General features: G+C 39.3%; 12 protein-coding genes, 1 long non-coding RNA gene and 1 pseudogene across 28 annotated transcripts; 6 read left to right on the forward strand and 8 right to left on the reverse strand.

Annotated features, from left to right (window-relative positions):
• Positions 1–8,404: 8,404 nt before the first annotated feature.
• Positions 8,405–9,787, reverse strand: LOC139191991 (uncharacterized). Its single transcript, XM_070813033.1, has 2 exons — positions 9,267–9,787; positions 8,405–8,906 (listed from the first exon to the last, which is right to left on the reverse strand). Exons 1-2 carry the CDS (start codon positions 9,785–9,787, stop codon positions 8,405–8,407), a joined length of 1,023 nt encoding a protein of 340 aa, XP_070669134.1.
• Positions 9,788–12,266: 2,479 nt separating this feature from the next.
• LOC103426971 (probable inorganic phosphate transporter 1-5) lies at positions 12,267–13,828 on the forward strand (annotated as a pseudogene).
• Positions 13,829–18,436: 4,608 nt separating this feature from the next.
• LOC103411014 (histone-lysine N-methyltransferase ATXR7) lies at positions 18,437–27,031 on the forward strand. Of its 11 annotated transcripts, none has more exons than XM_070817861.1 (18): positions 18,469–19,104; positions 19,214–19,330; positions 20,092–20,394; positions 20,698–21,039; positions 21,118–21,417; positions 21,552–22,046; positions 22,147–22,759; positions 22,934–23,062; positions 23,177–23,598; positions 23,686–23,808; positions 23,959–24,039; positions 24,590–24,649; positions 24,750–24,901; positions 25,081–25,122; positions 25,240–25,296; positions 25,656–25,783; positions 26,004–26,116; positions 26,804–27,031. In XM_070817861.1, exons 1-14 carry the CDS (start codon positions 18,694–18,696, stop codon positions 25,100–25,102), a joined length of 3,570 nt encoding a protein of 1,189 aa, XP_070673962.1. In that variant the 5' UTR covers positions 18,469–18,693; the 3' UTR covers positions 25,103–25,122; positions 25,240–25,296; positions 25,656–25,783; positions 26,004–26,116; positions 26,804–27,031. The 11 variants fall into 11 exon arrangements, with proteins under 11 accessions (XP_008347898.2, XP_070673962.1, XP_070673964.1 ...); XM_070817863.1 differs by having other exon boundaries at positions 24,590–24,643; XM_008349676.4 differs by lacking the exon at positions 26,804–27,031 and having other exon boundaries at positions 18,437–19,104; positions 24,590–24,643; positions 26,004–26,267.
• Positions 27,032–30,302: 3,271 nt separating this feature from the next.
• LOC103411044 (protein unc-13 homolog) lies at positions 30,303–44,981 on the forward strand. 2 transcript variants are annotated; one of them, XM_008349703.4, is made up of 27 exons: positions 30,303–30,514; positions 30,727–30,759; positions 30,863–31,038; positions 31,131–31,195; positions 31,546–31,891; positions 32,423–32,489; positions 32,588–32,741; positions 33,682–33,849; positions 33,980–34,090; positions 34,791–35,000; positions 36,522–36,623; positions 37,592–37,822; positions 38,135–38,209; positions 38,562–38,645; positions 39,335–39,517; positions 39,631–39,786; positions 40,025–40,117; positions 40,246–40,317; positions 40,640–40,757; positions 41,472–41,650; positions 42,238–42,319; positions 42,466–42,570; positions 42,650–42,756; positions 43,338–43,415; positions 43,527–43,622; positions 44,012–44,107; positions 44,631–44,981. In XM_008349703.4, exons 2-27 carry the CDS (start codon positions 30,752–30,754, stop codon positions 44,802–44,804), a joined length of 3,336 nt encoding a protein of 1,111 aa, XP_008347925.2. In that variant the 5' UTR covers positions 30,303–30,514; positions 30,727–30,751; the 3' UTR covers positions 44,805–44,981. The 2 variants fall into 2 exon arrangements, with proteins under 2 accessions (XP_008347925.2, XP_070673968.1); XM_070817867.1 differs by lacking the exon at positions 30,303–30,514 and adding an exon at positions 30,647–30,686.
• A 1,066-nt stretch (positions 44,982–46,047) lies between these two features.
• On the forward strand, positions 46,048–49,076 carry LOC103411062 (peptidyl-prolyl cis-trans isomerase CYP22). The gene is made up of 7 exons (XM_008349713.4): positions 46,048–46,424; positions 46,544–46,567; positions 46,689–46,776; positions 47,160–47,252; positions 48,241–48,273; positions 48,358–48,414; positions 48,803–49,076. The coding sequence occupies exons 1-7, from the start codon at positions 46,255–46,257 to the stop codon at positions 48,911–48,913; spliced, it is 576 nt and encodes a 191-aa protein (XP_008347935.2). The 5' UTR covers positions 46,048–46,254; the 3' UTR covers positions 48,914–49,076.
• Positions 49,077–67,262: 18,186 nt separating this feature from the next.
• On the reverse strand, positions 67,263–68,734 carry LOC139191992 (uncharacterized). Its single transcript, XM_070813035.1, has 2 exons — positions 68,707–68,734; positions 67,263–67,810 (listed from the first exon to the last, which is right to left on the reverse strand). Exons 1-2 carry the CDS (start codon positions 68,732–68,734, stop codon positions 67,263–67,265), a joined length of 576 nt encoding a protein of 191 aa, XP_070669136.1.
• A 1,160-nt stretch (positions 68,735–69,894) lies between these two features.
• LOC103426871 (uncharacterized) lies at positions 69,895–70,590 on the reverse strand. The gene has a single exon (XM_008364949.2). It carries the CDS (start codon positions 70,588–70,590, stop codon positions 69,895–69,897), a length of 696 nt encoding a protein of 231 aa, XP_008363171.2.
• A 1,820-nt stretch (positions 70,591–72,410) lies between these two features.
• On the forward strand, positions 72,411–73,861 carry LOC114823723 (uncharacterized). The gene is made up of 4 exons (XR_011578534.1): positions 72,411–72,457; positions 72,817–72,869; positions 73,324–73,362; positions 73,499–73,861. It is a non-coding gene; the product is annotated as an uncharacterized lncRNA (long non-coding RNA).
• Positions 73,862–74,107: 246 nt separating this feature from the next.
• On the reverse strand, positions 74,108–74,641 carry LOC139191999 (uncharacterized). The gene has a single exon (XM_070813045.1). The coding sequence runs from the start codon at positions 74,639–74,641 to the stop codon at positions 74,108–74,110; it is 534 nt and encodes a 177-aa protein (XP_070669146.1).
• Positions 74,642–81,265: 6,624 nt separating this feature from the next.
• LOC108174933 (secreted RxLR effector protein 161-like) lies at positions 81,266–81,890 on the reverse strand. Its single transcript, XM_017336576.1, has 2 exons — positions 81,517–81,890; positions 81,266–81,326 (listed from the first exon to the last, which is right to left on the reverse strand). Exons 1-2 carry the CDS (start codon positions 81,888–81,890, stop codon positions 81,266–81,268), a joined length of 435 nt encoding a protein of 144 aa, XP_017192065.1.
• A 3,961-nt stretch (positions 81,891–85,851) lies between these two features.
• LOC139192008 (uncharacterized) lies at positions 85,852–86,157 on the reverse strand. The gene has a single exon (XM_070813056.1). The coding sequence runs from the start codon at positions 86,155–86,157 to the stop codon at positions 85,852–85,854; it is 306 nt and encodes a 101-aa protein (XP_070669157.1).
• Positions 86,158–90,844: 4,687 nt separating this feature from the next.
• LOC103411075 (disease resistance protein RUN1-like) lies at positions 90,845–96,891 on the reverse strand. Of its 2 annotated transcripts, none has more exons than XM_029095719.2 (5): positions 96,600–96,891; positions 95,433–96,054; positions 94,208–95,306; positions 93,573–93,860; positions 90,845–93,251 (listed from the first exon to the last, which is right to left on the reverse strand). In XM_029095719.2, the coding sequence occupies exons 2-5, from the start codon at positions 96,014–96,016 to the stop codon at positions 91,788–91,790; spliced, it is 3,435 nt and encodes a 1,144-aa protein (XP_028951552.1). In that variant the 5' UTR covers positions 96,017–96,054; positions 96,600–96,891; the 3' UTR covers positions 90,845–91,787. The 2 variants fall into 2 exon arrangements, with proteins under 2 accessions (XP_028951552.1, XP_070673972.1); XM_070817871.1 differs by having other exon boundaries at positions 93,573–93,856; positions 94,204–95,306; positions 96,600–96,792.
• Positions 96,892–97,559: 668 nt separating this feature from the next.
• LOC114821985 (exonuclease V, chloroplastic-like) lies at positions 97,560–100,015 on the reverse strand. Of its 4 annotated transcripts, XM_070817869.1 has the most exons (6): positions 99,817–100,015; positions 99,610–99,664; positions 98,749–98,893; positions 98,495–98,647; positions 98,120–98,196; positions 97,560–98,029 (listed from the first exon to the last, which is right to left on the reverse strand). In XM_070817869.1, the coding sequence occupies exons 4-6, from the start codon at positions 98,522–98,524 to the stop codon at positions 97,804–97,806; spliced, it is 333 nt and encodes a 110-aa protein (XP_070673970.1). In that variant the 5' UTR covers positions 98,525–98,647; positions 98,749–98,893; positions 99,610–99,664; positions 99,817–100,015; the 3' UTR covers positions 97,560–97,803. The 4 variants fall into 4 exon arrangements, with proteins under 4 accessions (XP_070673970.1, XP_028951561.1, XP_070673969.1 ...); XM_029095728.2 differs by lacking the exon at positions 99,610–99,664; XM_070817868.1 differs by having other exon boundaries at positions 99,035–100,015.
• A 10,816-nt stretch (positions 100,016–110,831) lies between these two features.
• Positions 110,832–112,334, forward strand: LOC114821989 (long chain acyl-CoA synthetase 5-like). The gene has a single exon (XM_070817870.1). The coding sequence runs from the start codon at positions 110,960–110,962 to the stop codon at positions 112,283–112,285; it is 1,326 nt and encodes a 441-aa protein (XP_070673971.1). The 5' UTR covers positions 110,832–110,959; the 3' UTR covers positions 112,286–112,334.
• Positions 112,335–142,986: the final 30,652 nt, after the last annotated feature.

Genomic DNA, 142,986 nt, shown 5'->3' on the forward strand with positions numbered 1-142,986 from the left:
CTTTTCTTTAAGACCCAGTCTCCTATTTTGAAAGAACGAGGCTTGACCCTAGAGTCATAATAGTTGGAGATGCGCTGCTTGTAGGCGACATTCCTCAAGTGAGCTTGGTTTCTGTGTTCCTCGACTAAATCCAAGTTGAGGGTGAGTTGTTTGTCATTTTCACTTTGAATGTAGTTCTGGACTCGGAATGTTGCTTGCTCGAGCTCAACAGGGACAACCGCCTCTGTGCCAAAGGCAAGTGAGAATGGAGTTTCTCCTGTTGAAGTCCGATATGAAGTGCGATATGACCAAAGAACTTGGGGTACAAATTCTGGCCAACAGCCTTTAGCTTTGTCCAAGCTGGTTTTCAAAATGCGCTTGATTATTTTGTTGATGGCCTCAACTTGTCCATTAGACTGGGGATGAGCTGGAGAGGCAAAGCATAAGTTGATGTTGAACTTAGAGCAGAACAACCTGAACTTCTTGTTGTCAAACTGTCGCCCATTGTCAGTGACTATCGCATTGGGAATGCCGAATCTACAAAGGATGTTCTTCCACACGAAGTCTTCTATCTTTGCCTCAGTAATGGTTGCCAAGGGTTCTACTTCGGCCCACTTTGTGAAGTAGTCCACTGCAACGACTGCGTAACAGACTTTGCCCTTCCCTGCCGGCATTGGGCCGATCAAATCAAGTCCCCACTGGGCGAAGGGCCAAGGGCTGATCATAGAAGTAAGAGGCTCTGGAGGGGAATGAGGAATAGTTGCATATCGTTGACATTTGTCACATGAGCGGGATACTTTGATGGCATCCTGGTGGAGTGTTGGCCAGTAATATCCTTGGCGAAAAGTCTTGTGTGCTAGGGACCGAGATCCAGCATGATCTCCACAGACTCCCTCATGTATTTCCCGAAGGACGATTTCCGCCTCGGCAGGCGTAAGACACCTTAAGTATGGCAGGCTAAAACCTCGCTTATAGAGTTGATCATTGATGATCAGGTAGCGGGTAGACTTGTATCGAATTTGCTTAGCCTGGACTTTATCATTTGGGAGGGTGCCATGAGCAAGGAAATTATAGATCGGGGTGATCCAACTATCCCCCTGTTGTAAGTTGCATACTTCTGCGGCCATGGTGCTTGGTGTTGCCAACAGTTCGACATGAATTTTTCTTCCAATCTTGTCTTCCACAGCTGAGGCGAGGCGAGCCAGGGCGTCTGCATGACTGTTTGCCGCTCGAGGAACTTGGGTGATCTGGTAGTGGAAGTGCTTGAGCAAAAGTTGTGTTTGCGCAAGATATGCTGCCATGGAGCTGTCCTTAGCATCAAAGTTGTTGGTAACCTGGTTGACCACTAATTGGGAGTCACTGAAAATATCAATTTGTTTAACCCCGAGGTGTTTGGCCAAACGTAATCCTGCTAGAAGGGCTTCATACTCGGCCTCATTGTTTGATGCCTTGAATTTGAAACGAAGAGCATACTCCATTGCTACTTTGTCGGGCGTAGTCAAGACTAGTCCCGCTCCACAGCCCTGTTGGTTGGATGAGCCATCAACATACAGACTCCATGCTGAGGTCGTTGATTCTACTTTCTGAGATTCCGATGGTAATGAAGCTACTGCTTCAGGTGTAGAAGCAATGTCAACAGGATATGTGAAGTCGGCTATGAAATCTGCTACTGCTTGACCTTTTTCGGCTGGTTTTGGTTGGTAGGAGATGTCAAACTCACCCAATGCTATCGCCCATTTGATCATTCGTCCAGACGTGTCAGGACTCTGGAGTATCTGTCGAAGAGGGTGATTGGTAAGCACGATGATGGCGTGTGCTTGGAAATAAGGGCGAAGTTTCCGAGCAGACATGACCAATGCTAGAGCTAATTTCTCAATGTTGGAGTATCGTGTCTCCGCATCTTGTAGGGCCTTGCTAGCGTAGTAGACGGGCCGTTCGACACCACTGTCCATTCGAATAAGAACAGAACTGACTGCTGAAGCCGAAACCGATAGATAGATGATGAGAGTGTCACCAACTTCTGGTTTGGAGAGCAGAGGGGCTTTACTCATGTACTCTTTGAGATTCCTGAATGCCTTGGCACATTCCTCCGTCCATGTAATGTACTTCTTATTTCCCTTGAGTGCTTTGAAGAAAGGAGCACATCTGTCTGTGGCCTTAGAGATGAATCTGGTTAAGGCTGCCACCTTGCCAGTAAGGCTTTGGATGTCTTTTGAAGTTATTGGCTCTTTCATGTCGAGGATTGCTTTGATCTTTTCAGGGTTAGCTTCAATGCCTCGTTGGCTAATCATGAAGCCTAAGAATTTGCCAGAGCCCACGCCGAAGGCACATTTGTTGGGGTTCAACCTCATTCGATACCTCTTTAGAATGGTGAAAGTTTCAGATAGGTTGGTGATGTGTTGGTCAGCATGTTTGCTCTTGACTAGCATATCATCAACGTAAACTTCCATGCTCTTCCCAATCTGTTCGGCGAACATTGAATTGACCAGTCTCTGATAAGTTGCTCCTGCATTCTTTAGGCCGAAAGGCATGACCTTATAGCAATACAGTCCCCTGTCAGTAGTGAAAGCCGTATGTTCTTGGTCTGAGGGGTTCATGAGGATTTGGTTGTATCCTGAATAAGCGTCCATGAAGCTCAAGAGCTCACACCCTGCCGTAGAGTCTATAAGTCTATCAATGAGACCTTTTGAAGCTCAAGACCTTTTGAAGCTCAAGAGCTCACACCCTGCCGTAGAGTCCATGAAGCTCAAGAGCTCACACCCTTCGGGCATCCTTTGTTTAGGTCGGTGTAGTCGACACACATTCTCCACAAGACCTTTTGAAGCAGGAGACTTTCCTTGGTCGGATTTTTCTTAACAAGGACAACATTTGCTACCCATGTTGGGTAATTGACTTCACGGACGAAGCCTATGTCCTTGAGTTTTTCAACTTCTGCTTTCATCGCCTCGTATCGCTCAACATCATAAGATCTTCGCCTCTGTTTTACTGGTTTGGTCTTGGGATCAATACTCAAGTGGTGACAGATGATATCGGGAGAGATGCCCGGCATATCTTTATATGACCAAGCGAAGACCTCGGCGTTCTCTTGCAAAAAGGAGATCAGCGACAACCGAAGGGGTGGTGACAAAGTAGTGCCAATCTTCACCATGCGGTCTGGATGGTCTTTGGAGATAGAGACATTCTCTAACTCTTCAGCGGGTTGTGCTTGCTGGGTGAAGGAGTCATCTCGAGGGTCGTCGGGTTGACTGTTGCTATCAGGAAGATCCAAGTTCGCTTCATCTAGGCTGGTCTTTACGACTTGGTTATGTATAGAGAGAGTCTCCTTGGGGACAGACAGGTGTTGTTGTTTGACTGAAGTGTTGTAACATGATCGTGCACTAAGCTGATCTCCTCTGATGTAGCCGTTGCCATGGGGGTTGGAAATTTCATCAACAGCATATGCGTGGATACCATAGCCTTGAGATCATTGATGCCTGTGCGCCCAAAGATGACATTGTATGCCGTCGGGCAATTGACCACTAAGAAGTTAGTGGTAATAGTAGCTGTGTAGGGGCCTGTACCAATGGTGAAGGGTAAGTGTATACTCCCTAAAGGTTGCACGATATCGCCAGAGAAGCTTATCAGAGGAGAAATCGAGCGATCTAGCAAGTGTTCAGCTACATTAAGTGCCTTGAAAGCTTCAGCAAACATGATATTGACTGAAGCACCTGTGTCTATCAGGATTCGTTTCACATCAAAATTTGCTATGTGAGCTTCCACGATCAGCGGGTCATTGTGAGGGTAGATTATACCTCTTTCTTCCTCAGGGTAGAAACATATTGGATCCCAGTTAGGCTTTTGATACTTGCCTCCTCTGATGTCTTCCACGTGAAACACTTGATGGCCAGGTCTCAAAGTTCGTTCACTGCTTTTCATGGCCCTATTGGAAGATTCAGATATGGGTGTGCCGCCGCTTATGGAATATATGACATTCACCTGGCGTTGGTTACGGTTATCCCTTTGAGGGTGAAGAAGGAATTGATCAATTTTTCCTTCTCGTGCCAAAGCTTCAATACGATCACGGAGGATGATACATTTTTCGCTATCATGGCCGTTATGCTCATGGTAGCAACAAAACATGCTCGCGTTATTCGGGGGCGTGTAATCTGGGTGCCTCGGCTTTGGCTTTGGTATCAGGTGAGCTATGCTGGGGTAAATGGCCGCGCATGTGGCATTCAAGGGCGTGTATGTCTCATACCTTGGGGTAGGGGGTATCTTGACGCGGGTTTGACCCACTGCATTGACTGCCTGGGGGCGAGCGTTATTGTGGTGATACCCTTGGTTATCGGGATAGTGTCCCTTACTCTTTTTACTGAAAGGAGAGTGGTGAGGATGGAAATCCTTCCTCTTGCCTTGAAATTGATATGTCTGTTGATTCGGTGAAGCATTATGCAAGGCATGGGGAGGTGCCACTGCTGTTTGGGAAGTCGAGGTCTTCTCATTTAGGTGAGTCTGGCTTCCACCTCCCACTTGTTGATAAAGGATGGTTGTAGGGGGTTTCTCCTGATATGTCTTTGCCTCGGCGGAGGCATGGTTATAAGCCTGCGCCATTACCTCAGAGTAAGTCTTCCAAGTATTGGCATTGATCATGTATTTAAAGAAACAATCACGTAGGCCTGCCGTGAAGGCTTTGAGGGCAGTCTTGTCGTCTGCCTCGGCACACCGGGAGTATTCATGGCTGAAGCGGCCAGCATACATACGTAATGACTCGTCTGGCTTCTGGCGGATAGTGTACAAGTCATCTGCAGAGTGCAAGCGATCGGTTTGGAAAATGTGTTGGGAAACAAATAGTTTCCTCAATTCCTCAAATGAGTCTACCGTCTCAGGTGTAAGACGACAATACCAATTTAGAGCTCCACCAGAGAGGGTGGAGGGGAAGAGAAGACATCGCTCGTCGTCGGTGTGCATCCGGTATGCCATGGTGGACTCAAAGAGGTTAAGGTGCTCAATCGGGTCCTCTTTTCCAGTATAAAGTTGCAAGCCAAGCTTTTGCTTTGTCTTTGCTTGAAGGGGGGTGTTGAGGATCCTCCTTGTAAGAGGGCCAGGCCTGGGTTGGTTCCAGTCAGGTATTTCAGCCTGACGTTCAGCCTTCAACTTGTTTACTTCCTCAAGAAGTTGTAGGACAAGGGGGTCCTGAGCAGAGTTATGTGTCACTGGAGCTTTCTTTCGTAAATCTCCATCTCCTATTGGAATTAGGAAGGTTTGATCAAGGGCATGTGATTTTTCCCTGGACTCGCTGTACTGGCTTCCAGGGTATGTCTGTCGGAACACCTCTGAGTCCCCTGTACCCTCATGTCTCTCTAGGACTTGTTGCCCCTTCCCCAAATTGGTGGCCGGCTTGGGCCGTGGCAGGGGACCGAGTCTCTCAGAAATCCTTGGGTCATTAATCTTTGAGCTTATATGGATGGAATTCTCTCGACGTTGCTTCAGGAAATCCCGACAATCGCGAAAGACGGCTTTCGATCCTTCTGCCCCTTCAGCAAAGAGGTGTCTCCCTCCACTTCTCATGGTTCGGGTCGAAGCAACTGGGTTAAGAGAAGCCTCATGTTGATTATCAAGTCGAGGGGTAATCTGTTCCCTATCAGGGATATCTATGTCGAATGCATGTGACCCTCCATGTTGGAGGGCACCCAGTTGATGGTTGACTTCCACGGGGGCAACAAGCTCGCGTGTCTGAGCTTGCCTAGCTTCGTGGAGTGTCTCGAAGAGCTTCTCATATTGCTCCTGGAGGACCTCATTCCTCATTGCTATCTTGTTGTTCTGAGCTTCCAACTCATCGACTTTAGCTTGAAGAAGAACTCGTTTTCCTTCCTTCTTTCGTTGTTTCGCACTATGTGCAAGGGGGGTGTCATTCTGTGTGCTGTGGCTTCCTTCGCTTCCCATGTTGGAGAGGGATGCCTGATCAAAGGAAAGTGTACGAATGATAGAAACCAGCTTGACACAGCTGAAGAGAGTAGGAATAAGTGTCGTTTCCCACAGACGGCGCCAAATGTTGATGCACAAAATCAGCGAAGACTTTGGTACAACAGAAAGTGTCAGGTTTTATGACCTTCGCTTGGTTGCTTCGGTCACTAGTGAGGATAAGTACGTAAATGAATAGAGACAGAGAAGCAAACACAGGATGTACGTGGTTCACCCAGATTGGCTACGTCCACGGAGTAGAGGAGTTCTTATTAGTAGTGAAGGGCTTACACAAGTACAAAGGATCAAGCTCTCAATTTAATGAGTTCTTGTGAATGATTTAACACAAATGGCATTAGGCAATATTGTGGGGGAATGACCCCTATTTATAGAAAAACTTGTAGCTTTGTCACATTGACATGTGTCATGTTATGATTGGTTCTTGATGTCGACACGTGTTGCGCTCTGATTGGCTTCTAATCTTGACACGTGTCGAGTAGTGATTGGCCTCCTGGTCGGAGGGGAACTCTTCTGGGTCCTTGACAGTATAGCGTTGGCCGGTGCTCGGTAGTTTCGGGATTGGTCAAGTATGGTACAAACAAATAATAATAATAATAATAAGTCAAAGTTTTATTGGTCAATTGCTTGAACTATTAGTCTTTTGATGCGGTAGTACCAAATGCTTTTTGATAAGTCATTAGTTGATAAGACAAATGGCAATGAAAGATCAATTGGCAGAAAGCAATTAAACAAACGCAGATTCAATCCCATCAAAACTTTGTCACATCATTAAAAGAGGGTTGTGCGTTTTTAGTTTTTACGCTTGGCATTTTGCTAGTGGTACAATGAATGATATAATGTAGATTTTTTCAGTCGGGAATAAAGTCACTTATGTAAAATGTCGTAATACAAATAGTTGGATATTTAAAAAAAAATATAATCAATTATATTATAACATTTAGTATACTAAACTTTATTTTCAGCATATTTGAATAAATTATGTTAATTTGGTACATTAGTCAAAATAATCTTTTTTTTTTCTTGGGTAAAGTACAAAAAACTACCTCAATTATTGGCGTCAAGACACTTTCATACCTCATCTTTTAAAATTGATAATGTCATACCTTATCTTTAGAATTTGGTCCAATGTTATACCTCTGTTAGCTTGTCCGTGAATTAATCAGTTAAATGCTGACGTGACTTGATCCGGGGCACAAATCCTCGCCTAGATGGATTCCACGTGGCACCACACCTAATGTTTTCCCGCCAAATAGCATCCACGTCAGAAAATATATTTGGTTTTTTTTTTTTTGGTAATTTGAATTTTCCCGCTAAAAAAAAGAAAAAAACATGTGATATACCATTTTAAGCACAAATTAGATCATCCTTGACCTCAAATTTGAAAAATCTCACCCAAAAATAATGATATAACCACAACAACAACAAAACAAGTGTATTCAAGCACAAACTACTCATCATTTGCAAGAAAAATATGAAATAGACCAAATTAAGCATAAAACCTACTTAATTATCCAAAAATTGTTAAACATGTTAAAAAAAAACTAACAGAATTCATCTAGCATCTCCAACTAACATTACAAACCTACTGAATTCATAAAAACCTGCTACATCATCCATTCAATTCACAAAAGACCTCTTGGATGCATAAAACATGTTCTAACTTTACAATTCCTTTACAAAAAACAACCATCTGTGCAAAAAACGTGGTTGTGGCTGGGTTGGTTGGTATTTCTGTGCTTGGTGCATTTGGATGATTCAGTTAGTGGATTGCTTGGTCTTTCTCTGCTTGATGCTTCTAGGTGATTCAGTTACTGATTGTGATGCCTAAATCCAAAGTTCATTTAGAGACCAAGCAAGCTTTTTAACTAAATCCAAATGTTTTACAGCTAAGGAAATGGTTAAGTTTTTACCTTTGTTTTCCTTGTCCTCTTTTTAGGTGCAGTTTGTCCTTGAGCATATGTGGATGCCTACAAAGTAGAAAATGATGTTAAAGGGTTAAGAGTGTAATATGATGTTAAAGGATTTAAAAAACCATATAAAGTAGAAAATGTTACATGTTTGTCCCTTGGAGGAAGATTTCTATGATGGGTTCTTGCATTATGACCTTCCTTTTTGCAGATGGTACATTTCAAAATGCCTTGCCCTTTCCTTCCTAGCTTAAGTGGCTGAGGAGGACCTTGAGGATTATTGGTTGGGTTTGTGGGAGTTTGTTCACTCTCATTCTCCATCTCAGCAGCTTCCTTGTTTCTCTTCTTCCTCGGCCTTCCAGGTTGCCTTATATATGTAGGAGGCAATATTGGTGGTTTATCAGTTTCCTCCCACAAAGACATCCCATTCATCGGCATTACTAAATGAGAATACACCTCCAAGTATCGCGCCTTTGAATAATAAGCATCGACATAGTCATCCGGTTTTTCTCTCTTGAAATTTATGGCCGATATTGCATGGTTGCATATGATTCCTATCAAGGTATACTTTCTGCACGAACAGGTATTCTCAACCAAGTCAACCACATATTGCTCCCCCCTCCATCATCAACTTGAAATTTAGAGCCCTCTAACCATTGTGCAATGCATCTGCCACTTTGAATTTTGGCTTCCTCCAACTTTTTCTTGATTTTAAGACAGAGATCTCCAACTTTGTTCACCATTATATCCTTTCTCATCTGAATTCTCTTTATCAATAATGTGTGAATAAGGAGCAGCATGGTGACAATAGGTTTTTGTCTGGGTATAAGTATGACAACATTGAAACTTTCACAGAGATTGTTCAACAGCATGTCACACTTGGGATGTGTTTCAAAATCGGACATGCTCCAATGATATGCAGGCAACTTCACCAACCAATCGTAGGCCTTTTCATCGAGCTTCTTCATATCCTCCATTGCTTTTTTGAAGTAAGGAACTGTTGCTGTTCTGGCTACTGACCATAAAGCATCCTTCAATGTTTTCCTTTTGAACAGATTTCTGAAGTAGGCATACAAATGTCTCATACAAAATCTGTGGTGGAAATTAGGGAAGACTTTTTTAAAGGCCAGAATTAACCCATTTTGCTGATCATTGATAAATGTTCATCCCCCTTAATTGACAATCCCAACATCAACGACTAATAACTCTAAGAACCAAATCCAACTGGACTTATTCTTCATTTCTACAACTGCATACGCTATAACCCATGTTTCATCATTTGGGTTAATGCCAACAACACAAAGTAGCTGACCTCCATATACACTATTTAAATGACACCCATCTAATCCTATCAATGGCCTGCACCCTGACTTAAACCCCTCTTTACAAGCCGCCAAACACACATATATCCTTTAGAACCTCCCCCTATCCAACTTCACATTCACTGTGCTTCCAGGGTTAGTCTTCTTCACTTCCTCAGCAAAGTTCCACAACTTTGTGTATTGCTCTGCATGTTTTCCCTCAATGATCTTTAAAGCCTTATCTAAAGCCTTGTAAGCTTTCCTTTTTGTACAACCGTGATTCCACTCTGATTCGACAGTTGCCAAAAAGGAATCCACAGGCCATATGGGATTCAATTTTATCCTGTCCATGTACAAATCAGTCAGCAAAGAGGACTTCATGTTCTTGTTTGCCCAAGTTCTCCCACATGTGTGTTCATCAAGTATAGTCTTGATCAGTATGTTGTTCGAACCATACATTTTTCCAGCACAACACTTCCAAGGGCACCATTTTGCACACTTTCCTATGACTTTCAATTTCTCATTCTTAGGAAAATGGATTTCTCCATATCCATTCACTAGGGAGTACATGATGACAGCTTGCTTGAATTGGACATGATCCCTGAAAACAAACCCGAGTGTAAGAGTGGGATTCTTCATGTCTGTTTTCTCAATGAACTCTGGAAATCGCTCATGTTTTTTGCCCCCTTCATCATCCGAAGAGTGTACACTCTCAAGAGCATCAGAGTTATAGTTTGGATCATCAACCACATTTTGTTCCACATTTGCAGTATCAAATTCTTCTTCCCTTTACTCTTTTTCTCTTTCCCAACTTTGCTCAGATTGCCTTGCACTTGCACTTCTTTGCTCAGGTTGCCTTGCACTTCTTTGCTCAGAATCCCTTTCATCAAACTTGGAAAACACTGGGTTATCGGCATCACTCATATATTCACTTTCTTCAAAGTCACTATCATCTTCTTCAGTAGTTTATTCATTCTCTTCTTCAACATTCCCCTCCAAACTAATAGGTACATCAAAGAATACTTCAGTATCCCCCTCGCCTACATCCCCCTCTCCTACATCCCCCTCTTCTACATCCCTCTCACCTACATCCCTCTCAGTATCCTTTTCTCCTACCTCAGCCACAGATTTCCCCTTACTCTTATATAGCCCTTCACAATTTTTCTCTTTCTGACCATTCCCTTCTTCAGCATTTATCTTTCCTACCTCAGTCACACATGTTTGCACTACTTGAAATGTGCAACAATCATCTACTTCTGGCCATTCAATAGCTAGCAAGCTTTTATATCTTATTGGTTTAAGTGTTGTTGGCCCAACATCCTCCTCTGAACTACTTATCTCATCAATAACCACTGTACTATGACCTGTGACTTCCATAGACTCCAGAAACTGTTGCTCTTAGGTTACGGCTTCTTCTGTTGTCAATTCTTCGATGTACATCTCAATCACTTTATCTTTTGGAACAAAATTACATATGGACATAACATCGAAATCACTTTGAATCTGCTTCAAACTATTGGAAAGGTCCATGTTGGGAATCTTGAAATAATAGTTCATGAACCGCTCAATATATCCAACTGCCTCCACCATATCATCTATCACCGGCAGTGACATGAGGTCTTTATCACAGTTATCTATATATGTCACTTTTCCCCCAACGTACATGTCATAACTTATCTCCCCACCATGATGCAATTCAATAGAAAATAGTTATGGAACAACTAAAATTCACATAAACAAACCCTAATTAAAAGCCAACAACAAACATAAGCAATTGCATTTTAACCTAACAAACCATTCTATATGCAACTAATGCACAACCTTCTATATGCAACTATATGCAATTGCAACAAACCACAACTATATGCAAATAGCCAAAGCACGTTAACCATTTCTCAACAACAACAAACCAAGCAACAAACCACCTTATCTTCATAAGAATAAACAAAGCAACAAAGCAACAAACCCACTATCCAACCACCTTATCTTCACAATAATAAACAAAGCAACAAAGCAACCAACCGATTATCCAACAACTCAGTAACCATTTCAAATTAAGAAAGCATAAACCACCTTTTCAAACAAGAATAACCAATGCTAGAAGAATAAAAAAAAAACCCACATTCAACCCATTCCAACACCGTAAGAACCGTTTCGAATTAACAAAGCATAAATCTACCTTTTCAAACAAGAATAAACAAAAAATAAGCACACTACACATTTGGAATCATCAAAAGCATAAAAAAAACTTACAATAGGTAGGCATCGTTTCGTCGGGATCATCGCGCACGTACCACCCCATGGCGAATCCTTCGATTTTCCGTCGAAGCCAATGGAACCCAGATGAAAGCCCCTTCCAACACCACGAAGTCGGGGAAGCAAGTCGACAAGATGATTTGGGGTTTTCGCTAAATTTATGATCTGATTAATAGAGATTTGGAGCCGCGAGAACTAGGGTTAGGGTTCTTGATTTTCTGGATTTGGGAATGGGGAATTAGATTGACAAGATTTGGGTATTGGGGGGAGGGAAACCAAATCGATAGGCACACTTTACAACGTTCCCTTACATTTTTTAAAATTTTAAAATTTTAATTTTAATTTTAATGGAATATCCACGTGTCGTTCTGTGAGAAAGCCACATGTATTAGGAATCTAGCTGGATGCCATTTGGTGGGAAAACATTGGTGTGGTGCCATGTGGAATCCATCCAGGTGAGAATCTGGGCCCCGGATCAAGCCGTGTCAGCATTTAACTGACCAATTCACGGACAAGCTAACGAAGGTATAACATTGGACCAAATTCTAAAAATGAGGTATGACATTGTGAATTTTAAAAGATGAGGTATGAAGGTGTCTTGACACCAATAGTTGAGGTAGTTTTTTGTACTTTACCTTTTTTTCTTTTATATAAATGGGCTTTTCAGTATCCATGGTCATGAATCATCTCAACTGCAAATAAAAAATAGCTTCAAATCTCTTTCTCTCTATCTCTCCAAGAAGGAAACACAGTTGCAAGTTGCAACTAACAATCGTCTTTTGTTTTGTAGCACACACTTTGTGTAATAGCCAAGATTACAACTAATTAATTAGCATTAGTTATAAGATTTAGCAGTTATGTTATGGCCAGAGATAAGCAAGCGGCAGTGCTTAATGCATTTGATGTTGCCAAGACCCAATGGTACCATTTCACAGCAATCATCATAGCCAGAATGGGATTTTTCACAGACTCCTACGATCTTTTCTCCATCTCCTTCATTACCAAGCTCATCAGTCGTATATACTACACGAATCAAGACGCAACGAAGCCCAGCACGTTGCCTCCCAAAGTCTCAGCCGCTGTAAACAGCTTTACCCTCTATGGCACTTTGGCCGGAAAACTCTGCTTTGGATGGATGGCTTGGTGACAAGTTAGGCCAGAATAAAGTTTACGGTATAACTCTCATGCTGATGGTGTTCAGCTCTATTGCATCGGGGCTCTCTTTTGGATCTTCGCTGGAAGGTGTCATGGCAACGCTTTGTTTCTTTCACTTCTGGCTTGGTTTCGGGATTGGTGGTGACTATCCTCTTTCAGCTACGATCATGTCCGAGTACGCTAACAAAAAGACTCGCGGCACCTTCATCGATGTTGTGTTTGCCATGCAAGAGTTTGGAATTTTGGCTACTGGGATTGTTTCCATAATTGTTTCAAGCGCGTTTAATTGCGCATACAAGGCACCCCCTTACTCAGTTGATCCGAATGATTCTTTTGTTCCACAAGCGGATTACGTTTGTCGTATTATTTTGATGTTTGGAGCCATCCCTGCTGCTCTTACTTATTTCTGGCGATTGAAAATGCCCGAGACAGCTCGGTACACCGCCCTTATTGCCCGTAATACAAAACAAGCTGCATCAGACATGTCCAAGGTGTTACAAGTGAGTCTTGAAGTCGAAAAGGTTAATGTCAAAGAAGATTCAAGACAACATATTTGGCTTGTTCATCAAGGAATTTGCTCGCTGACACGAGCTTCACCTCCTTGGTACCACCACTACGTGGTTCTTATTTAACATAGCGTACTACAACCAGAATCTTTTCCAAAATGACATATTCAACGCAATTGGGTAGATTCCGGCCGTAGAAACCATGAACGGCATTGAAGAGCTCTATACAATTGCAAGGGCACAAACATTTATAGCATTGTGCAGTCTTGTTCCAGGGTATTGGTTCACTGTGGCATTCATCGATCAGATTGGAAGGTTTGCGATCTAATTAATGGGTTTCTTTTTCATGACAGTATTCATGTTTGCCCTTGCAATTCCTTACCATCATTGGACTTTGAAACCGAACAAAATAGGGTTTGTGGTGTTGTACTCCCTTACGTTTTTCTTCTCTAATTTTGGACCCAATGCCACTACCTTTGTTGTGCCAGCAGAAATCTTCTCGGCGAGGTTGAGGTATACTTGTCATGGAATATCAGCTGCAGCAGGAAATGTTGGAGCTATAGTAGGTGGCTTTGGGTTCTTAAACGCTGCACAAAGCACGAACCCAGCGAAGACAGACGCAGGGTACCCACCTGGTATTGGTATGAAGAATTCTCTTATTATGCTTACCACCATCAACTTCTTTGGCATGCTATTTACACTGTTGGTGCCTGAACCAAAGGGAAAATCACTCGAGGAGTTGAGTGGCGAGACTGAAGAGTAAGAATGGTACGAGATCTTGGTTTCACCACGTAACTTGGTCTAAACTCCATGGATGGGGTGGCCATTTCTATATATAAAAGCTTTACATGACAAGTGTAGTGTTGGTTATGTAGGTTTACAATATGCAGTGCAAAAATAAGACACTAGTTTCCTTAGAAATCTTAGAATACTTAGAGCCCAACCTTGACCCGCCTAAGTCCGATGTAGAGTGCAACCTTTGAAGTTGTGTAGTATCACTTGTACGCACAACATTAACTTACTAAGTTGGAATTATTTGTACCGTGTTTATTGAATACATCTCTTATGAAGTGTCACTCAGGTGGAAGACGACGCCCCCGTCAAGCTATGCTGGCCGTGGTTCCTCTAAATACGAGGGAGGATTTGTGGTTGGGCATGAAAGGATAGCGACCATGGTTGCTACCACCCTAGCATATTTCTTTTGAAAATACAAAACATGAATTAAAGCACAAGAAAATTTTGAAGATCATTTCGAATTCCTGAGAAATAATGCAGAAGTTTCATCAAATCAAAGAAATTTGAGCAAGTTTTAACCAAGAACAATACAAACAGGTCGTTTGCATTTGGTTCTAAAACAGGTGGAGGAATTTGAATAAGGTGAGCTATATAAAGTTTCATATGGCTATAAATGTTGGGAATGGCTAAAACACTTGCATGAATTTAATATAATTATCATCTGACAGTAAATTCATAAATGTTAGTACAAAACAAAAGTGCCCATAAAAACGAAAACAAGAGGGGTAAGGGAAATTGGTGTAACCTCATTTTTTTTTTTGGAAACTGGAATTGGTAAACCTCTTTTGATAAAGATAGATTCAAAGTCCAATTCCTTGTAAAATGAATACATCAATACAAAATCAATTTGTTTAGTCATAAATAAAAATAAGGCCTGTTATGGGATCAATCTATTTTTGTTTACGAAAGTTGTGCGACACCGGCTCACCAACTTAGGATAGTTTCCTAGGGCTCGGGATGTCCACGTCCTGCTACACCCAAGAGCTCATACTCGATCCTCCTTAAAGTGCGTCTACCAAGTGGACAACTAGACCCCAAGATCTCTCACCTCCTTAAATGATGCATCAACAGACAAGCTAATGTTATCACAATAATCGTGTGATGCGCTGTAAATCTCAGCATAAGGGCACCAACAACAAACTGCAGTTATTATTAGCGTCAAATGACTGATCTACCTCTACTTCCACTTAGTGATATGATCGAGGTTGCTCAATTTTTTTTTTTGGTCAATGTTCCCTTCCACTACAAGGGAAATATATTACCCACAAAGAAACAAAACACAAGAAGGGCCCAAATACACACTAAAAAACAAAAGAAAAAATGGACCCTTAAAACACACGATACAAAACCCAAAGAAAGTCTTGGGACCCAATACAAACACAACACACAACAAATGAAACCCTAAAACATAACTACTGTAGATGTTCCTCCTGCCACTGACATTTCCTAACAATTCGAAGCCATCTCCGCCACAAGGACCTGCCATCACACCATCTAGAGTCCCAAAGTTGAAGAAAAAAACCGCTTCATCCTCCACGAACTAGGGCTTGCTTCGGTTCGAAACGGTTCGGTTCAATTTTTTTATTCGGTTTTTATTCAGTTCGGTTTCGGCCCGGTTCGGTTTTTTTTTTTTTTTTTGAAAATGAATAAAAATTGATATCTTAAAATTCTAACATCTCCAACACAATCATAACATAAGCATTCCTACACGATGAAAATAAATATTTAAAGTTCAACTAGAATCATCAATCAAATCTTCCAAAATCTAAACTTAAAAAAAAACATCAAAGTTTAAATCTTCAAAAAGTCCAGATTTAAAATAAACATTACATTACTTCAAGTCTTCCACACCTAAAATAAAACATAACAAAGTCCAAATTTTACAGAAATATTCCACTTTAACTAAAATAATAAACTCAAATAAACCTTCAAGATTTCATGTCTTCCACGCACTTCTTCTCTTCAACTCTTCAAGCTCAACGCTTAGGCGGCATAGGACGCAACATAGCAGATTAACAATGCAACCGTTATCTCACTACGTGGTTAATCAGCATATATATATATATATATATATATATATATATATAAGAGGGAGGTTAACAATGCAACCGTTGCTAAGAAATAGAGCTCTACTTTCACATGGATTATTGTAGTTACAACATTGTCTTGCTTGTCCTGTTCTCTCCCATCAAAATATTCTGGTACTCGGTACATTGTTCATCTTTGGTGGACCTGCATTCCATGTGATGCATTTTTCATAGCCTGTTAGGTTGTTATAGTAAAATTTGACTAATTGGAATTCTAATGGATCCCACAGAACTTAGAATTTCTTGCCTAATAGAAGCCACTTCACTTCTCAGCTCATTAACTTCCAAGCGCAACCTCTCATTTTGATTTCGCAAATGTTGTATATACTCCTCTGCAACTGCAATATAGTAAATAAACAACAAAGTTTGAGCCGTAGTCACAGTTATGGAAAATAATCACGTTTTTAAAAGACGTGAGAAAGGAGATCAAGCATGATAATTCTAACAAATCCTAAGACGGAAAAAGAAATACTAGGTACACAAAGCTTGAACTTTCCATCTTGTTCTCTACCAATTTCATCCAACTCCGACCATTTCTTCATCTGCCATGGCATAACAACCATCGCAGATTAGGAAAAAAGGGCGACAGAACATATTAGATTAAATAGAAATATCCAAATCAAAGTATAGGCAGCATGTAGGTCCTTACAAATACGTTTACAATATACCCAAAATTCAGAAGTACAAAAAGACAATTACTTTCTATTTCCCTAACCTCAAATTTCTCCTGAGCAAATTTAACATACAATTAACTGATTAAGCAAAAAAATAAATGAGCAAAAAAAATTGTAAAGAAGTGGGAAAGAACACAAAACACCTTGATTTTTGTGAACTTTTCGTAGAGTTTGGAGTAGAGAGCTTCCGTCTGCGAATGAACAAAATTCCAGAAAAAATCAAAATATAGAAAAATAGTAAGAAGTAATTTAGAAATGTAAAAATGGAGGGGAATCTTACAGTGGACTGGTAGTACACTCAAACATGACAAACAGAAAATTAAATACAGAGAAATGAGAGTATGAGACTAACCTTTTGCAGTCGAGACTCGAAACGGCAAGAAGAAAATCACGACGAGATGAAGGATTGACGGCGAGGGCGAGGTGTGAGAGATTGAGAGTGAGAAGGGTCGCGCCGTCACGGGTTGCCTGGGATTCAAGACCAAGAGAAACAGAGAGTGATTGAAGTTGAAGATCGAGAAAGAGAGAGAGAAGGCTAACCTTTTGTTGTCGAGACTCGAAACGGCGAGATGAGAGATTGACAGCGAGGGCGAGGTGTGAAAGATTAAGAGTGAGAAAGGTCGTGCCGTCGTGGGTTGCTTGAGAGATTGAGAAAGACAAAGCGATTGAAGTTGAAGACCGAGCAAGAGAGAGATGAGGCTCAGGCGACGCTAAAGGGTTACTGGGTTAGGGTTCATGGAGGGAGTTTGGAGGCAGGGAACGAGAAAGAGAAGTGGGGAATGAAAAATAGAAAAGTGTGGCTGCTACTACTAGTGGCTAGGGTTAAAGGATTTTGTTGATTTCTCAACAAAATAAAAAAAAATTCTCATAAATTCTGAAGGCATGAGGGTTCGAACCCATGGGCTCCAGCGTGAAAAGTTTCACTGAAACCAACTTGGCAACAGGTTATGTTTTGTTATGATTGTATAACCAGATTCGGTTCGGTTTAGTTTGACAGTTTCGGTTCGGTTTTTTTTTACCTCGGTTTGGTTTAGTTGTCGGTTTTTTTTGGGCTTTCGATTTTTTGAACCCACCCCTACCACGAACCACCAAAACGATCACCGCCATAGACCAAAGGAAGCCTGCGGGAAAAGAGATCCCACGAACGACAGCGCCAACAAGGGTGAACAAAGGGAAGAACCAACAAGGGTCAACAAAGATGGTGTAGCGAACACTTGAGCCAAAGCTCTACACACTTTCCCATGGAACAACGATAAATCGCAGTGAAAATTTGCGGAATCAAAATTAGGATTAGTGGAAAGAAAATGGAGTCAAGTGATGATGATGGTATAGGGGAAATGACCGAATGAGATGGATGAAACGGGTGAACCAGATTTGAGGCTTGGGATGATGAAAACAAAGGCAAACAAAGTACTAGGGAAGATGAGATTGTGGGAAAATTAGGGAGGAAACGGGGCTGGGGTTATTACAAAAAACCGTCGGAGAAAGAAAAAGAACAAGACAAAGGGAAATCAAGGGACTGCCATGACAAGAGTCGGCGGCAACGCAAAAAATCGAACACGGAGTCACTCTCAGACTCTCACTCGAGGAGAGAAAAATTTGTTGGGAAAAGGTTGCTCCTTCTTAGTTACCTATAAATAGGACCAAAGACCTTCAAGTTAAGGACATTCGTAAAAAATTCAATCTCTATGATCATACAATCTCGTTTACTGGGTGTAACTAATCTCGTTCTTCAATTTTATGTTAAAGTATATTTCGGCCCGACCCGCAAGGCCCAAACGAATTTAAAGGGCAAATACTACCGTAGACCAGTTCGTCAAATACAATTTTTTATGTTATTCGCCAGCTTTTTCCCTTATTTTTCCTCTTTGGTACCGTAAAATCCAATTCCCTTCAGAAAGTCTCGATCCCTAATTTCCTCTCCATCAAGCCGTGCCGCCTGTGTCCCCCTCTCTCCCTCTCCCCCTATCCCCCTCTCCCCCTCTCCCCCTCTCCCTCCTCATCTGTTCAGATCGCAGTCGTTCTTCTGATTTTATGTGTTTGCTGCTGGGGGACTTTGATGTGTGGTATATATGCCTCAACCTTTCGTTGCGAGCGGATGGACGTACGTCAATGAAGTCGGACAAATGTGCGGTCCGTACATTCAAGAGCAACTGTATGAGGGTTTATCCTCTGGGTTCCTCCCCGATGAGCTTCCTGTGTACCCTCTGGTCAATGGCACCTTGATCGCCCCAGTTCCATTGAAGTACTTCAAGCAGTTTCCTGATCATGTCGCCACCGGGTTCGCGTATCTCTCTATTGGCATCTCAACCGCCGCATCCACACCCACATCCACCGATTCTTTTCCATCTTCTCACGGCGGCGATTTGCCTATCCGCGACACACCTGCTCCTGGACCGACACCTTCACCTGCTCCTGTTGTTTATCCTGGTTCCCAGTTCAATTCTGCTTTCCATGCCAATTCCAATCAGCCCATGTCACTGGTACTTATAGTTGGTTCTTTTGTTCGGGTCGAAAAGTTGAGCATATGTGTTCTTTTGATTAATGTCTTATTAGTTTCCTTTTTCCCTTTGTTGCTCTGTATGTATGCAGCCAAATGAAGAGTCTTGTTGGTTGTATGTGGATGGTGAAGGGCACAAACGCGGGCCGCATACTCTTTATGAATTATACTCGTGGTATCGATATGGATATCTTCAGGATTCGGTCATGGTAAGATTTGAGTCCCTAATGTGATGATTGTGTGATGTGTATGTTCGTATCAAAAATCGAATTGGCATTTTTGTTGTATAATATCACATTTTTTCCAAGAATTGAACTTGGTGAATTTTGGTGAGGTCGGGTTTAGAACAAATGCTACTGTTTCGACATCATGACTGGATGGTTTTCCATTATTATGGCGGTTTATTTAGAACTTAGAACATGATCACTCAATTCAGGAACCTACGAAGCCTTATCGAATAAGAAAAACTGAAAAGAACAGACATTTCAGAAAGTTAATAGCTGCTTATGATGTTGATTCGAGCTTCTATTCTATAAGTAAGAAAGAAGCATTGATGGTGAAAAGTGAACGGATGTCTCTGGTGCATACTTGATTTCTTATGTTCAGTGTTAATTACCCCACTTAGTGGGAAAAGGCTTTGTTGTTGTTGTTGTACTGTTAATTACCTTTATATTGTGAGAGGTGGATGCCCTCGAACTGTTTCATCGTCTGTAAAACCCACTTTTAACAAAAGGGCTTAACGTGTGTAGTGTTTCTCTCTCTTGCTACTTCTTGGACAGATTTGGGCCCGCTGCAGTGCAAATTGTTTGCCAATTACTTTATGAAGTGATGGAAGTTTATGTGTCTAGAATCATGGAGTATATAGAATTTGCCAGGTCTTCTATATTTAGTATAGCATGGATTTGCTATGAGCCTGCTGTTGAAAATTTTTATGATGCTTCTGACTCTGGTGTCAACTTGTTTTTCGCAGATTTATCATGTTGAGAATAAGTGTGCGCCCTTCACCCTATTATCTGTTGCAAATGCTTGGAAACCTGGAACTGAAACTGTCGCCAACTCTGATGCCAAAAGCAATGGCACTGGGTCTTCTGTAAGCTTTATATCTGAAATTTCTGAGGGAGTTTCTAGCCAACTGCACCATGGAATTTTGAAGGCAGCTCGCAGGGTTGTCTTAGATGAGATTATCAGCAATGTCATTAATGAGTTTTTTACCACAAAAAAAAATCAAAGGGTTAATCAGGCCGTGAAGGCTTGTTCCTCGTATAGCAAAATGGTAGTGCATACAAATCCAAAAGCAGACTACTAATTCTCTTACTTTAAAGCCTGTTACATGTTGTCTGAGTGGATTTCATCTGTTTGGTAGCTCTTAAGTGGCTCATAAAATATTTCATTAAAAGTCAAAGTGGAAAGGAACTAAAACTGCTTCTTTGATCCTAGTATCACCTTTTGTTTATTTCAACCAAACACTACAAAAAACAGTTTTGGTTCTCTAAAAGTGCTTTTGACATGCCAAAAGTACTCCCAAACACTTTTTCTTTGCTTTATGAGATAATATTTTTTTTTTCGTGTCAAACAGTCTGAGATTGCTGGAGATATGAAGAACTGTACTGCTGTTTTGTGTGAGGCTGCAGCTTCCGACTCTGTTGCTGATGAGACATGTATCAATCAAGATTACAGCGAACCTCCACCAAGCACGAAATCTGTTGGAAGCATTGAAAACTTTTGGGAGTCGTATGCAGTTGTTTGTAGAATGCTTTTTGATTATTGTATGCAAGTCATGTGGAATGCTGTTTTCTATGATTCAGTGGCAGAGTACTCCTCTTCTTGGAGGAGGAGGAAACTTTGGTCTGGTTCTCCAGTGTGGAGGATACCTTCTAGTGAAGATGCTGAGAAGATTGATAAGTTACCTCATGAAGCTGTAGGTCTTTTGCATGCTTTAGTTTTTTTCATTTAATAAGTTATTTAATGTTTCTTAATGTCCTATTTGGTCATGCAGTTACTACCCGGGCAAGATTCTGATGCTTATGATGGTGATTACCCGCCTGGTTTTGAAGTCATGGCAAAGGAATTAGTTGATCATGCACATCCATCAATTATCTCTTCATTGGATCTTAATGGAGGAAATTCATCTAAACAGAAAAGTCCCTCATATGAAGACATGAACTGCATTGTAGAATATGTAGAAAACGAGCTCCAGTTGTCTGCAAAGAATGCTTTGACTGAGTTTGTTGGATCTTTTGTTGATGAGGAGGTCGGGAAATTAGTTACTTCGTCTAAACAAGAAAATTTAATGAAGGTGATCTGGAGATTCAATCAATTTTCCCTCCCCCTTCTGTTTTACTGTAACATTTTAGTGATATCTGTACTAGCTCATAGATGTTCAATTTATGATCATTTCAGTATGTTAGAGTAACATAGTTGTTGCTGCAGGAGAATGTCGGCTCTTCTCAGTGTCCCAGCAATAGCATTGGTGGATCTTCAGACTCATGTGATGAATTGAGGATTTCAAGTACAAAATCTACAGAGATGAATCCATCTGATGTATCCCCCCAATCTCCATCGCAAGTAGCACAGCCTGTTGATCATTCTGTACCTGAAATTCAGATGTCCAATTTGTTGGAAAATGCTTTTAAGGAATTATGTTCTCATGTAGATGATATGTCTGTTGACCAAGACATAAATGAGCCATTGCCCCCTGGACTTGTAGACAAAGCTAAAGCTGTTGTGCCATCACACACTTGCAAATTCCGACCTTCAAAGTCAGATGAATGTATTCCTAAGATTGGAGAATATACTGCCACAGCAATGTGCCGGAAAAAACTACATGATTATGTCATTAGAGATTGGAAATCATTGTTTATTGACTGTTCTCTTCAACAGTTTCTTGCATCATGGCACACTTCAAAGAAGACCCATGCTTATAAGGTATGCTGCTTGTGCCTTTGGTACTCGTCTCTTTCTATGAATTATTATAACTAGAATTCCCTATCATTTTAGTTAATATTTACTATTTCTTTTGGTGCAGGAAAAAGCATTTACTAGGAATAAAGACCATCTCGAAAAACATGAGAAAGAATCAAAGCATTGTGACAATTCTGGCACCGCAGGACTTCCTCCAATGATTGGTAAATATACGTATCACCGCAAGAAGTTGTTGCGGAAAAAGTCAGGGTCTTCACCGTCTGTAACGTTAGGTGATACTGGGTTACAGAATGAAATAGTGGAAAAGTCAAAGAAATTACATGTTACTGGAGATGTGCCTGAGAAATCAGAGCTAAAAATTGCTACTGTGATTCCTAAGAAGAGAAGACAATGCAAATCCCAAACTGAATCGCATGTTGGATCCCCATATTTGCAAGCTGGAGATGTGCCTGAGAAAACAGAACTAAAATTTTCTACTGTGATTCCTAAGAAGCAAAGACAAAGTAAATCCCAAACTGAATTGTATGGTGGCACCATGTCTTTGCAAGCTGGAGGTATGCCTGAGAAAGCAGAACTAAAAATTGCTTCCGTGATTCCTAAGAAGAGAAGCCAAAGCAAACCCCAAACTGAATCGTCTGTTGGCGCCACATCATTGCAAGCCATTGCTAAGAATTCTAGTAGTAGCAAACTATTGAAGGTTTCCCATGCAGTGAAAAGTAAGCTGTTTCCCTCGCATGTATATTTGTGTTGCGAGTTCTTTGGCGTTTCTGGTCTGTTGAACAGGATATAGTTTCCTTTTCTATTTCTTTTTTGTTTCAATATTGTATGCTTCCTGTCGGTTTATCGCTCAGAATGGAATTTCTCTGATAAGTAGGGACTGTTTTATCCAGGTAGCAAGCCCATGGAAGGCACTCCTAAACCTAGTAAAAAGATGGTTTCAGCTCACGAAGGGGACCACAATAATGTTGAGAAAGTTGTGAATAGCAATGGTCATGATGTTAGGCTTATAGGAGAGCCTTGTAAGTGTCCTTTCACTCATTCGCACGTGCAATTTTTATTTATTTATATATAATATTATTTATTTAACTCTTTGCTATGTTATTCTTTCTCTGTATTTATGGTTTTGCATACAGTAACTAAGCCATCAAAGCTGAAAAGGTATCGCGCAATGGATGATTTGAAATTGTCATGTCCCGAAAAGATCTTGAAAGTAGCCAATGGTGCTCCCAAGAAAGCAGCATGTAAGCCAGTTGCAGCTAGAAATATACAGTCCGGTAAATCCAAGAAACTAAATCCTTGCCCTAAATCTTCTGGATGCGCCCGGGCGTCCATTAATGGCTGGGAATGGCATAGATGGTCACAAAACGCAAGTCCTGCTGAAAGAGCCCGTGTTAGGGGAATTAAATATGTTAATGCTGAGTATCAACGTTCTGATATTAATACATCACAGTGGTCAAATGGCAAGGGTCTTTCTGCAAGAACAAATAGGGTGAAGATGCGCAATCTTGCTGCTGCTGCTGATGGGGCTGACCTTCTGAAAGCTACTCAATTAAAGGTCATTTCTGAATGAAATCATTTCTTGGATAACATATATATGTCTTTCTGAACATAATTCTGATAAACTATTACGTGGTACTGTTAGGCGAGGAAAAAGCTTCTACAATTCCAGAGAAGCAAGATACATGATTGGGGTCTTGTTGCATTGGAGCCAATTGAGGCAGAAGACTTTGTTATTGAATATGTTGGAGAACTGATTCGTCCCAGGGTATATTTACTGGACTATAATTGTTTCATCAATAGAATGTTTGGTTAGTTGTGTGTATGTGTGTGTTTTCCTTCTTTTTTACCTTTTCCAGTTGAGGATGGGGTTTCCCTTTTATTTGTGCATTAATTACTTTAGTTTGTGACTTTGCAGATATCTGATATCCGTGAGCGTCATTACGAGAAGATAGGAATTGGCAGCAGTTATCTTTTTAGGCTTGATGATGGTTATGTGGTTAGTGAATCAACACTATGAATTTGGTTTTAATGATTTTCTTTTCTTGTTTTCTTTTAATTCAGGTCCATAATTGAGCTACTTGTAGCATATAGCATGGAACATTATTTTTCTATGAATATATTGAATTTGATGACCACATAATCTGTGACCTAATGAGAATAACACATCTTTTGGGAGTGGGTAATATTTGCATAGAAGCAATTTCCCTGAAGCATTTCTTTTATTTAATACTTTGTAGGCTGGGACCTGGTCATGGAACTTTTGGCTTCGTCGATTTCATTTCCTATAGCATGGAACTTGGCATTTTTTTACGGCTTTATAGCTCATAAGAATAAGATCAATTATTATAGATGAATTGGCTTCAAGAAATGGGGCATTCTGCTAGCTTCTTCATTTGCTGCTTACATTTGTTGCATGTTGTTGTCCAGTGCATGGATTAATCTTCTACTCTAGTTTCTCCTGTTCCATTCATAAAGTTAGCTGTGCACCACTGGAGCAAAGTAGCTATCATCAATTGGCTAATATTTTCTTTCTGAAATATGTGTAGGTTGATGCTACAAAACGTGGAGGAGTTGCTAGATTTATAAACCATTCTTGTGAGGTAGAGGTAGCTTCTTTAGATTGTAATGCAAATATGCGGTATCAGAGTTATTTTGATTTTGGGTCTCGTGATATGAAGTCATTGTTCCTCAAAAATTGTTTTGCAGCCTAACTGCTACACCAAAGTTATCAGTGTTGATGGTCACAAACGAATCTTCATTTACGCAAAACGGCATATAGCTGTTGGTGAAGAAATTACTTACAATTATAAGTTTCCTTTGGAGGAGAAGAAGATTCCTTGCAACTGTGGTTCGAAAAAGTAAGATTTGTTCTTACAAGAATACATGTTCTTTGATTTTGTGGTCTTTTTCATCTTCTTTGTGTTTCTACCAAGAAAAATATTATTGCTTCATTATATGTTCATAAAGTTTGTATCTAAACGGTTTGGAGAATAACCTATGGTTATGTATACTGCTAAGAATCATATCTTTTATTCAGGTGTCGTGGATCTTTGAATTAGGAAGTGATTTGAGGTCTCTGGTAAGTAATTTACACAATTCTTCCTTCAATGGAGTTTTGTAATTGGAGTCTTCTCAAAAATGGAGTTTTGTAATTGGATTCTGTTCATACTAAATTGTCACTCAATGTTTTTTGCAGGCTACGCATTTAGTTATGCCATGCATGTTGTTGGCGTTGCAGTATACTTTCTCAGAGGTATGTTTTGTTCTTAATCGTCAATTTCTTGTACTTCATATCAGCTCTTGTCCTGCACAAATTGCTGTTGCACTAAATTTCAGTTTCTTGCTCTCATGTTTTTCGTGAATGCATCTTCCAAGGCCTGATGATTGCAATTGATTCCTTTTACTTTGCCCCCTTGTTTGGATTGTATTATACATTTGGGGCATTATTACTTGAGGATTATTCAATAACTACATATGGTCCTTAAAAAGGATCAGGATGCTTGAGAGATTGTTTTTTAAAATGTCATATTTGTTGGCAGCCTGCATACGGCATGTAATTATATTGGTTTAATGTTTGAATGTGGTTTTTAAAAATCATGCAATCTTGTGAAGGAGCTGGGATGGTTCTTTCACGATACAAAACATTCCCCTTGGCATGCTGGATGAGCATACGTGGGATGCTGTAGATAAGAAGACAGATGATTCACAGCAGAGCCCTTTGGCTGGGTTTAGCATCAATTGTATGTTTATGAATCACAAACTTATTCAAGTAAAGATGAACAGTGCCACTAGCATTATAAGTTTTCAATGGACGGTTTCCATTGATTTAAATATTTTGACAATCATTTTCGTGCCAAAAGAAAAACAAGAAATTGGGTTTTGCAGTGTGACTTGTACAAGCTTATTTTAACTGATGAAGCATGCGTAACGGGAATTGATGCAAGTTTGATACTCTTTCAGGTTATGAACCGTGGTTGACATCAAAGATTGGGTGATGTGACCATCGTGAACATCACACACAAATGAGAATTTCGGCTGCTTGTCAAAGATATACCTGAACCATGTGCATTCTTGTAGGTTTCACTGTGTTGCAGATGAGTTTCTCCCCTTTAGAAACTGTAAATCGGTTAAATGTTTTACTGCTTACATAACAAATTTTGGAACATAAAATCTTGTGTAAACATGCATTATTGAAGTTTATTTAATGATAAGAAATTTAATCTATATATTGGCTTGAATGCGCATGTTGATTGTTTATAGTTAATGGTAAAATTCAACTACCCTTTGCATTGAAGAAATTTGTGTGTCGCTTAGATCTATGATGTGCGTGTGAGTACCCCGTCAATTTGTTTCTGGGTAACAAAACTAGGAAGAAATGTTTGCATGATGTGTGACTTCTAGGATCCTGCATTATTTTGCGGACTGGAGTGGAGAAGTTGTTCTATGAGCGTGGGAATGTTGCCGATAACGTTACCATAAGAACGGTGACGGTTGCTTGGTAATTTTTAGATGCAAAGTGTGGGAGAGTAAGAACTCAAACTTACTACCATTTAACGGGAATCCTTAAATAATATTTAGCAAAAGCCTGAACAATACGTGATACTCTGGCTAATTGGTTTGCAATTTTTGGTTTTTTTTTTTACCAATAGTTTCATTGGCAAACGTATAAATTGTGTGTGAGTTGTCCTTCCCTTCTATTTTATTTACTTTAAATTTTATTTTTTTGCTTTCATTTGTTGTTATTTTTTCTATGGTTGCAGGAATATTAGGATAATCAAACTTTCGCAGCTGGGCGGAGGTCTTTTGTTTTGTGCCCTCTTGTATGGTATGTCTCTCTTTAATGTGTTGTACGTTTGTTTCAACACCAGTTCAATTCTCTTTGGCTTAAAATTTGAGCTAGCCTATAAAAAAAAATAAAAGGCCAAGTACAGTTTACACCATCGAGGTTTGGGGTCAGTTTTAAATCGGAATGAGTTTCAAATTTTTCACATTGCGCGCGGACTTTTGACATGTGTACATTTTATACTTTTTGTTAACTTGATTGTGTGGTAAACTATTAACTACTCGTGTCAGAGCTGGACTAGCCCTCCAACTCACCAACCATGCTACAAAAAAATACCGAGAGGACATTTTGGGGGTGGGTCTCGCATTTCACGTCATTAGTTAATAGCGGTCAACCTAACGAAAGGTATAAATTGGTTGGATGTCAAAACGTCAGGCTGCAATACAAAAAAAATTGAAATCTTGTGGCCTATTTTGAAACCGACTCCAAACCTTGATGATGTAAAATGTACTTTACCAACGACAACAATAACGTAGCCTTATCCCATTAAGAGGTTGGCTGTATGAATTATAGAATGCCACTGAACTCGGTTTTGCTCCAATTCTTGCGTTAGCCTCAAGTACTTTATATCTTTTTTTAAAGTTTCTCAGTCTTCCTAGGTATTCTTCTACCGCTTTCGCCTTGAGCCTCTATCCCATAATCGCATTTATAACCAGAGCATCTGTGAGTTTTCGTTTCACATGTCCAAACCTATCGTCAATTGCGACCACTCCTTCACCTCGGTTATCCTTGTTCTTAATCATGTCCTTTCTCGCGTGCCCACATATCCAATGAAGCAGTTTTATCTCCGCTACACTTAGTTTTTGCAGGTGTTGATGCTTGACTGCCCATGAACATTGTTGGCCTTATTGTCATTCTATAAAATTTTACCTAGAGCTCTAGTGGCATACGACAGTCGCACAACACACTAGATGCACTCTTCCACTTCATCTATCTAGCTTGTGTTTTATGGTTGAGATTTTTATCTAATTCTCCATTCTTTTGCTAGATAAATCCAAGATAACCAAAAGTGTTTACTCTTCGGTACTTCTTGATCTTCAATCCTCATCCCTATCTCATTTGGACTGATTTCCACTGAACTCATTCCATATACTCTTTTTGGCCTACATAGACATTTTAGATTCCAACACTTCTCGTCAAAGGTTAAGTTTCGCATTTACTCTCCCCCTTGCATTTATTTATCAATACTATATCATCAGCAAAAAACATACACCAAGGAATATCTTGAATATGTCTCATTAGCTCATCCATTACCGATGCAAAAAAGTAAAGACTTGATGAACTAAGTAGTTATGGAGAAACTTTCAAGTTTGTCCTTGATGAGTACTGTACCCTACAACTAAAATTAAGCAAGCCAAACCAGTGTACAACCGTATACTTTAAATGAATGGTTATATAGGCTTTTGGTCCGTGCATTTTGATTAGGTTTCATTTTGGTCCATGTGTTTTAATCCGTTATCAATCTTGGGTTTTTGTTTTTTTTTCTCCTGTGAAACAAGCTTTTAAGTTTTTAAGGGTTATTTACACAATTGTTCCTTACGTATATTTTTGCATTCACTTTCAAATATTGGTCCATGTATTTTCAATTAAAAGGAGTAGTTACAGTTTTGAGTTGTTGCATGATTGTATCGAAACACCAGTTTGACGGAAAGGACCAAGATCGTTAACGGATTAAAATGTTTGCAAAACATGAACCGAAGTTGATATCTCCATATAACACAGGACCAAAAAATGTCTTTAATCACCAAATCAATATGTGTGGCATACAAGAACAATTAGAAATATGAGTTTTGCTTAAAACTCCGTCTTTCCTTCAAATAAAAAAATGCCGGCAGCAGTTGTGATTTGCACTTTGAGCTTCTAAGTTGTTCAATGAAGGTTGTGTTGCACAAATTATCCTTGTGGTATCGGTCATATGTTAATGCAGTCGCTATTGTTTCAAATGACTATTTTACCCTTGCAATTCCGAGTTTGAGTAACCTTGACATATGACCACGTACCACAAGGATAAACCGTGCAATTTAGCATTTGATTGAGTAAACGTAAATTTTATAGTGCTATGAAGTACTAAGATATTCTCGGTATTGGTCGAAAAGGTAAATGAGTTCAAAAAAACAGACTGGGGAAAGGACAAGGCCGTGGTCGTTCACGTTGCTTTCATGTGTGCTTAATATATATATAGTACGAGTTGAATAACTCCGCCTGTGTTTTGATTCCTATTTGGACACAGCCGGTCCCAAGCCCGGATAAAGGAGGAGGGCTGTCAATATCTGTACTATGTATGATGCAAATGATCCTGACCCTTAATCTCTTGTGAGTTCCAGATGCATCATTTATCTGTATTTTTGTATGGGCCACCAATCTTATGCCTGCTGCCATGTTGGGTGTCCAGAATCGGATTTGATTACTCACTAGATTCAAATAATATTTAAAGAAGGAAGGGAGGCTGACTTCCAAATTTTGTCCAAATTAAGGTAGATTGTGATTTAGTCTTGATGGATACTTATCACTTCGTGGTTGATGCATCTAGGTTTCATCTCGTGAAAACTTACCAGTTTCAATCTCTCGTAAGAATTTTTTTTGGAGGATTAAATGGGATAAGTTTTCTTCATGTAGAATGTCAAGTTGGTGTTTCCTCTATTTTTCAAGAACAATTTTCTAAATAGAAAGTAAAATGGACATTATATAACAAAGTTAAGAGTATAATAAGAAACAAAATTATGTATGCCCGATTATCATCACCACCACCATTACAAGATTCTCCACCGTCTCACTATCATCACCACAATTGCGATCATCTTTGACAACACCACCTCCCACTACCAAGTACCATCGCCGTCGCCACCATATCCTACCTCCATCTGCATTTTAAACGCCATTATTGCCACCTGCAAATACCATCACCATCATCACATTCTCCACTCCCATTATCCTCACTATGCCAACCGTTACTGCTACCAACACTCCAACCGCCATTGCTACCAACACCACTCTATGATCAGCCACCATCTTTACCACCACCGCCGCCATTACTACTAAACACAAATTTATAGTTTTGTACAAGATTTTAGATATTGGTACCATACAAGTTTTTAATGTTTCATTCTCAAAAATCATTCTCGGATTAAACTACCAGTTGTATTCTCGAGTCATAAAAATACGAAATTTATATCGTTTTCATATTACAAAAGGGCTCTTTAAAAACATCCATGATTTTCAAACACCCGTCGCGCATTAAATTTCCAACAGTAGTATATTAGTCAGTGAGATGGTGATGGTTTACTTAACTAGAGATAATTAGTAAAATGCAGATAATTAATTGTATTGTTTAACCACAGAGACAGAGACCGTTAATTTAATATTCCATCTAATTATTTTGAGTGAGCAGATGGTTAAACAAAAAAAAATTAATTAATTGATTAAAAAAAGGCTTTTGAGATCCAAATCTCATCCAACTGGGATTTTTGTTTTTCCTCTCTTTCAAGCTTCACCATCCCAACTCAACCGCAGTCAAACTACGCCGTTTCACTTCCTTTCCTCTCAGCTCCGCCTTTGACTCTCTCACTCTTTCTCACTCAAACAACAAACTCAATGCTCTAATTCATGTTTGGTTGCCGAGAAAATTGAGGTAAAAAAAAAAAGAGTTTCGTCTTTGTGTTCGATCAAATTTTCTCTCATTTTCTTGCTTGCCAAACAGAGCAAACTACGCAACTCTGTGTAAAGCTTCAGTTTTATTGTTTTTTGTGTTTTTTTTTTCTCGGGTAGCATAATTGCAATCGTTTCGAGATTTTTTTTCTCTGGTAGCATAATTGCAATCTTTTCGAGATTTTTTTTTCTCAGGTAGCATAATTGCAATCGTTTCGAGATGGAAGAGTAAGTGTTGTTTGACTAATTAATTTTTTGGAAAATTTTAATTGTATTTTTTGTTTGAGCTGAAATCAATAGAAATGAACTTCGATTTGATGATGGAATGCAGGGAAAATGCGGTGGAGCTTTTACAGCGGTTTCGCCGCGACAGGCGAATACTTCTTGATTTTATACTTGCCGGTAGCTTGATAAAGAAGGTTATAATGCCTCCCGGTGCGGTTACGCTCGATGATGTGGATCTAGACCAAGTTAGTGTTGATTATGTGATCAATTGTGCTAAGAAAGGTGGTGTCTTGCGTTTATTTATTGTCGATTTTGAGTTGTATTTTTCGTTGGAGTTTCTTTGTTTGCACACGCTGACGATTTTGACAATGCAGGTGGAATGCTTGAGCTTTCGGAAGCTATTAGGGACTACCATGACCATACTGGTTTACCACAAATGGTATGTGCAATTTATGACATGATTTAGTGAGTTATTCTCGTTCAAATTAGTGGATATTTTTTCTTTTTAGGTTCAGGATTTGAATCTGGTCGCAAATTAAGACCCGTCATGCATGTATAATTCCCATTTAAATGGTCATCTGTAGCTCCTCTGCTTTTACTTATCTTTTTTGGGTTGTGGTTAAATATGTAACTCAGATATTAGTTTATTTTCTTTTGTAATTTGGATTGGGATATTCATAAAAATTCCTAATCAGTAATCTTCTGCCTATTGTCATGTTCATTTCCTTGTGTTTCTGTTAATTTGTTTGCTTATTTTATGTTTTCTGTTGATTATTTCCACTTTACCAGAACAATACAGGTTCTGCTGGCGAGTTCTTTTTGGTTACGAATCCTGACTTTTCTGGTTCTCCTCCAAAAAGGGCACCGCCACCTGTTCCTGAATTTGTGCCGCCTCCTATTATCGTGCCGCCTCCAAGTGTCATATCATCTGTTCCTGATCTTGACTCATCTCCGGTTGCATTAAGTGTGTCAAAATCAGAATCTTTTAACTCTACACAAGTTCAAGAACTTACGGTAGATGATATTGAGGATTTTGAGGATGATGATATCGATGAGGCTGATAGTGTCCTCATTTCACGAAGGACACGAAATGATGCTGCTGATCTTGCTCTTGGATTGCCTCCTTTTAAGACAGGTACTAGATTTTTAAGCCAAGGTGGATATGATGCTTTTAGTGTTGTGTGGAGCCAAGGTGCAAAATAGCCGGAACACTAAATGCACGTGCATGTATACCCATAATTCAATATTTGACATTTTTGCCAAATTTCTGTTAGATTGTTATACTTATATGGTGTAATAATCAATCATACAGGCATTCTTAATTCACATATTTCTCAAGAGTGAAAACATGTGTTACGGCCTTGGCTATATTTCAATCTATAACTACTACCAATCTGTACACCACTATTTGTTTATAACTTTCATTGAAATTTGGATACATTTGTTAGAAATTAGAAAAATTGGGAAGTACTAAAGATGTATAGTCTATAGACTATAGAGTAACCGACAGGTGTACTGTTCAGACAGATCTGTCTGCTTTTTCTAGATAGCCCATGAATCATGTGGCAACAGCAAAGATTGCATTCCCAGCTCCTATGTTGACTGATGAAAATTGAAACATGACATGGTTGTCTTAATATTTTTTCTTCTTTTCCTTCTTTTTCAGCTATCACAGAAGATGGTCTCCGTGAAACTGCATATGAAGTCCTTTTGGCATGTGCTGGTGCTTCAGGGTATACTTTCAGTTTCTTATTTGGTCTGCAAATACTTTGTAATGCCTTGAATGTTCTGTTATGACACCATCCATGCTTGCCCTCTCTTGTCTGAACAGGGGTCTCATTGTGCCTTCAAAAGAGAAAAAGAAAGACAAAAGGTCCAAGCTGATGAGGAAACTTGGACGAAGTAGAAATGAAAATGCTTTGAGTCAGTCTCAACGAGCCCCTGGATTGGTTGGGTTATTGGAGACTATGCGTGTTCAAATGGAGGTATTTACTAGTCGTTTACTTTTCAAAAGGATGCATTACCAGTCTGTTTCCTTTTTTATTTCCTCTCCATTTAAAGTTGAGATAGCTAAGATGGAACTCTTCCATCATCCCAATCAGATAGGCAATTGGCGTATGGATTTTGAGAAGTTCTTTATGAGGCTATCACATAGACGGTGTTAGATAAGAATTAGAAATGAATGATGTTTATTAATGGTAGCTACAAATATGTTTGCGGGCATATTTGTTTTCTAATTATAAAATATTTTTATAAACATATTTTATGTTAGTCCTGTTTGTACTCTAATATGGTACAATACGTAACACAGTACAGCTTATTTGGCCACTTAGTTCTGTACAGTACCACCAGATAGTAGTAAGGTTAAGACAATGCAAAATAGTACAATAGCATCGGACTGAAATTGTACACTTCAGTCCTGTGCACTAAACAAGCCCGGTAGAGTAGTTAAGAACTATGTAAGCACGAAGGACTTTATGGAATGTTTTTCTTTAAGCTGGAGGGTTAATACTGCTAGTATCATATACAAGCTTCTCAGTTCTATGGAGTGTGGACCATATTATCATCTGGTTCTGCTAGTTCCTAGCACTTGTGATGTATAATTATATTTTGAGTGGGCCAGTAATTAGATAAGGTACGTGCATAAGTTAATCTTGTATACATTGGTGGCCATCACTTTGAGCTGCTATGTACTGTAAAAGTTGTTAAGAGGATCGGTTTTTTCTTTCCATACTTGGGTACGTAGCGTACTGAATGTATTCCTCTTTAAGTGACCCTATCTGTAGCTCATTAATTTGGATTGTAGTTTATATGGCATCAGCCTGAGGGATTTTTGAAATCCTGCTGGTTGCTGATATGGTTCTTTATGCTGTCCTGCTGAACTGTATTTCTTTTTGTTCTCATTGGCCATACTTACGGATGCAGATATCTGAGGCAATGGACATCAGGACTAGACAAGGGCTGCTTAATGCCCTAGCAGGAAAAGTGGGAAAAAGAATGGATACCTTACTAGTTCCTCTGGAACTTTTATGCTGTATTTCACGAACAGAATTCTCTGACAAGAAGGCGTATATACGGTGGCAGAATAGGCAGGTAAGTTCTATTCCTTACAATCTCTTTCATTTTCTGTTGATACGTTTTATTGGTCCTATTTGGTGAAATTGGACGGGGGTGACCATATCTGACTTCCAAATTAAGAAATTCTCTCTTTTTTTTGTCACAGTTGAATATATTGGAGGAGGGGCTTCTTAACTTCCCTGCTGTTGGATTTGGGGAGTCTGGACGCAAAGCGAGTGAGTTTAGGATTCTGTTAGCAAAGATTGAAGAATCAGAGGTGCGTCTTATGTCTTTCTGAATGGTTGCAATGCCCTCTATCACGAAATTAGAAATTAAAATTTAAGTTTTCTATTTGAAGTTTGAACCCATAGTTCACCCCGCATTCTAAGTACACTACATTTTTTAATTAAAACTCTCATCTTTTTCTTAGAAAACCCAACATGTGTTCCAAAATTGCTCCCATACCCACAGTAGCAAGCCCAACACACAACTCACTTCCTTCAGTAACCCTAAATTCTAAACCGAAACATGCCTAAGCCATCATTTTAAGGTATTATTTTGGTATCACTGGTTTGAAAGGTTGAGTTGATAAAATGGAGTTTTAACGATTTTCTTCCATAAAAAGGAGTTCTCTTGCCTTAAATCAGCCAGTTGTTAGATTAGAAGCCTTTCTGGTTGGCCACATTCATAAACTATCAATTGGTCAATTGAATTTATACATTCTGCTGAAGGCTCTGACTTGTTCCTAGAGAGGTAAAGAAGATGTAGAGATTTGGCTGAGTTCCTTAAAAATCTTTTACTTTTTAGTTTTTATAATATGTAAAGTAAAATTGAAAGATACATTATTCTTTTGCCTTGTTTGTATACTCCCTTATACCTTTTTGGAGTATTCATGATATAATTTATTGCTTTCTGCTAGTGTTTAATGAATCTGTTTTGTTTTTCATTTTCCTGTTTTCCTTCTCTTTTGATTGCAGTCACTTCCACCATCCACGGGTGAACTCCAACGAATGGAATGCTTGAGATCTCTTCGAGAGATTGCCACTCCACTTGCTGAGAGGCCTGCTCGTGGTGACTTAACTGGTGAAGTATGCCACTGGGCAGATGGTTATCACTTGAATGTTAGACTATATGAGAAACTGCTTCTCAGTGTCTTTGATATGTTGGACGAGGGAAAGCTGACTGAGGTTAGTACTTTTTGTTCTTGGCTATGGCAACATGACTCCGTAAAAGGAGGATTTAATTCTACAAAAGAAGTGCTTTCATCTATGTTGCCAAGTCACTTTCTGCTTGATTGGTTGGGTTTTAGAAGCTTTCTGGAGTTGGGTTAAGATCTCCATTCTGTTTGAAATTCTGAATTTAACTGATACCTGCGCTCATTTGGTAACACTCCTGCATTTGGTCTTGGTTCTTTTTCAGTTAAATATAAAGAGGAAATGAATGTTAGAAAGGAGGGAGGGAGGAAGAAGGAAGAAGGGATAAATGCAGGAGAATGTGTGAAATAACAACTATTTTGAATTGCTTTAAGTTTTTTGTTTTCATTTCAAATATGATTTCACCAACATTTTGTCTTCATCCCTCCCTCCCATGCATTTATACTCTTATCTTTTGAGAAAAAAAAAAAAAAAAAAACCAAAGAGTTAACCTATGACATTTAGCTTATTCTTGGAAAATTGGATTTTTTGCATGCTTTCAGTGTCAACTTGGTATCCCAATCAGATTTCAGAAGTTGTACAGCAAAATAGTTGTAATTTGCTTTCCTGGATAGTGATGTAGGGTAATCTAGGAAATGTAACCTTCCAGTTATGTGGTGGGTGCTACCGTGTTAGGGTCAAAACAATTATAACAATTATAGATTCAAGGCTTGGAACTGTAGAAAGAAAGGTTCAAAGGTTTTATTAATGAAAAGGTCGAATCTTGATGGTTGAAACTGATGGACACCATAGAAGGATGCTTTCAGAGTTCTAGCACCCATTCATAGTAATATTGTGGAATGTTGCTATAAAGGGTTTTACTTGGTAATAAAGGAAAAAGAGTTACAATCTTGAAGGGATGATAAAAGAGAAAAATCAGGTTTGTTCTAGCAAGATGAACAGCATACAGAGAAAGAGATAGAATACACGTAAAGTTCAAATAGTGTCAAGGCATTCTTATTGGCACTCCAAATCAGTCATACTGCATTCCTCTTAAGTGGAATTTATCTCATATGTTCTTGTCAGGGAGGAGTGCGGGATGACTATTTTAGAGTGCCTATCACCTCTCCTAAGTACACAGTTGACTAAATTATAGATTCTTAGACCAAGGTAGATGTAATAAAATTATTATCTAGTTAAAGTAACTACTTCTTAAACACAGTTAAACACAGGGAGCTATTTAATTCCCAGCACTCCTGCATCTGAGGAATTTCTGGACTCAAAAGAATTGATAAATACTAATTATAAAGTTCTCCCTGATTTATGAAATTCTGGTACCGCCAATGTGAGGAAAAAAAAGTCAAAACTCAGCTCATAACTGAAGACTCAATATGAAAATTGTTTTAACCTTAGACTCTTTATTACTCGAACATCAAAATCAATAATAGCCGTTTGTCCATTGTATGCTGTCTCCAGTTGTAAATACTCAAGTCACCAGATATGAAATTTACGATGAACACAGAAGCTAGGCTTTTTCTCTGTCTCTCATAGTCTCTAGCCCATCTTTATTTTCAGGAAGTAGAAGAAATACTCGAGCTTGTGAAGTCGACGTGGCGTGTTTTAGGAATCACGGAGACCATTCATTGCACCTGCTATGCATGGGTCTTGTTCCGTCAGGTATAAAGGCCACAAGATTTATTTTCTATTTGCATGGACCTATAGTCCCTAAAATGATTTTTTTTCTTATATAATGTATTTGTTTATAACTTCATTTGTGATGGAGATTGGAGGGTACGATTGACATGTCTCATACTGTTACAGTTATTATCTATATTCTAAAAAAATGTTGTCTTTCATACATTCACTAGAGGATATGGACTTTACAAACAAAGGACTCTCTCTCCCTCTCTCTCTCTCTCTCTCTCTCTCTCTCTCTCATATACAAACACACACAGAGATACGTATGTGCGGTATGCAGATACCATATACAGTTATATATCATGTTGATGATAATTTTCCTTTAGTTCGAGGCCCTTCGGACCAATAGGCCTATGAGTTACACAAAGGAAGGCACTCTTTCCCCATCCCATGAACCTCAAATCCATGCTGCAGACAATCCATATCTTGGGAAACTTCAATGTATTTCTTACATTTTAAAATTGTATACCTAGAGCATCTTGAAGAGTTGAACTTGCATTGAATGGCACTGGTAATAGATATCAGCTTTGTTTTTTAACAAATTGACATTTCTTCTTGTACTTTTGAGCTGGTAACTCTTATCTTGGGGAACAGAAGTGTACTACATATATGTCATATAGTGACATAAATTCATGCATGTTTTTAGATGGTTTCAATTATAAAGATGCTCATAGTGGAGTCACTGGAATGTCTTTCATCAGCGGCTTCTTGTGTCAGCATGCTATTATGTCAAATATCTAACCACTAATCTTCTTTTAGTCGCTCCGTTCTACAAAAATTGTGTATTAATTTCAATTCTGGGTTTCTTTTCAGCCAGTTTTGTTCTTTCTATTTCTTCTGTTTCCTTTTTGTTTGTTCTCATCAATATTTTGTGGAAGTTCAATTAGAAAATTCTTGTTAGTTAATATCATCACCGTTCACAGTTTATATTGGTTCTGTGATCACAGCATGTTATTACTAGCGATCAAGGAATTTTACAACATGCCATTGAACAGTTAAAGAAAATACCATTGAAGGAACAACGGGGACCACAGGAGAGGTCACACTTGAAGAGTTTGCATTGTAGAGTTGAAGGGGATCAGGGGCATCAAGATTTATCTTTCTTACAGTCATTCTTATTGCCAATTCAGAAGTGGGCTGATAAGCAATTAGGAGATTACCATCTGCACTTTGCTGAGGTAGGCTAAAATCCTAGAACTGTTATACTTGGGTGTGGTCCTTGTGCTTAATTTGATTTTTTGTTGTGCCGATGCTAGCTTTTGTTGAATAGTTATTTTTAATCTGTGTATGCTACTATGCTTGCTCTTTTACTATTGTGGAAATAACTATCATATGCGTTGTGCCCATTCACTGCTTGCATGATGTATTATGTATGCTCAATTGCTCATGCATATACTTTATGCAGCTTTTTTCTACTTTTAGTCACTTTTACCAAGGAATTCTCCTAGTTTTGCAACTCAATTCTCTTAAGCTTCTCATGTACATTATAGGTGCCAGGTTTGATGGAGAATATAGTAGCAGTTGCGATGATTGCTCGGAGGCTGCTGTTGGAGGAACCCGAAGCAGTATGTGTAGACTCAAAAGAAACTATGTGCTTGACTTATATTAGAGAATAATTCTTGGCTTCTCATCAGTGGGGAGAAACTTCGTTGTCACCGCCAAGGTGTTAGTTGAAGTGGTGGGACCCACCACTTTCACCAATTGGTGACATGACGAGAAGCCAACCATGGTTTTTATAGAATAAAACTATTTTGACTTTCCAACTTTTTGAAGTTATTTTTCTTGAGTGATGAAATTTATTTTTCCCCAATTGCAATATCTGGTTTTTTTTCCCTCTTATTTTAATAAAAATGACACAAAAATTCAAATGTAATGTCAACTTGTAAACTTTTTAACGCTGAATTTCTTTTTTGACAGGCAATTCTTCAATCCACGTCCAACACAGATGAAGATCAGATAGAATTATATGTATCATCTTCTATTAAGAATGCATTTACAAGGGTAAGTGTTAAAGTTGATTTAATAGGATTGTTGGCTGACAAAGTATATTAGAAAAGCTTAATATTTCAAACAAACTAAATTTAATAAGGGGAAGCTAGGCAATGGACTTCTTGTTTGGTAAGAGGTGCTAGAAGATAAAAATGAAAATTACTTGGGATCATATTCTAAAGACATAAGCTTTTGGAACTTTCGTAGACCAACAATTATCATGGTATTAGAACAGGAAAGCAAAGTCCTTTTATTTGCATCTCTCCTCATTGGTGCATTTTATGTCAATCTGAAGAGAGTGTGAATCATCTTTTTCCCCCATTGCTCTTATTTTGTACATTGGGGATCGGGCTTGATGTTTGTTCTTATTATGAAGCAGTAAGAGAGTCTGCAGTTGCTATGTTTCATTGGTTGTTAATCTGGTGAACTAAGTTTCCCCTGAAAGCATTTAAGTTGTGGATATAACAGACTGTCGTGTTTTGTTGTGGTTAAGTCTGTTTAGCGCACAGTACACAATTTATCTGATGGTCACACTCTTCATTGAACTCATATGCATATATAATATAACGATGAGCACACTGCACACTATACCCGTTGATAACCCTTGAAGTTCAATGATGATATAGACAACTTTTCATTAAAGACTTTGTGCTGAAACATCGCTTTAAGTTTTCCTTTTCGAAATTTTTCTCGTCGTGCAGATCTTACATTCTGTTGATAAATCAGAATTAAAGCATGAACATCCTTTGGCATTGCTTGCTGAAGAGACGAAGAAACTTTTGAAAAAAGATGCAACCATGTTCATGCCAATTTTATCCCAGAGGCATCCACAAGCAACTGCTGTCTCAGCCTCACTCCTTCATAGGATTTATGGCAACAAGTTGGTAAAGCTTATATGCTGTTTCTTAATGTGAATTACATTTTACATATATTTTGTCCATAATACAGTATTCTTTTAGGTGGATGAGGGGAACTTAGTACTGATGTCTTATTTCAGAAACCTTTTCTTCGGGCTGCTGAACATCTGACAGAAGATGTAGTATCTGTATTTCCAGCAGCTGACAGCCTTGAGCAATACATTATGGAACTTATTACGTCTGCTTGTGGAGAGGAAACTGCTGATGTATTCTGTAGGAAACTAGCTCCATACGAGGTGAGTGACTCAATTTTCTTACATTACTTATTTTCCTTATTTCTTTTTAGTTTCAAAATTTAATGTGAGCTTATTCTGATAGTGTATAGTCATGGATGTGCACAATTGGAATATAGACTTGATTCCACGAAGTTAAAGCTGAATAATTACAAAGATGCAAACAAATTCAGGTTTACCATGCAGCATTAGTTGCATTGCTTCTTACCATCTTCTTATTAAGCTTCTTATATCTTTCTAGATTGAATCTATATCTGGAACATTGGTGATGCGTTGGGTCAATTCGCAACTTGGAAGGATCTTAGGTTGGGTTGAACGGGCTATTCAGCAGGAGGTGAAAGTTACAGTTTTATCCTTATTTATTTATTTAGCGTATCTTTTGTTCTTATCTGGAAAACCTGCATTCCTTACTTAGTTGTTTCTCTGTTGAGTTTCTAAATATTCATTTGCATCATTTTACAGAGGTGGGACCCAATTTCACCTCAACAGCGGCATGGGAGTTCAATTGTTGAAGTATTTAGGATTGTGGAGGAGGTATGACGTTGTTCTTTTGGGTATAAGAAAAAAAAAGTCATTTTAGGGATAGATCAGTTATAATATTGTTGGTAGTTGACAATATTGTCAGTTATTCCTATTGGACGCCATCTAATTTAACTTAGTACATATGTGACATGTATACATATAACAAACATATCATACACTTAGTGAATAGTGATAAATCAGTTTCTTTATTGTTTGGATGTACTCGTTGGATTGGCATTCAAATGTATTATTTGTTTCTAGCACTCGTCAGTTACCTCTAACAATAACCTCTAACAATACTGATGTGTTTCCTTGTAAACATCTCTTTGTGCAGACTGTTGACCAATTTTTTGATCTCAAGGTTCCAATGAGGCCTACAGAATTGAGTGGTTTGTTTCGTGGAGTTGACAATGCGTTTCAAGTGTTTGCTAATCTCGTCATTGACAAGTTGGGTAGGTGCTATTTGTGAGAACTAAATATACAAAAAAGGAAAAAGAAAACAGAATTTGTCTTCAGAATTTGCAAGAGTTAAGAAAATTTCATAGAGATCCTAGCTCTTGGTTTGCCCTCGACCCTTTTCTCTTTTTTCTTTTTTCCCACATCACAAAGGTTGTAGGTTAAGTCCTGTGCTCCCTTGTGATTATATCATCCAGTAGGGGTCAGTAGTACGGTTCTAAATTGGTCATGGTGTGTTGTCACAGTTCTGAAAACTTCCATATTTCCCTTACTCTATGTCGTTTGTATTCCCTTGGCAAAAATTGTTTATCTGGCCGTATTGAGAATTGATCTCTAATTGATTTTCTTGGTGGATATTATTGACACATTTATTTGTTACCACTGGACCCCAAAAACTTAAGCTGTTAAGGAATGAGTTAACACTAAATATGAAGCTAAACCCTTCTTCGCATGCAACCCATCATGCACGTGAAGCTAAACCCTTCTTCACGTGGACCTTGCAAGTGAACAAAGAAGTGGGTCATGTGGTTTCAAACCCGGGACTCCAACTACCAAAGTCTGATTACCAGTAATGGTCAACTGTGTATATTAAGCTAACAAGAATTTTCATTCTTCTCTACATGCTACAAATGGTTTTTGTCCTTTTTATTTCTTGTTGTCTACCCATATTCTACCCACATAGACCTTAATTTTTGATTTTGGTCATGCAGCTACTAAGGAGGATTTAATTCCACCAGTGCCCATTCTTACAAGATACAGGAAGGAAGCTGGAATAAAGGCTTTTGTAAAGAAGGAACTATTTGATCCTAGGCTGCCTGATGAGAGAAGGTCTACTGAAATTAGTTTTAGAACGACTCCAACCCTTTGTGTGCAGTTAAATACACTTTATGTAAGTTCAGGTTTAGCTTTTTTCGTTAAGAACCTGCTCTCTCTCTCTCTCTCTCTCATGGAATTTCTTGATGATATATTAGTATGAAATGCAACCAAGCATATCTCTTCTAGGTGTCCTGTGAACTTATAATGTTTATGTTCTTATATTGTACGCCGCCTAAGTTAGAAGATGATTAGTTATATATATGTGATTCTTTAAATGCTGATAATGCGTGCCATTCTTTGATATTTTCTGTACTAGTGCACAGATCAAAATTGAATTGAAGTGATCTCTCTCTAGTAACTTACTGAAGCACTGGCCAGTCTACATTCATATCAGAGCTGGCTTTAGAAATAGTTGTATTCTTTTCCAGTAAAAACATGGATGCTTATGAGACCTAAGTTTCATATGGATGTGATGGCACTCTGTTATAATAATATGCTAAAGACCTTTAGTTGCATCCATATTTGATGGTCATCTCGTTTTCTCACACCACGTCTATTTTGTTTAAATTTGTTTGTTTACCATATTCTTTATTCTGCATAGGCATTTGATTGCCAATATGATTATCTAAAACAATCTGGTTTTATTTGTGCTTTTCACAGTATGCAATCAGTCAGTTGAATAAGTTGGAAGATAGCATTTGGGAGCGCTGGACGAAGAAGAAGCCCCGCCAAAAACTTATCAGTATGTGTAAAAAAGTGGTTTATAACTTTATACCTGTTTGAAATCTTTCCAATTACAAGAGTTTAGGTTGAGGAATGCATATGCTATTATTTACTCGCAATCTCTCTGAGGGCTGATATATTGACTGTATTTTTTTAACTTTGTAGAGAAATCCATAGATGAGAAGTCAAAAAGTTTCACCCAAAAGGACACGTTTGATGGCAGTAGAAAAGATATAAATGCTGCTATAGATCGAATTTGCGAGTTCACTGGTACAAGAATTTCGTTATTTAATGTCCTATTCCTGGGAAAACTAGAGAACACTTATTAATGTACCAACTTTTGTTGCAGGAACTAAAATTATCTTCTGGGATTTGAGGGAACCGTTTATTGACAATTTATATAAACCAAGTGTTTCTCTTTCGAGGTTCGAAGCAGTGTATGAACCACTTGATACGGTCAGATTTATCCCTTTTGGAAACTATATTCTATTTTTATGAGGTATCCGTCACGTTGCATATCATTTATGTGCCACCCATTATGAATTTTACCTCCTCTCAATCCCTATCACCTAAATTGTTTGTAAGTCCACTTACTAATTTTGTCATGTGCATAATGGTAGCACAGTCTAACCATTAAATCGAGGGTGCCCTGGGTGGTTTGAGCTAAATCTCATGTGAAAGATCCATCAACTTGAATAATAGGTTCAAGTAATAGTTGTAGTTGGGATGTGGCACAGTCAACATGACATAGCTTTTGTGTTGGAGGTTAGTGATGATATGAATCATGCTCGCACCACATCAAAATTGGATATTCACCATGGTCAATTTTGACTACCCTCCTTTAACCTACCTTGGTAGAGTTGAATAATTTTAGCGGTTGTTTAAACATATTGCTAACGTTTCAGAAGAACGAAAAAAAAGAGTGATCTGTGTATTTTTCTCGATTCGCCTTTTAAGTGTTATTCTTCAGTTATTAGTTTCCTTTCAATTCTGTATCCATGTAATTTTTTAATTGATGTCTAAGACAACTATTGCAGGAACTTAGTCAACTATGTGCTATAATTGTGGAACCACTCAGGGATCGCATTGTGACAAGTCTCCTTCAGGCAACACTGGTATCCTCCACACCCTGGCTTCTTTGAACAAATCTGTCAAAAATCCTGTAAGATATTTATATTTCACTGGAATGTTTATTTATTTATTTATTTTTGTGGATGTTTTACCAGGATGGTTTACTCCGCGTTCTATTAGATGGTGGCCCATCACGAATTTTCTCAGTGGGAGATGCAAAGCTATTAGAAGAAGACTTGGAGGTCCTCAAGGTACCTGCTTTTTGCCTCTTTGAATATCGGAAGTGGTGAATGTTTATTGGTTGACCCTTATTCTCAAAAGTTTAAGCTGTTAGATTGTGGGCAAACAGTTATTAACACTCCTCACATGGGGACAACCCCTCACCATTAGAGGGCCTGGCCCAACTGAATCAACCTGTATTTTGAGGTTGTCATTGTAGGGATTAGTTCTCAGATTTGCTTCTTAATACCATTAAACTTTTTTATTTTGGTTTATCACCATACTTAAAAAGCATTGACTGTTAGAATATAGGCCAACTATTTAATACCCATCAAGAATGAAATCTTTTTTTAATCCAGATAGATAGACTTTCAAATTTGTATACAGGCTCTTAATTTGCGTCATTGTGGATGTAAAACAGGAGTTTTTCATCTCGGGAGGAGATGGCCTTCCGCGAGGAGTTGTTGAGAATCAGGTATCACGTGTTCGGGATGTAGTAAAGTTGCACAGCTACGAGGTTAGTTCATCGTTTTCTCTGGTTGAAAATTCACAAGTGAATCAGATTATTTCAGGCATTATACTATTCTATTGCCAATAGGAATAAGGGTTAAAATGCAAAATTTACATCTAGACAGTTGTCGTTTTTAATTTCAATTTTTGATATTCCTCTTGCTTTGATTTGAACAAGTTGGTTTGTTACGAACTAAAGAGAAAAGTGGTGAAAGAGAGAAATAACCAGTGTTTATGAACCATAGAACGAACCACACATTATTCGCATTACTGGAAATAAAAGCTTATGCAAGGCATGAATACTCCCAAGGTAACGGAGTAGAGGAACCAACAACGATCTCTTTGTCGAGCATAAACTGTAGCTCGAACACACGCATACACAAGCACACAATACTCGCAGAACTGATTTTGGTCGTGATAATGTCCGACTGTCTTGGTTGCTTTGGTGGATAACATTGAACTAATTATAAGAGGTCTGATGTCCATTTTGTTTTATGGGTTCTTTTTCTTTCTACTCGTTCTGTTTACAGACTCGAGAACTGATCGACGACTTGAGGTCTTCCAGTGGCCCGGAAGCTCGGGGTGGTAGAAGCAAACTAGGGGCTGATTCTAAGACCCTATTGAGAATATTATGTCATAGAGGTGATTCGGAGGCCTCTCAATTCCTCAAGAAACAGTACAAGATACCCAAGTCCGCGGCGTAGGGATTATCTTTGCTCTTCAGAAAAGTCCTCTTTGGAATGTAAAGCGGTAAAATTTGTATTGTTTTAGAAATTTGTTTGTGTAATTAGTTCATTGTTTCTATCTTTGTTTATGTAACTTATGAACATGTAATAAGAGCTATTTTACATATTAAATCTGTATTTTTTGGGATTCCTAAATCTTTCCCTTTTAAGATATGAAAAGAAAACGTGTATTTGAAGCAAATAGAACGCAATGCACTTGTTGTCTACATTACAATCATTCCCGGTGGAAGGAGTAACTTTGCAGGAATGTACGCCTCGGGTTTCAAATACTAGTTTCTCTGAACATATCACGGAGTTGGAGCTAAAGAAAGACTTGGTGCAAAACTAGGTGCAATTGCGTTCTAGAATTCATACATCTGATCTTATTTAGCGGGATAAGATTTGGTTGTTTTATAATTCTATCTCTGAGCCTTAATAGCCATTTGTAGACAATTAAAAATGCTCACAAGTCACTCATAAATATATCAGAAAATTTTATTCGAACACATGTTTTATATCTCTATGCTAATTAAAAACGCTTTTTATCATTCCCTCTATACATTTCAACATCAATTCCCAAACTAAGCTCACTTTTACAACAAACCAACCTAATTGTGTAACATTTCTAAATCCCTACATTAATTAATCCTGACGTGCAACAATTCATTGGCAATTACAGGTTAAGACGGCACAACTCACTTATAACACACTTACACCAAGACTCGAGTTGAATTTGAGACGGTGTACATGTAATTGGTTACATTTTTGCTCAAAGCTCTTACGTGCTAGTAACGGTCACTATCTTATTTATCATCATTGAATAAGTTTAGATTTTAAAAGTTATATCTATCCACTACACAAATCTCACAATTTAGGGGGTGTATTCAATTGGGATTTTGAAGGATTTTAATTCTTTTAATGAATCTAGGGGTATTCAATCATTATTTTAAGTGATTCTTTAAAATTCAAGGTGTATTCAATTAGAATTTTAAGATAGTTTATTAAAATCTTTAGAAATCCGGGTGTATTCAATTAGGATTTTAAAGAAGTTTATAACATTACATGTGCATTTAATTAGAAATTGATTTTTAAGAATTTAAAAAAGTTGAGAAATTAGGGAGAATTGAAGAGATTTTGTAGTGTATTTTAATTATATACAAATCTCGCCTCTTTAAAATCATCTAAAGTTTATTGATAAGGTTTGATAAAAAAAATAAAAAATAAAAAAGATTATAGATAAGGTGATCAGCTTCAGCTTCAGGTGGTGAGCAAAAATATTTTCATGCAATTAGCCTTTTTGTAAAAAAAAAAAAGAAGTGTAAATAACAATGGCGCTATCGGATTTTGAATCATCCCTCCCTAAAACCCTTGATTAAACCCTAGAAAGCACTGAGATTCCTTTCTCTCAGCTTTTTTTGGATCAATTTCAATGGCATCAGGTGGAGGGAACGCAGGCGGAGGAGTGGAGTGGCATCTACGGCCTCCAAACCCTAAAAACCCAGTCGTCTTCTTCGACATCACCATCGGTACCATCCCCGCCGGTCGCATCAAGATGGAGCTCTTCGCCGATATCGCCCCCAAAACCGCCGAGAATTTCAGGCATTTTCCCCTCGTTTTCCCTTTCTGTTACTATTCCTCTTTTGTCATCCCCTTCATCGTTTAAGACGCCGTCGTTCCTTCCTGATTCAGCTTGCTTGTCTTCTCTTTTCTTGTTCCAGGCAATTCTGCACCGGCGAGTACAGGTAGCCAGCCCCAAAGGCCAAACCCATTATTTCATTCTCTTCAAGTTTGGGGATTTTGATTTTTACTAATTTTTTGGATTTTGTAAATAAATTATTTGAATTGGATATTGTAAATTGGCAGAAAAGCTGGATTGCCAGTTGGGTACAAGGGGTGCCAGTTCCACAGGGTGATTAAGGATTTCATGATTCAAGCTGGTGATTTTCTCAAGGTTTTTACTTTTTTCTTCAACAAGTATCTACTTTTGTTACGGATGCCGTTTCGGATTCTTTAGGAGGGAAAGCTGATGGAATTTTGGGTTTGTTACCATTTTCTGAATATGAATGATCATACTTATATATCGGCTAGGTAGTCGTTTTCAATGGAGATTGTTTTTAACTGTGTTCTTCGTGTAATATATTCAGTGTGCAACTTCTGCCCCAATCATATCTATTCAATGCATAACACTGCTTACAATAATCTTCTTCGTTCTTATGAAAAACATTATTGTGAGGAATCTGCGGATAAAGAAGGAAACTGCTCTATTTTCATAATGCTCAAACTTTCTTCCTCTTGTTGTTGCAATATTCTTATATTGAAGATCTTTCTTTGCAGGGTGATGGTAGTGGATGTGTTTCCATCTATGGACTTAAGTTTGATGATGAGACTTTTGATGCCAAACACACTGGTCCCGGCCTATTGTCAATGGTATGCATTTTCATGTTTGCTTTTAGTATTCAATAATTTTCTGTGAACATTTGTTTGCTTTACCTTACCTTCATGTACACTTGAATCTCTTTTATGTGGAGAATTGAAAATGGGTAAAGCTTTTTATTTAGTCCTTCAGTGCAACAAATTTGTTCATGGAGATACAAAAGATTAGTTTCTAGTTAAATTTATGTGTGGTTTAAGATGTGAAATTGATTGCTTCTAAATGTGCATAGGTCACTGAAGAATTCTATACAATGATGAGCTTTTATACTTTTCATCTTTTCTTAGGCAGTATAGTTCATAGTGCTAGTGATTGGTCCTTTTATGTCAAGGTCTCATCGGCATTGGTTTACTGATGTGAGTGAGTTTGGAGTTTAAAGTCTCACCAGCCTTTGATTTTGGGCGAGTCTGTCAAAACTGAAGATCCAATTTTTGAAGAGCAATATTAGCATATCACATCAGCATTCCTTGTTTTCTGGTATGAGTTTCGATTGTTTCTGTAGTGTAACTAACATGTTGAGAGTCCTTCATATCCTTCTTCATGGATATGTATCCATTACTAATTAACTAGTTGCTTGCTTCTGAACACATTGTAAGATGTGTAAGAGGTAAAGAGATAATGTGTTGATACGTGCACAGGAGTATTTCTCAGTCCTTTTTTTTTTGTTGTAAACCTCAACCTTTCTATAGGTTGCTGCAATGTTCATTTAGAACAGGGAAAGAAGAAGGGGAATTGATGGGATTTCCAATGCCCATTAACCTATAGGTCTACGCGCAAAATTAATAAGCTGTATTAGCACTGTATTATTTGTTACTTCTTGTAAGATTTTATGCTTTGATTGGCCGCACAAATGGCCGAGGATCCTGTCCGAAACAGGAACTTTTACACATGCACATACAAATAGAGACACAGATCTATTTTTCAGTTCCAACATAAGATTGTACTCTTGATACTGAATTGATATAATCTTTTGCTCCTTTTCAGGCAAATAGTGGACCAAATACAAATGGGAGCCAGGTTAAAACAAAACTGTCTCTCTTTTGTTCTCTCTTATTACACACACAGAGATGTGACTAATGTTTGTTTGCTTTTGCACTTCAGTTCTTTATCACGTGCGCGAAATGTGACTGGCTTGACAATAAACATGTTGTGTTCGGGGTACGCTATGATCCTTCTCTCTACTGTCAATAATGCATTATATTTCTCAAACATACGAGTCACCTGATTTTTATCAAAGAGATTCGTTATTTAGTTGCCAAAAACATAATAAGTATTACCATGCATCCATCCAGAATGAAAATTTGATAATACTTATCCTGAGCAGATACAAGTCATTTTGTGCTACGAAATTTTTTTCGTAAAATGATTCTAGGAACCAAAATTCCACACACCTGTGAGCATGCAAACAAACATAAGTTGTCCTAGGAATTTCCACTGATCTTCTATCCTTTTATTACTTAGCTCTAAATCACCTGTTTTAGGTTTAACCTTCCAATTTTTTGGTTGTACTGACAAACTGTTTTATATTTTTTTTAATTTTATGTAGAGAGTGCTTGGAGATGGTCTCTTGGTTGTTAGGAAGATTGAGAATGTGGCTACGGGACCCAACAATCGCCCTAAACTAGCCTGTGTTATTGCTGAATGCGGAGAGATGTAAAACCCGAGTTTGTAAGCAGCCTTATTGATGGTTAACTATAAAAACTCTTGTAACCAATAGAATCTTAATTTTCCCATAAAAGCATTCTATGGGTGTAATTCTAATACAGTATATTGTTCCGACTTCTGACTTAAGATGAAGGATCCTTTTGTTCATATCTTAACTTAGGGTTGCACCGTATTTTGTTTTTGGAAAGCAGAAACTTCATCAAAGCATAGCTCATCTAATGTATCTGCCTGTTGACTTGGAGGAGCCATCATGGTCCCTTTTCTCCGTTCAATTACTCGAGTTGTTTTAAGTTGCATTGCATATAATTATGTGTTGTTATCCCCATTCCTAAATTTTCCCGTACAACTTGTGTTTGCTACCCTCTCTACATTATTGAACGTAACGGTCATGTCGTTCAACCTTGGTGTTTCGGTATAGCCACTTTTCGAGTAAACACTCCTCACTTCCCAGGATTACCATCACACTCTCCTCTCTGTGTTTTCCTTCCACCCACTATGCATTCTTTTACTTACCCCATGTTTGATAATTTGATCCAACATCTTCTTAAATAGGCAATTACTTGTTAATTTTATGTTGTTTGCATTTTCTATTGTTCACTAAGGTGGCTTTTGGTAGACAGGATTGGCTTGGATAGGATAACTCTTTATATTGAAGACGTTTTGACGGAAGAAATGGATGACAAGTTCTGTATTTTGTCCAAGTTGAAGGACTAGTGAAGAAAAGTTATCCTTACAAATTCCCACAAAATGGGATTGAAAGGAGTAACCTTTAACTTGGGAATTGCCAAGGATAACTTTTCTTCTCAAGTAACTTTCAACTAGAACGAACTGTGGAAGTTATCATCTATGTCTTCCTTCGAAATGCCTTCAATACAGTGAGTTATCCTATCCAAACCGCTATCCAACAAACGCTGCCGTATTCTTTTAAAGATCCGCGTTCCAGTTGTTCCAATATGAAATATAAAAAGAAATGAATGTTTTGTTTTCTATATTGTTAGGCTGTTCTTTCTCTATATATTTTGAATTGCTTGGATGGGACAATCGGCTGGTATCTTTGTGGCCTCTAGATATAGGCCTCTCTGGTTTCTCTGTGCTGTTTCTTTCTGCCTTTCGGATTCCGGCCAAACAAAAATTGTGACATATTCATTCCAAACGAGACGTTCGCTTTCTAACAAGAGAATCAGGTCTAATAAAAATTAAAAATTTGGCTAATTAATGTTTTGATAGTGAGATTCATTATATATATAAAAAAAAGTCAGAACATTGATAGTGAGATTCATTCTAAAACTAAAAATTAAATGGTTATAGACAATTGCTTCCCCGCTTAGTGGGAAAAGATTTTGTTGTTGTTGTTGTTGTATAGACAATTGCTTTTTTTGCTTATGAACATCCTAAGAACGACAGACATAAGCAACAATTGTATTTCTTCGGTATATATGTAAAAACTAAGGTTGTCTCTAAGACTTTGAGGGCTTAGGGCGAAATTCATAAGGGGGCATCTTTTTATGATAGTTTTTTAAAAGAAAGTAATACAATGTATTGATGCTAGAAAACAATAACTTCAAAAAAAAAAACCTTAGAACTTGATTGTAAGTTTACAAATGTCGTCAAATAATCAATAAAAAAAAGCTATAAACATATATAACCTTCACTAAATAATAAAAACAGTTCAATCTTGACAACCAAACAAGAAAAAAAAAAACTTCAAAAACTCTAATTTAAGATTCACTTGAATATATAGCATTATTATATAATAAATTGAAAAAAATTGATTTTAGGGTTGTTGTTATTGGCACTCTAAATATCTCATTGTGCACTCCAAATTTTTATATTTAGAAAGAATAATGTACACTTATAAGAAGTGGGCAATGAGAATTTTAAAGTGCTAATAAAAACAAATTTTGTAATATATAGCATTACTACATATAGTTATTAGATGACAAATTTTTTTGGTGTCCGTCAAAATTTAGGATCCTGTGAGATTGCACCTTTCGGTCTCCTAAAGCGGCTTCTGTATAAAACAAGATGAATAAAAGTGGACAACCAGTGCATGTAGAAATCCGACTCTATTGATGAAATCGAAACCGTCAACCTAAACGAGTTGTCGTAAGCATTTTCCAGGGTTTAGAGACAACGTCCAGGCTGTGTTCACCAAAACTTGAAAGCACCTTTCGGCAGCGATGGAGCCGTTCTTTGTACTGAAGCAACCGTGGGAGGCAAGAAAGATGCTATGACTAGTTCCTTAGTTAATAAACAAATATAGATGAAATTCTTGTAACCTTCAAAACTCTGGTTTTGTCATTAGTTTCGGCTGCCGGCCGGCTGAATCTGAACTTCAGTAGACTTATAAAACCACAGCCTTACTTCTTCATATCTTCATTCAATCCCAAAATCTAAGAAGGATGGCTCAAGTACTTCAACTCTCTCTCCTTTATGTGGCATCAGTTGCCCTCATGTTTCAGCAATTTTGTGGTATATATACTATTTTCACAATTTTTATCACATAAAACGTTTATTGTTCCTTTTATTTGAGCGATACTCTAAACCAATATAAATTACGGGGAGGGAGAATCAAACTTTAGGGGAAGCTCACTCATTAGTGTTTCTGATATGGGACAATTGTATTATATGCTAACGATATTAGTATCATCAATCCGTGTCAAAATTATTTGCTTTCACTGTTTATAAGTAGATGCTAATTAACATATGTCCAATCTTTTGTTTTCTGAGCTAACCATTAATTAGTTATCTATGCATGATTCAGACGGGAAGTTGATGATGGAGTACATTGGAGCCACCGGAGTTCCCGTAACATTTGACTCTGTACCGATTGACAATGAGATCGACTTCCATTTCATACTCGGGTTTGCGATTGATGCAGACTCATCAGGCAAACAACAAAATGGGATATTCTCACCATATTGGCAATCTACATTAACCCCACAATCTGTTGCAGCCATCAAGGAAAAAAACCCTAATGTGAAAGTCATGGCAAGCCTCTCAGGTTGGAGCTTAGGTGATAAAGTCCTTCACTGGTACAATCCGACAAACCCCAAAAAATGGGTATCTAACGCTGTCTCGTCGCTCGGTTCCATAATTACCACTTACCATCTTGATGGCATTGACATAGACTACGAAAACTTCCCAAAGCGCGGTAATTCAAGTTCTTTTGCTTTTTGCATCGGCGAGCTCATCACCGGCTTGAAAAAGAAAGGGCTCATTTCCGTTGCTAGTATTGCACCGTTTTATAGTACAGCTGCGCCGTATGTTCAGCTCTTTGATGACTATGCAGATGTTATAGACTATGTCAACCACCAGTTCTACACCGACAAAGTTACTACCCCGAAGGGATATCTGCAAGCCTTTAAGATTCGAGCCGCGCAATTTGGCAAGGAAAAGTTGTTGCCTGCCTATGAAGTAGATGGAAGAGGAATTCAAGGGGATGCCTTTTTTGATGCTTTGACACTGTTGCAGACAAATGGATTTGAAATTAATGGGGTCATGATCTTCTCAGCTGATGCTTCTTTGAAAAACAACTTTCACTATGAGAGAAAATCACAAGCTTTCTTGCTCAACTCTACCAGTAGTACTAACTAGTCTAAGTGCGTTACAATATACTTAGCCTTCTCACATGCGCTCTCACGTGTGCAAGAGCCATATATAGTATAGATTATTTGTTCATCGTGACTTGTTTTGCGAGTTATGTATGTTAGTTGGTTTTTTTTTTTTGCATTAATTTTGTATGTATTTTGCTAATAAAAGAAAGGTTATCATTCTTAATATATTAACCCTATTTGATCTCTTTCCTTCCTATGTGTTGCCCCGTACATTAAGAAGATTATCCAACATCGGCAGTCACAGATTGCTGCAGAAACTACTTTCAGAATCAGAAAATATAAAAGTGGGATAAGGGAACAATGTAAGAGATCCAAAATGATTAATTCAACAAAATTGTATTGAATAAAAAGTAAGCACTCCAAAATTTCAAGGAGGTAAAGTAATTACAAGGCGAGGAACACATTAAGCCACTTGGCATACGAATACCATCATCACAGTTGCCTTTTGGCCTGGATTTGATTTTCTAATAATCTTAATGGTTTTCTTGTAGCAGCTCCCATCACCGCTAGGGCTAGACCTTTTGCGAGGGAAGGTATTAGACCTCTCAGAGTGCAGTGGTTTGCACTCACTAGCTCTACGCTTATTGGAAACATGAGCCGCTTGAAGCTGTCGCTTCAAAGACTTGTCGTAAGCCTCTCTTTTAGCAGGGTTAGAGAGAACGTCCAACGCTGCCTTAACATGCTTGAAAGCACCCTCGGCTGCTATTAATACATTCTGATGTAGGACAGAAATCCGATTATTTCACGTGCAACAAAACTAAAAGAAGGAAGCGGCGAGCAATAAAGAAAAGTGATTGGAGAATTGGTAATTCACGTGTTAATAGATTATTTGCTACGGTCATATCTCAAAAGTTGATGTTTTGAACCTTTCTTGTTGAATGAACGCTACTTTCATTTCTGGTGCGGTCGTAGAAGAGGTGTTTAATTCTCCCACAAAGGTGGCTTGAGCCATCTTTTGCAGAAAGTCATCAAGACAGCAGCCTACTAATAAATGGAGTCTTTTGGGGTTTCAAGGGCTTTATTATATGTCAATTATTTTCATTTTAATTTCCTAAGTCTTTTGAGTTTTCCAAGAGGTTGTAAAAGGCTTATTTAAGCCATGGCTTTGTAATCATTTAGACATCTTTCAATCAATTAATCAAATTATCCTTTGGATTTCTATCAACTGGTGGACTCCAGTAACTTTGTTCTACAAGGGATTACGCTGGTAACCCTTTCATTGCTTCGTGCTGCGTCAATTGGTACCAGAGCGGGTTTCTCCCATCTTGGCATTGTTGATTATCCTATTTGCTATGTTCTAATGGCAATCGATCATGGGAAAAGATATACCTTAAGTGACGTTGATCGCGAGGTTGTTACAATAGATGTGGTGTGCACAAAGGGAATTGCCTCGAGCCAATCTCATATAGTTGATGTTGAAGATATTCCTATTTTCTTCGGAAGTGATTGCATTGAAGGTTTTCTCTTGTGGGTTGATGATGTAGAAAAACTTTTCAAGACACAACCAATTCCGGAAAGAGAGATGGTGAAGATGGTTGCTTCTTGTTTAGATGGTGATGTGGGTTTATGGTGTGATCATATGCAAGAATCTAGGCGACAACAAGGTAAGTGTCCTATCCAAACTTGGCGTTGGTTGAAGCAACTCATTGTTAAGCAATTCTTTTCCGATTTATACGAATTGTATTTGGAAAAGACTGGTCAACCAATCATCAGAAAAGAAGCTAAAGTGATGGAGAATGATATATCATTATGCCAAGAAACGGTGGAGGCCAAGGTGGAAGCAAAAGAACAAGTAATTTTCCTTGATGAAAATCTTGTTGATGAAGATCTCCGAAAACATGACAACTCAGAAGTGGAGGCTCAAGAAATTCAAGGTATGAGTGAATCAAAATCTGTCATGACTTTGGAGAATCATGAGTCTAGTAAATTGGATCTAAATTCTATTGTTGACCAAACAAGAGAATTGGGTAAGGAAGAATATTTTGATTCCCAATTGCCATATTTCGATCTTATTTATGGAATTAATTTCATGATTATTCCACCCAAGTATACGGAAAGTTGGGCTTCTCAAGTTGAAGAACTTATTTTCTTAACAAGGGAGTTATCTACTAGCTATCAAGACCGTTTCAAGACGAACTCGAGGTCGAGTTCCCTTCAAGTGGATGAGTCTGATGTAGGACAGAAATCCGATTATTTCACGTGCAACAAAACTAAAAGAAGGAAGCGGCGAGCAATAAAGAAAAGTGATTGGAGAATTGGTAATTCACGTGTTAATAGATTATTTGCTACGGTCATATCTCAAAAGTTGATGTTTTGAACCTTTCTTGTTGAATGAACGCTACTTTCATTTCTGGTGCGGTCATAGAAGAGGTGTTTAATTCTCCCACAAAAGTGGCTTGAGCCATCTTTTGCAGAAAGTCATCAAGACAGCAGCCTACTAATAAATGGAGTCTTTTGGGGTTTCAAGGGCTTTATTATATGTCAGTTATTTTCATTTTAATTTCCTAAGTCTTTTGAGTTTTCCAAGAGGTTGTAAAAGGCTTATTTAAGCCATGGATTTGTAATCATTTAGACATATTTCAATCAATTAATCAAATTATCCTTTGGATTTCTATCAACTGGTGGACTCCAGTAACTTTGTTCTACAAGGGATTACGCTGGTAACCCTTTCATTGCTTCGTGCTGCGTCACATTCTTGTCGGGGTGCAAGGCAAGTGCCAATCTCTTGTATTGTTTCTTGATGGTTTCGGAGTCGGCAACTATAGGGTTTTCGATGCCACGAACAATGTACCAGTTTTACTTGTGTGACACGGCGGAATGCATTTGGTATGCAGTCATGTAGTTGTCCATACCAGACAAATCTGGATCGAACTCTTTTGCTGCCTTGGCTGGCATGATTGCATGTTCGAAGTTACCGAGCATGAAATATGCTTCTGCAGCCTGTCGGGCCTTTGCTGCAGCCATATGCACGAGGTTGATGATGTGATCAGGACACAAGGCTCGAGGGATGGAGTTGCTGGGGATTCTGCTACAGCCGATGGCCGTCTTACTGCTCTTCAACTTTGAGATAGAAGCCATGGTGTAGATATATCGAGAGAGAGAGAGTGAGAGTAGTGACGGAAGTAGAAACAAAGATAGAATTCTTGCAGGTTGGATATATATGATGCAAACGTTGCTTGCAACTTAAGAAACGCGTTAAAACCCTAGAAAAAAGGGTACTTGGGCAAAAAGTTCAATTCCTATTTGTAATTAAAATTAGTAACCGACTCAACTGACCAAATTCATATCTCTACTAATTAATAAAACACTCATTGTTAACCAAAATTCTATGAAATTACAAGTTTAACTCTCTAATTAAAACATAATATGAATAAGAAATATGGGGTAGAAATGTAATTTCACACTGTTGATGCACAAAACCGGAGGTCTTGGAACAACGTAAATCCGACCGTGAATATGCAAGAAAGTAAATAACACAAGATGTATCGTGGTTCACCCCAAGGTTTGGGCTACGTCCACACTGATTATGTATTTCTCTGTTTATGAGGGAGAGAGATTCAGAGCCTTTGAGGGAGAGAGTGAGGTCTCTGATGGCCTAGGAATTGGCCTCTTCTAATTGTGAGGGTGAGGAGTCCTTTTATAGAATAAGGGCTCCTCACTTATTACATATTTGCCCCTTCCTTTATTACATAATTACATTTGAGTCATTCGAGTATTTATACGAGATCTAAATACGGAGGCCCTTAAGTATGGTATAAACAGTAGTCCCCCAAGTCTTCAGTCAAGAGAGTCTTTTGGCTGGAGACTTGAAATTCAGTCTATGTGTGGGCCGAAGTAACTAGATGCTGTCTTGAACTGATGCTCAATATGAGGCGGTGCTCAATCTGAAATGATGCTCAAACAGAAGTAGCACATGCTGCGAGGCTGCTCGGTTCGTGGCTTATGTTGCCTTGGTTGGCTCAGCTTGTGGCGTTGAAGGTGAGGGAGTCCATTTTATAGAATAAGGGCTCGCTCCTCAATACATGAATGATGGGCTAGAGTTGATGCTCGCAGCGAGACGGTTGCTTAGTAGGCGGCGATGCTCTCTAATGGTGGTGAGGGAGTCCCTTTTATAAAATAAGGGCTCACTGCTCAGTACATGAATAATGGGTGCTCTCTAATGAAAGTGAGGGAGTCCCTTTTATAGAATAAGGGCTTGCTCCTCAATACATAAATAATGGGCTAAGTCCTCTAAGTATTTTTCATGAGGCCCAATTGATGCCCAATATATGGTACATAATGTAGTCCTCTAAGTCTTCGGTCAATAAAGTCTGTTTGCCAGAGACTTCAAATTGAATCCATGTATGGGCCGAAATAGCGGTTGTTCGGAGGCGGTATTTGTATACCCTGCACTGAAGCTTTGTAGGTGAAGCTTTGCAAGTGAAGTTTTGAAGCTAGAGCTCTGTAATTGAAACTTTTTGAAGCTAGAGCTCTGTAAATGAAGCTTTTGAAGCTAGAGCTCTGTAATTGAAGCTTTTTGAAGCTAGAGCTCTGTAGATGAAGCTTTTGAAGTTAGAGCTTTGTAAATGAAGCTTTTGAAGCTGATTGATATGAGTGATGCTCATGGATGTTGTCATGAGTGATGCTCATGAATGTTGACATGAGTGATGCTCATGAATGTTTATGTATGACTGATATGAGTGATGCTCATGAATGTTTATGTATGATTGACACGAGTAGTGCTTATGAATAATTTTGAAGTACTGGGCGTACTTTTGATCACCTGGTTGGTGGTAATAGCATCAGACTGTTGAATAAATTTGGAGTACTGGGCGTACTTTTGATCCCCTGGTTGGTGGTAATGGCGGCGGGCTGCTGAATAAATTTGGAGTACTGGGTGTACTTTTGATCACGTGGTTGGTGGTAATGGCGGCGGGCTGCTGAATAAATTTGGAGTACTGGGTGTACTTTTGATCACGTGGTTAGTGGTAATGGCGGCGGGGTGCGGAATAATTTTTTGTAGTACTGGGTGTACTTTTGGTCACCTGGTTGATGCTATTTTGGGCTTATGGGCCTTCGCTCTCCACACAACATTCCAGCCCATTTATTTTGGGCTTTGGCGTTTTTTTTTAATTTTTTAATTTACCCTCTGATGGGGTTTATACAGATGTCTCTGAAAGATAAGAAAAATAAATTACATCATTTTGCCTGATAGAATTCTTTATCTTCTTCCAGTGGTCGACACCTTTTTTTGTTTTTCTCCCCATACATCTTTTTCCTTTTTATATTCCTTTTCTTCCCTTAGCAGATTTACATCATGGGGTTTGGTCAGCAAGTATGATCTGCTCCCTTTGCTTTTGCAGATTTACGTGCCTGCTATCTGTAGCTTTTCTGTGGGTGGTCGACAAAATAAAGAAAGCACCAACCACTATTATCGAATTGCTTCAGCTTTCAACTAAAGAAAGCATAATTCTTTCTTTTCTTTTTCCACTGCGTCTCTCTTTCTGTCTTTCCACCTCTACCCTTTCTGGCAGACTTGTTTTTGCTTATGCCGACTTGCTTTACAGCAAACATATCCATAGCTTTTCTGTGGGTGGTCAAAAGTCATCCATGTGGGTAGTTTGATCAGTGCTGCCAGTGATGAGCAAGCAGGATAGCAGTAACCTAACTGGAGGTGGCTTGAAAAACGAACTGCCATCCGTGTAGGAGTCGCCGAAGACGACGAGATCCAGCACCTAGACGTCGTAGTGAGGGGTGACATGGCGGAGGAGATCAACGAACTGCCATGTTGCGTCGACGTTGAAGCTGGGGATGAAGATGAGGTTGGGCTTGGAAGGGTTCGGCGATTGCGGAACCTAGCAGTGCAAGGATGTTGCATTTGCTGGATCATCGAGGGGCCGAGATGTCTAATAGAGACTTTCATTTCAGAACCTTGGCAACCAGGACATTTCATTGAAGCACCTGACTTCGACCTTTTACCCTTGCACTTGGAGCAGATTTTGTTGCGCGCGAGAGAAAACTTTTTGGATGCTCCATTGTAGAGATCTTGCAAAGAAAACTTTAAGGGGATGGATCACAGAATATAGGTGATCAAGAAGCGGCTTCGGTATATTCAGTGACAATGGCTGGAATTTAGTTCCTTTAGTGGGCCCACCCACCATGATCATAGCAACCACCTTCTCGTCCGACCTCTCCGTGTCTTATGCAGAAAACCCAGATCCCAAATGTCGATGGAGGCAGCAGTGGTTCCGCTAGAAAGTCAGAAAGAAGGAACAAGGAAGCTACAACAACGGACAATGTAGAACGTGTATTATTCTGATTTTTTGGTGGGGATGGAGCTCCGACCCATGCCCCGGTTATCGAAGGCGTACACCTCGAAGATACCGCTGCCAAAACCAGCTTCATTGTCAGAGCAATTGGCGGTTGCCACTCTCTGGTCATCATTGAGGATAACGATCCCCGTTAGGCCATGTATTTGTGGACCCCACGAGTCGTGCGTCCCTGCCAATCTTATGATGAGGAAAACCTTGGTCGGTCTGCTGCCGTACGTTCTGTAGAAGATTCCGGCGTTGAGCTTGGCGTTCGCGGTAGCGTTCTGCGGCGACTTGACCTTGCAAAATGGCATCTTGGTGGGCATCGTCGATCTGGTTGAGAGAGAAAGACTGGAATTATCCTGGGTTTTCTCTAGCTCCAGAGTCCTGGCATGGATATGGGCCATATCTTGGTGGGTGTCGTCGATCTGGTTGGGCAACCGCTTCTCCTCGGCTTGCCAAGCGTTGCGGTGGCTAGCAAAGATCTCGACGACCCTGGCATCGACTTTGGAGTCCTCTTTTCACCTGGAAGTCAGGAATTTCACTTGCTCTTCTGCCTTCCATAGCCGCACAGAGAGCTTGCTCCTCTTGGCTTTGGAGCTCCTGGAAGTTGTCACCTAAGGCCAGGAAGACACCCAGGCTCAGGCCAAGGTAGGAGCAGAGTAGCTTCTTCATAGCATCATCATCTTCTTCTTTACAGGGTCTTCCCTCTCTCTTCCAAGTCTAAAGGTTGAAGATGATGTTTGTTTAGGTTTTTAGAGAGATAAAGTTTTAGAGAGAGGGAGAGGGTGAGATCTGGTTTTGTGTTCTTTGATCCCCAAATATGGATTCAAATTGGAAAATGTGCTAGTTACTGACTACGACTGAAGGGGGAGAGAGAGAGTAAGGTTACTGGGTTTCTAAGTTTTTTTTTGTGATTTTGCAGATCCACGGCGGAGGTAAAAAAAATGAAAGAGAACTGACACAACTTTGTGTATCGCTTCCCACAGACGGCGCCAAATGTTGATGCACAAAACCGGAGGTCTTGGAACAACATAAATCCAACCGTGAATCTGCAAGAAAGTAAATAACACAAGATGTATCGTGGTTCACCCCAAGGTTTGGGCTACGTCCACACTGATTATGTATTTCTCTGTTTGTGAGGGAGAGAGATTCAGAGCCTCTGATGGAGAGAGTGAGGTCTCTGATGGCCTAGGAATTGGCATCCTCTAATTGTGAGGGTGAAGGGCTCATCACTTATTACATATTTGCTCCTTTCTTTATTACATAATTACATTTGAGTCCTCCGAGTATTTATACGAGATCTAAATACGGAGGCCCTTAAGTATGGTATAAACACACACAACCAAATTTTGCTTTTTTTTTTCAAAGCCCCACCTACATGTAATTATAACATATCTCTAAATAAAAAAAAATAAAAAAAAAACTTCACACTCCCACATTCTCTATCACTCTCTTCCTCTCTCCTTCTATTCCAAAAACAAAAATAAAATTTTTTTTCTCACACACTTTGTGTGTACCCATATGCTATTATATTTTTGTTAAAATTGGATTTCTAGTACTGTCTTTATCAAAGGCCCAAATCTATTTTTTTTTTCTCCTTTATTTGCTGATAATGTCAGAATTATATTACTGTATAGGTCATATATATGTTCCTAGTTCAAAAAACTAAAGAAATTAATAGATGGCCCACTTAGCAACAACTCCAAATAACATATAAAAATAATTCCTAGTAGTATAGTAATAACTCAACAAGGTTCCTGCTCTGTTCTAAGATGAGAAACTTTATTTGAACTCGATTGGCTAAGTTTGGCCATACATAAGTTGGATTTGCAGTAACTAAACCCTAGTGCAACTGCATGCATTTCTTGCTAATACCCTTACGCAATATACCTTAATTGTACTTATTTTCACATTAAGTAAAATCTCACTAATTCAGACGCTTTCATAATGGAAAACAAGCTTTTGGTTATGAATATAGGGTGAGTTCAAAGTTTTGAAGCCCCCAAAATAAGGTATTGTTAGCATAAACACAACACCAAGATCATGCAAAGCAAGTTACCGTGATTAAAACACAAAACCATAAACCATAAAGCAGTGCATAGAGAAAAAACATACTTGCGGAAGAACTTGAACCAGCTGCCATGCTTAATCTCTGCAACAAGACACAGTGCGCCTTATCCTCTCTTCAGTGTTCAAAGGCTCTTAACTAACAATAGGTCTTAGTCCGGAGTTGAGCACACACTGTAAGAGCAGAGGCCACTATATGTATATACTACATAATCCTAGCTTTCTTCCATAAGGATTTCCCTATTAAAATCCATATAGAAAAACAATTCCTATGAAATAGTAATTCACCACCAATATGGATTCACAAATCCAATTCCGATAAGACTTCCTTTTTAGTCTTTGTTTATACCATATTTAGAGCCTCGTATTTAGATCTCGTACAAATACTCAGGGGACTTAAATGTAATTATGTAATAAAGGAAGGGGCAAATATGTAATAAGTGAGGAGCTCTTATTCTATAAAAGGATTCCTCACCCTCACAATTAGGAGAGGCCAATTCCTAGGCCATCTCACCCCTCTTAAAGCTCTCACTCTCAGAGCTCTCTCTCCCTCAAATAAATACATAATAAGTGTGGACATAGCCCAAACCTTAGGGTGAACCACGATATATCTTGTGTTATTTACATTACTTGTAGATTCACAGTCGGATTTACGTTGTTCGAAGACCTCCGGTTTTGTGCATCAACATTTGGCCCCGTCTGTGGGAATCCACACGAAAAACTATGTATCCACAGGAAAAACTATGTCGGTTCTTTTTCATTTTTTCATCAAATCTCACACTGTCCACCGTGAGTCTGCAGAAACCCAACACCCACACTCAGAGACACTCCCACTCCCATTGTTTTTGGTAGCTCTTAACTTTCCAACTACCCAAAAACCCACTTTGTTTTCCATTTTCTAGTGAGAGAAAGAAACAGAGAGAAAAACCAGAAGAGAGAGACGAGCAGTTCTCCGCCATTAATGCTTCTCGATAACAAAGTGTGAGCACTCTCACACTCTTAACGCTCTCACTTGTCGCAAAGCATTCAATTAATCACAAAATGGAGCTGAGCAAGGTAACCTTAGAGATCTTCACGAAGCTGGAGCAGAAGTGGCTCTCCCACTGCCAAACCGCCAAGAAGACTCGGATCCTCAGTATCAACGGCGACGGCACCATCGGTTTGACCGGCAATGACGTCATTTTCGACGACAGGCAATGCCCAATATCTATAGGCAACGACGTCGTTTTTTCTGCTCAAAACCCAACTCCGACACATATCGAACTCCCTGGATTTGGATTTGGATTTGGCTTTTGGTGTTTTTGCTCCTTTGAATTCCAAGAAATGAGAGCAGGGTTGAGTACGATCCAGCAAATGTTAACCCCAGAGGCGGCAAACGTCTTGAACCACTAAATTGCCGGGAAATCACCGACTTCACCTTGACAAAGTTCAAGCATCTAATCTTTGTTCTGAACCGGACCGGTCACACGCGGTTCTGCCATGGATCGGCCAATCCACCCTCCGACTTGGTCCACCTAAAACCTCAGACGACTCTGTTCCTGCCCACTCCTCCTACGCCATCTACTTGAAGAACATCGATGCCGCCTTAAGCGACTAGGCCCAGGGCGAGGTAGTTGGCCCACACTCGGTAGTGACAGATCAAAACCCCGAAATCCTAAATCAAGAATTCGAATTCCCTTTTCAGAGAAGTCTCACAGTGGCGTCTTCAGGCTCGCCGAGTTTGACGTGAAGAAAACCATCCAATTCTTCCACGTCGTCGTTATCCGCCGAGACGCGTTGGGTCGTGGGGCGAGTCATCATACCCAGCCGGGCTTCGGCGCCTGACTTCCCTTTCTGGCAACAGAACTGATCCCATTTTCATATTCTTTTTTGGGTTTAATTCAATTTACGATCCGGGTATTTGGGTTTAAAGATTTCTGATTCACATTTAAAAAAAAAGTAGGAAACTTGATGGTTTTTCGTATAATGAATCGAAGTTTTTAGAGCTTTTTAGCTGAGCTTTAATAGAGGGCAGTGATGAAACTGGCAGTGCCAAGCACCAGTGGCCAAATCCAGCATTTGGGTCGCCGTCATTCTTGGTTCCTAAGCTAAACAGCAATTTAGGGCTCCAACTTTAAGCGGATCAGATCTGGAAGATGAGGAGCTGGAGCGCCAAGGGCAGGGAATGACGAAGTGGCGAGATGGCAGGAAGCTCCAACTTTCCGGTGTTTGGGGCTTTCTGAAAAGAAAGATGATAAGTCGGTGACTGGTGGAGGGATTATCATTAGCGTGCTTGTCACTACCATTTCTGCAGCTATGTTCTGCTACATCAGGGTCACCAAAAAAAGGGGTGTGATTTGTTACTAAAGAAAAATCAACTCTCCGGCGAACAGGAGATGCAGATCTCGATGGTGAACCACCCCATTTCAGCTTGTAAAAAGATACCCAATTTAGCTTAAATCTATTTGGTTGGATTCTATGAAGAGAAAGAATTCGCACTGTATGTGTCTTCCATTTCCAATGAGCTCAAAGTGCCAGTAAGGTATTTGAGAGAGGACAAGCCTCGCGGTTCCGCCGTCGGACTTTATTACTATAGAGATGTCATCATGGAAGGCAGCCCGTGCCGACTTAGCTCATTTTGGAGCTACCCACGCATACCAGATATCATGTGCATCATGCTTGAAGACACAAAGTATCGAGAACAGAAACCTCTCTCTTCACCCATTTTCTTTTGCAGCCTTCCAGCAGTCAAAGTTATGTTGAAGGGACTGAAAGCAATTTGTTCTCCACCTTTAGGGAGCAATTAGCATCTGGTGCAACAACTGTTGAATAAAGAGTGCAGGTGGATGGCAAAGTTGTGACAAGTTGTAGACTCGTGGACCACAGAGAGCTAGGAAAAGAAAAGGGAGGCTTTCCTCTGCAAGAGCACATGCCATTCCAATACAAGGTCCTAGCAACAATCAGGCTGAAAGCAGAACCAAAAGAAAGAAAAATAAAGAGAAAGCAAAAGGGAGGCACATGGGGACACTGCAAAAGCAAGAAATAAACACCCCACCAGAATGATATGATTTACTTTTCTTGTTTTTGTATGGTGTGATTTATTTTTCTTATCTTTCGGAGACATCTGTATAAACCACATCAAAGGGTACAAAAAAAAAAAAACGGGCAAGGCCCAAAATAAACGAGCTGGAATGTTGTGTGGAAGGCGAAGACCCATAAAGCCCAAAATAGTACTAACTAGGTGACCACAAGTACGTCCAGGACTACAAAAAATTATTCGGCACCCCGCCGCTATTATCGCCAACCAGGTGATCAAAAGTACGCCAGTACTCCAAAATTATTCGGCAACCTGCCGCTATTACCACCAACCAGGTGATCAAAAGTACGCCCAGTACTCTAAAATTATTCGGCAACCTGCCGCTATTATCACCAACCAGGTGATGAAATGTACAACCCGTACTCTAATATCATTTGGCAACTAGCCATTCATGCCACCAACCAGGTGATGAAATGTACAACCCGTACTCTCCTTTATGCCACCAACCAGGTGATCAAAAGTACACCCAGTACTCCAAATTATACATGAGCATTACTCATGTCATTCATACATAAACATTCATGAGCATCACTCATGACAATCATACATAAACATTCATGACCATCATTCATGTCAACATTTATGAGCATCACTCATGTTAACATTCATGAGCATCACTCATGACAACATCCATGAGCATCACTCATGTCAATCAACATAAACATTCATGAGCATCACTCATGTCAATCAGCTTCGAAAGCTTCATTTACAGAGCTCTAGCTTCAAAAGCTTCTTTTACAAAAGCTCTAGCTTCAAAAGCTTCATTTACAGAAGCTCTAGCTTCAAAAGCTTCATTTACAGAGCTCTAGCTTTAAAGCTTCACTTGCAAAGCTTCATTTACAAAGCTTCAGTGCAGGGTATACAAATACCGCCTCCGAACAACCGCCACTTTGGCCCATACATGGATTCAATTTGAAGTCTCCAGCCAACAGACTCTATTGACCGAAGACTTAAGGGATTACAATATGTACCATATATTGGGCCTCATGAAAAATACTCAGGGGACTTAACTCATTATTCATGTACTGAGAAGCGAGCCCTTATTTTATAAAAGGGACTCCCTCACCTTCATTAGAGAGCAACGCCACATGCTGAGCAACCGCCTCGCCGCGAGCATCACTTCTAGCCCATCACTTATGTATTGAGGAGCGAGCCCTTATTCTATAAAAGGGACTCTCTCACCATCATTAGAGAACATCAACTCTAGCCTATCATTCATGTATTGAGGAGCGAGCCCTTATTCTATAAAAGGGACTCCCTCACCTTCAACGCCACAAGCCGAGCCAACCAAGGCAACATAAGCCACTAGCCTCGCAGCCTCGCAGCATGTGCTACTTCTAGTTGAGCATCATTTCAGATTGAGCACTGCCTCATATCGAGCATCAGTTTAAGACAACATCTAGTTACTTCGGCCCACACATGGACTGAATTTCAAGTCTCCAGCCAAAAGACTTTCTTGACTGAGGACTTGGGGGAATATTGTTTATACCATATTTAGGGCCTCGTATTTAGATCTCGTACAAATACTCAGGGGACTTAAATGTAATTATGTAATAAAGGAAGGGGCAAATATGTAATAAGTGAGGAGCCCTTATTTTATAAAAGGACTCCTCACCCTCACAATTGGGAGAGGCCAATTCCTAGGCCCTCTCACCCCCTCTCAAAGCTCTCACTCTCAGAGCTCTCTCTCCCTCAAATAAATACATAATCAGTGTGGACGTAGCCCAAATCTTAGGGTGAACCACGATACATCTTGTGTTATTTACATTACTTGCATATTCACGGTCGGATTTACGTTGTTCCAAGACCTCCGGTTTTGTGCATCAACAGTTTTTAATCCTGTAACTAAGTTCACATATTCATACTTATGCTCACATTCTTACATTCTCCCACTTGAGCAAGTATGAACCAAGAAACCAGTTCGATTAAGACTACAAATAGGGTGATCACTAAGCCTTATGAGCAACATCATAAACAATCTACCTATGCATCTCAAAACAAAGAATCTGAAAACTCACAGTCACAAGCATTATGCAACGGGCGCTTTCAGACCACTTATGTCCAATCTGCACATATAACATTATGATCATGCTGATACTTAATGGACCTAAATATCCACTCCAACTCTTTCTTAACTTAATTCAAAATAAACAAGTTCATCACAGACAATAGAAAAACAATTCCTATGAAATAGTAATTCAGCACCAATATGGATTCACAAATCCAATCCCGATAAGACTTCCTATTCAGTCTTTAATCCTGTAACTAAGTTTACATATTCATACCTATGCTCACATTCTTACATTCTCCCACTTTAGCAAGTATGAACCAAGAAACCAGTTCGATTAAGACTACAAATAGGGTGATCACTAAGCCTTATGAGCAACATCATAAACAATTTACCTATGCATCTCAAAACAAAGAATCTGAAAACTCATAGTCACAACCATTATGCAACCGGCACTTTCAAACCACTTATGTCCAATCTGCACATATAACATTATGATCATGCTGATACTTAATGGACCTAAATATCCACTCCCACTATTTCTTAACTTAATTCAAAATAATCAAGTTCATCACAGACAATAAACTGTTTGTCCGCAATTCCTATGAATTCAAAACAATTACCTGAGTCAAATCACAAAGATTTCTCAAAGCATCAATTGAATCCACAATCACACACATACACACACACACACGCACATATATATATCAGATCAAACAATTACATAAATTGAATCTCTGAATACAACTAACTGAAAAACAAAGTAAACTAAAACAAAAAACTAACTTGAAGAGAAGAACATCACCGCTATAACAACTCTTCGAACTTCACAATAGTAGTCTCTTCTCAAACTTTATTTTGCAACTGTCCTTAATGCAGCAATTGCTCTTTGTAAAACAGAATAACAAACTACCCCCATTGATCAAATGACTCTTCACATCCATTAACTACCTCTTTGTCATTAGCTCTCAGATAATCCTTAAACAGTTCACAATCCTTTCTTAGATGACCTCGAGTTTTGCAGAAAAAACACTTAAGCTTGGCAACATTTTTAATTTTTGGTTTAAGATTGTTAGGCTCTTTAGAAATATCAAATATTTTGGCAGAAGTACCAGTCTTATCAGAAATTTTGGAGCACTTGAAATCCTTACTTGAATTATTTCCAGCATTGTCGAATTTCTTCCCTCTTCCTCCTTGCACAAAGTTCATAGTCTCAACATCCTTGCATTTTTCTTGCTGTTGCCGAGTCTCCTCTTGAACACATTGTGCGATGAGTTCATCTATATCCCAACTTTTGTCTTGTGATACACCTTCAGCTGAGAGTATTTGATTGGAAGAGCTTGGAGAATCATGAAAACCAACTGTTTTTCTCCAATATTGACATCCATTGAGTTCAACTTCTCAACAACATCAGTCATCTTCAGTACGTGGTCTCGAATTGAACCAGTACTATCAATCTTATAAGTTGTCAGTAAAGCCATGTATTGACTAATTTCAGCCTTCTGAGACTCCTTGAATTTCTTCTCAATTGCCTTCAGATAATCCACAGCTAACTCATGTTTCTTGATCCCACCTCGAATGGTATCAGTCGTACCACTCTCTAAGATAGAAACTGCCACCTTGTTGGCTCTTGACCATCTCTCATGATCTGCCTTTTCCACCCTTGTACTTTGATCAGTGATTACAGGCTTGGGATTGTCAATTGCTATATCAAACTCATTAAGAGTTAATAGCAATCCAATTTCCCTTCTCCACTTCTTGTAGTTACTACCACCAGTGAGAATTGGAATGTTGGCCAAATTTAGGGTCTTCATTGATATTGCAGACACTGCGAAAGAAATCACAAACATGAACCAGTTAGGTTCCTGATTTCCTTTGAAGTTTGCACATCACAATTTGCATCAATGATTCATACATATAGTCTTAGCAACACATCGTTGATAAGCATACATAGAAAAACTGACTCATCAATAAGAAGATATCCAACAACAGACAATCATGAGATGTCTCATGCATTATAACCATTATTCATGGTTTAACAGACAACATAAAAGGTGCATTAGTAATCTGCAGATTTTAAAACAATTGCGGATAAAACATGATCGAACACCCAAGGTCTAAGTTTCTGCATAATAGTTTCAATTTCAAAGAAATTCATATAGATTTTGTTATCATAATCTTATATATAAACATTTGATTCAATCTGCAGACTAACTGCAGAAGCAGCCAAAATAAAACTTGCAATTTATCAATCGTACCTTGCACAAATCCAAATTTGAAGCAGCGCAGCGGAATAACCATTCAAATCAATCATATCCGTTGCAAGATTGATAAAATTATAACCCAGAAACACATTTGTTGGATATTATTCTTAATCGAAAACCCCAATTCGAAAGAAAACCCTTCGTATGGATTTGCAGAGAATCCAACAACAACAACCTCTTAAATTCCAACGGTTATATTATTATTGTCGTTATTTGCAAGGATTAATACAAGAACCTGTGTTCGATTCTCCTACCAAGCAATGAAGACTTATTTCTCTCAAATATTATTTATGTTTTTTCGGAATCTACTGGTTTCAATCACAGAACTTACAATTTATGAACCTAGGGCTTTGATACCACATGTTAGCATAAACACAACACCAAGATCATGCAAAGCAAGTTACCGTGATTAAAACACAAAACCATAAACCATAAAGCAGTGCACAGAGAAAAGACATACCTGCGGAAGAACTTGAACCGGTTGCCATGCTTAGTCTCTGCAACAAGACACAATGCGCCTTCTCCTCTCTTAAGTGTTCAAAGGCTCTTAACTAACAATAGGTCTTAGTCTGGAGTTGAGCACACACTGCGAGAGCAGAGGCCACTATATATATACTACATAATCCTAGCCTTCTTCCATAAGGATTTCCCTATTAAAATCCATATAGAAAAACAATTCCTATGAAATAATAATTCAGCACCAATATGGATTCACAAATCCAATCTCGATAAGACTTCCTATTCAGTCTTTAATCTTGTAACCAAGTTCACATATTCATACTTATGCTCACATTCTTACAGGTATGACTCGAATTTTTGAACGTTCGTGTGATCTTCACCAGTTTGGCTGCGGGGTGGGACATTTGGTCATCCAACACAAACAATATCAACATAATTTGACATGTAGGCACCAAATAATTAATAGGCGAATTTTGGTGGTTTGCTACTGAACTCAGCTTCAATTTTTCAGTGAACGAGCACCTAAATGAACCCCAGCCCATTTTTGTTCAAATCCTTACAATCCTATGAAGTAGATGGAAGAAGAAGTCAAGGGGATGCCTTTTTTGATGCTTTGACACTGTTGCAGACAAATGGATTTGAAAATCAATGGGGTCGTGACCTTCTCAGCTGACGCTTCTTTGAAAAGCAACTTTTACTATGAGAGAAAATCACAATCTTTCTTGCTCAACACTACCAGCAGTACTAACTAGTCTAAGTGCATGATTACAATATACTTAGCCTCCTCGCATGCGCTCTCACGCGTGAAAGAGCCATATATAGTACAGATTATTTTTGCATCGTGACTTGTTTCGCGAGTTTAGTATGTTCTAGTTGGTTTTTTTTTTTTTTTTTTTTTTTTTTTTTTGCATTAATTTGTATGTATTTTGCTAATAAAAGAAAGGTTATCATTCTTAATATTAAACCTATTTGTTCTCTTTGATTCCTATGTGTTAGCCTCTATATTAAGAAGATTATCGAACATCGGCAGCCACAGATTGGTGCAGAAACTACTTTCAGAATCAGAAAATATAAAAGTGGGATAAGGGAACAACGTAAGAGATCCAAAATGATTATTCCACTTGTATTGAATAAAAGTAAGCACTCCAAAATTTCAAGGAGGCAAGGTAATTACAAAGCGAGGAACACATTAAGCCACTCGGCATACGGATACCATCATCACAGTTGCCTTTTGGCCTGGACTTGATTTTCTAATAATCTTAATGGTTTTCTTGTAGCAGCTCCCATCACCGCTAGGGCTAGACCTTTTGCAAGGGAAGGTATTAGACCTCTTCGACTGCGGTGGTTTGCACTTACTGGCTCTGCGCTTATTGGAACCATGAGCCGCTTGAAACTGTCGCTTCAAAGACTTGTCGTAAGCTTCTTTTTTAGCAGGGTTAGAGAGAACGTCCCATGCCGCCTTAACATGCTTGAAAGCACCCTCCGCCGCTAGTGATGCATTCTTGTCGGGGTGCAAGGAAAGTGCCAATCTCCTGTATTGTTTCTTGATGGTTTCTGAGTCAGCGACTGTAGCGGTTTCGATGCCGAGAACACGGTACCAGTTTTGCTTGTGTGACACGGCAGAATGAACTTGGTATGCAGCTATGTAGTTGTCCATAGCATGAAAATCTGGATCAAACTCTTTTGCTACCTTGGCTTGCATGATTGCATATTCGAAGTTACAGAGCGTGAAATATGCTTCTGCAGCGTCTCGAGCCTTGACCGCCGCCATACGCGCGAGGTTGATGATGTGATCAGGACACAAGGGTTGAGGGGTGGAGTTGCTGGGGATTCTACTGCGGGCGATGGCCATCTTACTGCTCTTCAAATTTGAAATAGAAGGCATGGTGTAGATATATCGAGAGAGAGGGGGGTAGTGACTGACGTAGATAAAGATGGTATTCTTGCAGGTTTGGATATATATATGATGCAAACTTTGCTTGCAACTTAAGAAACGCGTTAAAACCCTAGAAAAAGGGTACTTGGGCAGAAAGTTGAATTCCTATTCGTAATTGAAATTAGTAACCGACTGAACTTACCAAATTCAGATATATTTTTGTTACAATTGGATTTCTAATAATTTATCAAAGGCCCAAATCTATATTTTTTCTCTTCTGTTTTTTGCTGATAATGTCAGAGTTATATACTGTATAGGTCATATGTATTTTCCTAGTTGAAAAATTAAAGAAATTAATAGATGGTCCTCTTAGCAACAACTCCAAATAACATATGAAAATAATTCCTAGTAGTATAGCAATAACTCAACAAGGTTCCTGCTCAGTTCCAAGATGAGAAACTTTATTTGAACTCGATTGACTAAGTTTGGCCGTTGTACATGAGTTGGATTTGCAGTAACTAAACCTTGGTGCAATCCTTACCACCGCTTGCATTTCTAGCTAAAACCCTTTCGCAATATACCTTCATTTTTACTTATTTTCACAATAAGTAAAATCTCACTAATTCAGACGCTTTCATAATGGAAAACAAGCTTTTGGTTATGAATGTAGGGTGAGTTCGAAGTTTTGGAGCCCCAAAATAAGTTATGAGTCGATTTTTTGAGCGTTCGTGTGATCTTCACGTGTTTGGTTGCGGGGTGGACATTTGGTCACCCAACACAAAATATCAACATAATTTGACATATAGGCACCAAATAAATGGGGGAATTTTGGTGGTTTGCTACTGAACACACCTTCAATTTTTCGGTATACGAGCACCTAAATGAACCCCAGCCCATTTTTCATTCAAATCCTTACAATCCCACAAGATTGGGAGTAAAATTAAATAGTATAATATACTACCTACCCGCATGCGCTCGCAAGCGACATTTTCTGCTACTTTAATGGATAAAAATGTTTTTTGTTGTGGCTTTGTTTTGTAAGTAAAGTATTCTGGTTGTGAATTTTTCTTTTGGTTGCATTAATTTTGGATGAATTGTTGTTTATAAAAGAACGCTTATCATTATTACATATTAACCCTGATTTGATCTCTGTCGTTCCCATGCACTACCTTGTTTATTGACAAGATTATACAAATTTGGCTACCATATAAATCGACGGAGAAACTACATTGAAAACACATGCTTTCTGTTCTGTGTTCTACAGTAAGAAACCCCGTTCGACAAGCCATACGAAGCCCTCATTTTCTATCCCTTTCAACATGGTTCTGAAAATATAAACAGAAAAATCTACAAAATAACTAGCTATAGAGAAAATATAAAAGTGGAAATCAGGGAACGATGCATTGAAATACAAATACATACAACATAGTAAGCACTCCAAAATTTCAAGGAGGAAAATTAATGACAAAGCGAGGAACACATTAAGCCACTCGGCATATGGATACCATCATCCAGTGGCGGATCCACAGTGGGGTCGTCGGGGTCGCACGACCCCTTGGAAACCATGGAAACAACCTTGAAGCTCCCATATGCGACCTCTTGGAGCTGGGGTCGTCGGGGTCGGACTCGCACGCCACCTCCAGTGCGATTTCCATTTTCGCCTGCTTCAGCTTCAAATCAGACACCTAAAACCCCCTCTGCATCTAATAGCTTCCAATCACAATACTTTCGGTTCTCTCCCACCGAGTAAGATTACTTAAACCCTCTCTGCTACTTCATTCTATTTCGGTTTTGAAGGAATTGTGTGAGTTAATTTGGGGGTTTTTTAGGATCTAAGGCTGCCCCTAATGAGCCGACGGTTTTGGACAAGGAACAGGTGAGTGCCCTTTTCTTCATTGTTCTAAAGTTTCTACCTTTGGAGTTTGAATATGATTTCAAGTATACCCAAGATTGGAAATTCATGGTCAGATTGTTTAATGGGGGTTGGGAATCTGTGTATTCTTTGAATTGGGGGGTAATCAGATTTGGTATAGTTTGTCTAATTGGTCAATGATGGCGGTGTTTTCGACATTAGTAGTGAAACCGAGGCATTTCACGGGAGTTAGGATGGAGCAATATGGTTGATGTTAATGGATTTCTATTCTTTTTGTTATAAATTGTTGCCATAAAAGTTGTGTTATTAAACAATGTTGGCGTTTTGGAAAGACTTGAAGTTTGTTTTCAATGAATGTGCAGATTTTTGGTATGGCCGAGAAGGAGATGGAATACAGGGTTGAGTTGTTCAACAAGTAAGTTTTCTGAACGGTGTTAGATATCACAGTTCACTAATGTGGTTTTATATGGAAGGCGGCGAGGGTTGTTTCTTCAAGCCTATATTCTAGTTTGAGAAATTTTTAGGGGCTTTTTTCCGTAAGCGTGATCATTTATTTGTTTCTTTATTTTGGCTTGTACCTGTTTAACTATTATTTCCGTTGGACTTAATACTTTGTGTTGATGAGCATGTATGATTGTTCACTAAAAAACAAGGCTTCTGAACAATAGTTCTAAAGCAATCGTATTTGGTTGTCTTGTGGCTTCAATGTGTGAGCATTTTAGTCTTTTCTGTTTGTGTTATACACTTTGACTGAGCACATCTATTTAGGTTGCGAATTCTGCTTTGGTATCTGCAATTTTCCATGTCTAATACTTTGGCTCCGGTGGTTACCGGTTTTCACTTACGCATTTAATTGGTTATTGATTCAGGCTTACCCACACATGTTTCAACAAGTGCGTCGAGAAGAAGTATGAGAACCCTTTTCTTTTCTCTATTTAGTTCTTATGGACCTCTATGAAAGATACGCAGCAGTTTACTTTAAGGCCCTTTTTTGAAATCTAAAGTCACTCAAGTTAGTAAATGTGAATTGTCAAATACATCCAGGTACAAGGAGTCTGAGCTAAATATGGGTGAAAACAGTTGCATTGATCGGTGCGTGTCAAAATACTGGCATGTAAGTATCTATCTGTTTCATATGATTTTAGTGCTAGTGTATTGGATTACGTTATAAGAACAATCCCAGTCATCCTTCAAATATTTTTATTTCTTCATTTCTGCTGTCGTTGATATTTGTCACTTCAATTTATTCTCTTTAGCTACTTCCACTGCATCTCCAAATAATTTCTTTGAAAAATTGGGCATTCATAGTGAAGAGTTCTTAATTATTTTGTTTTCTTGAATAATTGCCATTGTTTTCGACGGTTTGGTTACACCTTAAAATGTTGGAATGCTTCTACCTTTTCGGCAGCTTTGTTAAGGAAAAGTTATGAGGATTTTCGATGGTTTGGTTACACCCTAATAGAAGTGCTTTTATAGCACATTACTAAACATTCAAGTGCATCATGAAAAAGTTCTTTTATAGCACATTACTAAACATAGGTTTTGTTGTCCTTACAACGGTTGTCAATGACCGGGGCTTTGTACTTCGCGACCCTATCTAGATAAGTTAGGGACTCACTTTTGTTTTCCCATCCTAAATTTTTATTTGAACTTTTACACTGCGACCCCTTGGGGTAAGATTCCTGGATCCGCCACTGCCATCATCACAGTTGCCTTTTGGCCTGGATTTGATTTTCTAATAATCTTAATGGTTTTCTTGTAGCAGCTCCCATCACCACTAGGGCAAGACCTTTTGCGAGGGAAGGTATTAGACCTCTTCGACTGCGGTGGTTTGCACTTACTAGCTCTGCGCTTATTGGAACCATGAGCCGCTTGAAACTGTCGCTTCAAAGACTTGTCGTAAGCTTCTCTTTTAGCAGGGTTAGAGAGAACGTCCCATACTGCCTTAACATGCTTGAAAGCACCCTCGGCCGCTATTGATGCATTCTTGTCGGGGTTCAAGGCAAGTGCCAATCTCTTGTATTGTTTCTTGATGGTTTCTGAGTCGGCAACTGTAGGGTTTTGGATGCCGAGAACACGATACCAGTTTTGTTTGTGTGACACGGCATAATGAACTTGGTATGCAGCTATGTAGTTGTCCATAGCATGCAAATCCGGTTCGAACTCTTTTGCTGCCTTGGCTTGCATGATTGCATATTCGAAGTTACCGAGCGAGAAATATGCTTCTGCAGCGTCTCAAGCCTTGATCGTCGCCATATGCGCGAGGTTGGTGATGTGATCAGGACACAAGGGTTAAGGGATGGAGTTGCTGGGGATTCTGCTGCGGCCGATGGCCATCTTACTGCTCTTCAACTTTGAAATAGAAGCCATGGTGTAGATATATCGAGAGAGAGAGTGAGAGTAGTGACGGAAGTGGAAACTGAGAAGGTATATATTCTTGCCATTTGGAGATATATATAACACAACTTTTCTACGCGTAACCTAAGCTAGTGAAAACCCTGATGTACAACTGGAAGATTATTTAGGTCCTTTTTAATAATTCCTTGGGAAACAAGGATTGACAGAAGATAATTATGTAAGAATATCAAAGCTAATGATCCAAGTGAAGAGGAAACAATGGTCAAGATCATGCCACATATCAATGGATAAGGAGGGTTGTTATATAAAGGTTGTTGGAATTGTAGGTTGTTAGAAGTATGGTTTGTTGAAATAAGGAGGTTACACCATTGTATTAGCTTAATAAGTAAGCTTTGTAATAAGGTACTATATAAGACACTTTGTAACTGTTACTAGGTAATCAAGAAAGATTAATTCACAAAGCTTTCGAGCTCTCTCTCTCAACTCTTCTTTTGCATTTCTTTTGCATTCTTTGCAGTTCTTACATGGTATCAGAGTAGGTTGTCTCCCACGTGTGAAGCCAAACGGCCACACATGCTCCACATGGTATCAGAGCAGGTTGAGTCCCACATTGATGAGAGGATGGATCTTGCATGAGCTTATAAGAGGTTGTGCTACTCTCCATATTGCTAATTGGTTTTATGGTAGAACCTCAATATTTCTGCTAAAAATTATATAATTACAAAAGAATAACATATAATATCACCATCTGATAGGAGCATATTTATACGACTTAGTTAGCTTGTTTTCTTGCACTTTTATAGTTAGTTTGTGGTTATTATAGTGTTTTAAGCTATTTTCGTGTGTTTGTAGGTCCAAATGACAAAGTTGGCAAGAAAGTGCATTTTGGAGCATTTTAGAGCAGTTTTGGGCACTAAATGGATATCACATGTATGGGCCAAGATGGATGGACGAATTTGGAGTTCAAAAGGCTAGGAATCTGATAAGGAGATGAAGAAATTAAATTCAAGACAAAGAAGATAAGGAATAAACTCAAAATAGGAAACATTATCCAAAACCTTATCCAACCTTATCTTATCCAAACTAACCTTATCTTATCATATCCTAATCTTATCATGCCTTAATCCTAGCTGCAAAGGGACCTAAATATATATTTCTAAAACCTATTTCTAGAAGAATTCCCTTCTAGAAGTCCCAAATCAGCCATAAAACACATTGTGCCTATTCCCTTCTAGAAGGCTTTTGCCTTGCCTTGCAAGCCATTCTCTTTTCCCTCCAATGTGTGCCACACCCCTCTATCCCTTTTCCTTTGTGGATTCTGATCTATTAGGCCTTATTCCTTGTGGATTTGGGTTATACAAATCCTTTTCTGAAATTAATTGGGCTAAACCTTTTCCTTAGTGAATTTAATTAATTGTGCCAAACCCTAGGGCCCTAATTCTCCTAGTGTGCTGATTTCTAACCCTAATCTGATTTACCCTAGGGTTTTGTTGAGCCTATATAAACATATTTTCAGCACAAATTCGTCACCACCCTTCATACCACTCAGAAACACCCTTGCCGCAACCCTAACCACCATTCTACATCACAAAACACCATTCTACATCAAGATACATCTCTGCCGCACATTTTTAGAAGAAGGAGAGCCTTGCCGTGCATTCCATTGATGAAGGAGGGCCTTGTGCGCAAGCCATCTGCATCCTTGGGAGTTTTAAGAGTTCTTTCTTCCCTCGTTTTAGTTTCGATGTTTATTTCAATTTGCTTTTCAATTGCTATGAATATGTGGAACTAAATTATTATTAGTTAGTGGTGAATTCGAAGCCATGGACATATGTTAATATGAATTGATTCCTTTCAGTTATTGTTTCGTAAAACATGAATGCGATTTACTTATCTATTTGATTGATAACTTATTCTTGTGTGTTGATTAAGGAGGCCTACTTAGTTTGCATGCTTGAATTTGATGCTAAATTATAAGGGACTTTCACCTAATCGTTAGGAACTTGTAATTACAAGTAGTGAAGATTGTTAGTCACAATCGTGTTAAGTAGATTCTTGGCAAGAGTATCATGCAGTTCATAGTTATAATTGCCTTGTCAATGCTTATGATTTCCATGGAATTTAATGATCTTTGAATGTATCTCTATCATGCTGTTCATATAGGGAACTTGAGAAGAATAATTTGGGTTGTTGCATGCATTCATCCAATTCAATGAATTTAGGGAAATCTGAGAGTTAATTTGTGCATTCACGATTAATTTGGGGCATTGTCATTCATGGTTTAAGGAAACAATACTGGAAATCGATTTTATGTTGCATATGTTCATGTGTGGAGAAGGATCCTCTAACTAGCTTTTCACCCTTGAATTCATCTCAATTTCGTTTTAGATTACTTAGTTTTGCAATTTGTTTAGTTTTAATTCAATTTCGTCAGAAACCAAACCCCCTTTTCTATTTTGTATTATTAGGTCAGAATCTGTCCTAATTAGGTTCTTTAGAGTGTTTTGAGTCAATATAGGTTAGAATTAGTCCATAAACATTGTTTGGGTCTTAGTTTAGTCTTAAATTCGTCCAATTTAATCCCTAGAATCTGTTTTGAGTCTAATTGTTAGTATTGTGCTGTTTTAAGTATTTTAAGTGTATTCTGAGTTAGTTAAGTTACAATCTGTTTTCTTTTAATCTTTTGAATCAAAATAAGTTTTAATTTTGTCCAAATCACTTGTTAGGTCTAGAATTGAGTCAATTTCATTTAGTTTTGCAGATTTGAGTGTTTTAGGTCAGTTTAGAGTCTATAGAGTCTATTCTTGTGTTTTTAAGTCTAGTTTAGTGTTTTAGAGTTTAATTTGAGTAGATTAGCAGCCCTAGTTAATCCCTGGTTTAGAACGATCTCTACTTACATCTTTGCTACAATTGTCATCAATAGGGTTTAATTTGTGTGTCAAATAATTTTCACATCACCATCAAGCTGCATAATGTCATGTAAAATATACATGATAAACCCACGTTTCATTTGTGATTTATATTAATTTCACCCTTGTTTTTAGAGAAGCTGATGCGAAATATATAAGCACACAAATTAAACCCTCTTTTATCAATTGTAGTAAAGTATGTAAGTAGGGATCGTTCTAGGCCGGGGATTAGGAGGGATTGCTAAATCACTTGGAAACTGACTTGAAAACGTAAAAACAAAGTTTAAAACACTAAACTAGACTCAAAGAATGCAAAACTATACTTTAAAACACTAAAACAAACCAAAAGACTCAAAACAGCACCTAAACACTCAAAACTGCCTTAAAAACACAATATGGGCAGTTTTGAACACTAAGGAAGAATTTGAACGAAAATATGTTATAACTTGACTCAAGACACTTAAAAACACAAACTAAATTGATTTCTAACTAATATGACTCAACAAAATAAAGGGGGATTGATTTTAGACGAATTTGAAAACAAAACAAGAACTTTGTAAAACAAAATAGGTTTTAAAACGAGATTGATCAAATTGAATGGATGAGAAGCTAGCTAAGGGGTTCTTCTCCACACATGTTATACTTGCATACAAAATGATTTCCAATTGCTCTTCGACAAACCATGAATACTCAACGCCCCAAATTAACCGTGAATTGCACTAATTAACCCTCAGTTTTTCTACAAGTTATTAGGTCGGATGATTGCATACGACAACCCAAAACATTCCCTACAAGTTCCCTACATGAATTGCATAATAGAGATACACGCAAGAATCATTAAGTTCTATGAAAAACATAAGCATTGACGAGGCACTCATTACTATGAATTGCATGAAACTTATGCCAAGAATTTACTTAACACGATTGTGATCAACAACCTTTACTACTTATGAATATAAGTTCATAACGATTAGGTGAAACTTCCTTATATCCTAGCATCAAACTTATGCATGAAAATTAAGCGTGCACTCTCAACCAACATACACAAATTAGTTTTAATTCATAGAGATAAGTAAATTAAATTCACAATTCATGAAACGCAATTGGAAGTAATCAAATCATATAGCAAGCATAAACATGGTTTTGAATCCCCCCTAGCCAAGGGGGGTTTAGTTCCTCATACTCACAATTACACAAAGATAACTTAATTTAAACATTGAAATCAAAGATAGAAAACACCTAGAAACGCTCCAACACTCCCAAGGCTTGGGCATAGGCACGGCACAAGATGTTCCTTCTCTTTCCTTCCTTGCAAGCAGCGGCACTAGAGGTTTTGGACGGTTTTGGGTGGTTTTTATGGTGTAGAATGGATGGGAAATGGTATGGAAAGGTTTAGGATTGATGGGTGGTGTGGCTAGGGATGGTTTTTGGCTGAAATTAGAGAGAATGGTGGTGAGAAGTTTCGGCCAAAGCAAGGAGAAAATCTGTTATGTTGATGAATATGGGAGGTGGTATTTATAGGCTTGAGAGAGGACCACTCCATTTCCTTTGCATGTGCAGCTTGTGTGGGTGTGTGTTGTCATGTTTCCCCTTTACATTTACACACACATGCTTCATCATTTCAACCACCAAACACACACATTTTCTGCCATGTTTTCCTTTACATTTACACACACATGTTTCATCATTTCAACCACAAAACACACACAATTCCTACCCATGTGTGTGTGTTTCCTTTGCCCATGTGTGTGTGTTTTTCCTTTGCATTTGCAGACACATGTTCTTCATTATTTCAGCCAACAATCCACCCATTTTCTGCCCATGTGTGTGTGTTTCCTTTGCCCATGTGTTGCCTTTCTCTTTTTATTAGCCAAATCTGCTTAGCCCTTTTCTGACCTTTCAGTGTTACAATGCCCATAACTTCTTCTAGAAAAATGAGATTAACAATCTGTAAATTGCTCCAGAAAATAGACATCCGTAGCTTTCCACGCATATAAGGCTCATTCTCTCATTCATTCTGAGCTGTTTGTAACATGCTTCCAAAGTCAGATAATCTGCACAGGCAGTTTTGACGAATTTGTTACTTAATAATTCACTTGTGCTACTTTTCTTTTCTTTGCTTGATAAATCACACAAAACACAAAAACATAGTAAATAGCTCAAAAATATAAGGAACTAACTAAGAAAAGACAAGTGAATTTTATGTAAAATATATATAAATATGAGCTTATCAGAAGCAAAGTTTGTTGCTCAAGCCCTAGCTATTTAATTCAAAATTCTGATTGTATATGGTGGTTTACTACTCATCGATGTGCAACACATCCTTGCTTTGAGATATTCTTCACAGAGTAATGCTAGATAAACTAATTTTTTTTAACCAAATTTGCAAGGGTTAGGATTCTCTCTCCTCTAAATTCCTCTCCTCTCCTGTTCTATTTGAACGGTCACGATTAAGTTACGTCAACCTCTTGTGTTTTGACCTTTTCTGATGCCTGCCTAAGAAGTAGATGGAAGAGAAACTCAAGGGGATGCCTTTTTTGATGCTTTGACACTGTTGCAGACGAATGGATTTCGAGTTAATTGTAGACGAATGGATTTCGAATTAATGGGGTCATGATCTTCTCAGCTGATGCTTCTTTGAAAAACAACTTCTACCATGAGAGAAATCATAAGCTTTCTTGCTCAACTCTACAAGTAGTACTAACTAGTCTGAGTGCATGATTACAAAATACTTATCCTCCTCGCAAGCGCTCTCATGCATGCAAGAGCCATATATAGCATAGATTATTTATTCTTTGCGACTTTTTTCGCATGTCAAGTATGTTCTAGTTGCATTTTTTTGCATTAATTTTGTATGTATTTTGCTAATAAAATAAAGGTTATCATTCTTAATATATAAACCCTATTTGATCTCTTTCATTCCTACGTGCTACGCTGTATATTAGCAAGGTTATCCAACATCGGCAGCCACAGATTGCTGCAGAAACTACTTTCAGAGCCAGAAAATATTAACATCATGACTAGATAGAAAATATAAAAGTGGGATAAGGGAACAATTTAAGACATTCAAAATTGATTAATTCAACAAAATTGTAGTGAATAAAAAGTACACGTATGCAACAGTAAGCACGCCAAAATTTCAAGGAATCAAATTAACTAGAAAGCGAGGAACACATTAAGCCACCCGGCATACGGATACTGATAAATTCTTGTGTGTTAATTTGTAGTTGGTATGATGTATTTCTGGAAATTGACAAGGAACAAGAATTAGGAATTTCAGAGGAATGTGCAGTGCTCTCTCTCTGGAGCAAGCATAGATATTTTCATTTTATATCAACACATTGGACTTTTCTCTTACAAGTTACTCTAGAGCAATATCAACCCTTGATTCACAAACAGTAATCTAAAGCATACACTTGTCCTATGAGACTAAGCATTCACTTAACTGTTGGTTTCTTCCTTCTCAACCATTCGATCAAAACCAAATTCTATTTAATTCCAACACTCCCCTTTAAATGAATTCTGGTTTTGATCCCAAGCATTCCTATGAGATAGACAAATCTTTCCTTTGGTAGAGCTTTGTTGAAGATGTCTGCCATTTGATCCTGTGATTTGCAGTAGATCAGTTCAATTGTATTCTTTTGCAAGGCTTCCCTTATGAAGTGAAACTTCCTTTTGATATGTTTGGTTTTTTGGGGAAAAATAGGATTTTTGGTCATAACTATTGTTGATGTGTTGTCACACATAAGTGGTGTAGTATCCACTTGCATTTTACCAAAATCCTTTAACACAAACCTCAACCATATAGCTTGGGAGGTAGCCATTGCAGCACTCACATACTCTGCCTCAACCGTAGACAGTGCAACACTTTGTTGCTTGACAGAGGCCCAAGAAAATATCCCAGAACTAAATGTAAATGCATATCCTGAAGTACTTCTCATGTCATCTTCACTGCCACCCCAATCACTTTCACAGAAGCCTACCAGAGTTGCTTCTTCTCCCTTTTCATACTTGATTCCATAGTCCAAGGTCCCTGAGATATACCTAAGTACTCTCTTGGCAGTTCCCATGTGAATTCTTGTGGGATTATGCATGAACCTTGATAAGAGACTGATTGCATACATAATGTCAGGCCTTATGGCAGTCAAGTAAAGTAAACTTCTAACCATTTTTCTATATAAGCTTTCATTAGCAGGTTCAGAACCATCCATTAAGTTTCTTATTTGTGATCAATGGCGTTGCCATAGATTTGCATCCTTCCAGATTGAATCTTTCAAGCAATAATTGTGCATACTTCTGTTGATGTATGAAAATCCCAGTAACTTCTTGTATTACTCCAATTCCCAAGAAGTGATGCAACAAGCCAAGATCCGTCATCTCATATTGTCTCATCATGTCCCTTCTGAATTCTTCAATTATTTCTTCACAATTACCAATAAAGACCACATCATCAACATATATAGACACAATAAGCATCTTAGAGTTCTCACCAGTTTTTGTATACAATGTAGCTTCACTAGGACTTTTGTTAATCCACTTTTCCTGAAACAAGAGTCTATCTCACTGTACCAAGCCCTGAGGGCTTGTTTGAGTCCATACAGTGCTTTGTTTAACTTATACACCATCTCTTCTTCATTTGAAACTTCAAATCCTTGTGGTTGATCCACATACACTTCTTCCTCCAGAGTGCCATTTAGAAAGGCTGATTTAACATCTAACTAGTGAATTTTCCATCCCTTTTGAGCAGCAAGAGCAATCAAGGTTCTAATGGTATCTAACCTTGCCACTGGGGCAAAGGTTTCATTGAAATCTACCCCAGGTTGTTGTGAGTAGCCTTTGGCAACCAATCTTGCTTTGTTCTTATGTATTGATCCATCCAAATTCAGTTTGGTCTTGTAGATCCATTTCACACCTATCACAGGTTTATCACTCGGTCTATTTACCGATTTCCAAGTAGAGTTTTTCTCAATCATGGCAATTTCTTCACTCATTGCTTTCTGCCAAGATTGATCATTCTCAGCTTCTTCAAAACTTTCTGGTTCAACAACACAATAGTTACATACTACATAGATCTCATCTAAACTCCTCATTCTCAATGAAGTTGATTCTGGGGAGGAATCCTGCGATTCTTATCCTTCTGCATTTGAAGCAGATGACTGAGATCCTTGTGTTGGGGTTGAAAATTCATTTTGACTTCCATCCTGTATAACAGGTTCATTCTCAATTTGCACATCATCTTGTGCTTCTTCTATTGTTAGTGGAAATGAGATGGTGTCAATGTTATTGGTTTCCCAATTCCATGCTTCATTTTCCTTGAACACCACATTTCTTGAGATAATCACTTTATGCGACTCAATATTGTAGAGCCTATAGCCTTTTTCACAGCTTCCATAGCCTACAAGAACACACTTGATACTATTGATTTCAAGCTTGTGTCTTAATTGAGATGGTATCTGTGCATAACAGATTGATCCGAACACCTTCAAGTGCTTTAGTTGGACACCTGTTTAGGAGATACACAGATGTATTGACAGCCTCACGCCAAAAGGAAAGTGGCATTTTCTTATCATGTAGCATTGACTTGGTCATTTCAACCACAGTCATGTTCTTCCTCTCTGATACACCATTCTGTTGTGGTGTGTAGGCCACTGTCAATTGCTTCTGTAATCCTGCTCATTCACAGCATTCTTGGAACTTAAATGAAGTGAACTCACCACCTCTGTCAGTTCTTAGTCTTTTGATCTTGAGACCACTTTGAAGTTCAACCATCACCTTGAATTTCTTGAAGATTGAAAAACTTCACTCTTGTTTCTCATAAAGTATACCCAAACCATCCTGGTGCAGTCATCAATGAATAACAGAAAGTATCTGTTCCCACCAAATGTATGTTTCTTCATTGGACCACACACATTTGTGTGAACGAGTTCTAGAGGTTGGCTTGCTCTTCATGCATTTCCAGTTTCAAAAGAGTCCCTGTGATGTTTCCCTAATATGCAACCTTCACAAGGTTCTTTAGTCTTTTGTAACTTAAGAAGACCAGTCACCATTTGTAATTTCTCCAATCTCTTTAAACTGTGAAAGTTGAGATGTCTAAACCTCTTGTGCCATAACCAAGAGTTTTCTGCAACACTTGCTTTTAGAGCAATTGAGTCATTGTAATCTAGCATAAGTGGAAAACTTTTGTTTCCTATCATGCCAACTTGTGTTACCAAGTTTTGGAGGCTTTTGTCATCAAGGATCTCCACCATATTGTCTCCAAAAAGTAAGAAATAACCATGAGCAATCATATGTCCCACACTAAAGAGATTCTCATCTAGGCCAGGTACAAGTATCACATCCTTGATGAATCTTCTTCCACCCTTTGTCTCTAGAACAAGAGTTCCTTTTCCAGTAGCTTCCACAAGTTGTCCATTCCCTATTTTAACTCTGCAATTGAAGCTTCTATCAATGTTTATTAACAAGGATTCATATGCAGTCATATGATTACTGCATCCACTGTTAATAAACCAGATTCTTCTCTTATTTTTTATTCTTGCAACACTACAAGCATAAAAGACATTTACTTCCTCTTCTTCTGCTCTATGTGCATAGTTGACAGCTTGGTTTCTTCTTGGATTACAATCTTTTGCTAGATGGCCAAATCTGTCACACTTGGGGCATTTGGGTTTTCCCTTGAACCAGCAAACACCATAGTGTAATTTGTCACAGATTTTACACTTGGTTTTGGTAGAATCACTGCTAGTTTCTGATCTTGATTGTGGAGTATGCTTGTTGTCCCATTTCTTCCCTTTTCCTTTCCAGAATTTCTTTTAATTTGAGTTGTTCCTCTGAGCCTTGTAACTGCTATCTCCCTCAGTCACACTTAGGCTAGCAAAAGCCCTTTTAGCTAAGTTTTCAGAGTGCATGTTTAACCTCTGCTCATAGCCTTTCAATGTACCAATCACCTCCTGAACCTCAATGGAGTCAAGGTCCTTAGTTTCTTCTATAATAGATACGATGGAATCATAGGATTTAGGCAAGCTAATAAGTATCTTTTGCACTAATCTTTGGTTTGACAGTTCTTCACCAAGAGTTTTCATTTGGTTCATAATGTCAGTCATTCTTATTAAATAAGCAGATAAAGCTTCACCATCATTCATCCTAGTGTACTCAAAATCTCTCCTTAAACATTGTAGTTTGACAGATCTAACATTTTTATCACCACAAAATTCTTGTTGAAGAACATCCCACGCAGCCTTGGAGGTTTCAAAGTTTGAGATTCGAGGAAAAACAAAGTTTGAGACACTGCCCCATGAATGATACTAAGAGCTTTTGCATCTCTTTTTTCATTAACCTTCATTGACATCTTCTTCACAAACTGTTGATCTTCATTGCTAGACTCATCTTTAGTTTCTGCGATTTCAAAACCCTTGTCCACCAAATTATAAAGATCATGTGATTTGAATATGGTCTTCATCTTGATGGACCAAAAATCATAGTTGGACCCATTAAAGATAGGAGCCCTCAAATCTCCTCCACTGCTCGAGGTAGCCATGTGAGACTTTGGAAGAACATATGAGGTTTTTCAAAATATGGGTTTGTTTTTCCCCTTTTCTTTTCAGAGATATGAAGCACACAAAACGCCCAGTCCTGAAATTGATCAGAACCTATGCTCTGAGGCCATGATAAATTCTTGTGTGTTAATTTGTAGTTGGTATGATGTATTTCTGGAAATTGACAAGGAACAAGAATTAGGAATTTCAGAGGAATGTGTAGTGCTATCTCTCTGGAGCAAGCACATGTATTTTCATTTTATATCAACACATTGGACTTTTCTCTTACAAGTTACTCTAGAGCAATATCAGCCCTTGATTCACAAACAGTAATCTAAAGCATACACTTGTCTGATAAGACTAAGCATTCAATTAACTGTTGGTTTCTTCCTTCTCAACCATTTGGTCAAAACCAAATTCTATTTAATTCCAACAGATACCATCATCACTGTTGCCTTTTGGCCTGGATTTTCTTCTAGCAGCTCCCATCACCGCTAGGGCGAGACCTTTCGCAAGGGAAGGTATTAGACCTCTTTGACTGTGGTGGTTTACGCTCACTAGCTCTGCGCTTATTGGAACCATGAGCCGCTTGAAAGTGTCACCTCAAAGACTTGTCATAAGCTTCTCTTTTAGCAGGGTTTGAGAGAACGTCCCACACCGCCTTAACATACTTGAAAGCACCCTCGACCACTATTGATGCATTCTTGTCGGGGTGCAAGGCAAGTACCAATCTCTTGTTTTGTTTCTTGATGGTTTCTGAGTTGGCAATTGTAGGGTTTTCGATGCCGAGAACACGATACCAGTTTTGCTTGTGTGACACGGCAGAATGAACTTGGTATGCAGCTATGTAGTTGCCCATAGCATGCAAATCCGGTTCGAACTCTTTTGCTGCCTTGGCTTGCATGATTGCATATTCGAAGTTACCGAGCGAGAAATATGCTTCTGCAGCGTCTCAAGCCTTGATCGTCGCCATACGCGCGAGGTTGGTGATGTGATCAGGACACAAGGGTTGAGGGATGGAGTTGCTGGGGATTCTGCTGCGGCCGATGGCCATCTTATTGCTCTTCAACTTTGAAATAGAATCCATGGTGTAGATATCGAGAGAGATGAGAGAGTAGTGAGGGAAATTAGGAAGTGAGAAGGTATATATTCTTGCCGGTTGGAAATTATATATAACGAAACTTTTCTACGCGAAACTTAAGCAAGTGAAAACTCTTATGTATATCTTGGAGATTATTTAGGTCCTTTTTAATAATTCCTTGAGAAACAAGGATTAACAGTAGATAATTAAACCAATTACAGTAAGGTTAACAATTATATATAATTGCAAAAGAATAACAGATAATATCACCATCAAGTTGTATAACATCATGTAAAATATACATGATAAACCGATGTTTCATTTGTGATTTATTTTAGTTTTACCGGTGTTTTTAGAGAAGCGAATTTTGTTGCTCAAGCCCTAGCTATTTATGCGCATGTTCAAAATTCTGATTGTATATGGTGGTTTATTACTCCTCGATGTGCAACACATGCCTTGCTTCTAGATATGGATAATGTTAGGAAAATTAAATTTGCAAACCAAATGATATGTTATCAATAGTAAATAAGCACATTAATCAATAAGTAATAATTCAATCATCAATATCCACATCATTTGATACACAATTTGGTTCAGAAATTTGTTGTCCCTAACATTACCCTTTAGATATTGTTCATAAAAGTAATGCTAGGTAAACTAATTTTTTTTAAAACCAAATTTGTGAGGGGTGGGATTCTCTCCCCTGTAAATTCCCTTTCATTTCCCTCCCCTCCTATTTGAACAGTCATAATTAAGTTACATCAACATCTTGTGTTGAACTTTTTATAGAGGAGAGACAAAGAGAAAAGTGTTAAAGGAGCGAAGGGCAAGGGATTTGGAGAGGAGAATTGTACTCCAATTTAGAAACCATGTGATGTGTCACCAATATGAAATAAGCACCTTAAAATCCGCTCTTAGAGTTCCATATGTATAACTCAGTTGATTCCAACAATTTAGAGAGTTTGTCCTTTACCGAAAGCACTTGTGGCACATTAGACTGCTCAAAATAATGCACAAGATGCTTTTGCAGACTTGGGGTGTAGAACTCTGGATATGGATTGTCCCAATTTCTTTTTGAGTAGTTTCTCATATTGATATGCTCTTGGACAAACCCTGGAAAATATTCCCTTTCGAGACACTGCAAAATATCATGGGTCTTCAAACAGCAATGTGCACAAATTGTAGATTTAAATCCATAAAAACCTCATTCTACAGATTTGACCCAGAAAGGCGGTCCTCCGGGTTGTATAGGAGGAGGTACAAATTCCATTGTTGCACAAACTGTAACCTAAAAAAAATAAAATAAAATCAAGTAAATAAAAAGTTATGTACAAAAATAATTAACTAAGAATATGATAAACATAAATTATTTAAAACAATTCCTGGCAGCAGCTCAATTTCTTGATAGGGATTTTTACCACCTACAAAAGTAGGGATAAAAATACTTGCAAGAGTACAAGGTTATCGTAGTATAGCAGCTTAAGTAAGGTCGTTTTTCACAAAGATTGAATGAATAATTTATGTTAAACTCAAATCTTAATTAATTATTTGAAAACAAAGTTTGGAAAAGGGTGATTTTATGACCTAAAATATTAAAAACGAATTTAATTAAAAAAAATAAATTGGCAAATTAAATAAAAGAAAAGAAAATACTTTCGAAAATCTATTTAAGCACTAGGGTTCCACAGTCACCTTAACAATCCTATGTAGTTCTTTCAATTACTTATGAATTACAAATGCATATTTTAAAGGTTAGGTTTTCCTAAAGTATATCCTACTTTGAACCTCCAACAAAAACGTATATCTAACATGCAACCCATCCGTGGCATTCAGATCAAATGTGAATATGCAAAACTCATTAAGTTTTGTGAAAACCTTTTGAAAAACCATATAACCCTTAAGATGTGTAGTCCATCCTAAGAAGTTACACATATTAACCACAAGAAGCCGTAGTCAATTTCAGGGACAGCCCTCGGCCAAAATTGCATCAAATTAATTTTCTAAATATCCTAATGGTGGCCAATCATCAAGACAATTAGATAATTTAAACCGGTGATTAACAATTCAAACTTGCATGCATAATATCATAAGCAAATTGAAAAGAAACTACATATTCTTGCTAAGACTTGTGGCCTCGCCCTAGCAAAATGAATTAGTTACGAACAATCATAAAACAAAATATTATTAAGAATATAGATAGAAAACACCTTGAAAATAAACTTGAATCGTCAAAAGCTCTCTAAACTGAGTTCTCCAAAGTAGTGCCTTTTCTCATAGTGCGTTCTCCTGTAAATTTTATCCGTCATTTTTTTCTAATGGCTAAATAGCCTTATTTATACTACTACAAAATAAAATCATACCTAGAAAAGGTCTTCTAAAAACTAGGAAAAATAATAGAATAAGATAAATAGGAAATAAAAGGTTTCCTATTTAAACTGAAATTCGGACTACAAAGAAAATCCATCTTTTGACCAACCAAATCAACTCCAATTTGTCTCGAAAGATCTTTGTTTTTTTTAAAGCTTGAGACGTCCCTAACAAATACTTAGAAGGAATCTTGACCTTCAAAATACCCAAAACGTCCAGAAACGTCAATTTGGGAAAGCTGTGCGCTGAGTCTTTATTTCATTGCCACGGTCAAACGGCTTGGTAGAAAAATCTGAAATTTTGATACAATCATCTTGAAACACTCACGAACATCCTTCAATTGGAATCACTCCAAAATTCATCCGTTTGATCACTTTTTGCTTAAGAGGAAGTCGAATGTCCTATATTGAAAATCCATAACAAAGTATCAAAGTTCTACCAAAATAACCAATAAATTATAACTAAGATTAGAGTAAAATATAAAGTATAATATCAACTCATCAATTGCCGCACCCTCACTCTCACTTTCTCTATAATTCTTCATTCAAATAGGCCTACAACAATGTTTGATTTATCCAATATGTTAAAACTTGCAAATAATTACTCCAATGCTGGCAATGTACGTAGCGTGGAGACCTACATCTGGTATTCATTCATAAAACAAATCACTTATATTTTTCACTTTAAAAGGCTTTCAATAACAGCAACCGATGCCTAGCCTTGGTGCGTCGCACATAGCACCTCCAGCTAGAGGAAGGCCACCGAAGCCAGTTGCTCCTCATGCTGAGGAAAAGTAACAGGCGAATCAGTAGAAACCCAGAGTACCAGAAATGGAGAAACATCTTGTAAATCAACCGAGTACAGAGGAGGTTAACTCACTGAACTCAGAAGTTCAAAGAAGCAACCGAAGCTGATAAAAAAAGGTACTTAAAACTTTAATGTTTCCCCAATTTTTTCATCTTAAGCAGCAAAGTTATGTGTGCATGTTACTTCCTGATTAGTGTCAAATCATAACAAATATCCCAAAGACTTGGAGAAAGAAATTTTAAATGCTAGAGATAAAATTGAATATTTCCGAGTCCAAATGCATTTCAACCATCGAACTTGTAATGTGTCTCTTTGTGTATGCATCTCACTTTTTCTTCTTTCTTTTTTTCCTTTAGCTTGTAACATGACGTATAATTTTTCTTCTTAATTTTGGAATGTTCCTTAGTCCTATTGAAGTGAAGACCCCTATAGTTTTATTTACAAATTTGATGATTGTATTATTAAAAAAGTTGTCTAAATACCTTTTTGCACAATGGAATTTTTTTTTTCTTATAGTAAGGCCTACTTTGAAGAGAGATCCATTCCATAAATTTTCAAAGGCACAAGGTTTAACCAAAGCCTAAGAGGGGGTGTGGAAATAGTTTTCAACCAAGAATAGACGCACCTCGATTATAACCTCATTATCTCAAGGCAGACCTTGTCGTTCTTTGCATCACTAGACCACCATGGAAACGCCGAACAAGCTATCCAAGATTAAGGTTGTGAGGATGTTGATCGTCTCAATGTTAATGGTGATGTCCTAGAAGTCGTTGCCAATGTGCCAAGCCGTTACCAAAGGTGATCTCGATCCAAATTCAATTCGGTGAAGGGTGTCGAAGTGTGTAAAGATGGGTGTATTGAGATTTTTTTAGATAATAAAGAGCAAGGGAGGTAGAGAAATGTGGAATGAGATCGGAGGTGATTTTAGGATTGGGTTTGTGGGTTGACAATTTTTTTTTATTTTTTTAAATTTAATTAGACTCGTGTGACCCATTTATGTGTCACATCAGCACATAACAAAATTTTTGACAGAATTGTGACGAAATGACTATTGATTTGAGACACTTACTTGTGGGATTACATTGATTAATTTTCGGTTTTGGGAACCATTTTGGTGTCGCGGGTCAATTTCAGGAACCTTTTTGATATTGTTGGTCAATTTCAAGGACCATTTGTGAGAAAAAAAAAAAAAAAGACTTATAGACCCATTTATGTTCCACATCAGCACTTAACAGAATTTTTTAAAGAATTGTGATGGAATAACCACATTGATTTGTGATACCTATTTTCAGGGACTTCATTGATTGATTTTCGATTTCAGGGACCATCTTGATGGTGAAGGTCAAATTCAGGCACCATTTGTGATAAAAACTCAATAATAAAAGCCTTAAAAGTATTTTCCTGGACTGACAAGTAAGCGAGCTACCAAAGTACAAATTTGCTGTAAAGTTTTTCCTAATTTTATTGGATAATGATGCTTAAGATTGTTGGATTAAAAGTCTGAACCATCTTCAGTTCCACTGGCTTCAGACCCATGATCACCACTTTCATTTGCTTAGGACTCAATCACTTGATCCACTAGCTTTAGGCTCATCTCTTTATGCACCACCTTCATAATCGTCATCTTATCTTGTTTCTTCTTCTACTTTTGGTTCCCTCGATACGAAGACATGATCAAACTTGAATTTCTCAGCATCTTCGGCATACAAATGGCATACAACACAACTTTCCACCTTCATATAGGAAGCAGAAGCAGGTCATCCTTCAGAAACCACCAGGCAGAAGTCAATAGAGGCCTCTTTGGCAAGTTTGTAAACATCAGGGGAGCAGTTTTTTCCTACATCTTCACTTCTAAAGGCCTCATTCCACACATGAATGTGATGTTCGTGGCCGCTGCTTGGTATAAAGATTTCAGAAGTGAACAGTTCATGGCTTTCACCCGTGAATTTTTTCAATGAAATTAGCTCTTACCCTTAAGTCACACTGCGGCTTTGAAGCCTAGAAACAACAGTTGAGAGTGCGAAACCCAATAAACTTGCTTGAAACCAATCTGGACGAAGCTTGATGTTAACTGAAGATCCCTCACTTTGGTAACTGAACCAATTTGGAATTTCTTTTCCCAGGCATCCAACGTTAATCTAAGGCCAAAGTAGGTACTCAGTAGTTACCACTCGCATAATTCTAATCTGTGCTTCATCCATTATGTTGCTGCTCGCATTATTATCCAATTTTGGGCAATTAGTAAAAAGTTTGCAAAAATGACCATGTTAAACCCAACCTTATGTGAGTGCTGTCCTTGAATTTGATACCGTCTTCAACGAATTGCAGCCTTGAGCTTTAACATTACATAGCACTGGGAGCTCTGGTAAAGATTGAAGCCACTTGCAGCAGACAATGTTGAGTTTAAACAACCGAGAAGCTTGTTTGATGCTTGCAGGTATGCTCGTAATCTTGGTTCCAGACAGAGATAAAGATCGCAAGGTTGAGCAAACGAGACTATCAGGGATTTCCAATATACCGCTGTACTTGAGATCTAGTACTTCTAAGGAGAGAAAACCCACAGAGCTGGAAGGCAATTTTTCAAGTTGCCGACAGTTAGAAAAGTAGAGACATTTAAGATTGGTTAAACTGTAGATACTTGTTGGGACATCGTTAAGGTTCTTGCAGTCGCTAAGGTCTAAAGTTTGAAGCCTAATTAGATTTTCAATAGACGAAGGAAGCATTTCGACAGCTGTCCCTTGCAAAATAAGAGACACCAAATGTTCCAATGGCTCCGAGATCTCTGGGAAGTTTTCAAGTTTAAAGCAGCAAGAGAGATCGAGTTTCTTGAGATATTTCAACTTACAAATGCTCTCTGGGATACTTGAAAGCCTTCTGCAAACTTGTAGTTGAATTATTTGGAGATGAGGGAGAAACTCGATTGATGAGTGTAGCTCTTCAACCGCTGTTCCACTTAAATTTAAGGACTTCAAATGTTGCATTGGCTCCAAGATCTCTGGGAAGTTTTCAAGTTTAGTGCACCAAGAGAGATCAAGTTTCTTGAGATATTTCAACTTACAAATGCTCTTTGTGATACTTGAAAGCCTTTTGCAACCTTGTAGTTGAATGCTTTTGAGAGCAGGGAGAAACTCGATTGATGAGCGTAGCTCTTGAATCGCTGTTCCACTTAAATTTAAGGACTCCAAATGTTTCATTGGCTCCAAGATCTCTGGGAAGTTTTCAAGTTCAGAGCACTTAGAGAGATTGAGTTCCTTGAGATATTTCAACTTACAAATGTTGGTTGGTAGACTCACAAGTCTCTTGAAGCCAACCAATGATAATTTACTTATATCCCTGGGAAGCTCAGAAAACTCGCCAAGAGATGTGCAGCTCGCAATACCCAAAACATTAGAGACTTTCAGCTCACAGCTTGGAAGTTTCTCAAGGTTTTTGCAACGACTTATATTCAAGTAAGAAATATTTTCGTTAGACCAAACTGATTCAGGCAACTCCTTTATACCACTTCCTTCTAAATTTAAGTATTTAATATTTGCTGGCATCATTGGAAGATACTTGAGTCTGTTGCAGTATGTAAGATCAAGATGAGTAAGCTTGTCCAGATGTTGAAAATACCAAGGAATTTCAACCAAACTTTTACAGCCACCGAGATTTATGTGCACAATTTTTAGACTCCCAGAGAGATTTGGAACTTCAGTTAGATACTCAGAGTAATGCAGATCGATAACTTCTAAGTTCACAAGTATCTGCAACAAATTAAATAAAAATATCAAGAATTAATATACTTTCTACGCTTGTTTTTATACAAGAATAAAGGCATATAATTAGGTTTGACAAAATTTTAAGCGACCTATTAACCCGACCTGAAACAACACAAAATTAAAAGGTTTGGGGTCGACACGTTAACAAATCAGGTCATTATTGGGTAACCCGATAAGCACCTCTTAAGATAACCCGTTACACGATATAAAAAAAATATTAATTAATAATTTTAAACAGCTAAAAAAGTGTATGTTAAAATATATTTATGTGGCAATGTGATGTGTGCAAACTCTATGATATAATACCTGGTCTTCTTTCCAAAGCTTCTTAACTTTGCTATTGGGCATGTGAAGCTCAACTAGATTTTCAGGAGAAAAGTTTGGCGGCAAAAATTCCAGTGGATATCCCCACCAGTAAAGATAACGAAGAGAATCAGGAAGGTCTAGAGAAGGGTCTCTGCGGTAGATGCCAAATCCTTGAGACTCCACAATTAGCAATCTTAGGTTGGACATCACTTTGAAGTCTGCACGTTTCAATGGTTGCTTTTTAATCTTAAACCAATTAACGAATATGGCTTGAACAATTGGAGCTTCCTGACAATATGGACAAAGTTTAAATGTGAATATATATTTATAGATATTTCCAACCCGTTAAAATGTAATGCACATTTTGAAAAAAGAATTCTACAAAGTTATAGGATAATTTAAGAGTATTTGCGAAGGTAATGATGTACAAGTGTCTAGTGAAATATCCAAGATAATTATATCCTCCTCTACTTGTCTTAAAAAACAAATATGTGTTCATATTCCAATGACTTCCTAACACAGTAGTAAAATTCATTTTTTAAGAATCTGGTTTTACTTTGTTGTGTTATCATCTAAAGTTCACTATTTGTTTTTCCTTAAAAAAAAAAAATAATTTGAATGCATTTGGCACTTACTGTGTTACTCTTCAGTACATGATATACATCCTCATCAGCGAACAACCTATTCCGTTTACTGGGATCTTCAATACATTGTTCTTGAACCACTGCTCTTCCCATTTCTTGTAGCAAATCATGCATCTGTATGGTTTTCCATGTAGGATGATGAAGTGATATGAGAGACTTGTCAACGAGAACTCTAATTCCAGCCGCCACAAAGCGTCCATGGATAGCTAACATTTTTATTACCTCATTGACATCCTTCCCATTATGAAAACATGCTATATCCAAAAATATCTCCTTCTCATATCTTCCCAGTCCATCGTAACTTAGTCTTAACACACTCTGGATATTTTCATTGGGAAATTCTTTCAATTTGTCCAATTCATATTCCCAGTCTTCTTTGCTCTTGCAATTTAGGAATGAGGACCCCAAAAGTATAAGAGCTAAAGGAACGCCTCCGGCATAAGACACCGTCTTTTTTACCAACTCCTTATAATCTGTTCTAGGAGTACTGTTATTCTTGAAAGCACGCGAACAAAAGAGCTGAAAAGCATTATCCCATTTTAATCCCCCAACCTTGTAGATCTTACCCTCTTCAACAGTTTGCCTAAGTATTCTCCTATCTCTACTTGTGATAATGATTCTACTTCCAGTGCCATACTGTAGATGCTCGGACGCTAGACGTTCCATTTGCATTGAATTACTCACATCATCAAGAACAATGAGGACCTTTGTACGGCTGAGCTTTTCTCGAACAAAAGTTGATCCTATGGATAGACCATTTTCCTTTAATATCTCACTGAGAAGTTCTTTTTGCAAGTGTGCTAGCCCATCTTTTTGTTCTCTCTCCCTAACATTTCTAAGAAAACAACAAGCTTCAAATTTAGAATGGAGTCTGTGAAACACAGTTTCAGCAAGGGTGGTCTTGCCAATACCACCCATGCCCCAAATACCAACAGTGATGCAAGCGTCAGGTGAATGAATGCCTAATAGTGATTCAATATGCTTGATCTGGCTTTCAATTCCAACAAAGCCCTTTAAATCGCAGGATGATTCGTGACACAATTTGGTCCAAATATGATCGACAACTTTCTGAATTAGATCTGCCTCCGTCCTGGCATATAGATATATATGATTAGGTAGAAAAGCAATAGTTAGTCTTAAATACGCTTTACCAAAACTTGTCACACGTTTAAAGAAAATTTATAATTTTATACAAGTTAAAGAATGAGATAGTTACCCGGATTTGTTTGAATAATCAAACCCAGATATATTGGCTACAGTCGTCAAAGCATCCCTCCACTTGTGCATCTTATCGATATTGTCCTTAAAACGTTTTTCAAGTTGAGCAAATGCATCCGCATAAGTTCCGTGTTGTTTTCGTACATCAGATGGATTGATGTTGTAGAATACGGGTATAACCATCTGGCCATATCTTTCCTTGCACTTGAGTATATGCACAATTTCATCCAAACACCATGTGGAAGAATAGTTTTGTGAGAAAATGATAACCGAAATCGTGGATTTCTCGATTGCCTCTAGAAGGGCAGGTCCGATTTCTTCTCCTCTCTGAAGTCTGTAATCTATGTAGGTTTCAATTTTCTTCTGAAGTAAGGCAGCATGAAGATGGCTCGTAATACCAAGGCGAGTGTCCTCACCTCTGAAACTGATAAACACATCATACTTTTCCCGACGAGGGGGAATATTAGCTTCAATACCACCATCATTATCATCTTCACCAGCAGCAGCAGCTGCTGATGATGATGGAGAAGAAAATGTTAACGATCTGCAGCACAGATGCAAGATAGTCATGATACACTCCATCTGTTTCCTGTGTTTCACTCAAGGAACTAACAATGGACCTGTAGGAATAAAAAAAGGAGAAAGAAGTTAGTGCTTGATAATATATCGAAGAGAGAGAATGGGATATTGGAGATGAATGAGATTTTATCAATTTGCAATTGGGAGAGGATCCAATCAAGCAAATTAAGACATTTTTTTTTTTGAGAAGATCAAGCAAATTAAGACATTGAGAGGTAGAAATTGGGATTCAAGCAAGAGAGAAGAGAGGAGAGAGCAGTTGCCTCAAGAGAGTTGGATCAGATTTTAGTTCAGCAATTGTACTAGTTGACTTGACTTGATTCGACAACATACACAAAGTTAACGAAAATTTTTGGGCTCTCTCTCTCTCTTTCAACAAAACAATGGTGGAAATCAGTATCCCAATTGAACATGCAAAGTGGGCTGATATGAATTTGATTCGTACTCAGTTCAATTACTCGATCCAAAACATTGAGCAAAAAGCATCCAACCACCAAATTGAAGATCGAATAAACACAATCATATCTTGACCTAAATCAGCAGAGAAAACACGGACTGGAAATTGAGAGAGGATAGAGAAGAAAACCTCCTGGCCGGCGTCGGCCCTGGCGAGCTTGAAGGTAAATCGAATGCGGCCAGAGCAGGATCTTCCTCGGAGGTTTTCACTAGTTGGAGCTCTCTGCAGCGGCAATTTGGTTTTTGTTTTGCAGCTGCTGTGGCTGATGATCGAGTTGGCCAAATTGAGGAGCCGAAGATATGAGTTGTCAGTCGGAGATGAAGGACGCGAGAGATGTGGTATTAGCAGTCCCATGTTTTGCGGGGGGACTAGCTAAGATCCTTTAGCGAAGTCGGTAGTCGGAGCGAGTGAGAGCTAAGCCCATTAAATTTAAAACTAGTCCCTTCCAACAACAAACATGCAACTTCATTGGTTTTTAATCCAATCCAGTCCAATAAGGATGCGTTTGTTGCACCGGACTATCTCGGACTGGACTAATTTCAGGGACTAAGCTGGACTGGCTTAGAATAGACTAAGCTAGACTAATTTAGTGAAGCGTTTGGTGCAGTGTCGGACTAAAAACCAGGATAATGAAAAATAGTGAAATTACAAATTTTAACGATAGAATTACATCCAACTCAACTGCAAAATGCCCACAGTCAAATCAAATGATAATTACATTAAACTCAACAACAATTGCTTGGAAACGAAAGAAAATATTGAGTTTTTGTGCATTGTAGCATTGCAATTTGCAAAAACAAACAACGCTTTCCTACAACTTATGAATTTAGAATCAGTACATCAAACTTTCTCACTTTTTGGTCTAAAATCCCTTTAAGCCTCTATAATTGAGAAATCTATAAACATTCAGCAACCCAAAATTGTTAAAAACTCAAACTTATCAGACCACAAATTTGGAGGAAGAAAATTTTGATTTCTTCTTCACAGCCTCCCAAAATCCATGAATAATACCATATTCATTCATCCTAATGTTAACATACAATTGTAACATCACTATCTGACTTTGCTAAATTTGATAGAGAGACATCCTTTGCACTTTGAGCGTAGCTTTCAATACAAAATAATTGAATTTTACAACTCCTGTTTAATGATTTCATCCAAAGAATTAAGTTACAACAATTGAATCAAACAACGACTACGATACAACATGAACGATACATTCATGGCACAACTAACACAGCAATTACCCCAAAGAAGCAACTCCAAGAATTGTGCTTCTTTGTACACTTACTGACGATGTTGATTGAAACATCACCAATGCTACTGCTTTTCTCTAACTTGGTGTATTAGTATAGTTTGCAGACTTTGCACGTCTAGCGGGGAAAACAGAAGAATATTGACAGAACCTGCATTTCCATCCCTCATCCTTAGGAGTGTAACTTGTTTCTCGCTCTCTTAACCAGAACTCAAGACAACCCTGTATTTGATTCTTGACCCAATCAGAGTCGTATGCAAACTCATCTTCACCAAGTAACGAATGATCTTTCTGTAACTCATATCTGACTCAAAAATAGTCATATCAGTATCTTCCCAAAAGTTATTGTGACCAAGCAAATGTAAAAGATCTCGTGTATAAATTTTATACTCACCTCAATAGCAGCTGGTCATGTGTAGAGGGCAGCATGCTACATGTGTTTCTGTAGTATCTCACTATGTCATCAAGGGTCTGCACAACCAAGAGAAATTGTTTACCTATACAAATTACTAATAAACAAAACAAATTTTGTTTATGAAACAAATTTTTCACCTATGTCATCAGTGGTAATTATCTGAAAAATCTATGTCACACAATTTTGTTTATGAACTAATAAACAAAACAATTACTAAAAAAAAGCATCCTTAATATCAAGTGATTGGTTTTTGAAGCAAGTATAGTGATAATGGGAACATCAAACAATAGAAAACCCCGAAAATCCTAATTCCCTAGACTAAATGTATCAAATAATTCAATGGAGAGACTTTACCTCTGCTGGGAACCTTGAGTTAGCAGCCATCTCTGTGATTTCTTCATATAAGATACCATGAGGATTTAAGGAAAAAAAGTGAAAAATTTCTTTGATGGGAATTTATCAGCAACTAAATCATCCCAAATGTACTTGTAGCACATTAATTGAAGCCTGCCATAATAGAGTGTGACTTCATTCTGGTGCATTTCCTCATCAATGGCAACTTGGCAACAAAAAATCAGCCCAAAACAGAAGCTAATAAAGGTGCATACCTTCCATTTCTTCGTTGTGGTTCAACAGTAAGTGTATCTTTCACACGAGTCCTTGTGTCAACTAATATTGGGTTTCGGTTTGTTTCTGTAACAGGCATTCGAATCTCATCAATCACGCCCATCATCCATACCCCTTTTGCAAAACCTATTATGATATCATAAGAAAATATAGCCAATTATTGAAGGAAAGGAGGTTAAGGAGATCAATGCTCCGATATCATCAATTCTAAACAGAGAATTGGCTGTAAGAATAAAGCCAAAGAAAGAGTGTGCCTATCTGACGTACCTATATATAAAGGTAGGATGTTTTTCTAAGACTTTCTCAATCATGTTTCATTTTCAGTACTGATGTTTCAGGTATCTAGAGCAGTGTCTCATTAGGTCCCAAAAACTACATCGGATCACCATCAGCAACCAGTTGTGCTTATTTCATATTATTTCAATCAAATACATGACAAGCTTCAGTTAAAGGGCACCATAATCTTACAATCCAGGATTCATGCTTACATCCAACCCATACAAAATTTCCAAACAAAGGAACAGAGCTGCAAGCTTAATCCAGATATCACTCCTTACGGATGATATTGATAACCAATTAACTACTTTATGGAACAATAATGATCCATATGATCCATTTATTAATTGATTATAATGCTAAATAAGCCCTTAGAACGCCTCTATCTAACTCATTATGACAAAATTCCCCCCAAAGATAAATTAGTAAATAAAAAGATAAACCTTGGACCTCGCATAGATTGATAGATACAATATCAAGTAGCTCTATGCAGGAGGTTAAAAGCCACCTAAACAATGTATCAGGAGTCAAAGATTGAATCAAGAGACACAGATGAATTAACTTACAGTGGCAGCAAATGGAATTTGCAATTTCACAGAAGCAGAAATCAAATCCGTACAACTACATCATAAAATACCCAGAAGCATAAATCATTGAAGAACAAGCAATTTCAAAGCATAAGACCAACCCAGATTTCACAAAATCAAAGCAATCCAGATTTCACATAATCAAAACAACAAATGGAATTTGTAAATGACGAGTGAGAGAGAGACTGGCGATTTCTTAGGCTGCTCGAGCGAGCGAGCGAGCGTGGCCGATGTAGTAAGTCGAGCGATCAGGACGATCTAGACGAGCATGACGAGTAGGGCGAGCAGGACGAACACGAAGAGCGAGCGAGCAGGAGGACGACGATGGTCTTAGCTAGTCCGCTCGTATTTGGGAGGTCTCGCTTGGACCACTTAATGAAGGAGTTAGTGAAAGCGAGTCCCACTTAATACCATTAAACTTAGTCCTGCCAGCCAACAAACAGAGGATTACACTAAAAACTAGTCCAGTCCAGTCCAGTCCAGGTTAGTGAAGCCAAACAAACGTGCCCTAAATTTAAACCTAGTCCCTTCCAACAACAAACATGCAACTTCATTGGTTTTTAATCCAATCCAGTCCAATGAGACTTAATCATGTCAAACAAACGCACCTTTATAGTACTCCGAGCACGAACTTTACAAGAAAATATCCAAAAGGATGATGAAAATAAAGTGGAAACGAATAAGAAAGGCAAATTAAAGGCACATCATCATCGGTCCATAATTTTTATTTAAGTTGACAAATGACTAGTGCATGGTAGTGGCAAACACACTGTAGCCAATAGGCCCCTTCCCGGCCTTACGCGCATTATGTAAAATAGAAAAAACTATAATAAAGAGTATTCCTCAAATCAATATATTTAGAAGTTATATGATCACATATGTATTCTTTTTGTATCATATTTTATCAATTCTAAAATTATTGAGCACTCGTCAATTTTATACTTTGAAGACTTAAAAGAATAGTTCACAACTTTGCTAAGGTGGCCCTGCTGATAATGTTTTGTATGTGGCCCAGATGAGAATCGATCCAAACGTAGGTTTGATGAAACAAGGCTCAGTTGCAAGGAAAGGTTTAGCTGTGTTTTGTTCATGGGCAAGGAGCTGTTTTTGTACAAAATTTTCAAAGGTGACTCAATATTTTGGTCCCTCGGTAACTTGACAAAATAAAGGCACATGCTTCAGTAATCTTTCTCGATTAGGGACTTGAGGGACTCCCAGTACTGCTACTACACTTTGGTGCTCGAAAGTTTTGTGAATACTAAATAATTTGGATTTTTCAAGTCCCCAAATGAGAAGTTTTCCCTACTTGGGAACTTGGTTAGTGCCATACTTCACCAACCTCGAAACTATCGAGCACCTGTCAAGTAGAACTCATTAATGAATGGTTCATGCTGAGGCATCCCTACTGAAGCAAGTGAGTTCTCTCTAATCAAGAGACTAATCACGACGTGACACGTGTTCACACCAGAATAAAGTTCCTAGAATCCCACATCGACCGCGGACGAGAACATGGGACTCTCCTTAACTAAAAAAGAAAATCATTCTCCCAAAATTAAGAGCTAATGAAATTATTCTACTTGATCCATTATTAGAACTCATTAATGATGATTATGTTTAAACCTTTGTATCAAGTAGACTCTATATTATTAATGAGGACTCATCTACCCTCGTGGACGTAGCCCAACTTAGGATGAACCACATACACCTTGGGTTGGTTCCCTATCTCTTATCTCTTTACATATTTACCCTAACTAGGTGACCAAAGAAACCTTGCGAAGGTCACAACTGTAGACATCGAAATTTCGGTAAAATAAATGTTGATCAATAATTAAAATTTCAATGTTTATGTGTCACATAAATTTTACACATAGCATGTGACTAAACGAAAAATCAAAATAAATCAGAAAAGTCATCAAACAGGACACGTGTCAACACCTGGCAGAAATGATTTATTTCATCTAATTATTTAAATCCAAAAAAATCAAGTTTTGGAATTCTATAAATAGGAGGTCAAGGCATTCATTTTGGACACGAATTCATAACCAATTCACCTCATACCACAACCTTGAAGCTTTGAAACTCAAAAGCTCCCAAGCAAATCCCGAAGGATCAAGAGAGCTCTCTTCGTTCTTCGTCAAATCCTCATTCAAAATCAGGCCCCAACGACCCTTGAAGAACTTCCACTGATTCAAGATCAAGCCCCGACAGCCCTTGAAGAAAGTGTCCATCGTTCATCATTCGTTCATCCCTAGATCAAGCCCCGATGGCCCTTTGGATCCACGACGTCAACAAATCTGCACAACTGTTTATCCCAAGATCAAGCCCCGACGGCCCTTTGGACCAACAACATCAAATCCACCCATTGCAAAGATAGAATCAGAGGCTAAATTTGTAGAGGAGATTGTAACCCCTAAATCATCAATACAAATATTATTTTGTACACGTGTTTCTTGTCTCGTTCATCGCAGGAATTTCCGTGTTTACAAATTTGGCACGCCTAGTGGGACCATCTCTAGCTCTCATCTCTATCTTTGAATCCGCAAAAAGCACAAATGGCATCAAAGAAGGCTCAAGTTGTTCTCGCAGCCAATGCAAGGAACAAGAACGTCATCACCGCAGGCGGTGTCACTTCGGGCATCACAACTCGAAGCAAGGCAAGAGCTCTTTCTGCCGCCTCTTCCACCTCTGCATCAACTCCGCCGAAAGAACAAGAACACCTGAGGCACGAACCTGTGATCACCCTCGCCTCGCTAAGGGCGCCAAGGAAGGAAAGCCCAAGGAAGTACTCTGGTTTCATGCTTTCCGATGTCGACTCAAGCGGCAACTCAGCCATGCAAGTCATGACTGCTGGAGTGACTTCAATCGATGAGCAGTTGGCTCATATGAATGAAGCAATCACAAGGCTAACACGGATTGTGGAAGAAAAAGACCAGCAAATCGCCGCACTCGTCAACCAACTAGATGTAAAGCCCGACGTGAAAATCGAGCAAGGGGATGGTTCAGTAAAGAAGGAAAACGACGAGGATGAAGAGCCTCCGGTGGAGAAAATCGATGTGAAACTGGAGCCAGGCCAAGCAGAGGCACTCATGGGATCTCTTTCTATCCAACAACTGCAAGAGATGATAACCAGCACCATCAAGGCGCAGTACGAAGGGAGCTCACATACCTCATCATTCTACTCAAAGCCCTACTCCAAGAAGATTGATGCCCTAAAGATGCCAAGGGGTTATCAACCACCAAAGTTCATGCAGTTTGATGGAAAAGGAAACCCGAAGCAACATGTCGCACATTTCGTCGAAACCTGCAACAATGCAGGGACGGAAGGAGATTACCTCGCCAAGCAGTTTGTGCGCTCGTTAAAAGGAAATGCCTTTGAGTGGTACACAGACCTGGAGCCCGAATCCATCAACAGCTGGGAACAGTTGGAAAGGGAATTCCTCAACCGTTTCTACAGCACCCGTCGCACCATGAGCATGCTAGAGCTGACAAGCACGAAGCAATGGAGGGATGAGCCAGTCGTGGACTACATCAACCGATGGCGTAATCTGAGCCTCGATTGCAAGGACAGGCTCTCGGAGATCTCTTCGATTGAGATGTGCGTCCAAGGCATGCAATGGGGGTTACACTATATCCTTCAAGGCATCAAATCACAGACATTTGAAGAGTTAGCCACCCGTGCCCATGACATGGAGCTAAGTATTGCCCATCACGGGAAGAAAGAGCCGATCACTGACTTCAAGAAGGATAAGGTGTTCTCCCCAAATGTAGACAAGACTGGGAAGAAACCCCCCAAGGAAGTGTTCACCATCAGCACTGCGCCCATCAAGACCGCCTCCTCGCCTATCAAGATCTCCTCCAAAACTAAAGCAAATGAGATAAAGAAAAGTGAGCCTCCCCGCACCCAAGAAAGGTACAAAAGCACATTGAGGGAATTGGAGCAGAAGGTATACCCTTTTCCTAATTCAGACATGGATGCAATGTTAGACGATTTGCTAGAAAAGAAGGTAATCGAGCTACCCGAATGCAAGCGGCCTGAAGAAATGAATCGCATAAACGATCCTAAATACTGCAAGTACCATCGAATCATGAGCCATCCTGTGGGTAAATGCTTCGTCCTCAAAGAGCTCATCATGAAGCTAGCACAACAAGGGCGAATCGAGCTCGACCTTGAAGACACGGCCGCGACACATACTACTACAATTGCATTTGGAACTTTCGATCTCGTGCCTCTCCAAGTAGCACTTGACCATTCCTATCAATGTTCAAGTTACACGATACCTTCTGCGCAACCATCACCGGGGGTAAACGAACAAGATGCACATGCCGATGATGAAGAATGATGGACATTGGTGACCTACAAAAAAATAAGGAAACCAAAACCACAAGCCATAAGACAAAAGGTGGAACAAATGAGAAAACACCATCCCCGCAACAGTAGGAAGCCCAAAAGAAACGTAAAAGTTGATAAGCCAATGTATGCTGGGGAACCTATGGAGCAAGAGCCACGCATTCCTATCTCATTGCACGAGTACTTCCCGAATGACTTCTTCCAACAGTGCACTATCGCTGCATGTCACATGGTTGAAGTAGAAATAGAAAAACCTTCAAAAGGCAAAGATATCACCACTGAGGGAGAAAAAACTCTCACTTTCGAAGAAGGTCTGCCAACACACTTTAGCATTGAGGAAGCGCTGCGATTACCAAAGAAGATGCGAATAGCATTAGCAGCGGTCTTGGAAAGTCCCAATGACCACGAAGTGCAAGAAAGCAAGAACGAAGGCTTCAAGCTTCGGCCACATGAATATGCCACATGCTATGCCATCGAGGACACAATCCATTTCACCGACGAAGACTTGCTGCTAGGATCCAAGCCTCACAACCGTCCTCTCTTCGTCTCTGGGTACGTAAGGGAGCACAAAGTCAATCGCATGCTTGTGGATGGTGGATCAGCCATAAACATCATGCCAAAGTCAACAATGACTACAATCCGCATCAAGGTGGATGAACTGTCCTTAAGTCGTCTACTAATCCAAGGTTTTAATCAAGGAGGACAAAAAGCAATGGGCATGATCCGAGTAGAGATGACTATTGGTGAACTCAAGTCAAGCACGATATTCCACGTGATTGATGCAAGAACTTCCTACGGCTTGCTCTTAGGAAGGCCTTAGATCCATGCAAATGGAGTAGTACCGTCCACCTTTCACCAATGCTTGAACTTCTACCGAGAAGGAGTGAATGTGATCTATGGCGACACCAAACCATTCACCGAAGCCGAATCACATTTCGCAGACGCCAAGTTCTACATGGATGAAGACATGGTGCTCGAAGCTCTTCCAAAAGAGATCAAATCCTTGGGTAAAGCAACACCTAAAAAGCAGGAGTGGCAAGCCATGCCCAAGAAGCAAGAAGAAAAAGCCATGTCGTCTTCAAGCAAGAACGATGATGAGCTTGCTAAATCTGCAACAACCAAAGGGAGTAGGACGCCCTCAAATGTACTAAACACACCCGTTTTCCGATACATCCCGATGTCAAGAAGAAAGAATGGTCAATCCCCATTCGAAACCGAAGTAAGCAAAGCCGATGCACACCGGTACATGGATAATGTAAAGTTGCTCAAGACGAATGCAGTTCTACCTCTGACACAGCTAAGCAACGCTAAGGTTGCAGGATTACCACAAGGCTTCGTAAAAGCTCTACCAAAGAGAGCGGAACCAAGTTTTCTCCCAACCAAGAGGACTGAAGAAGGTTTTGATCCGAACGCCTACAAACTCATGTCAAAAGCTGGGTACGACTTCGCTTCTTCTTCGAATCCTGGAAAAAAGGTTTCAAACACCGTCAACAATAAAGAACGTGACCTCACCGAGACTCAAAAGAAGTTGAAGAAGCATGGTTATGGAGTTAACAACAACAAAGCTGGACTTGGCTTCACACCAAATGCACCCGTGAAGATTTCAAGCAAAGCGAAAAATGCTAGCACTCAACACATTAGCGTAAGCATTGAACAAGATCGAGAGGAGCCTAAATCCACCCCTCAAACGCCAATTTTCAATAGGATGAAACGTTCAAGACCCAGAACGTCAGCCCTTGATCACATTGGTGGTCAAAACCGAACCTCCGTCTTCAAGAGGCTTAACAGGCCAACATCTCGAAGCTCTATTTTTGAAAGGTTGTCAAAACCTAATAAGCAAAGCACCACGGCTAGCTCTCCTCCTCGTCAATCAGCTTTGGAAAGACTTGAAGACAACATGAAGTTTTCTGGAAATAGGGAAACAACGTCAAAGGAAGAAAAGCTCGACATGCTAGCAGGAAAAGGCAATATTCGAAGCTCGATTCCTTCAAGGATGAAGCGTCAAGCAATCTTGGAGGTTGACGCAAATGGACCACTGATAGTAAGAAGGCGCACCATCATCCATATTGGACAATCTGCATACCAACAAACCCAAGAGGACGACATTAAAGAGGAAGTCCAAGATGTCTTCCACATCACGATCCAAGAAGGTAAAGAAGACGAGACCCCTAAAGAAGATGTCACTGCTGCACCACCACAACTTGAGGATGGGGGGCAAGCCACGGTTGACGATCTTAAAGAACTTAACTTGGGCACAAAAGATGAGCAAAAACCTATCTTTATAAGTGCACTGCTAAGAACAGACGAGATAGATGAGTACTACCAACTGCTATCAGAGTACAAATACGTCTTTGCCTGGACTTACAAAGAAATGCCCGGCCTTAACCCTGTCATCGCTGTGCATCATCTTGCAGTCAAGCCTGGAACACGACCAATAAAGCAAACTCAAATGCGATATCGATCCGAGCTCATTCCACAAATCGAGGCAGAGATTGACAAGCTAATCGAAGCAGGATTCATTCGAGAGGTGCAATACCCCAAGTGGATCTCCAACATCGTCATCGTCCTTAAGAAATCTGGACAAATACGTGTTTGCGTAGACTTCCGGGACCTCAACGACGCTTGTCCGAAGGACAACTTCCCCTTGCCAATTATCGAAATCATGGTGGACGCAACCACTGGCCACGAGGCACTGTCATTCATGGACGGCTCTTCTGGATACAATCAAATTCGTATGGCTCTCGAAGACGAGGAACTAACAGCATTCCGTACTCCAAAAGGTATCTACTGTTACAAGGTGATGCCCTTTGGTCTAAAGAACGCTGGAGCTACATATCAACGAGCAATGCAGAAAATCTTCAATGACATGCTACACAAGAACGTAGAATGTTATGTGGACGATGTGGTGGTCAAAACAAAGAAAAGATTAGATCACTTGAAGGATTTGCGAATAGTGTTCGAAAGGCTGCGAAAATACAACCTCAAGATGAACCCGTTAAAATGTGCGTTTGGCGTCACCTCCGGAAAGTTCCTCGGCTTCGTTGTCAAGCATCGTGGTATTGAAGTGGACCAATAAAAAATCAAGGCCATTCAAAGCATGCCTGAGCCAAGAAACATGCACGAGCTGAAAAGTCTACAAGGACGGCTTGCCTTTATCAGACGCTTCATCTCTAACCTTGCAGGGCGTTGTCAACCGTTCAGCCGACTCATGAAGAAGGATGTTCCGTTTGTATGGGACGGAGCATGCCACAATGCTTTTGAAAGCATAAAAAAGTATTTGTCAAGTCCACCTGTCTTGGGGGCGCCTGTGCCAGGGAAACCACTCATATTGTACATCGCCGCTCAAGAAAGTTCAGTTGGAGCACTCTTGGCGCAAGAGAATGAATCCCAGAAAGAATGAGCGCTTTACTACCTCAGTCGAACCCTCACAGGTGCCGAGTTGAACTACTCCCCAATAGAAAAGATGTGCTTTGCCTTGGTGTTCGCCATCCAGAAACTCAGGCATTACATGCATGCGTACACCATCCACTTGGTTGCAAAAGCTGACCCGGTCAAATACGTCATGTCCAAACCCGTCTTGACAGGGCGACTCGCTAAATAGGCGTTGCTTCTTAACCAATATGAGATCATCTACGTCCCAGCTAAAGCCGTAAAGGGACAAGCGCTGGCAGACTTTCTTGCCGATCACCCAATCCCAGCTGATTGGAAAATCTCAGACGACTTGCCTGACATGGACGATGTTCTTTGACGGATCTGCACGAGCAGACGGAGTGGGGGCAGGAGTAGTATTCATGTCGCCACAAAGGCATATATTACCTTATTCCTTTCAACTAAGCGAATTATGCTCCAACAATGTCGCTGAGTACCAAGCACTGATCATCGGACTCCAAATGGCGACCAATATGGGAATCACAGCCCTTGAGATATTTGGCGACTCCAAGCTCATAATCAATCAACTCTTAACTGAATATGAGGTGAAGAAAGATGATCTCATCCCATACTTTCGGCTGGCAACTCAACTGCTACAAGAGTTTGAGACTGTGACACTAGAGCATGTGCCAAGAAAAGAAAATCAAATGGCAGACGCTCTTGCCAACTTAGCCTCAAGCATGACATTAGGAGAAGATGAAGCTGCAGACGTGCCAGTCTGTCAAAGATGGGTGATCCCCCTCGTCACTGAAATGCTACTAGATGATGCAAATGTCATCTCAGTACTTCCAGTCGATGTTGAAGAGTGGAGACAACTGCTGATCGATTACTTAGAGCATGGAAAACTTCCAGATGATCCTAGACACCGCTCCGAAATACGTCGACGAGCACCTCGCTTCCTCTATTACAAAGAAACACTCTACCGACGCTCTTTCGAATGAGTACTTCTGAGATGCCTAGGTGAAGAAGAAGTTAATCAAGCCATGGAAGAAGCACACTCAGGCGTATGCGGGGCGCATCAATCTGGACCAAAGCTACATTTCCAGCTCAAAAGAATGGGCTACTACTGGCCAAGCATGGTGAAGGACTGCTTGGAATATGCCAAAAGGTGCCAAGCCTGCCAATTCCACGCAAACTTTATACACCAACCACCTGAGCCATTACACCCTACAGCTGCTTCATGGCCATTCGATGCATGGGGATTGGACGTCGTAGGACCAATTACTCCAAAATCATCTGCAGGAGAAGCTTACATCCTAGCTGCAACAGATTACTTCTCCAAATGGGCTGAAGCCATACCACTAAGGGAAGTAAAGAAGGAAACTGTCGTCCGTTTCATCAAGGAGCACATCATCCACCGATATGGGGTGCCTCGCTACATCATCACTAACAACGGAAAGCAATTCTCCAACCGACTCGTGGATGAGCTATGTGAGAAATACAAGTTCAAGCAGCATAAGTCTTCCATGTATCATGCCCCGGCCAACGGTCTTGCAGAAGCATTCAACAAAACATTGTGCAATCTCTTAAAGAAAGTGATCGGCCGAACAAAGAGAGACTGGCACGAAAGAATAAGCGAAGCACTTTGGGCATATCGGACGACACATAAGACTCCTACCCAAGCTATGCCTTATTCTCTTGTATATGGCGTGGAAGCTGTTCTACCGCTCGAAAGTCAAATCCCCTCACTGAGAATGGCTATACAAGAAAGCTTGACTGAGAAGGAGAATGCAAAGTTGCGCCTTCAAGAGTTAGAAGCACTCGACGAAAGAAGGCTCGAAGCTCAACAACACTTGGAATGCTACCAAGCACGGCTATCCAAGGCATTCAACAAGAAGGTCCGCCCAAGGTCTTTCCAAACTGGAGATCTCGTCCTCGCATTGCGTAGGCCTATCATCACAACTCACAAGACGAAAAGCAAGTTCACATCAAAGTGGGATGGACCATACGTAATACAAGAGGTTTACACCAACGACGCCTACTTAATCATGGCAGAAGACGGCTTGAAGATTGGCCCTATCAATGGAAGATTCTTGAAGCGCTACTACCCCTAAAAGGCCACAACCAAAGCTCCTGGCCCGCAAGAGCATAAACTGTGTACGGCAAAATCATCAGAAAAAAAAATGCATTTGAACTACGTTTTGACTTGATCTCTTCCTTGGAGGGGTACGTAGGCAGCTCGAACATTAAATTTCGAGTTCAGTCACATCAAAATAAAAAAAAAATGTTTTATTAATGAAAGTCAATTTCATTACAAGAAAGAAAAATACATATGTGATTACTATGTATTTAAAAAAATAAAAATAAATAAATAAATAAATAAAAAATAAATAAAATAAAATAATAATAATAATAATAATAATAAATAAAAATAAAAAAAGAGATAAATAAGTGTTTCATTGATGAAGGTCAATTTTATTACAAATTTATTTTGTTTTAAAAAAAATAAAAAAAATAAATAAAAATAAATAAAAATTGCAATTTTCTTTGTACGCAATTAAATTACAGTTTCTTCGGAAAAAAAAATGAATACATATGTTATTATGTATTTACCAAAAAAACAAAAATATATATATATACAAATTCCTTTTACATACATGCATATATATATATATATATATATGACATTTATCCAGCCCAGCCGGTATATCCAAACCCAAATCAAAATCCAAACCCCAGTAAGGTGAATAGTAGTATGTTTTATCCCAACTACTCCACTATGCTGTTACCCGTACCATCTTCCACAAATTTGACCGCATTGACGTCAGCTGGTGGGGCTTTATTGTCACCTGCTTTTCCTTCTCCTTCTTCCGCTGCAGCAGCTGGCAGCTGGGGTCCTATCGATCCATTGTCGTTTCATCGCCCTTTTCCGATTCAGTCGACAACGACGTCCACCCAGATCACTACCACTCCGGCCGTTTGTGGGTTTTCTGGTTTGCCCTTATTCCCACCAGAAAAGACTCCTCCTTCGAATCCTACTACCGCTGCTACTACAATTTCCGCCATGGAAAACGGCTCCTCTGCCACCACGGCATGGATAGACGGGATCATAAAGGACCTCATCCACAGCTCCACCAACGTCCCCATCCCCCAGCTCATTCACAATGTTAGGGAGATTATCTTCCCTTGCAACCCCAGCCTCGCGGCACTCCTCGGGTACAGACTCCGGTCCATATCCGACCCGCCGCCTCCTATCTGCCTTCTCTCCACCTTAAACCCGTCTCTGCCACCAAGGGCTCCAAAATCATATGCCGGAATTGAAACAGTTGCGACGGCGGCGCCAATCTCCTGGATCCACAATTCACCCGAACCCCACCTACTAGACATGGTGTGCACACCCACAACCGCAAAACCACCACCCAAAAAACCAAAGCGAAAATCCCCAAAGCCTTCCTTTTGTGGTCCTCTCCTCTCTGCGTTTTCCTGACTCAGTGACTCAGTGAACTCGTCTTCGTCTACAAGTAAAAAACACCACCTGCGACCGGCAGAGCCTTTGAAATCATTTGCAGATAGAGAGGGGGTGCTCCGCGCGATCCGACTGTGATTTGAGAAATGGCGGCGACGAAGTACAAGTATCTGGTAGAAGTGGAGAAGGCCAAGGAGGCCAAGGACGGCAAGCCGTCGCAGGGACCTGTGTACCGGAGCCTGTTCGCCAAGGATGGCTTTCCACCTGCGATTTCCGGAATGGACAGTTGCTGGGATGTTTTCCGCGGGTCAGTAGAGAAAAATCCCAGAAACCCCATGCTTGGTCGTCGGGAGATTGTGAATGGGAAGGCTGGTAAATATGTGTGGCTAACTTATAAGGAAGTGTATGACATGGTAGTCAAAGTTGGAAATGCCATGCGCGGTTGTGATGTGGTTGAAGGAGACAAGTGTGGTATATATGGTGTCAACTGCCCGGAATGGATTATGAGCATGGAGGCTTGCAATGCTCATGGACTCTATTGCGTGCCTTTATATGACACTCTAGGTGCTGGTGCTGTGGAATTTATCATATGCCATGCTGAAGTTTCAATTGCTTTTGCTGAAGAAAAGAAGATACCTGAGCTGTTGAAAATATTTCCTGGTGCGGCAAAATATCTGAAAACACTTGTGAGCTTTGGCAATGTTACACCTGAACAAGAGGAAACACTTGGGCAGTATGGAGTGACGTTATATTCATGGAGTGAATTTCTGCAATTGGGAGAGAATAAAGAGTATGACCTTCCAGTAAAAAAAAAAAGTGATGTCTGCACTAAAATGTATACTAGTGGAACAACTGGTGACCCCAAGGGAGTACTGATATCCAATGAAAGCATCATTACTCTTCTGGCTGGGGTGAAGCTTTTGCTAGAGAGTGTAAATGAACAGCTCAGTGAGGAGGATGTATATCTTTCATTTCTTCCCCTGGCACATATCTTCGATCGGGTGATTGAGGAGTTATTTATCTGGACTGGCGCCCAAATAGGGTTTTGGCATGGGGATGTCAAATTATTAACTGAAGACATTGGGGAACGAAAACCGACTATCTTCTGTGCTGTTCCACGTGTGTTAGACAGAATCTATTCAGGCTTGACACAGAAGATTTCATCAGGCGGCTTTCTGAAAAAGACCTTGTTCAATGTTGCATATTCATACAAGTATCATAACATGCAAAATGGCCATGGGCATGTACAGGCGTCTCCAATTGCTGACAAAGTTGTGTTTAGTAAGGTAAAGCAAGGATTGGGCGGTAGTGGTGGAGCTTCTTCCTCTGTACCTCCGCCATGGTTGCCGCCTTTGAATGAGATTGACAAAACCAAAGTTTGTCAACTCACACCCAAAGGCCTTCTCTCCGTCCGTGACAAACAACAACGAAGAACTTCAATAAACCGCCGTCAAACGACTAGCCGGTCATGAAGCCTCGACTGCAGCTCACCGTCCGTCGAGTTCCATCCCTACAAAGCACCATATATAAAGAAAAAAAAAAAAAAAGGTTTTCAAATGGTGACCAACCACCAAAAGCAAAGAAAAGAAGTGATTGACAGGCACCATCCAAAAGGAAATGATAAAAAAAAAAAAAAAAAAAAAAACAAGAAAGACAGGTCATGGTGTATGCTACTATTAGCAAGTATGAAAAAGGAAATAGGTGGTTGAGACAGAATAATTGAAAGGAAGAAAGCAGGGGGAAGACGACGAATTTCCGTCTAAAAATAGGGAGTAAAAGAATAGTGCGCATCAGGTACCATCTAAATAAAATAAAATAAAAAGGAGTAACACATCTTAGTCAGATATATGTTTTAGCACAACATACTGAATAAAATAAAGCATGTCCATTGATATCTCTAAGAAATTACAAATGCGTAAAAAAAAAAAAAAAAAAAAGCCTTCACAAATGTCACTTATGAGAAGCCTCAGTACTTGAAGCCTTAGTACTCGGCGACTTATGAGAAGCCTCAGTACTTGAAACATTAGTACTCGGCAACTTATGTGAAGCCTCAGTACTTGAAGCCTTAATACTCGGCGGAACCCTAGAAGAGGGAGGCATTGGGGATGGATTATTCGGAGTCTCAATACCTGGTCGAACTTCAGATGACGAAGGCAAAAGGTCCCTCTGGAATACATCCACAAATCTCCGATTGTCACTTTGAATCCGACCTTCGGAGTCCAGCAACTGATCAAGCTTCCTCTTCATGCTCGTCGAATAATTATTTGCAAGCACATGCAATTCTCTATTCTCATACTTCAGCTGTCTGTTCACTTGATTAAGAACTACCACCTCGGATGTCAATGATTCAACCTGGCGAGTTCGAACAAGTAAGCGTTGGCTCATGTTGGAAACAGAGTTCGCACACTGGACACTGAGAGCCTGGGACTCTCGAACAGCTAATTCATCGGACCGTTATGAAAGTATCATATTATCTGTATGAGTGATAAGGTTTCTAGCTACAACCGTAGCCGTTGCTGCATCCCTCATTACAGAGTCTTCAACTGTAAGAGGGCCATTAGAAGATGAGAAGGATGGGCGCCATATATTACCCTGACGCGGTGCACCTGCGTCACTGCTAAAACTCAAATCTAAACAAATGTTAGATGGGTTAGCCATTTTCAAAAAGATGGTAAAAGAAAAGGGTTGGAGTGAGTAAAAAATCTCAGAAATACAGCAAGGACGATTTTCAAATGCGAGCAATCTTCAAAGCGTGCAGGTCGAAAATGATTGACACCTCTTTAAAAAGAAGAGGCAACACAACCACTTGTTAAAAAATAAAAAATAAAAAAAAATAAAAAATAAAAAAAAAAACGCCACTCCTCGAATTTCAAAACCTGGATTTTCCTGCGTAAAATCCGTCAACACTTTTCAGACGCAGTTTCAGCTTTCGGCTATCACGTGCAACTTTGCCAGAGATCACTGACAAGGTTGAAAACGTGTGGAGTCCATCATACTCACCTACCCGACTGTTGGCCGACAAAGCATGGGAGACAAGGCACATCCACCCTGCCACTTGCTGTTGGGAGCTCACCATATAATTCGACTTCCATCCTCTATGGCAAGACACACATCCAGCCTGACTCTTCTTCCTTGCCGAAGGCATCTGCAACCAAAACTCAGTTTTCTTCCTCCCTGGAAACGCTTCTTCAGCCAAATCACATCAAAGCAAAGGTATCTCATATCACTGGGGTTGAAAGCAAGAGTATCTCATATCATGCTTTCACCCTATCCTTTTCTTTGTCCTCCCTCTTCACTACGATGACAAGGATAAAGAAAGCAATATGTCGGAACCTCCACTCAAGCTCCTGGTAAGGAACCGACTACTTGGAATCTTTCCTGATTGCTCACCTAGCACTGCTCTCGAAGTACCCATTATCTCAATATCTTATGCTTCTAGAGAAGATACCACATCGGCCATGAGAACAGAAGAGGCGAATGAAAATGATACATTGAAGCATGTAGAGACAAGCATAACAAAACACGAGTCGATACATCCGTTACTTCTTCAAAATCAAAAGTATCTCATATCATTAGGGTTGCAATCACTCTGGGTTTGGTGGACCTGTTTCGACCCTCAAATTCTTGGGTCGACCTGCTAGACGTTGTGAGATACACATGCCGATTTACCACCCTTGAATCAAATCCTTAAAGATTAAGTCACCAACTGGAAGAAGCGCCCATCACTCTTGAAGATCATACCGTTGACCAAACTGCTCAGGGTTCATGTGAAAATGCTGCGAACTTCCTTGATCTTTCAAAGCAGGCATGTCCTGAAACTGCTCGTGGTCATGTTTAAGTTCGAGATCAAGCCTTGACAGCCTTTAAAGAAATTACAAGTCCGATTCAAGATCAAGTGTCCATCACCCTTGAATCAAACCCAGCTCAAGATTAAGTCTGTGGAAAGTCCATTGGAAGAAACCAGAAAACCCTCCAACCCAGTTCAAGAATAAGCTGTGGAAAGTCAACAATTGGAGGAAATCAGAAAATCCTCCAACCCAGTTCAAGAATAAGCTTGTGGAAAGTCAACAATTGGAGGAAACCAGAAAATCCTCCGAACCAGTTCAAGATCAAAGCTGTGGAAAGTCAATAAGCGCAACAAAATACGTGCCGATTCACCCACTACCAAAGCAAAAGATCATCTACCACATGAAGCTCCTTGTGGTCCAATTTCAACCTTCAAGATCAAGCCTCAACGGCCTTTGAAAAAATTTCAAACAAAGTTCAAGATCAAGCCCCAACAGCCCTTGAAGAAATCACCAACCCAGTTCAAGATCAAGCATCAACGACCCTTGGATCAACCTCTGCAGTAAGGGACTTCAAAAACGCATCTTCTACACGTGACAAGCACATGTATACGACGCGCCTTGAAGTGGGGGCATTTGTAGACATCGAAATTTCGGTAAAATAAATGTTGATCAATAATTAAAATTTCAATGTTTATGTGTCACATAAATTTTACACATAGCATGTGACTAAACGAAAAATCAAAATAAATCGGAAAAGTCATCAAACAGGACACGTGTCAACACCTGGCAGAAATGATTTATTTCATCTAATTATTTAAATCCAAAAAAATCAAGTTTTGAAATTCTATAAATAGGAGGCTAAGGCATTCATTTTGGACACGAATTCATAACCAATTCACCTCATACCACAACCTTGAAGCTTTGAAACTCAAAAGCTCCCAAGCAAATCTCGAAGGATCAAGAGAGCTCTCTTCGTTCTTCGTCAAATCCTCATTCAAAATCAAGCCCCAACGGCCCTTGAAGAACTTCCACTGATTCAAGATCAAGCCCCGACGGCCCTTGAAGAAAGTGTCCATCGTTCATCATTCGTTCATCCCTAGATCAAGCCCCGACGGCCCTTTGGATCCACGACGTCAACAAATATGCACAACTGTTTATCCCAAGATCAAGGCCCGACGACCCTTTGGACCAACAACATCAAATCCACCCATTGCAAAGATAGAATCAGAGGCTAAATTTGTAGAAGAGATTGTAACCCCTAAATCATCAATACAAATATTATTTTGTACACGTGTTTCTTGTCTCGTTCATCGCAGGAATTTCCGTGTTTACAACAACCTCGACACCTTATGTTGTTCCAAAGGCAACCCAATTTTGTGCATCAACACAACATAGCTAAAAATTCAAAAAATGAATGTGAGAGCCTTCTTCGAGAATATTAAATTGGGCTTTCGATGAAAGCACCAATTTGTGATAGCAAAAATTCACCGTCTTCAATCCTGATGAATTTGTACCTACAAAACAAATAAACACCTTTTGGTCAAGCCCAAAGTCTACGCACCCAAGAGGTGTGAGGGGTGGGGGTGGTTTGGGCAATGGATCTCCGATGCCTAAGTTTTTCTCTGAATACATAGAGCTTAGGGCTTAAGTGCGTAGCAAAATCTTACTAGAAATTGGTGGAGATGATTTATAGGGAGGTGGATGACCATAGGATTAGGTTTTTTTTCCTACACATGGTGATTTCCCATTGGTCAAAATATGTCATCCGTAGCATGAATGAGATAATATCTTTGAATAATGATGGAAGTATCTTTGATTGATTGTGATGAGAATTCCTTATTTGTTGATCTTCAATTAGTATATTAAAGATAGGATTTAGTAATTAATCATATCTTAAATAACTTTGACTTTTCCTCCTTCCACGAGCAAGGGAATTTGATGATGTCGTAGTTTGCTACTCAAGCCTCTAGGGATTAAACTGCGCGTGGGAATAGTTGTTGGCCCTACACATTTAATAAGGGCATTCTTGTCTTCTTTGATATAAAGTTCACGGTGTCTTCTTCTGAATTTTTTATATTACTTTTGGCTACACAATCATCATCATCATCACCACCAATAGTAGCTATAGTAGATGATGGAGCAGAAAATGTTAGCGATCTACAACACGTGCAAGATAGTCATGATACACTCCATCTGTTTTTATGTTCTCTGAAGGCAAGAACAATGGACTTGTACGTCAAAAAGAAGAGAAAGAAGCGAGTGCTTTATAATATATCTGTAGACATTGAAATTTCGGTGAAATAAATGTTGACCAATGCATTAAAGTTTCAACGTGCCGAGGCATACATGGCATGTGCCATGTGTCGCACAAATTGTACACATGATGTGTGACTCAACAAAATCGGACGAGTCATCAAGGACACGTGTCAACACTTGGCAGAAAGGATTTATTTGATTTGATTATTCAATTCAAGACCAAGGCTTGAAAATTTTTTTAAATAGGAGGCCATTTCATTTCATTTTGGGGAGGAATTGACAATTCCAAATTCCAAATTCCTTGAAGCTTTGAAACTCTAAAGCTCTCAAGCATCTAACCTCCCAAATTTCCAAGAATTCCGAAGAATCGAGAAAGTACTCTTCGTTCTTCTCAACACCTTTGAAGAATCAACAAGCACCCCTACATGTGCTGGTTCTTCCTTCACTACAAGCTAATCCTTGAGGCCCTCGTTCATCCAAGATCAAGTCACCGCGACCATTGGATCAACAACCATCACAAGAATCAACAAGCACCGCTACACGTGCTTGTTCTTCCTTCACCACAAGCCAAATCCTTGAGGCAACCGTCCATCCAAGATCAAGTCATCGCGACCCTTGGATCACAACATATCCACACATCTACACCTCATGGAGATCGAATCAAAGGATCAAGTTTACAAGAGATTGTAACGTACAAATTCATTAATACAAAAATATTTCTTTGTACACGTGTTCTTGTATCATTTGTCGTAGGAATCTTCGTGTTTACAAATTTGACATGCCTTGTGGGATCATCTCTACTTCTCATCTCTATCTTCAAATTCACAAGAAACACACATGGCATCAAGAAATGATCAAGCTGTTCCCGTTACCCACGCGAAGAATAAGGGCATCCTTGCCCCAAGTGGTGGCACTTTGGGTATCACAACCCGAAGCAAGGCAAGAACTCTCTCTGCCGTGCCTTCCACCCCTACTATACGAGACATGTTTTATGAAGTTTTATGGCATGCTAAGGTTTCAGAAAACCTATCACATATTATGCTATTAGTTTTCATAAAACTTTGGGGGTTAGTATGTTGATAACTGTTTCAATAATATATATATATATATATATATATATATATATATATCAACTTGGTCCATTTATGTTTGTTTTGTGCCCCCTCAGGATATAGGAATGAGGCGTATGATTCGACCTACGAGGCATTCCCCTACCAGTGATATTGTATGATCCCCTTTGCTTTGACATCTATTGTAATAGCACCTCTCTATCTTACTTTCCGCTTGTACTCTAGATTAGTTGTATTCTCTGAACATGTCATGCATTATCATTATATTCATTGCTGGCAGTTGAATATTATTATGGTATTTGTAAGAATTATATTTGAATATTACGTTGCGTAGTTACGAACGAAATTTATATGCATGATCTCTATGTTCTCAGCATTTGCATTCATAAATGGCTTGTTTCACCTTCAAGTATCGACCAGCATGGTTCCATCCCAATGTCCCCCAGATATCTGGAACGGGGCATGTCAGATTGGTATCAGAGCATACTTAGGACTTCATTATTCCATTTGGTAATCATAATCCTTTTTGTGGCCACAATCTTTCTTCTTTCTAAATCATGTTTGCTTCTTATTAGAATTATGGATCCTGCTGGTAGGAATGCACCTCGATGACCTTGTTATGGTCTAATAGGAATAATTCAACAATTGACCGTCGCTCTACGAAATGCTCTCCTTGGGAATAATAGATTAAGTCGTACATATATGGAGATTGCTCGTAGCCATGGCATCACGGAACTCAGGGTAATTAGAGCATGTGAGGAGGTTGATGACTGATTGGAAAAGATGGAGAATACCTTAGAAAGCATGAGATGCCCAGCGACTGAATAGGTGAATACAGTTGCTTACTTCCTCCAGGAGGACGCGAGGTTTTGGTAGAAGTCAATGAAGCGCTCTCATCCACCTGATTCTTTGATGACTTGGGTACTTTCAGGAGACTCTTCAACGTATACTTTTTGAGCCCCAATTATCAGCTGAGGAAGAGGCAGAAGTTCTTAGAGTTTTTCCAAGGCGATCTAAGCATTTCAAAGTTTGATAGTACATTCCGGTGCCTGTTGAGACACCATGAGAGAACCTATGAGAACTAGCAGGATATGATGATTCAGGTGCAGATTGCGATGAACCTGGACTCTCGCGAGCTTGTGGCAGCATAGAGGCATAGATCCTATGAGGAGATGATTGAGACAGCCTTGAGGATCGAACATTCAAGATGGGATAACTTTAACCAGAATTAGCTTCAAAGCTAGAGCCAGCCTCGGAGTCAGAACTGACCTCAGAATCAGAATTAGAAGGGTCAATGATTCCTATCCTGAAGTATGAATGAGCCATCTACCCCTTCTAACCCTTTCGGCCCTAGACACTCTCATTCGTTCAAGCAACAGGGTCAGGGTTTGGGATCATCTAGTGACGACTTAGGCAGTGAGTTGGTGAGGCGATCGTTCAACCACTTCGGTTCAGCAATCACGGCTTGTGTGCATTGTGGTTTGCACCATTGGGAAATTACATTGTGGTTACAGCCACGTGTCACAAGTGTGGCGGTATGGGGCACCGTGTTCGGGATTGCTCTTTGGTGCCACCACCAGAGAGTTATGCTTTTGGTTCGGGTTATGGTGGAAGTAACAACCCAACTACTCAGAGCTATGGTATCGTTCAGAGTTATGGCGGCAGTGGTAATTAGAGTACATAGTTTTTTACTCAGAGGCAGCTGCAGCTTCAAGTAGTTATACTCAAGGGAATAGAGCAAGCCGTAATAACCAGGGTTCTAGGACTTGTGGCGGAAGTAACAACGGATTAGGACGTTAGGTCCATGGGCGTATCAACACCATGACTCAGCAGGAGGCAGAGCAGGACCTATAGTCATTACTGGTACGTTACTTGTGTGTGGTAATTGGGCTAGAGTTCTAATTGATCCGGGTGCCACTTATTCATTTGTATCTTTATCTTTTGCATGGGTTATAAACTCGCAACTTATACCACTCGATTTTGATATGCTCATACAAATGCCACCTGGAGATCGTTTTTATGCATAGTGGGAGTATATGGATTGCCCGGTAATAGTTGAAGGGGAACTCTTAGAGACTAATTTAATTCCCTTCAAACTTGCGGATTTCATTGTCATCTTGTGGATGGATTGGTTGTCTAGGCACAACGCTTATGTCGGTTGTAGGGAGAAATTTATGATGTTCAATCGGTTTGGACGACCGTAAATCACGTTTCAAGGTGAGCGATGAATCCTTCCAAATAATATCATTTCTACCATTCAGGCAACTAAGTTAATGTAGAAATGATGTGTGAGATTCTTAGCCCAGGTGGTCACACGAGGGAAATGGAATTCACTATTGATTTACTTCCAGGTACAAACCCTATCTCCTTAGCACCATATCCAATGGTACCAACGGAGTTGAGATAATTGAAGATTCAACTCCAAAAGCTAGCGGATAAAGGTTACATCTAGCCTAGCATGTCTTCCTGGGGCACTCCTGTTTTATTTGTTAGAAAAAAGAATGGGTCGATGGGACTTTGCATCAACAACAGACAATTAAATCGAGTGACGGTGAAGAACTGCTATCATCTGCCTCGGATCGATGATCTGTTTGACCAGCTGAAAAGTGCATAGGTTTTTTCTAAGATCGATCTTCGCTTAGGTTATCACCGGCTACTGATCCAAGATGAAGATGTGATGAAGACTACCTTCTGCACTAGGTATGGACACTACGAGTTCCGTGTCATGCCTTTTGGGTTAACAAATGCACCTGCAACATTCATGGATTTGATTAATAGAATCTTCAGACCGTATCTGGATCAATTTGTGATTATTTTCATTGATGACATTCTGATCTATTCCAAAAGTAATGCCGAGCACATGAAGCATCTAAGGTTGGTGTTGGAAAGGTTAAGAAGTCGTCAGTTGTATGCCAAGTTTAGTAAATGTCAGTTTTGGCTAAACCAGATCAATTTCCTCGAACATGTGGTCTCTGCTGAGGGAATTAGTGTGGATCTTCATAAGGTTTCGGTAGTGTCTACATGGGAGTAATCGATGGACATTATTGAAGGAGTTTTCTAGGTATATCTGGCTATTAAAGACGTTTATGCAGGACTTTTCGACAATCGCCCTGCCTCTTACCAAGTTGACCTAGAAGGGGGTCAAATTTGAGTAGGATGAGCATTGTGAACGAAGTTTCCAGGAGCTTAAGCGGCGTTTTACTCAGGCTCCCATCCTTGCTTTTCCTGATGATGGCGATGAGTTTGAAATTTACACTGATGCATCATTATCAATATTGGGTTGTGTACTGATACAGCATGGGAAAGTCATCGCCTATGCTTCCAGGCAGCTCAAGAATCACAAGAGAAACTACCTCGCTCACGATTTGAAGCTCGGAACAGTGGTCTTTGCTCTAAAGATCTGGCAGAATTACTCGTACGGTTAGAAGTGCTGTATTTTCACTGATCACAAGAGCCTGAAACATGTCTTCACTCAGAAGGAACTGAACTTGAGGCATAGAAAGTGGATAAAGCTCATTAGTGATTAGAACTGCACTATTGAGTATCATTATGGACACGTTAATGTAGTAGCAGATGCACTTAGTAGGAGATCCAACGAACAACTTGCCTCCCTTCGAGCTATTTTCTTTGCGGGAAATCGACGTTTCAGTAATGTCAGATTCACAGGGGGCTTTGTCTGTACACTTCCAGGTTAGGCCTGTCCTGGTGGATATGGTTAGGGAAGCTCAGGAACTTGATCCGCATTGTGCAAACCTAAAGAAACAGGTATTGGATGGGTCGAAACGAGATTTGAAAATCCAGTGATATGAAGCCTTAGTGATGGAAAATAAGTTGTTTGTGCCTAAGGACAATGAAGCAGTGAAGGAAGAAATCCTTGATGAAGCCCACGTATCGGCGTATGCCATGCATCCAGGGAGCACCAAACTGTATCACACTATCTGTCCATTCTACTACTGGTATGGGATGAAATAGGATGTGGCGGATTATGTGAGAAGATGCATCGTTTGCCAACAGGTGAAGACAGAGAGACAAAAACCTGAATGGCTAATGCAGAATCTCCCGATAACAGCATGGAAGTGGGAAGACATCACCATGGATTTCATGTATGGTTTTCCGATGACGTAGTTGAGGTTTGACGACATTTGGGTGATTAAAGACCGACTCACAAAAATTGCCCACTTCCTACCTATTCGACAAACCTACTCACTAGAAAAGTTGGCAAAACTGTTCATTGATAATATTGTCAAGCTTCATGGTGTACCCGTCACTATTGTGTCGGACTGAGATCCAAGGTTCACCTCTAGGTTTTGGAAAGCTTTTAATGCTTCCATGGATACTCAGTTCTTGTATAGCACTGCTTACCATCCGTAGATCGATAGTCAGTCCGAGCGGACAATTCAGACCTTGGATGACATATTGAGAGTGTCTGTTCTTTAGGGGAAGGGTAGCTGGGATAATTATTTGCCGTTGGTTGAGTTTGCCTACAACAACAGCTATCACTCCAGTATTATCATGGCACCATTTAAGGAATTGTATGTGAATGTGTGCCGAACGCCGTTGTGTTAGACAAAATCGGTGAACGGGTGTTAGTAGGGCTAGAGATTGTGGACACTGCTAATACTAACATGTAGCTTATTAAGAGAAATCTAAAGACATCACAAGATTGATAGAAAAACATTACGGACCAACATTCCAGGGACAGCGAGTATAAGATTGGTGACTTTATCTTCTTGAAGTTGTCCCTCTGGAAGGGTGTGGTTCATTTTGGTAAGTGATGAAAGTTGAGTCCTTGATATGTTGGTCCCTATCAGATTACAGAGAGAATTGGTGCTTATAGGTGGAGCTACCACCAGAGTTGTCACATATTCACAACATTTTCCATGTTTCCATGCTCCGAATATATGTATCAAATCCCTCTCATGTCATTCAGCAAGAAACACTAGAGGTGAATTAGGATGCGAGCTATATCGAGGAGCCAGTGGTGATCATTGATCGACAGGAGAAAACTCTTGCCCTGTGCCTTTCAAGTAGGATTCCAGCCAACTCCGACCAACCCACAACGTGAAATAGGTATGAAACTCTTCCCCTCGTCTTACTTGTCATTTTGGTACCTAGATCGTAGGCTAGGGTGGTAGTATGCCATCGACGAAGCTCAAAAAGCTCCAGCTTTCTTCCCTGGCAAGAAAACGGCCCAACCCAACCTTTGTAAGCCCAAACCCTTTTAAAAACCCAACCCAAAACCCTTTTGAGATTAGGCCTTTGGGCCGAGTATGGCATGAGCCATTGGCTTAATCCTTAGGTTGGGCCTTAAGACCAAAACCCTAAACCTAGTTAACCCTAAGGCCCAAACCCTTTGGGCTAGGAGAAATAATCTTTGGCTTTGGGCCGAGAGACATGGTTGCTAGCATTGGGTCGGGAGAAATAATCTTTGGCTTTGGGCCGAGAGACATAATTGTTGGTTGGGGGTCGAGAGATATAATTATTGATCACCACGGGTGACTAGGATACCATTAATTAGCACACTATATACAAGATATGTTTTATGAAGGTTTTATGGCATGCTAAGGTTTCAGAAAACCTATCACATATTATACTATTAGTTTTCATGAAACTTTGGGGGTTAGTGTGTTGTAACTATTTCAATATTATATATGTTTCAACTTGGGCCACTCATGTTTGTTTTGCGCCTCTTCAGGATATATAAATGAGGCATATGATACGACCTACGAGGCATTCCCCTACCAGTGATATTGTATCATCCCTTCTACTTCGACATCTATTGTCACCTTGTATTGACAATGACCACAATTGGCATCAAGATGGATGAACTATCCCAAAGCCTCCTCCTAATCCAAGGTTTTAACCAAGGAGGACAAAGAGCGATGGGCATGATCTCAGTGGAGATGACTATTGACGAACGTAAATCAAGCACATTATTCCATGTGATTAATGTAAGAACCTCTTACAGCTTGCTCTTAGGAAGGCCTTGGATCCACAAGAATAGAGTGGTGCCGTCCACCCTTCACCAGTGCTTAAAATTCTACCAAGAAAAAAGGTGATACAAGGCGACACCAAGCTATTCACTGAAGCTGAATCACACTTCGTGGACACCAAGTTCTACATGGATGAAGATATGGTGCCCGAAACTTTTCCAAAAGAGATTAAATCCACAGGCAAAGCCACACCTAAAAAGCAGGAGTGGCAAGCCATGCCCAAGAAGTAAGAAGAGGAAGTTGTGTCATCTTCAAGCAAAAACGATGATGAGCCTGCTAAACCTATAACAACCATATGAAGTAGGACGTCCTCTAAAGGACTGAACACACCTGTCTTTCGATACATCCCAATGTCGAGAAGAAAGAATGGCCAATCCCCATTCGAAACTAGAATAAGCAAAGCTGACACACAACTGCACAATGATGATGTAAAGTTGCTTAAGGCAAATGCAGTTTTACCTTTGACACAGCTAGGTGACGTTAATGTTTCAAATCCATTATAAGGCTTCGTAAAACCCCTACCAAAAGAGGGCAAAACCAAGCTCTTTTCCAACCAAGAGACGAAAGAAGATTTCGACTCAAACGCTTACAAACTCATGTCAAGGGTTGGGTATAATTTCGCTTCCTCTTCAAATCTTGGAAAAAGGTTTCAAACATTGTTAACGACAAAGAACGTGACCTCACCGAGACTCAAAAAAAGTTAAAAGAGCATGGTTACGGAGTTGACAACAACAAAGTTGGACTTGGCTTCACACCAAATGCACCCATGAAGATTTCAAGCAAAGCGAAAAATGCTAGAGTTCAACACATCAACGTGAGCATTGAACAAGATCAAGAAGAGCCTAAACCCCTCATCGAACGTCAATCTTAGGTAGGTTCAATCATTCAAAACCCAGAATTTCGATACTTGATCGCATTGGTGGTCAAGACTGAACCTCCGTCTTCAAGATGCTTAACACGCCAATACCCCAAAGCTCTGTTTTCAAAAAGTTGTCAAAACCTAAGAAACAAAGAAACACGGCTAGCTTTCCTCCACGACGGTCGGCTTTGGAAAAACTTGACGAAACCAAGAAGCCTTCTAGAAAGATGAAGACAACTCCAAATGAAGAAAAGCTTGACGGTCTAGTAGAAAAAGACGACGATTGAAGCTCGATTCCTTCAAGGATGAAGCGCCAAGCAATCTTGGAGGTTGACATAAAAAGACCACTGAAGGTAAGGAGGCGCACTATCGTCCACACTGGCCAATCTTCATGCCAATAAGCCCAAGATGACGGCATTGAGAAGAGGTCCATGACGTCTTTCACATCAAGATCCAAGAAGACAAAGAAGACAAAATCCCCGAGGAAGACGTCACTGTTGCGCCACCATAACTAGAGGATGGGGGCAAGCCACGACTGATGATTTCAAGGAGCTCAACTTAGGCATAAAAGAGGAACCAAAGCCTATCGTAAGTGCATTATTAAGTGCGAATGAGATCAAATAGTACTACTAACTACTAATGGAGTACAAAGACGTCTTTGCTTGGACCTACAAGGAAATGCCCGACCTCAACCCTACCATCACCATGCACCGTCTTGCAGTCAAGCCTGGAATGCAACCGATAAAGCAAACTTAAAGACACTATCGATCCAAGCTCATACCACAAATTGAGGATTGACAAGCTAATCGAAGCATGCTTCATTCTAGAGGTGCAATACCCTAAGTGGATCTCTAACATCGTCATTGTCTTTAAAAAATTTGGATAAATACGTGTTTGTGTAGACTTCCGAGACCTCAACGATGCTTGCCTGAAGGATGACTTTCCCTTGCCAATTATTGAAATCATGGTGGATGTGATCACTGGCCACGAAGCACTGTCATTCATGGACAACTTTTTTAGATGCAACCAAATTTGCATAGCTCTCAAAGACGATGAACTAACAGCCTTTCACACTCCAAAAGGTATCTACTGCTACAAGGTAATGCCCTTTGGTCTGAAGAATGCTGGAGCTATGTATCAACGCGCAATGCAGAAAATCTTCAATGACATGCTACATAAAAACATAGAATGTTACGTAGACGATGTAGTTGTCAAGACCAATAAGAGATCCGATCACTTGAAGGATTTACGAATGGTGTTCGACAAATTACAACACTACAACCTTAAGATGAATTTGTTGAAGTGTGCATTTGGTGTCACTTTTGGGAAGTTCCTCGGCTTTGTCAAGTATCGTGGCATTGAAGTGGACCAATCAAAGATCAAGGCTGTTTAAAGCATGCATGAGCCAAGAAACCTACACGAGTTGAAAAGTTTATAAGGATAGCTAGCCTTCATCAAACGCTTCATCTCTAACCTTGTTGAACGCTGTCAACCCTTTAGTCGACTCATAAAGAATGACGCTCCATTTTTATGGGATGACGTCTACCACAATGCCTTCTAGAGCATAAAACGGTACCTGGCAAGCCCACCTGTCTTAGGAACACCTATGCCTAGAAAGCCGCTCATCCTGAGGGTTTCATTTGAGCACTCTTACTGTAAGAAAATGAAGACCAAAAGGAAAGAGAACTTTATTACATAAGTAGAACTATCACTGGCGCCGAGCTCAACTATTCACTGATTGAGAAGATTCTTAGCTACCACCGTAGCGGTTATGTCATTCTCAATCATAGAATCCCCAACTGTAAGATGACCATTAAGAGATAAGAAGGATGGGTGCCACATATTATCTTGAGGAGGCATCCCTGCATCTTCCACAACATTCAAATCAAAACGATGGTCAAATGGGAGTGAATAATCTAAAAAAATATGAACTCCATTTATGTTACACACACTTCCTTTTATAGAGGAAGTGCAAGGCAAAGTATGGGTAAAATGGAGTAGTGTTGAAATGATTCAAAGGTGAAAGTGGAGTAATGATGCAAAGCATGGGTAAAATGGAGTGGTGTTGAAATGATTCAAAGGTGAAAGTGAAGTAATGATGCAAAGCATGGGTAAAATGGAGTGGTGTTGAAATGATTCAAAGGTGAAAGTGGAGTAATGATGCAAAGCATGGGTAAAATGGAGTGTTGAAATGATTCAAAGGTGAAAGTGGAGTAATGATGCAAAGCATGGGTAAAATGGAGTGGTGTTGAAATGATTCAAATGTGAAAGTGAAGTAATGATGCAAAGCATGGGTAAAATGGATGGTGATGAAATGATTCAAAGTAATGATGCATGAAATCTGAAATGATGGAGGGAACAAGGAATGGTGTAGCAATTAAGTGCAAGGAGGGAACATGGATGATGATAAGGTAATCTTGACTCATGTTTCTTCTTTGGTTACTGAGCTCTTTGTCATTTTTACATTAATTCTTCTTTCTTTTTAACACATTCCAAGCCTCTTTAGTCTTTAATTTCGTCCATCCACCTTGCTCCATGCATGTGCTATCCATTCCAAGCCCAAAATTGCTCCAAAATGCACCTTATTGCTTTATAAGGCCTATGGACCTACAAACACACGAAAATAGCTTAAAATACATAATTAATAAGAAATAACAACATAAATGCATAAGAACAAGCTAACTCAATCGCATAAATATGCTCCTATCAAATTCCCCCACACTTAGCTTTTGCTAGTCCTCGAGCAAAACAAAACAATGGAACAAACAAAACATAACATATACCTTCCAACATTTGCCTCAGGAATTTTCAATGAAACATGACATGCCAAAGATCACCACTCACATAGATTTAAGTGATCCTTACCCTCGAGCATACTTGATCATAGTCACCATTCACTAGCTCACATTTAATCAATTAAAACAGCATTTTGAATGTAGTAACATGCCTTAGAGAATTCCTTCAATTTCTTACAAGATACTCTCTATTTTCACACACATTTTCTGACTACACACCCTACACTAGTATATGTGAGAAGATTAATGTAAACACAAAAGACTAGGACTCACATATGTTATAACAAAGAAAGCAATTTTCTGCAGTTATTAAGCATGTTTAGATATGATCTCATGAATGGAATGCTACTACTTAGATATGAGAACCAGTGACACCATATGCTCATACCAATTTCGAACTCCACAAATTGAAACACACAACACTCAAGATTGAAGTCAAGGGTTGTAACAGGGCTTGGGGGTAATGGCTAATAAAGAAAGGATAGGAATAACAAACGTTCTTAAAGCGATAGCAAGCAAATCAATGAAATAGACAAGGGTATGAATGGTCCTAAAACTAGGCTAGGTAAGGATAGTGTGGATTAACAAAGAACATAGGCTTAACAAAGCTCAACAGGGTTAAACTTAAACACAAAATGAAATAGGGGCACGACAATTTGGCTTTGGTGGTCACTACACAACTTCATCTTGAATATGTGTTATGCAAATCAATAGCATGCTTTGAATGAAATAGGCATGAGTTCTAGCATTTGGAACTAAATGATGAAACGCCTTCTAAGTAGCAACCAAGCGAAGAGTAATGAGATCATGCAACGACTTTAGGAAACAATGATGCACAGATTATTAACTCTCCAAATAAACGTTTAGGCTCAAGTCTCACAAGGTTGTAGCGTTCATTTGAGTTTCTTCCTTCAAGCATGTTACAAAAACTGATTTTTCCTTTATGATTGCTGTGAATTCATAAATTATAACCACAACCAAGCATACACCAAAGAGTAAATCAAATTTTTATCCATGTTTATAACTCTCTTTAACAGTCATGTAATTAAAAACCAAATCCTCATCATTGTGTTGGAAGGTACCCAAAGACACAAATAAACACACAAAAACAACTCTTTTGGGTTTTTCAAAACAATTTTTCAAATTTTTATGAGATTTTCGGATTTTTATATCAAAACACATTAAAACACTCCAAAACAGCTTAAAAACACTTTAAAAAAAAAGCAATGAACAACACTAGAAGTAATGGGTGATAAATTTCTACGAATTTCATGCAAAACAATAGTTACCCCCCCCCACACTTAAATCAAACATTGTCCTCAATGTTTTAAGCATAAACTCACACAAAAACAAGCAAACAAACAAACAACGAATAAACATGACAAGTATAGCAAAGTAAAAACCATACAGAGTAGAGTTTAAGAACGCAAATCTGGTTTTGGAGATAGATGATCTTGTTGACTTTCCACAGCGTTGATCTTGAACTGGTTTGGAATTCTGAGCGAGGAATATTAGAGTTCCTTGGTTGTGCAGTCTGCATTCTTCCCTGCTTGTTTCTTCTGCACGGTAGGCAAGCACGAGGTAGAGGTGATGGTCTGTTTCTTTGTTCAATCTTTCCAAGTGCCCACCTTTTGCTTTCTTTCTCCTTGTCCCTAGCTGAGGATGAATTGGCAAATTATCTCCACATGCTTCGAGGTATCATTTTCACTTCCCTTATCTGTTCCCCAGATAGATGTGGTAGACGAAGAGGAAGCATAAAATGATGAAGATAAGTACTCGAGAGCAAGGCTAGGTAAGCAATCAGGAAGGGGTTCTAGGCAGTCGGTTCCAGATCGGAAGATTGATACCAAGTGCTGGCTGATTGCTCTCTTTCTCCTTGTCCCAAAACAACGACAATGAGAAGGACAGGGAGAAAGCATGATATGAGATACTCTTGCTTTCAACCTTCATGATATGAAATACTCTTGCTTTGGATGAGTTGTTTATCCCAGGGAATAAGGAACACTGAGTGACTCAAGAGGGTTTGTTGGAAAGGCATTCTCAGAGAAGAAGAAGGGTTATGTATGTCTTCTTTGCAATGGAGGGTGAAGGTCGACATTTATATGAATTAATAACCGGTACTATTCTTTCACTTTTGTCGGCAACCGTTGGATAATTGAATAGTAATTTTTCACGTGCTTTCTACGTCACCAAAAAATCTTCGACAGATTGCCCGTAATTTCCGCAAGGCTGAGTGTGCATGTGACAGGTGCTGACACGTCTGTAAAAGCAAGTGCCTCTTCAATATCTGGAATCGGTGCTTCGACAAACTGCCCGTGATTTTCGCAAAGCTGACTCTGCATGTGACAAATGCTGACACGTCTGGAAAAGTAGATGCCTCTCCGATATCTGAGCTTGCCTCTTCGATCTCTGAAATCCCGTCGAGTGCAGAGGTTGCATGTGACAAGTGTGGACAAATCTGGAAAAGAAGATTGGCCGTGGTTTCTGAGCAAGCCCAGCTTTTGAAAAGCTAGCGCCTCTTTGATTTTTGAGTTGGCCTCTTCGATTTCTGAGCTCGCCTCTTCGGTCTCTGAAATCCCGTCGAGTGCTGATTTTTATAGAGGTACGCAGGACGTTTAAAGCACACTTGAATTTCTACTTGTAAAAACTCCCTTCTTGCACTTCTACGATCTTGACTTGTCCGACCTTTTCTTTCTTTAACACCTCTGAAAATGTATGGCCCCTCTGACCGTCGTTTTGACTTGAACCTTGGTGAAGAGGCAGTCCCGCCTTCTCCAGACAACATATGGCGCCCATCCTTCATATCCCCTACTGGTCCTCTTACCGTTGGGGATTCGGTGATGAAAAATGATATGACCGCTGCGATGGTCGCCCGGAACCTTGTCACTCCCAAAAATAATAGACTTCTTTCCAAACGATCTGATGAGTTGGCTGGTAAGGATTCTCTGGCTCTCAGTGTGCAGTGTGTAGGTTTTGTGTCCAATATGGCCCAACGTCTATTTGCTCGAACCCGTCAAGTTGAATCATTGGCGGCTGAAATGATGAGTCTCAAACAGGAAATTAGAGGGCTCAAACATGAGAATAAACAGTTGCACAAGCTTGCACATAACTATGCTACAAACATGAAGATGAAGATTAACCAGATGCAGGAATCTGATGGTCAGATTTTACTTGATCATCAGAGGTTTGTGGGTTTGTTCCAACAGCATTTGCCTCCGTCTTCTGGGGTTGTACCACGTAGTGAAGCTCCAAATGATCAACCTCTGATACCTCCTCCTTATGTGGCTCTGCCGACTACTGAGACTTCTCCTAAGCAGCCTTTGTGAAGGCTTCCTCTTGTATTTTCTGCTTAATGCTCCTTTCTTTTTTATGAAAATGAATGTAAAAATACCTTGCATAACTGTTAGCGTGTCAAAAATAAACCCACACCAAAAACAATTAAACAAGCAACAAAAAATGACAATCATGGCAAAATAAAACTACAGAAAATGGAAGGTTTTTAGAAACGCAAAACTGATTGTGGAGCATTTCATAGATCTTCCTTAATTGAATACATGGGTTGCCTCCCAAGAAGCGCTTTCTTTAACGTCTTGCAACCGGACGATACCTCCTTTTAAGCTCCATTAGGGCTCACGGCATGGAGGGGTATTTCCTCCACGATATGCTCCTCAAACAGGTCGTAATAGGGCTTCAAACGATGCCCATTCACCTTAAATTCATGGCCGGTTTTCATGCTTTGGACTTGGACTGCACCATGGGAAAAAACATTAGTAATAACAAAGGGTCCAATCCACTTAGAGCGCAACTTACCGGGGAACAACCAAAGGCGAGAATCAAAGAGAAGCACTTTCTGCCCCTTAGAGAATGTCTTTGTACGAAGCATCTTGTGATGATACGCCTTGGTCTTATCCTTGTAAATCCGAGCATTCTCGTACGCCTCATGCCTAATCTCCTCGAGTTCATTTAATTGGAGCTTTCTATGCACCCCGGCGACATCTATATCCATGTTGAAGGTCTTCACAGCCCAATATGCTTTGTGCTCTAACTCGACGGGCAAATGACATGGCTTACCATAGATGAGCCGAAAAGGGGACATGCTAAGGGGAGTTTTGTAGGCCGTACGATAAGCCCACAATGCATCGTCTAAGCGCAAGCTCCAATCCTTCCTTGTTGGCCCCACAGTATTCTCAAGGATTTGCTTGATCTTTCTGTTTGAAACCTCGGCTTGCCCATTGGTCTGAGGATGATAAGGTGTTGAAACTTTATGTGTAACGTTGTACTTTTTGAGCAAAGCCTCAATGGTTCGATTACAAAAGTGGGAGCCTCCATCACTAATGAGAACTCTAGGCATTCCAAACCTAGCAAAAATGTTAGTTTTCACAAAATCTGCAACAACCTTAGAATCGTTACTACGAGTGGCTTTTGCTTCCACCCATTTTGAAACGTAATCAACAGCTAGCAAGATATAAGTGAAACCATAAGATGGAGGGAAATGACCTATGAAATCAATACCCCAAACGTCAAAATTTTCAACAAAGGATAGGGGTTGATGCGGCATTTGATCCTTGGTACCTATGTTTCCCATTCTTTGGCACCAATCACACGTTAGACAATAAGTTCTAGCATCTTTAAACAACGTGGGACAATAAAATCCACATTCAAGAACCTTTAATGCCGTTCTTTGAATGCCAAAATGTCCACCACAAGCATAAGTATGACAAAATCTTAGGATCGAAAGAAATTCACAATCATGCACACATCTACGCAAAATCTGATCAGAGCAATACTTCCACAAATAGGGATCATCCCAAACATAGAAACGTGCATCTTTTCGAAGTTTATCACATTGGTGCTTGGTGAAAGTGCTAGGAACTTGTTTAGACACTAAGTAATTCACTAGATCGGCATACCATGGTTCACTTACCTCAATTGACAGCAGCTGCTCATCGGGGAAAGTTTCAGGGATAGGCACGTTATGCTCATGCTCCTCATGGACCATTCGGCTTAAGTGGTCAGCCACCACATTCTCGCTTCCTTTCTTGTCTCGGATTTCGATGTCAAACTCTTGAAGAAGAAGCATCTAACGAATGAGCCTCGGTTTTGCTTCCTTTTTCGTTAGTAAGTACTTTAAAGCTGCATGATCAGTATAAACAATCATTTTAGTTCCAATTAAGTAAGATCAAAATTTATCTAAAGCAAAAACAACAGCTAGAAGTTCTTTTTCCGTTGTGGAGTAGTTCAATTGGGCATCATTGAGAGTCCGAGAGGTATAGTATATAACATGCGGCTGCTTGTCTTTTCTTTGCCCCAAAACAGCGCCCAATGCATAGTCGGATGCATCGCACATAAGCTCGAAAGGAAGGCTCCAATCGGGAGGAACAATGATAGGGGCCGAAGTGAGCTTCTCTTTGAGCTGCTTGATTGCTGATTCACACTCCTCATCAAACTGGAAGGGCACATCTTTTTGAAGCAGTCGGCAAAGGGGGTTGGATATTTTGGAAAAATCTTTGATGAAACGCCTGTAGAACCCTGCATGGCCAAGAAACGAACGAACCTCTCTAACCGAAGTAGGAGAGGGTAAGTGACGTACAAGGTCTATTTTTTATTTATCTACTTCAATTCCTTTTTCTGAAACAATATGGCCTAAAACTATACCTTGTTTAACCATAAAGTGGCATTTTTCCCAATTCAACACAAGGTTAGTTTTAACACATCGTTTCAAGATCAAGGTCAGATTATCCAAACAATTATCAAAAGACTCCCCAAATACACTGAAATCATCCATAAATACCTCAATTATCTTCTCAACATAATCGGAGAATATACTTACCATACACCTTTGGAAAGTGGCAGGTGCGTTGCATAGGCCGAACGGCATGCGACGATAAGCAAAGGTACCGAATGGACATGTGAAGGTAGTCTTTTCTTGGTCATCGGGAGCTATCATAATCTGATTATAACCCAAATAGCCATCAAGAAAACAATAAAATGAATGACCGGCTAACCTTTCCAGCATTTGATCAATAAAGGGCAGCGAGAAGTGATCTTTTCTTGTTGTAGCGTTGAGCTTCCGATAGTCAATACAAACTCTCCATCCGGTTTGGATTCTGGTGGGCACAAGCTCATTATCTTCATTTTTTACCACAGTGACTCCGGACTTCTTAGGAACAACTTGGACCGGCGAAACCCAATGGCTATCAGAAATTAGGTAAATCACTCAACAATCTAGTAGCTTGATGATTTCCTTCTTCACAACGTCCATCATGGGTGGATTGAGCCGGCGTTGTGCTTCTCTAGATGGTTTGGCTCCTTCTTCCAAGAGTATTCGATGCATGCAAGTGGTAGGGCTAATTCCCTTGATATCGGCCAATGTCCACCCAATGGCAGTTTTGTATTCCCAAAGCACCCTCACCAACTTGTCCTCCTCTTGTGCAGTGAGTGAAGAAGAGATGATGACGGGCAGCGTCTTTTGTTCTCCCAAAAACACATATTTCAAATGGCTCGGCAATGGTTTAAGCTCTAGGGAAGGGGGCTGGATTACAAAAGGAAGCAACTTGTTAGTTGAATTGGGAATTGAAATTAGGTTAGGAGACTTACCAATATGCCTTGGATTTGACTCTAGGGCAGCAACCATCTCCACCAATTCTTCTTGAATATGCATGGCAAGATGTTCCTTGTTGTTGCCGTGTGCATGCCTAAGTGCTAACCCTTCGTTTTTTTAGTCCAATACTTTGCGTTAGAGTCTTTTCAAGTGCATCCTCACTCAAATCATCAAGGAATTGTTGCGCCCAAGAGTCAATCACATCAATAGAGAAACAAGAGTGACCATCATGAGGATATCTCATAGCATTAGAAATATTGAAATCAATAACTTCCCCATCAAATTCCATAGTCAATGTTCCCTTGAATACATCTATCTTTATACGGGCAGTCTTCATGAATGGTCGGCCAAGTAATATTGGTAATTGAGGGGAATGGTTCGAGTCTTCCATTTCAAGCACGTAGAAGTCCATCGGAAAGACTAGGTGATTCACCTGCACTAAAACATCCTCCAAAACACATTTTGGATAAGCATTAGATCTATCGGCCAGTTGAATGATCACTCCATCATTTTTTTAATTCTCCCAAGTTCATAGATGCATATATTGAATAAGGCATGACATTTATTGATGCACATAGATCTAACATGGCAGATTCAAAGCGAGTATTTCCTATAACACAAGGAATTGTAAAACTGCATGGATCTTTGCACTTAGGAGGTAATTTTTGTTGCAACACAGCTGAGACATTCTCACTTACCCTTACCACCTCTTTGTTCGAAGCCTTCTTCCTTGTAGTGCACAGCTCCTTCATGAACTTAGCATACTTAGGGACTTGTTTAATTGCATCTAGAAGTGGAATGTTGACTTGCACCTTTCTGAATGTGTCAATGATGTCTTTGTCACTCTCATCCTTCTTTGATTGCATAAACCTGCAAGGAAAAGGTGTATTGGTTGGAATAGAATTAGAAATCATGGAAATTGAACCCAACTTACCTTTGGTTGTCGAATTAAGGTGTGTAGGTGGCTACGGCAAAGATTGCTCAATCCTTGCCAAGGGCAGGCCTTGTTCCTTCTCCTCAGATTGCATATTTTCGTCCTCATTTTGAATGGATTTAGATGGGCTGGGATCAGATCCAACTTCTTGTCCATTTCGCAAGGTGATGGCTTTGGCAGATTCGAAGCCTCCATTTGGATTAACATCCGTCGAACTAGGTAACTTACCTGGCTCTCTACTAAATTGCCCCATGAACTCAGCCATTTGTCTCATCTGTCTCTTCAATTCAGTCACCTCTCGAGCTTGATTTTGCACTTCCTTGGCATAATTGTGCATATCTTTGGCTTGATTTTCCTGACCATTCGCCAACGTAGTTAGTAACTGAATAACTTGAGCATTATCAAAAGACGAACCTGAGTTATTTTAAGCAGGTTGTGTTTGGGGTTGTACGGGTGCATACGACCTTTGATATAATCCCGGAGGTTGCTGTCTGAATGCACTTTGTTGTTGGGTTTGTTGGGGCTCTCTCCATTTGAAATTTGGATGATATCTCCAACCTGGATTGTATGTATTCGAGAACGGATCATTCCTTAGTTAGTTTTGACTCCCAAAACCCACGGCGTTGGTAGATTCCCACCCTCCGTTCTCGATCAATTGAGGGTTCTTATCCTTGAGATGTCCATTCATTGAGCACACACCATAAGCAGTTACACTTTGTTCTTTTGGTTTTTCAACCACCTGTGAAAGAAGAGTAGTAAGATTAGTCATTTGATTTTGAAGTTCCGAAATAGCACTTACCTCATTAACTTGTTGCTGTCGTGGGTTGTCTCTTTGACCAACGCCTTCATATTATTGAGCATTCAATGCTCGGTTAGCAATTAAGGTCTTGGCAGCCATGGGTGTTTTCTCCACCAAAGCTCCTCCCGCGGAGGCGTCTAGCATTTGGCGTTCAATTGGTAAAAGCCCTTCGTAGAAATATTGAAGAAGAAGCTCCTCCTTCATCTGGTGTTATGGATATGAAGCAAAAAGTGTTTTAAAATGCTCATAGTAAGTGGGAAATGATTCACCTTGGTTTTGCTGAATGCCACTAATCTTTTTGCGTAGTAGAATGACTCGAGAAGTTGGGAAAAACTTCTCCAAAAATGCCTGTTTCATACTCTCCCATGATGTGACAGTTCCGGGGGCTAGCTCATACAACCAATCTTTAGCCTTTTCCAAGAGAGAAAAGGGAAAAGCCTTCATTTTCAGAATGCTCCCATCAACATTCACAGGGGTCATGCTTGAACAAACAACCTCGAACTCCTTCAAATGTTTATTAGGATCTTCCATGGACAACCCATGGAACTTAGGAATATGGTGCAATAAACTGGACTTTAATTCGAACTCGTCGGTCTTGTTTTGGGCCACCCTTGGATATTGAATGCATAAAGGCAGAGCATTGTCCAATCCCGAAGTGGAAAGCTCCTTGATTATTCGATTGTCTACTGCCATATCTTGGACTTCTTCAAAAGTCCTTGTCGTGGCCTCCTCTTGCTCTTCTACTTTGTCTTCTTCAATATCTGGTGCAGGTTGAGATGATTGGGGTTCTTGTTGATTCCTTGCTCGTCTCAAAGTTCGCTCAAAATCGTCGTCAAAGTCAAAGATGTGCTTATGAACAGGTTGAGAACTTTGAGTCATAAACCACCTAAAACAAGAAAACAAGTAAAATCAGCAACTAGGAACAAAAACACATGAAAATAAACAAAAAGAAATAATAAGGGATTAGCAACAACAAGAAAACAAGTAAAATCAGCAACTAGGAACAAAAACACATGAAAATAAACAAAAAGAAATAATAAGGGATTAGCAAAGTTGCTAATCCCCAGCAACGGCGCCAAAATTTGATGCGATGAAAGTTAAGCACTCAAATTAAACCCTCTTGTTGTCAAATTGTAGTATAAATGCAAGTAGGGATCGTTCTAAACCGGGGATTATGAGGGCTTGCTAAAACCTTTAAACTGACTCAAAAATATAAAAACAAACTTAAAAACGTTTGAATAGACTCAAGGGACTCAAAACAGATTCTAAAGATTCAAAACAACTTAAAAACACTCAAAACTGCCTAAAAACACAAACTGGGCAGATTTGGACTCTAAATCAACTATGGACAAATTTAGTGTTTTGGCTTGAATCAAAACACTCAAAAACACAAACAAAACAGAAATTTAACACTTTGAAACAAGAAAGTAAAAGGGGGATTTTGGTTTGGATGAATTTGAAATAAACAAGCAAGTTATAAAACTAGGCAGATTATAAAATGAATTTGAGAAATAAAATGATGGATGGATTAGTTAGAGGTTCGTTCTTCACACATGACACTCTTGTACATGAATCGATTTCCAATTGCTTTTCAATAAACTATGATGCTCAACACCCCAGATTAACCGTGATGCACAAATTAACCCTCAGATTTTCCTTTACTCATTGAATTGGATGAATGCATGCGACAACCCAAATCATTCTCTAAAAGTCCCCTATACGAATGCATAATAGAGATACAATCAGAGATCATTATGTTCAATGAAAATTATAAGTGTTGACGAGACAATTATAACTATGAATGCATGATACAATTGCCAAGAATTCAATTAACGCGATTGTGATAAACAACCTTCGCTACTCATGAATATAAACTTGTAACGATTAGGTGAAACTCATTTATATTCTAGCATCTAATTCATGCATGAAAATTAAGTATGCATCCTTAATAAACATACAAGAATCAGTTATGAATAAAATAGATAATTGAATTGCACTCACAACTTATCAAATCACAATTGGAAGAAATCAATTCATATCTCAAGCATGTTCATGGCTTCAAACTTCCCCCTAACTAAATGGGGGTTTAGCCACTCATAATTGCAACAAAATCAGAAAATGAATTTAACATTGGAAACAAAAGAAAGAAACACCTAAACGCTCCAACGATCCAAGTTGACAGCACGCACGTCCAAGCACTTTCCTTTCCTTCCTTTGCTACGGCACAAGGTGTTGGTGAGTGTTTGAAGGTTTGTTTGTATGGAGGAATGGATGTAAATATGAATGGATGTGTTTGGATGAAGGTTGTATTGAAATGGGAGTGAATGATCTAAAAAAATATGAACTCCATTTATGTTACACACACTTCCTTTTATAGAGGAAGTGCAAGGCAAAGCATGGGGTAAAATGGAGTAGTGTTGAAATGATTCAAAGGTGAAAGTGGAGTAATGATGCAAAGCATGGGTAAAATGGAATGGTGTTGAAATGATTCAATGTTGAAATGATTCAAAGGTGAAAGTGGAGTAATGATGCAAAGCATGGGTAAAATGGAATGGTGTTGAAATGATTCAATGTTGAAATGATTCAAAGGTGAAAGTGGAGTAATGATGCAAAGCATGGGTAAAATGGAGTGGTGTTGAACTGATTCAATGTTGAAATGATTCAAAGGTGAAAGTGGAGTAATGATGCAAAGCATGGGTAAGATGGAGTGGTGTTGAAATGATTCAAAGGTGAAAGTAAAGTAATGATGCAAAGCATGGGTAAAATGGAGTGGTGATGAAATGATTCAAAGTAATGATGCATGAAAGAGGGAACAAGAAATGGTGTAGCAATTAAGTGCAAGGAGGGAACATGGATGATGATAAGGTAATCTTGACTCATGTTTCTTCTTTGGTTGCTGAGCTCTTTGTCATTTTTACATTAATTCTTCTTTCTTTTTAACACATTCCAAGCCTCTTTAGTCTTCAATTTCGTCCATCCACCTTGCTCCATGCATGTGCTATCCATTCCAAGCCCAAAATTGCTCCAAAATGCACCTTATTGCTTTATAAGGCCTATGGACCTACAAACACACGAAAATAGCTTAAAATATATAATTAATAAGAAATAACAACATAAATGCATGAGAACAAGCTAACTCAATCGCATAAATATGCTCCTATCACTGCTGTAAGAAAACCCTTTTATCCTAAGAAAGAAGACAGAGAAGATGGGCAAAAGCATTGCTAATGATTTGCTGCGTTAAGGATTCTGCCTGAAAGCAAAATGAGTGTCGCAGTTTGTGGGCTATTCCTTGAAGGTTTATTTGACTTTAGGATTTTAGTTTGGAGATTGTTATGTTTGGACGTTGTTATGTTTATTTTAGGTGTGGAAGACTTGTGTGATGTTTATTTTAAATTTGGACTTTTTGAAGACTTAAACTTTGATGTTTATTTTAAGTTTTCACTTTGGAAGACTTGATTGATGATTGTGTTGGAGATGTTAAAATTTCATTTTTTTCATTTTTTTCTACATTATTTTGACCAAAAAAAAAAACCGAAACCAAAATGAACCGAAATGAACCAAACCGAAATTTTAGAACTGAACCCAGCCCTAACAAAACACATGCTGATTCATCCACTACTTCTTCAAAAGCAAAAGTATCTCATGTCATCAGGGTCAAAAGTACTCTAGATTTGACAGACTTGCTTTGACTCTCAAAATCTTGAGTTGGCTCACTAAGACGTTGCCACGTGTAGCTGCTCGTGGTCCCATTTCATTCAAGATCAAACTTTGACGGCCCTTGAAGAAATCACAAGTCTAATTCAAGATCAAGTGTCCACCACCCTTGAATCAAATTTAGCTCCAAATAAATGAAGTAAATTCAGACCTTTGGAGGAAACCAAAAAACCCTCCAGCCCAATTCAAGGTCAAGTCTCGACGGCCTTTGAAGAAACTTTCAACCTAATTCAAGACCAAGCCTCGACGGCCTTGAAGAAACTCCCAGCCCAATTCAAGATCAAGCCTCGATGGCCCATGAATCGACATCTACATTGAATGACTTCAAAACACATATTCTACACGAGACAAACACATGTATAAAATGCGCCTTGAAATGGGGGCATTTGTAGACATCGAAATTTCGATGAAATAAATGTTGACCAACGCATTAAAGTTTCAACGTGTCAAGGCATACATGACATGTGCCACGTGTCGTACAAATTGTACACATGGCGTGTGACTCAACAAAATCAGACGAGTCATCAAGAAGGACACGTGTCAACACTTGGCATAAATGATTTATTTGATTTGATTATTCAATTCAAGACCAAGGCTTGAAAAATTCTATAAATAGGAGGCCATTTCATTTCATTTGGGGGAGGAATTCACAATTCAAAATTCCTTGAAGCTTTGAAACTCTAAAGCTCTCCAGCATCCAACCTCCCAAATTCCCAAGAATTCCGAAGAATCGAGAAAGCACTCTTCGTTCTTCGCCAACACCTTTGAAGAATCAACAAGCACCCCTACACTTGCTGGTTCTTCCTTCGCTGCAAGCCAAATCCTTGAGGCAACCGTTCATCCAAGATCAAGTCTTGGATCAACAACACATCCACACATCTACACCTCATGGAGATCGAATCAGAGGATCAAGTTTAAAAGAGATTGTAACCTACAAATTCATTAATACAAAAATATTTATTTATACACATGTTCTTGTCTCATTTGTCATAGGAATCTTCGTGTTTACAATATCAAAGAAAGAGAACATATTTGATTTGAATGAGAATTTTAAGTTATTGAAAATTTTATGGTACTCTAGAGTATTGCGTACAACCTTTCCTAGAAAACCATCAAAGAGATGATGAAAAAAAAAAAACCCAAACTCAAGCACCTTTACCTTCCGCGAACAATAATTCAAAGCGTTCAGTCGCATGAAGAAAGACAAAATAAGGGAACATCATCATCATTTGTTCATACCTTTTTATTAAAGTTAGCTGACCATTCACAAGTCACAACTCACATGGTGCATGGTAGGGGCGAACACACTACACACAGTAGCCAATAGCACCCCCCTCCTAGCCTTACGCGCTTTATGTACAAATTTAACTTCGTTGCTCCATCCACTGATTTCATCTTTTGATCAGCAGAGCATCCAGTGCAATTTAATTTCGAAAAAGGACTAATTAACCAAATCTGGCACATCACGGTAGCATCTAGATCACGCGCTTTCTAGTGCATTATGAGTTTTAGGATGTCATGGGTGACAATACCTGATGCAATTGAAGATAAAATCAATCTAAAGCATTTGAATTCTTAAATCAATGAGCACGATACCTTGAAATAGAGAAAGCCCACCTCGGTTTTGGTCGAGTCAGATTTTAAGGAGTAAAGTGAAAGAAGTGAGATAAAAGGGGGGAGGCTGGCAGTGTGAGGAAAGGAGTTGACTGGGGTCGTGGCTACTGCTTTTCCAAGCTGTTTTTTATTTTGTCAAAATGGTTTCTATGGTTTTGTTTTTATTTTTTATTTTTTATACCAGCAACATTAGAGGAGAAGGAAATTAAACATCAGAGACTCTGTCCTCATATATAATTCATGTTTGTAACATAGCGGATGCAATAGTTGAGATGAGGTGTCAGTACAATAATAATTGTATTTTGTTTTCACATTTTCCAAAATACATGTATTATAATTACATGTCCATTGAGATCCCTAGAGGATCATCCTTGTGATTACAACTTGTTCAAAAAACAAAGTTTATGGAATAAACAATATCGTAAGTACAATTGTCCGCAAACAATATCATCTAAGTTAAGTTTGAGCACCGTGGTCGAATGATTTTCAAGCTCAAAACTCAGCTCTACTTAGCTCATTTGTAAATTGAAATCTAGATTTTTGTAGGTTGGCACAACTTGATTTTGGATGCGCTCAAACTTATGTTTTGCTCGACTTAATGAAAATTAAAAAGTAATATTTTGTTAACCATTGATATTTTAAAAATTTTCTTGGTACAATTACTTGCGCATTGAAGGGACTCTGGTTTAGGCATTAGGTCCTAGATGGTCAGTTTCAATTTTTTTCTCAAGTAAGGTAGCATGAAGATGGCTAGTAAAAGTACGGCGGGTGTCCTCACCTCTGAAGCTAATAAACACGTCGTACGTTTTTAGATCATCAGCATCAGCTGAGCTGATAACACCTAATCCGGCGAGGCTCAGACCTTAACTTGTTTGCAAGATCAAATATGGCAGTGAAGGAAGATGAGAGGAACAACAAAAGCAAATTGGGTAAAATTGTAATATATTTTTCTAACTCTTCGAAGTGAGAGACTATATGGCTTTATAGGTAACCAAATACAGATGTGAAACCTGCCACAAGGCAATACAAAACAGAAATTGTGAACAAACTTTCCCTACAAAATTACAAAATAGCAAAATAACCCTTTAACCTAACTCACTTATTACATTTAGTCCCATTTCCTGATACTTGTGATCGAAGTAATCACAAGATCATAACAATGCCTTCCCCTTCAAAACAACCTTGTCCTCAAGGTTACACTATAAAATCTGGAAATCGTTTATAGAACTCGTCAAAGTCTTCCCAAGTCGCATCAACAGCTTCTTTTCCATTCCATTGCGCTAGAAGTTGAACCCTTGCTGCATTCCCCTTTTTGTACATCCTTCCAGACAGAATTGTTGCAGGTATTTCCTGAGCCAAGCCATCCTCGGTCACCAGAGGTAGTTCAATCTGTGGAATCATATTATCTCTAAGCTGTTTTTTAAGACAGCTAACATGAAACACCGGATGAATTTTTGACCCTTCAGGTAGCTGCAATTTGTATGCCATTGCACCAATCTTCTCAAGGATTGCATAAGGACCATAAAATCGTGATTACAGCTTTTGATAGCTATGGTTCACCAAAGATTGCAACTGATAGGGCACCAATTTTAAGTAAACCATATCTCCAACATCAAATTGTCTCTCAGTCCTCTTTTTGTCCGCTTGCGCTTTCATTCGATATTGAGCTAGTTGTAGGTTACTTTTCATCATAGCTAATAAGCCATCTTTTTCAATCATACTCTGTTCCACAGAAGCCACTTTGGTA

This window comes from Malus domestica, chromosome 02 (genome assembly GCF_042453785.1).
Source record: "Malus domestica chromosome 02, GDT2T_hap1".
Classification (NCBI taxonomy): Eukaryota; Viridiplantae; Streptophyta; class Magnoliopsida; order Rosales; family Rosaceae; genus Malus; species Malus domestica.

Coding starts and splice junctions, on each gene's coding strand:
- LOC108174933 (XM_017336576.1), bottom strand. CDS start 81,890: ATGGTTAGAAGTTTACTTTACTTGACTGCCATAAGGCCTGACATTATG. Junction 81,327..81,516: donor TCCCAAGCTATATGGTTGAG/GTTTGTGTTAAA, acceptor TGCAAATCACAG/GATCAAATGGCAGACATCTT.
- LOC103411044 (XM_008349703.4), top strand. Junction 40,758..41,471: donor TCTCGTCATTGACAAGTTGG/GTAGGTGCTATT, acceptor TTGGTCATGCAG/CTACTAAGGAGGATTTAATT. Junction 43,623..44,011: donor AAGACTTGGAGGTCCTCAAG/GTACCTGCTTTT, acceptor GATGTAAAACAG/GAGTTTTTCATCTCGGGAGG.
- LOC103411075 (XM_029095719.2), bottom strand. CDS start 96,016: ATGGAGTGTATCATGACTATCTTGCATCTGTGCTGCAGATCGTTAACA. Junction 93,861..94,207: donor ATGTACTGAAGAGTAACACA/GTAAGTGCCAAA, acceptor CCATATTGTCAG/GAAGCTCCAATTGTTCAAGC. Junction 93,252..93,572: donor AGCTTTGGAAAGAAGACCAG/GTATTATATCAT, acceptor AATTTGTTGCAG/ATACTTGTGAACTTAGAAGT.
- LOC103411014 (XM_070817861.1), top strand. CDS start 18,694: ATGCCTCAACCTTTCGTTGCGAGCGGATGGACGTACGTCAATGAAGTC. Junction 20,395..20,697: donor GTTCCTCGTATAGCAAAATG/GTAGTGCATACA, acceptor CGTGTCAAACAG/TCTGAGATTGCTGGAGATAT. Junction 21,418..21,551: donor AACAAGAAAATTTAATGAAG/GTGATCTGGAGA, acceptor TTGTTGCTGCAG/GAGAATGTCGGCTCTTCTCA.
- LOC103411062 (XM_008349713.4), top strand. CDS start 46,255: ATGGCATCAGGTGGAGGGAACGCAGGCGGAGGAGTGGAGTGGCATCTA. Junction 46,425..46,543: donor AAAACCGCCGAGAATTTCAG/GCATTTTCCCCT, acceptor TTCTTGTTCCAG/GCAATTCTGCACCGGCGAGT. Junction 47,253..48,240: donor GTCCCGGCCTATTGTCAATG/GTATGCATTTTC, acceptor GCTCCTTTTCAG/GCAAATAGTGGACCAAATAC.
- LOC139191992 (XM_070813035.1), bottom strand. CDS start 68,734: ATGGCAACCGGTTCAAGTTCTTCCGCAG. Junction 67,811..68,706: donor CGGTTCAAGTTCTTCCGCAG/GTATGTCTTTTC, acceptor TTTCTTTCGCAG/TGTCTGCAATATCAATGAAG.
- LOC139191991 (XM_070813033.1), bottom strand. CDS start 9,787: ATGAAGAATCCCACTCTTACACTCGGGTTTGTTTTCAGGGATCATGTC. Junction 8,907..9,266: donor GTGAAGTTGGATAGGGGGAG/GTTCTAAAGGAT, acceptor TGCCTACTTCAG/AAATCTGTTCAAAAGGAAAA.
- LOC114821989 (XM_070817870.1), top strand. CDS start 110,960: ATGGCGGCGACGAAGTACAAGTATCTGGTAGAAGTGGAGAAGGCCAAG.
- LOC103426871 (XM_008364949.2), bottom strand. CDS start 70,590: ATGCCTTCTATTTCAAATTTGAAGAGCAGTAAGATGGCCATCGCCCGC.
- LOC114821985 (XM_029095728.2), bottom strand. CDS start 98,524: ATGGCTGCTAACTCAAGGTTCCCAGCAGAG. Junction 98,197..98,494: donor ACTCAAGGTTCCCAGCAGAG/GTAAAGTCTCTC, acceptor TTGGTTGTGCAG/ACCCTTGATGACATAGTGAG. Junction 98,030..98,119: donor CATGACCAGCTGCTATTGAG/GTGAGTATAAAA, acceptor TTTTTGAGTCAG/ATATGAGTTACAGAAAGATC.
- LOC139191999 (XM_070813045.1), bottom strand. CDS start 74,641: ATGCAAGCCAAGGCAGCAAAAGAGTTCGAACCGGATTTGCATGCTATG.
- LOC139192008 (XM_070813056.1), bottom strand. CDS start 86,157: ATGCAAGCCAAGGCAGCAAAAGAGTTCGAACCGGATTTGCATGCTATG.